The sequence below is a fragment of the Meriones unguiculatus genome, chromosome 14, assembly GCF_030254825.1.
Source record: "Meriones unguiculatus strain TT.TT164.6M chromosome 14, Bangor_MerUng_6.1, whole genome shotgun sequence".
Taxonomy (NCBI): domain Eukaryota; kingdom Metazoa; phylum Chordata; class Mammalia; order Rodentia; family Muridae; genus Meriones; species Meriones unguiculatus.
In genome coordinates this window covers 18,941,245-19,085,423 of record NC_083361.1, presented here as the reverse complement: position 1 = coordinate 19,085,423, position 144,179 = coordinate 18,941,245, and the positions used below count along the sequence as shown (strand labels likewise).

The 144,179-nt window shown below is 45.9% G+C and overlaps 1 protein-coding gene across 4 annotated transcripts; it reads left to right on the top strand.

Annotated features, from left to right (window-relative positions):
- Positions 1-30,623: 30,623 nt before the first annotated feature.
- On the top strand, positions 30,624-134,681 carry Hs3st2 (heparan sulfate-glucosamine 3-sulfotransferase 2). Of its 4 annotated transcripts, none has more exons than XM_060366906.1 (3): positions 30,624-32,315; positions 108,356-108,401; positions 133,332-134,681. In XM_060366906.1, exons 1-3 carry the CDS (start codon positions 31,817-31,819, stop codon positions 133,948-133,950), a joined length of 1,164 nt encoding a protein of 387 aa, XP_060222889.1. In that variant the 5' UTR covers positions 30,624-31,816; the 3' UTR covers positions 133,951-134,681. The 4 variants fall into 4 exon arrangements, with proteins under 4 accessions (XP_060222889.1, XP_021496317.1, XP_060222891.1 ...); XM_060366908.1 differs by lacking the exon at positions 108,356-108,401 and adding an exon at positions 127,607-127,737 and having other exon boundaries at positions 32,213-32,315; XM_060366907.1 differs by lacking the exon at positions 108,356-108,401 and adding an exon at positions 127,607-127,763 and having other exon boundaries at positions 32,213-32,315.
- Positions 134,682-144,179: the final 9,498 nt, after the last annotated feature.

The window sequence follows — 144,179 nt, the reverse complement described above, 5'->3', positions numbered from 1 at the left end:
CAGCGACGGTACACATAATAGAGGACTAAAGTTGGTCATGACATACACATTTAAGGGGACCTTCACAAGCTATTCATAAAATTTTTAATGCAGACCTTTAGCAGGAGGTTAGGAGAAAGAAAGGGTCTCTGTGAAGGGAATTAAGACATATCAAAGAGCAGGGTGTGGGCTTCTCTAAAAGAAAATTGCCTCCCAAGCTATTTTCAACAGACAACACAGCTTTAAAACGTATAAATCCAAAATGATAGAGCTGAAAGAAACATGACAGGTTTGCAGCCACACAGGGATATTTTAATAAACATTTCTCCGAAACAGATAGATCAAGAAAATGAAAAGTACATTCGGATATTGAAGTTCTGAATGCCACAATTAATAAGCTTACTCTAATCACATGTTAAGGATATAAGCGATTAAATTAGAATATATTCCTGTTATGAACACCTGGAAGAGTTATTAAAATTTCCCCAGGCTATGAAACAATCCCAACAAACGCAAAAGACCTAATGTAAAAGCATTTTGTTAGAAACTATTGAACATCCAGACATAAAGACAATGACACTTTCCAGAAACGCATATAGACCCCAACTCTGAAAATTCTATATGGATGGTGGAAAAGGTCGTTTCTATTGGAAGTAGGAAGTACCAGTTGAAACAGGGATGCATTTCTTTTGAAACTCTCAGTATGGCAAAAATGTGGAAGTTCCCCAATGACAGCCACAAGAGGGACGGCAGGTGACAGGGCCTCCAGCGATGCTTCCGGCTGGTAGATAGTGCTGAAGACTGGCTGGTCAGCATACCACCTCAGCATTCCACACGGGAGAGAAAACCTGTCTGTCTTTGTCCTTCTGAGTCTGGCTTGTTTAGTGAATAACATGATGAGTGTTGTTGCATTCACGTTCCTGCCGGTGACACAATTCCGTCCTTCTCTGTGGCTGGATAAAAGGCCATTGTGTAGCTCCGGAGCGAGGTTGCTTTTTGATCCATTGATGTCAGCTCTCCATGCAGCAGAATCCAGTAAGCCTTTCCATACACCTTAAAGTGATTATAAATATAAATGTAGACTCATGTATATACTACAGATACACACACACAATTCTGTGCGTGTGTTTGTGTATATAATAAAAATGCTGGAGCATTCCTGGGAGAAAGAACCACACAAATTGAGGGGTGCGTCTAGAGGGAGATGGTCTGGAGGTATCAGGCCGTCACTACGAGGTTTGCTTCTATCATGCCATCCACAAGCAAGAAAAAACACGTATGGGAAAGCGTGCACACTTACACGGTTTTGGTTCTGGGTACAGAGGTGGCTGTTTTCTCATCAGCTGTAGGTTGTAAGTCATTCACAAATGACGCTTTACATATTAAAATTCTAACCAGAAAAGTCCCTGCGGAGCACGCCCAGCCCAGCAGAGGCCCCTTCACGACACAGCTAGCTGAAGGTCAGGTGTACGCCTGGCTCTTCGGAAGGGACTCTTATTGGCATTTAAGTGCGAGGCCAGGAAGACGGAATGTAAATTTATATCCCACACCCCAGTGAAATCAATAGAGGTAATTTTGTGATTCAGACCCATAGATGTGCACAGAACCGTCCTGATCTACAGAGAATGAGACCCAATTGGGAGGGCGCTCTGGGGGGGGGGCGATTTAGGGCCTGAATTATTCAACGTGTGTCTCCTGTCCCCTTCACTCTGAGCTGCAGTTGGGGCGCGGTGGAGAAGCAGGAAGCCGGCTGCCGATTGGCCTCAGCTCAGCTGCTCTGACAATAACAGAACCGCAGTGAATGATAATTGAGCCCTTCTCTACATCAGTGTATGGAAATCTGTTTATAGATTTGGATTACACATTCTGGAAGCTTTATATGTTTAATGATTTTTTTCACCAGCCTTAAAGGGGTCCATACTGTTTCAACCGTGACTGAGCCTGAGCCCTGGGCCTTGTTGAATTAACTCTGTCTGATCTGGCCCCGGGGCACCAACTTTTAAGATTGAGAAAAAATTGGTTGTAATCTCAGCACTCAAGAGGCTGAGGAAGGATGCTCCGGAGTCCGAGGTCAGCCTAGGCTAGTGCAAGTTAGAAAAGCTTACAGCGGGACCTGGGAGATGGCATGAGGCCCTGGCTTTGGATTCCTGGGACCCACATAAAAGCTAGGCACGATGGTGCATGCCTGTAAGCCCAGCACTGGGAGAAGTGGCAGAGACAGATGGAACCCTGAAGTCCATTGTTCAGCCAGCTAGCCAGTGAGTTCCAGGCTCAAGGAGAGACTTTGTCTCTTTTTAGGTGGACAGCCATCAAAGAAGATAATCAAAATAAATCTATGGCCTTCCATATGAATGTGCACACGTGCTGCCTGTGCGAAAACATTCACACACCTACACAAACACATGCAGACCTGCGAGCACACATTCGCACAAACACATGCAGACATATATACACATCCATATACACACACACAAATGCAAACAAGCAAAAGAAAAGCTTGATGAGGGGTGTTCTACCCTCCAACCCCGTGCTCCTCATGGGGTTCTGAAGGCAGACGGGAAAGGAGACCGGCAAACATTCTGGGAAAGACTTCAACCAGTGACTGCTTGCACGCCCTGGGATTCCAGGAGCCCCAGTAATTCCAGTCTCCTCACACACATCCCTGGAGGTGGGAGGGTGGCCTGCTGGGTCTCACTTGTGTTTTTTACTAGGACCGAAGCAACTGGCCATGATGTTCAGACCTAACAGAATTACGGAACACAGCAGCCAGCGGATGGCTACAAAATCCAGAGGCACTGAGTGACACACACACACACACACACACACACACACACACACACACACACACCAGAAAGGGAAAATTGAATTAGCAGTGACATTTTTTTTTGGTTGCAGGCACTATTTTTTTCTTTTGGACTGTGGAAATGAAGACAAACTGTGGTCTATTCTACTAAAGACTTGGCATAACACGGAGGCTAGACTATTGCTTCTAATCTTTTTGTTCTTTCTAGACTGTGTCCCTTTGGGTCCCCTCTCCTTGAGGACAGGGCTGTGCGTGTCCTTGGATGAACATTTCATGCTTCTGTTAAAATTCCGAAGGTTCGTCCTGCCGGCCACTCAAGATAGGTCCAGTGTTGGCTGTGAGAGGCAGCTACAGTTATCTATCTGTTTGTACTTGTCACCGTCCTCTTTGATTCTCACGGTTTCCGTTTTGCTCCTCAGTGTGGAAAAGGCATCGGTAGTGGAAGTTAAATATAAAAAAGAAGAGGGAAATGGCAGTCAGTGGATATAAGGTTATGAAACGTTTATCAAACGTTTTGGCTAAGTTTTGCTAAGTTTTGGCTTGTGTGTGTGTGTGTGTGTGCGTGTGTTCGTGAATAAGTATGTGTGTGTAGACCTGTGTGAGTGTGTGTGTGCGTGCTGCTGGTAATCAAACCCAGGGCCTTACACATTTTAAATACACATCTGTCTACCAAGTAATAGCCACAGCACTGTCAGTTTGCTTTCCCCATTGCTGTGTGAAGTACCAGGACCAGAAGCGACCTGAAAAGGAAAGGGTTTATTTCATTTTACATTTCCAGGTAACATCCTTGAGGGAAACCAAGGCAGGAACCTGGAGTGGCAGCCATGGAGGGGTACTGCTTACTGGCTTGCTCAGCCTGGCTTGCTCACCTCACTTTCTTAGACACCCACCCTGCGTTGCTCAGGGGTGACACCTCCCACCGTGAGCTAGGCCCTCCCTCATCAATCATCAATCAAGAAAATGCCCCACGGGCTTGCCCCTAGGCCAACCTGATGGAAGCATTTTCTCAACTGAGATTTCCTTTTTTGTTGTTGTTTTTGTTGTTTGTTTGTTTTTAAATCTCCAGTTTGTGTCAAGTTGACAGAAACTAACCAACACATCAGCTCAAAGTTCCCATTCTTAAATGAAACTTTTCATCATTTTCTATTGTTCTCAAAAAAAAAAGGTAATAAGCATGTTTCTAGACATAACCTAAATGTCTCCTTTACATATGTGTGTGTGTGTGTGTGTGTGTGTATGGTGTGCATACATGTGTGTATGTGTTTATATGTGTGTGTGGGTGCACACGCATGTGTATGTGAAAGCCAGAGGTTGATGTCCAGTGTCTTCCTTGATCTCCGTCTCCCCTAGTCATTGAGGCAGGGTCTCTCTGTGGAGCCCAGAGCTCCACAGTTCAGCTGACTAGTTAGCCAGCTCTGAAAGACCCTGTCCCTGCCTCTGAGTGCTGGGATTACAAGCTGGCTGCCACATCCGCACAGTTTTTAAACATGGGTGCAGGGGAGTTGAACTCTGTTGTTCCAGTTTGTGGGGCAAATGCTTTTACCCACTGAGCCATCTCCCAACCCCTCTTTCACACGTTTGAGACAAAGAAATTAAGCAGCAAGCATAAAGCAAGGGTGCCTTATATATCTCAGGCTTGCCTTAAACTGCCTATATTCCCCTGGACTGGCCTCAAAGTCCTGCTTCTCCTGCCTCAGTTCTGGCACTGAAGGGTGTGTCACCATCTTGTAAGAATAGTTGTCTTCCAACATGAGGGAAATAAAACAAAATATGTACTTGATGCTTTATAAAGGATCTAGTAGGCCTGGGGCTTGTTGTGACGGAAGATTGTCAGTCAGCATGCAGCCCTCTCCGTATTCAGATATGGCAGAGATCCTGGCGGCGTGGGGTTGCATCAGTCTCTGCAAGTACAAGGACTTTGACATATGGAACTTTGAAGCCTGCAGCTGTGGTTCAGAAATCCCGGTTTTAAGGCGCTATGTGAGCTGGTGGATATCTAAGATCATCTTAACCACTGAGGCCGGGGTGATAGCTCAGTCAGTGCGATGCCTGCTGCGTAAGCGTGAGGACCCAAGTCCCACCTCCCAGAAAGCAATTAAAGAAGCTTGGTATGGAGTGTGACCTGTCATCTGGTACCGGGAAGGCAGAGACAGGAGGATTATTGGGCCTTCGGTGAGCGACAGGTTCGATGAGGGACCCTGTGTCAAATGATAAGGTAAAGAATGGTCAAGAAAGACACCTACAACCAACCAGCAGTCCACACACACTTGTACCTATGCATACAAGTACACACACACACACACACACACACACACACACACACACCCCAGAAACCATTAACACAGCTTTCTGGGTATGGGAATGAGGAGGATTTGCACATACCAGGTAAGAAGTGATGAGGACTCAGCCTGGTACATGATAATAAGAAAAATACAGGACCTGAAATTCCTTTCATAGAACGGTGCTGCTGATGTTGATAATTGTCTTGGGAGCTGGTAGGCAAGGGGAGAGCACAGAGACATCTTCCATTTTCTGGGAAGACGGTGATTCCATTTGCTGAAGTGAGAGAGATAGATGCTGAAGGTCAATGGGGTGGTTTTGAACCTGTGACATCTGGGTGTCTGAAATGTTCAAATCCCAAAGAGAAGGAATTAGTGGGGTATGCATGCCTTACTTAGAGTATCTATTGCTATGATGGAAGACCATGACCAAAAAGCAAGCTGGGGATAAAAGGGTCTATTTGACTTAGGCTTCCATATCATAATCCATGACTGAAGGAAGCTAGGACAGGAACTCAAAAATAGCAGGAACCTGGAGGCAGAAGCTGATACAGAGGCCATGGAGATGTGCTGCTTACCAGCTTGCTCCTCATGGCTTACTCAGCCTGCTCTCTTATAGAACCCAGAACCATCAGCCCAAGGATGGCACCACCCATAATGGGCTGGGCCCTACCCCATCAATCGCTAATTAAGAAAGTGCCCCACAGGCTTGCCCACAGCCAGATCTTAGAGAGGCATTTTCTCAATTGAGATTTCTTCCTTCTCAGATAACTCTAAGTTGTGTTAAGCTGACATAAAACCATCCAGCACCAAGTGAGACTATCACTGTGAACTCTGCTCCCAGCTCCACTCTTCTGAATCCCAAACTCACCTCACATCCCTCAGGATCTTTCCATGCCTCTTCTTCACCTTCTAGAAATGCCATGTCACAATAAATCAATGTCCAGTATTCTCTACTCCCAGATCTCTGGCTCTTCCCTAATTGTCTTCATTCCAGTTAATGACTTCCCCACACTGGACTCTAATTTCTGCTCCCACCCCCTACATCTTAGGTAGTGGCACATCCAATCCAAAGCCCCAAACTTTAACATGCTAGTTTATCTATTTTTTTCTAACACCATTCCCACCTGTCCAAGAAGTCCAGTGGGTATCTACATAGCTCAGCTCAAAGTAAAAAAATCTACAAAAGTTCTGTCTGATTGTGTCCTCTTGCTTTCTCTGACCCCGCCTTTTGCTGCTGTCTCCTTTGCTCACTTTTCTCTGTCCACATTAGCTTCGTATTGTTCTTCAAGGACTCCAGTCATATTCCAACCACGGAGCCTCTGCGCCAGGTCCTTCTTCAGTCTGAAACACTTCCCCCCTTTAACCTACGTGACTCCCTAGTTTCTTTCATGCCCTTCAGCTATCACCTGATGAGCAAGGTACCCTCTGACCCAATAGGAAGCCCTGTCCTTTCCATTCTCACGACCATCCGGAGTAAGTACTTTCTGTATCTTTGCTTATTTGTCTGTCCTTGCTGGCCGGCCAGTCCCCTGGAGACTGTTGTATTTATTTTGTTCACTGATGTATCCACAGTCTAGAACAATGATCAGCTGTGGCAGATGCCAGATTGATATTGTTGCTGGCGACTGGGAGCTGAATGATCTGGAATATAGTTTTAGTTAGAACTTCATACGACCTCACTGAGACCCATCTGTTTGAGCTGTGCAGAGGGGACAATAATACCCAAGGTGCCTATTTTGCAGGTACCTATCATGATTAACTGAGTTGCTGTCCCACCATGACTTAATAGACAGGCAGAAAGGCTTTGATATTACCGTAGACTGTAATGCAAAATGCAGAGCATGCCATACCAAAAATGCAGAGCAGAATATGTGAGACTCAATAAGGGTGCTTTGTGGTTTCCTACATAATACCCTACAGGAAAACGGGGTGGGGGCAGGACTCCCAAATAAAAGGATCTGATCTCAAAAATCTCATTATACAAAAGATGGGAAGAAGAGGCCTAGGGAGATGGCTAGAAAAGTGCCTGCTGAACAGGCATGAGGACTTATGTGAAAAAGTGGGATATGGAGCAGGCGTCTTTAATCTTAGTGCTGGAGATGGGGAAATGGGGAGATGGGGAAATGGAGAGGGGCAGTTCTTGGAGCTCACTGATTTAGGTTCAGAGAGACCCTGTCTCAAAGAATATGGCAGAGTTCATTGAGGAAGACCCTTGATATAAACCTCTATTCAAGAGCATGTACACACACACAAACACACACACACACACACAAAGGATTAAAAATGAAAGGTGCAGTCACAAAGTTATAAACATTGGCTAAGAATGGTTTCAGGGAGGCTGTGTTAAAAAAAAAAAGAGCTAAGGTTTGCAAAAATGTTAAGGACAAGAAAAATTGATTTTGGGGGCACATTTGAAGCAAGAAGATAAATGACAGGATTGTGCCAACAGATGACAGATTGGAAGCAGAGCTTGGATTTCAGTTGCTTCCAATAAAGAAAATGGCCTTCTGATCTAAAGTAAGAAATTTTACAACACAAAATCTAAGGGCAAGAGAACTCCAGGAACAATGGTGCATGCCTTGGTCATGCCAGCACTCAGGGCCAAGGGCATGGAATCACAGGTTCAAGGCCCACCTGAGCTACAACAAAAAGCCAAGGAGCAGAGATGCAGTTTCATAGACCAGCCCTCATTTCCATTCCTAGCACCCCAAAGCATAAGAGAGATGTGAGGGAGAATTCTGCTGCCTTAGATGGGGATTTCCCAAACCCAACACAATGGTCAACCCAATCCCTCAAGCCATTCCATGGAGTCACTGATTCTTCCCCAGGCTGCCATCCAGCTGTGGACACATTCTCATCTAGTTTAAAAACTTGTTTTGGTGATAGAGATGATTGAGGAACTGCTTTTTCCAATCTTGTGCCTGCCATATGCAAGCCTTGTGGTGCACTCCTATAATTCTAGCTGAAGCAAAAAGACCATGAGTTCAAGGCCAGCTTCAGGGACATAGCGAATCCTGCCTTCAGGACAAAAGTTAATGTTTGGTTTCTAACAAAAGAAAATTCAGAGCAACCAAAGAGAGAGTTAAGTGGCCAGTTCCAGGCTGCTTTGTGAATAATTGAGGAGGAATTATGTGGTCACCGAGTAAGTCACATGAAATTGACCTCATCTCCTGATCCTGAGGGATTAATCTCAGGAGTGTGATATAGGACTTGCATAATTCAATTGTTCTGCTGTATAATGAATCTACTTTTATTGAGGCAGAATAAATAAAACATTAAATTTACTGTCCTGGCCATTTTTAAGTATTCGTTTCAGCGGCAAGAAAGCAGGCATGCTCTTGTACAAACAGCATCACGGCCTATCTCTAGAACATTCTCTTTTGGTTAATTTAACTGAATGGCTTCAAGTTTCTCATGCCCCAAATTTTCCTGTAAGGCCGAAATTTTCATTTTGGTCTCATACTATCCTGTAGATGAGCTCTGGAAATGTGGGGAGCTAGAGGCTGAGGCATCACAGAATCCCTGTGACTTGATACCAGCTGTCTCAGAAGACCCTCAACACCTTCGTTCAGAGGGCTCTAGACAGCGTGTCTTTCCCGAAGTGAACACGCAGTTAGGGACTGCCAGTCCGATAACCTGAGAACAGTACAAAATGGGGCAAAACAGCTCTTCTGTTGATGATAGATACGGCTTCAAAACGTGCCGTGTTCTAAAAGGACACACCGAAGCAAGGATATGAGACTTAACCACATCGGTGTATTAGGCTAAAATTAGGCTGGATGGCACGGGCGCGTGCAGGCGCGCGCACACACTCACAGCGGCCGCAGCACAGGATGGAGTGAAAGTAAAAGCGGTGTGAGCCGCGGCTGTGGTTCTTAATTGACCACAGGCTCAGTCTAAGTCGACGTCGGGATGTGGTTGCCAAATAAATGACTGACGTGATCCTGGGGTGCATTAAGAGTTGCAGGGTGCAGGAAATAGCTCCTCGGTGCCCTGGATGGTTAGGCCGTGTCTGGAAGCCTGTGTTCAGTTCAGTGCCATGGGTTAGGAGGGATGGCACACTGGAGGCGGAAGGTGAATGGCGTGGAAAGTGTGCCACCCAAGGAGCAGGAGGTAAAGCTGAGGATGTAGCCCCATGACAGGGAACAAGGGAGGTGACTGAAATCGGTGCAGTGTCAGAAATCAGAATTATAACTCAAAGATGAAAGCTGCCGGAAGGAACGCTTCTGCTTACCAACAACAGAGCATCTTTATGCTGGGGCTGGCTGGCCAGTCTGACTCTAACTGGTAAGCTCCAGGTTCAGAGAGGCCCTGCCAAAAGTAAGATGGAAAGCTGGGCAATGGCATAGACAGGCAGGCACGTGCACACACGGGCGTACACAGGATTGTTTTAGAAAGGAGGTTAGGAGGGGATTTTTGTACACACACACACACACACACAAGGTCTTCAGACATTGTTGATAATCTCAGCTCAGGGATGAAAGCTATGATTGGCTCGTAAAGGAGGACGCCAGGATGTTGTTCTGTTCCCCACAAATACAAGGGACAACCCCAGACAAAGAATGAGCCCCTCGCAACATCCACAGCACGGAGCCTGAGAAAACACAGTTATGGATAGAGGAGCTTGGAGCGGGCTGAAGCTCTAAAGCAAGGACGCTTAAAATCCAGTCGGTAGAACTTCCCAATAGTCAACTTTGGAATATTTGAAATGAACAGAGCTTGAGCCGAAGCAGCCATCCATTGTCTGAGGGTGTGGGAGGAGTGTCGTTCCAAGTGTGCGAACCTAGACCCCTTGCTAGAAGACTGTACTCCAGTAAAGGCAGGTGGGGGCTGAGCAGGCACAAGTTAATTTTTCCTCCCACGCGATACCAGCTTGCGCTACTCAGGAAGAACCACCGAGTGAGCTAAATGACCTCTACAAGTCTGAAACCTCAACCTTGGCAATGACTCACTCCTGTCCTCAAAAACAAATCTATGTAAACCCTAAAATACGCACTGAAATAGAAACGGATGGCCTGGCTGCTGTGGGCTGGGAGCAGCTCCTCACAGGCAGAGATGGGGTTACACGGAAGCGGTAAGCGTCTCTGACTCAAGGGGCAGAGGGAAGGTTTTCCAGGTTCCAGCTCTTTTTCAGACACAGTCAACATGTGATGTTCGCTTAAATAACCTCCGAAAGCAGCTTATGTGCTTGAGGATTTCTTAGCGTCTAGCAACAGATACCAAAGCTGCCTGTGTAAGCTCGGAGGAAACCTATTAAAGGGATACTGGGACAATGTAAGCGGGTTTAAAATGTGCCTGCCTTCTGAAGCCCCGATGCACCGACTTATTAGACAGCCGTTGGGAACTACCAAACAGATTAAATTTGTATTAATGTACAAAACATAATATACGTTTATGTATAACATAATATATAATATAAACTCATATTCTATGTCTTAACATAAACATTATATATACTTTGGTATGATAATATATAATATGGTATAACGATAATATAAAGGTTTATGAGAAAATTAGGTTACCCAACAGGAGTGAGTTGTGATAGGATTTTCTAACATCGTACATTTTTATGTTTATTTCTGTAATCATGAAATAATACAAAAATCGCTACATACAAAACAGAATGAAGCATATCTTTAAATGTAAAATATTTAATATAAATATTCAATATAAAATGTATTTTTTTCACCTATAAAACTTTGAGAAAAGTGAGAAAAATACAAATGCTTATTCTCAGCACTATTGAAACATGGTCAAAAGAATGACCAATGGTGGACGATGCCTTGGGGAGTGTGAGAGAGGCTCCACGGTAAAGGGCCTTTTACCTCAGGTGCATTCTGTTCCCTGGAGTGTTCTTGGACATGATTTTGTGCCTCCTGTGACAAACATTTACATTCAATCTATAAGACATGTTTATTCTTGTTGGATGTCAGAATACAGCTATAGAACCCAGTCAGCTCAGTGTACCCTGAATCTGTATGGCCATCTGCCTTGCTTTCCTGCTTTCCCAGGTATAATCTATACGATATGCTTGGCAGTTGTGTTTAAACCAGTCTGTCCTGAGAAAGTTCTGGGAAAGGGATGTTCTGTTAATACTTAGTGTGTGCTTATTGGTGCTTATTTATGTGTTTTTCTGAACTCGAAACGTCTTTCTTGGATCACTGCTTCCTTGGCTACCTTCGTGTACAGAAGTACACTAAAACTGAAGTAAAACTACCACATTAGACCGTAGTCTGCCCCGTTCCTTCAGGTCATTATTAGATCTCAGGTGCAGCAGATAAGAACCGCACAGGTAGATAAAAGTCAACAAGCACCAAAAGCATTAGTCTATGAAAAGAAAGGTTGTTGAAGGTTTCAAAGACTCGCTCTTCAAAAGACTCTAGAGAGGAACTGAAGAGATGGTCCAGCAGTTAGGAGCACTGGCTGTCCTTGCAGAGGATGAGGGTTCAATTCCTAGCACATACAGATGGTGTCTAATAATCATCTCTAACTCCAGTTCCCCAGGGTCAGTTCACTCATGCTCTTCTGGCCTCCTCAACACAAGGCACACATGAGGCACACAGACACATGTGCAGGCAAAACTCCTATACACATATAAATATAAGTAAAATGTAAATAAAATGAAAAGGCCCCGGGAAAAGACAAGTTGCAGACATGAAGAGAAAATATGTGAGAACCACATGTTCAGCAAAAGGCCAGTAAAGACACTATATAAAGACTTACTAGAGCTTTTTTTTTTTTTTTTAAATCAGATTAGAGAATTCAGGAAAACTTTTAAGCGTTCCTAGTTGCAAGAAAAGCCAAGAAAGTGAAATTTGACACTTTCTTTTTACAGAATAGGGTGGATTTTTGACTGCTGCCAGCATTCACTGTGTAAGGAAGTCCATTCTTAAAGCTGGTCAGCACAAAATAAGAGGAAATGTCTGCCGCCGAGGTTAGTGCTTGAATGTTATCTGTGGTTCACTCAGAGATTCACGAACAACACTGAGGATAATGACACCGGGGGGTACACATTCACGTCTGCCAAACACTAGGCAATCTCTTGACATCCTTTCTTATTTAACTTTCATAACAATTCCAAGATGTAATCCTCATTGTTATTAGTACCCACCCGACAGAGATTAAAGCTGAGAACCTAAGAGATTCCATTAATATGGTCAGGGTCACCTGGGAAGTAATAACAGACAGGCTCTGAACTCAGGCTGGCCAGGCTCCTAGATCTATAGGCAGGAGGGTGCATTGGGAGATGACTTTGGTTCTGAGCATCAACATTTATGTCTGTCCCCGTGTAGGCATCCTGGCCTAGCATGGCACAAATGAGTTGGGCTACCTGCTAGGGAGTTTACTGCATGTGTCCCTTGGGGCTGATAATCAAGATGAATTCAAGGTTACTTTTTATTTTAATACTGTTGGCTTGGCTGCTTCCCTCTCACCATGTTTTTTTTTTGTGGGGGGAGGGGGCAACCAGGATTCACAAAGGTCGCAATTGTAAAACTAGGTCTAAGGACTCCCAGTAAAATGGAAACCAGCATGGTAAGAGAGCCCTGTGCTGCCTCTAGGGCAGAGAGAAGCCTGCTCTCACCTCTCTTCCTTCTCCCTTCTCCATGGCTCAGGTATAGGTTGAACATCAGACATATCTTGGGGTCATTAATATAGAAAACACTTTCAGTTTCCACCATTTAGGGCTCAAATGCTTTTGACTAATTTGGTCTCAGGTAGTTATTTCCTCATCGCTGTGGCCAAATCCCTGGAAGAATCCAAGGGAAGAGGGTTTAGTTTTCTCATGGTTGTACGGAGTTTAGTCCATGATCATTTGGCCTCCTGTACTTGAGCAGAACATCATGGCAGTGGGAGGGTCCAGCAGAAGACAGCTGTTCAATTGTGGTGGACAGAAAGCAGGAGAGGATGCAGAAATGGGCTTGGGGATACACCCCCAGTGACACACTTCCTGGAATAAGGCCACGCCTCTTCCTTTTGCCGCCACTCTACAATATCACCGTAGCAAAGCATCCTTGGATGAATCTGGCTGGAGCCCTCGGGATCCAATCTTTTCTGGAGGTACTTCACAGACATTAGCCTTCTCATTCCTCAGTTCACTAACAGGCCCTGGGGCTTTTGAGCTGAGGGACTTGGAGGGTTAATCCAGGTGTGTCTGGGGGTGATGACTTGTTGCTCACATCCTAAAAGAGCAGTTGCCTCGCTTGTCCTCACAGCAGGACACTCCTTAGAAGCTCAGCACGGGGCTGTGATCCAGGCCTGCAGAATTAGAACATTTCATGGAGATTTTTGTTTGTTTGTTTGTTTGTTTGTTTGTTTTTGGTGTTATGTGATTGACTTGGCTTAAAGGCAGAAGAATCCCAAATCATGTTCAAGCATACTTCTGGGTGCAACTAAAATAGGGAAATGGGCGGGTGAGGCCCTCACTAGAAAGAAAAACAAGCATTGTGCTGGCTTCTTCAACCGTGGGATGTGTTTAAACATCAAAGACAAAACAACAACAACAAATAACAAAAACAAACAAACAGAAATCAAAACAAACAAACAAAACAAGCTGCTTGTCTCACAGCCACTAACTGCAAACAAAGAATGTAGTTCTGTCATAAGTATCTTTTCAGTCCTTAATTGCTTCACATATTAACCTGGTGCTGAAATATCATTTCTTTTACCTTTTATGCATGTCCACCTTTTAAACAAAGAGAGATGGAGCCTGGAACCTAGCCCCCAGCTGGCAACAGTTCTTAGAGAATGACAACAACGCCATCTGGTCTACATCATATGTATTTTTAAACTTACCTTAAAGTTTGGGAAATGACATTGGTCTTTTGCTTTTAGTAATACACATGTGTACGCATTCTAGTCAGCTCTAAAAGTCAACTTAATAGTTCAGAGTCATCTGAGAAGGGAATCTCATTTGAGGGAAAGCCTACATCAGACTGGCCTGTGGGCGTGTCTGTAGATGACTGTCTTGATTGTTAATTGATACAGAAGGGCCCAGTCCACTGTGGGCAGCACCATCCCCTGGGCAGGTAGTCTTGGGATGTACAAGAAAGCCAGCCAATATGTCTCTGATCCAGCCAGCAAGCAACACCCTCTGTGGTTTCTTCAAGTTCTTGCCTTGTCAGTGATGAGCTGAAACTTACAAGCTGAAATAAACCTTTCCTCCCCTAATTGCTCTTGGTCAGTCTTGTATCATAGCAGCAGAAATGAAACCAGAACAGCATCTACGTATAAAAAATGAGACGACAGCTACGGTGGCACATGCCTGCAATCCTGCCCTCGGAAGCTCAAAAGAGGATTGCTCTGAGCCCAAGGCTATCTTAGGCTACAAGATAACAAAAATGCAAACGCAGAGGTGGAGAACTGTTATGAAAACAATCAAATGGCCGGCCTACGGGTAAGACAGATAGGAGGTGCCGTGTGAATGACTGAAATTCAGGGCTGCTGCCTCGGGACACTGGGAAGTTCCCCCATTCCGTTTCCTCTCTCTCTCTCTCTCTCTCTCTCTCTCTGGTCTTAGGTGAACGTGGCGCAGAGACGTAGACACCACAGTAAGCACTATCATGTATTCCCCCCTTCTTTTGCTTTATATGGAGAGAGCGGGCTCTAGATGATGGTGCAGCTTCCTTTAACATCTGACGTGAGCCATACAGAGCCTTCCAGCTCACGTCCGCAGACAACAAAAAGCGAGGTTGGAAGGCAGATAGGGATTATGGGATAGATAGTCACTGATGAAAACAGAGAAGCATTTCCAAGGTCTGCAGCTAAGCCTCAAGCCATCACTATGTGAGCAAGGAGGAGCAAAAAAAAAAAAGTTGTTTGTGTGAAATGGAGTGTAAACTGCCAACTTGTTATTGAGGTGGAGGGAAAGGCAGCAGAGACTGAAAGGAGGGCCAGAAGGAGGTACCCACTTAAGGAGCAGTAGCCCCCCACAAGTGGGAGACGCTGTAGGAGTTTGTCTGCCTTTATTTATACAATACCAGATAACGCCGCAGCTCACACTCTGTATTTGCTGCCGCCACCCCCACCAACAGATGGAGGTAATAAAGAGGCTAAAAATGGAAAGTCGAACTGGTGTGTAGCTTTGTTATGGCAGTTTGTTACAGAACAGTCAAGAATCCTGCTCTAATAAGTGTGCCTGTCAAGGTCGCCCATGGCCCTTCTGGTGCTAAATCAAATAGACACTTGGCTGGTGGGGTACTAGCGTGTCCAGGGAAGCCAATCTCTTGGGGGATAAGGCTCGCTTCTGATCAGCTGCCTTCCCTGGGGTTTCTTGAGGGCTGTTATTTGCAGTGTTGGTCAATAGCCTGTATAATTAATCAACTTAAAGGGAGTTCTGGTTAGCAATGGATCTTGACCCTGGCTGCACATAAGAATCATCCAGGGAGTTTTAAAATGAAGACTAACTCTCCCTCCCACCCCCCCTCCCCAGGCCCCAACAAGGACCAACTGAATCAAGAGTCAGTGGAGATGGGGAAACAAGTGGGTTTTTTTTTTTTTTTTTTTAATCTGCAGGTGATTTTAAAATTTATTTATTTTTGTTATTTTCTTTTTTCCTTTTTAGGTGTTGATGGGTACATGTGTGTACATGTGTGCACGTGTGCGAGCACATGGATGCAAGTGCCAAGAGCGGCAGTAGATCTCGTAGAGCTGCAGTTAAAGACGGTCCTGGGCATCTGATGCCTACATCAGGTACTGGGAACTGAGCAGTGCTTGCGGTTAAAGGTGGTGCCGGAGTTCCATGCCCTGCTGGCCCTAAAGGGGCAAGTTCAAATATGCTTGCCGAGTACCGCTCTTTTTTTTTGGTCTCTAATCTGTGATCTGCCTTTTCCTGGCCGACTCTAAACTGGGAGAGAAGAGAGCAAAAGATTACAAGGTGAAAATCAACGAATGCAGCGTTACAGTAAGCGTTAAAATGACTTCCGGTTACATATGTGTGCATACATATGTGATCTGAAAAAATATCACTCTTTATACACAAACCTTTGTACATGATTAGAATCTATTTTCTTAGAACTAACTTCTACCCTGGGGTAAAAAGTTGCAGATATTTTCTGAAGGTCACGATCCAGCCAAACTGTCTTCTGGGACTTCTGTTCCGATGTAAATGCTCAACTTTTTAAGCACTTTCCCCGTAAGCCCGTTGCTTAACGTTTAAACAATATTGGCCAGTGAGACAACTGAAAAGTTCTATCTAACATTTATTTTTGTAACTTCAGTGCTGTTTTTCTACTCATGCATTAATCATTTCTTCTTTTCCGAAAAAAAAAAAAGCTATTCCTGTGTTTTGGCTATTTTTTTTCCCCACTGTGGTTCATTGTATCTTACCGTTTTTTAAAGTGTTTATATATTGAGGGCATTAGAGCTCTGTTTGATATTTATGGTTGATAATTTTCCTTGGTATCATGGTTCAGATATAAAGTATTTCCACAAAAGGCTCAGGTATTGAAGGCTTGGGCTCCAGCTGGAATTTTAGAAGGTGGGGTGCAGCTGGAGGGCTATGAGAGGGTTCCTTTGAAAGTAAGACCCTGGACTCTGACTCATCCTGTCTCCCTCCCTCCCTGTCCCCACCTCACATCTCTCTCTCTCAACTTTTATCCATCATGCCTTTCACCACAGAACCGGCTTCAGCACTCCTAAGCCAGAAGTGATAGAAGGAGGTGACTCAAGAGTCCAAATGAATCTTTTCTTCTTTAATTTGTTTCTCTCAGGAGTTGGTCACAGTGACAGAAAACCCAATACATTTGCCTTAAATTTCATAGGAGGCCTTTTTTTTTTTTTTTTACTTTGTTTAGATACACAGATATAAAATATTCTCTTGACCAAATGCACCACTTTTATCCTTCGATGCATCTTCTTTCACTACTGTGCTCACAAAATGTTCTGGAAATTATTTCATGGTTTTATGGCTTACTTGTTTATATTAAGGCTTTAATTCACGTGGTATTTGTTAGGCACATACTACCCCATCTCCAGTCATCCCATGCCCATTCCATCTCACACCGAACAGGAAACCCTGTTTGCTTTGTACCTTTGATCTGTCTGTTTTGTGTAAAAGCATCTTTTATTTGCCTGATGTAATAATTGTCGTCTCTGAGGCTTACTGCCTCTGTGTGCTAACCTAAGTATAGTTCTGGAAGTTTCTAGCCTCTGTACAAGCTAATCTAGGCCTAGAATGTTTTCAACCTCTGAGACTTACTGTTGAATAAGCTCACCCTTTCTAGTTCTTTCTGAACCCTTGCTGGCTGGTTCAACTCAGCTCTTCTGGTTCAAACTCCTCTCCTAGCTGACTGACTCAACCTGGCTTCTCTCTTGGCCTCTAACTGAATTGCTCTTCTTGGCCTCAAATTAACTCTAGCAATCTGTTCTACTGGCTCCTTCCCATTCTCTGGCTTGTTCTGTCTTTACCTATGTCTAGCTTGTCCTCGCTTCAACCTCCCTCTGTGAAACTCTCCCAGTAAAAACTGTCGTTGAACTTCACCAACTGAACTGCCATGAACTCATCTCCACTGCACTGCCTCTCAACTCACTGACTCAACTGAACTGACTAAACAGCAATAAACTAGAACTGAGAGATCTGCAAGCCTCTGTCTCCTGGAATTAAAAACATGCGCCACTATCCCTGGACCTAAGCTTTTCTTTACTTGAAACTTGATCTGTACCAGGCTGGCCTTGAACTCAGAGATCTGCTTGCTTCTGTCTCCTGGGATTAAAGACATGTCTGTATTCCAGCCAGATCATGCAGACCCAGAAGGTCTCTGGATGTGGTCTCTGGCCAGAACAGTTTCTGAATTAAATTTTCTCTACAGTTTTGTCTAGGTCTAATCACATTGCTGTAATTATTGTAACTTTATCATTTAAAACCTGGCAAAAAAAAAAAAAAAAAACCCACATCATTCTTTTTAGAGGTTTTTATTTTATCTACTCTTACAGTTTTTATTTAGATATATATTTTTAATCTTGCAAATATTGTTGTCAAAACAAGTGAAAACATTATTATTATTATTTTTTTTGGTAAATATTGATGCACAGGGTTACGGAATCAAAGAGTCAGAGATGAAAGTTGTAACATTTTCTTCAGTAAGGAGAGAGGACATTCAGCCGCTGATCTTGGACAATTGCTTTTCCAATTGGAAACAGTTGAGAACATTGTCTCAGATTACATGAAAACATAAATTTCAGGAAAATTGGCAAAGCCAGTGAAGAGAAAAAATCCTAGAAAAAAAAATTACCAATGTTTAAAAACATAAAAATATTCTCACCTTCAGCAATAGAGGAGTAAAAAAAATAGTGATTACATATAAACTGTTTTCTATATGACTGGCATTTGAAGTTCTAGGGGTCAAACTCAGAACCTTGCACACACTTGGGAAGAGCACTACCATTGAGCTATGTCACGAGGCCTTGAGACGAGGAGAGCTCCCAGCCCCTAAGCCATCATTGCACTAGGGACACAGCTTTTGAGGACCTTAGCACCTGTCTTCCGCGGGTAGGTGGGCTACATCCGGAGCTACAGAGAGCTGGAAGCAGCTTGGGTGGCTGACACCTTCACCAAACTCCACACAGACCCAGGCTGCCTCCTATTGGACAATCTTGAAATGAGACAAAATTATATCTTACTCAAACGGCTGTTTTTGCTATGTGCATGTGTTTTGGGGGGGGGGGGGGATGTTTCTCAATCAGATGCCGCTAAATTTCATCCCAGTGGTAATCAAGTGGAAGCAGCGGGTCTGTGGTGGATGTCTTTCAGAAACCGAGTTCAGTTTATAGGAGTCTGCACACCGCATGAACAGAACAAGCTGCAGAGAACCAGAGTACGCGCACATGTCTCTCAAAACAGAGATGTAATATTTTGTGAAGAGCATAACTATATTACCTATACTGTTAGCCCAATGTCATGTGCCCTGCATTTTCATGATACCGCTGAGGCTGGAAAAAAAAAAGGTAATAAAGGCAAAAATCCATAAGAAAGAAAAATTGAGAGGTCTCAACATCAAAGATGAGAGTGCAGTGGAAAAGTGGAAACAGGACTGGGCACAAAAAAGCTGTCCCCACAATCTGGAACAGGAAATGTGTCCTCAGACAAGTATCTAAAAAGGTTCCATGCCTAGAGGTGTTCTGCAGTATGGAAAGCAGAAGAGGTACAGGTTGAGAGCTGGGATCTGCTTTAGTCATCTTCGCCCTATAGTGACCAAAAGAACCTAGGGAGGATTGCTTATTTTGCCTCATGGTCTCTGAGAGTCTAGTCCAGACCCTTGTCCTCAGGTGCTTGGGTGGAGAATCATGGCTGTGGGAGCCTGTGGCAGAGAGAACAGAGGTGGAGAGAGAAATCCTGGTGTTTATCTCGCTGTCTCTTTTTTCTCCTTCTATTTTGTCCAAGCTCCCAGCCCATGAGATGGTGCCATCCATCCACATTCATTCTGTGTCTTCCCCTTTGTCAGCCCTCTCTAGCAACAGTGGTACAGACTTTTCAGGTGAAGCCGCATTAAAACCCTACGTGATTCTAAACCCAGTAAAGCTGACAGTGAACGTTACCCACCACACTCCCTTCTGTCCCTTGGCAACACCCTTTGCTATGTGCATCATCTAACAACAGGGCGTCATCCTCTTTAGTTTCTTATTCTATAGGAAAATAATATGACTCCATTCTGGGTGACCCCAGACTGGTAGTAACGGTCAAGGGTCAACAAAAAGTGAGAGGAATTGGTTTACCATCATGCTTTGTATGATTAAAATTTTCCAAACATAGCAAGGATGTAGGACATTGTCAAGACAGCAAGCAAACCCCCTTATTAAAATACTAAATGGCTTTCTTTAAATTAAAATGACCAGACTTAACCTTTAAAATTGACAAAGAAGTAGTTAAAGAGAAAACCCATCAAAATTCAGTACATCATTTTTTGTTCTTGATATTTGTGGCTGCCTCTCAATTTGTACGTAGCTTTATTGATTTTAACTGAGCAGGTAATATTTAGTGTACATAATCTGAAATAAAAGTATCTTAAAGTGCCTTATGTGTGTGTTGTGTGTGCTTTCAGTGCTTTCATAACATACCTGTGTGTATGTTATGCAGGTGAGTGTGTATGCAGGTGTGTGTAAGTGTGTGTGTGTCTGTGTAGGTTAGAAGCCAAAGTCAACCTCAAGTGTTGCTTCTCAGAAGCCATGCACTTTTTTTTTATGAGACCTAATCTCTCCTTGGAATGTGTGTCCCTTTGTTCAGGCGAGGCTTCTCAGCCTACAAGCTAGAGGGGTCCTCCTGTCTCTACTTCTGTACTTTCAAGAATTATTACATACATTTAGTTGTTGTTGTTCATGTGTTAGTACACAAGCCATGGCACACATGTAGAAGTTAAAGGAAACGTTCTGGAGGTTGCTCTCTCCTTCTACCATGGAGGTCCTGGGGACCGAACTCCAATGGTCAGGTTTGACTGTAAGTGTGCCTTCACCTGCTGAGCCACCTTACTGGCCCCACACCGTGCTGGGGATGGAAGTCCCATCCTCACACTTACATGGTAAACACATCACCAGCAGAACCACCTCCCCAGTGCACACTCTAAGTGTTTTCTGTGTCTGTGTAATTCCATTAGCATCAGTAAACTTGATTTCTTAAAAATAAAAAGAGAATCAGTCTATTTACTCATGGGCCTTCCGTCAGATACGTCTGCTTATTTTATTTTTTGATGGAAATGCTTTTGTGTCTGCTAGTTGTCTAGGAAAGTGTGGGAAGGAGTAGAAATGACTTAGGAACCAAGCAGTTCTTTTGGTTTATTGTATCAGAAGACTTTCAACCTTACTGGCAAATCTTTAGCCCTAAGAATGGAGTTTCTGAGTGAGCTCAGAAGCCACAAACAGCTTTTGAATAGACAAATCCACCTTGCTTTTGAGACTGGACTTAAGAACTCCCAGGGGCTCTAACATTATCTGTCCAGAAGACAGAGCTACTCTGGGTATTTCAAACAAAAGAATTCTGTGTGGGGAACGAGATCCAAAATGATGGAAGGCCTGGAGGAGTGAAAAAGAAAGTTTGGGTAACTTTAAAAGCATTAAACACCACAGGAATTACTCCTGGGCTGTGGGAACAGAAAGGAAGGTGATATTAAAAGCCCACAGTTGCTGTAGGACGTGATTGCCAGAAGATACAATACCGTTACCATGGTCACATTGTCTGAGGGACTGTGCCACCGATGAAGCTAAGCCTGTGAGTTCTGTATGGCTGAGTCGACAGGTATGCCCACTACAAGCACCGTGCTATGCGACCATGAATTAGAGCCCATGGTTAGTCACCGCTGCTGTTACTGATGATGTCACATATAAACAAGCCATCTTTTCTCCTGTCTCCTTCCAAGACTTTCTTTTAAAAGTGAACCTGATTAGAAAGTACCTGACAGTGGATTCTGGGAAATGCAGTTTTCAGAGATGCAGCAACTTTAGAACCAAAGGGCAGCATGGGAGAGTGGGAAAGGGGGAGGGGGGGAAGAGCAGGGAAAGGAGGGGGAGGGAGGGAGGATCTTACAGTACTGCCTGTGGAATTCAGAGGGAAAAGGATGGTGACTTGGATGGGGTGACAGCAATGGAGGTGGTGAGGGTCAGCCATGTTTTGAGGAGAGAATAAAAGGGATTTGTCAACAGCTGAGATGTGGGGTATGAGAAACAAAAGATTCAAGGTTGACTGGAGTTGTCTTGGCTTAAGCAACGAAAAGACTAGAGTTTCTGACTACTTAGGTGACCACGACTGGGACAGAGCCAGGTTCTAGTCAAGACTAATAAGACTTCAGTTTGGGACATGCTTGATTTGAGATGTTCTTCAGAGACCCAAGTGGAAAGCTGTTGAGATAAAGGGGAAAGGGTGCACATCTTGGGTTTGTTAAGTGCCTAGGTGGCATATGAAGCCTGGCAACTTACAGTGTCACTAAGATAGAAAAGAAGTCCCAAAGCTAGTCTCTAGGATACTTTAAGTTAGAGGTCACGGAAACAAAAGAAAACCACTGATGGAGACTTGGAAGGAGAAGCAGGGAGGATGTCGCGGACTGCATCCCAGAGGACACAGCCAGGAAAAGAGAGTGCCAGCTGTGCCAGATACCGCTTGTGTGTAAGGTCAAGAAAGACTAATGTCTGAGAGGAGGCCTGGGGCAGCGTGAGTGAGGCCCTAGGTTTGATTCCTACCTAGCCCCCTACCAGTGAAAGAAAAACTGAAAAGAATTGAATGTATCATTATAAGACTCACAGGTGACCTTAAAGAGAGCAGTCTTTTAAGACAGGAGCAGGAGCAGTAAAAGCTGGACCAGAATGGGCTCCAGGGCCAACGAGAGGAGTCGGTGAGCAGAGATGATTCTTGAGCCGAGCTGTAAAGGGAGAAATATCAATGGAGCAGCCCTGGGAGGGAAAGGTGAGGTCAAGACAGGCTATTTTCTTTTTAAGATGCAATAAATAGCCCCACACTTGTATGCCGTTGGGAAAAATGATGATGCAGAAGAGAAATGGAAAGATGGCAGGGGTCATGTCCTTGAGAAGACAGGAATAGATTGGATGTGTGCACAAGCAGAAGAGTATTATCCAAAAGCACACAATAAAATCACATTAACAGGACAGAAGATAACATCTGTGGACATAGACACTGGCAGGTGGGAAGAGCAGAGTGGGAGAGTTCTCTTCCGGTTGCTCTGATTTCCCAGGGAAGTGGCATCAAAGTCAGCAGCTGCAGGGCACAGGAAGGAGGCATCAGGCGTGTGGGAAGAGGATGGGTGGTCCTAAGGATGTTCTTGGGAGGACTCGAGATTGAATAGGCGAGAAAATGTAGCATGATTGTGAGCAAGTGTTGAGCGGCCACTTGAGACTAGAAATGATGAATTTTAAGTGAGACTAGTCAGGCCACTTCTGTATTCAACTACGTTGGTGAAAGCACCGAGTGGGAAGAGATGATTTCAGGCAGGAAATCCAGTACAGGGAAAGAGGGCCAAAGGACCCTACCACACAGGCAACAAGATGGTTATCCTGTTTATCTCAGATTCGTTCATTATCTAGACTTAGTCAAGAGAGGAGAGGCTATGAGAGGAGTGACTGACAAACAGGCGGTTTAGTCTTTTAAAGCAAGTGAATCAGGTCCTTGTGGCTAATGCAGTTGTCCTCTTGACAATGGGCTGTTTGGGCATATTATTTGCCTCCTTATCCAGGAAGCTCTTATTGAACACTTGCCGTGAGCTGTGTCTAGAGAGGGCATCTGGTTACCTCCACTGGAATATTTAAATCCCTGGGGTTCTACAATAGATCCACGAAAGGAGAGCTATGAGGTGATTTTGAAAGTTGAACTCGATTCTATTTCATTATTGATACAGTTTTCAGGTTGGTTGAAAGGTGCCTATCTCCCTGAAACGTGTGTGTTTGTTTCAATCAAAATAACTCAAGCCAAAAAGAAAATGTATTGACCTGTGCTACCTGGGCAGCTCTCACAATAGTCCGTCAGGACCAGTATTCACGAAGGCTACCCGTTGGCATGAGTCCATCCCGAAAGCACTACACCGAGTGCTCTGTTTAAGCCAGAAGCAAAGCTAGCACTTGTGCCTCAGCCGTCTTCTCTCAGAGGCCACACTCCTAACCACTGTGCTTTACTGCCTCTTTAAAGGTCAGCTTCAGGCAGAGCTGGATCCAGGGATCTCCACTTTCTCACCAGGACCGATTCTTCACCCCGACTGTGCCGAACGCTATGTGCAGCTGAGGCCTCCTCCCCTCACAGAAGCTGCAGGCTTATGGCAACCTCAAACCTCGCATTCCCATAGAATGTTTTCTCTCTCCCTGAAAACCTTGTTACATAAATCTGTATTTAATGATATGAAAGGGATTCACAGCACTATGAAGTAAAAGAAGAACACATTACAAAGCAGTAGAAAATACTGGCTCCATAAGCAAACAGATTTGTGAATAAATGCACTAATGGGAGGGGTACAGGCAACATCCCAACAAAATTAACAATGTACAAAGTGTGAACACATTTCTGGAGGGTGTTTTTCCTTCCTGATTCTCAGCATTTTTATATGCTCCTACATCAAGAGGGCAGTGCCTGATAAAAATGATAAAAGAACACAGGAAGCTAAGGCAGGAGGACCAGCGTGACATTGAGGGAAGCCAGGGCTACATAGAAGGTTCAAGGCTAGTGTGGGTTCCATAGTGTGACCTTATCTCAAAGAAGAAGAAGAAGAAGAAGAAGAAGAAGAAGAAGAAAAGAAAAAGAAAAAGAAGAAGGAGAAAAAAGAAAAAGAAAGTTAAAAGAAAATGTTAAAAATTCGATACAAACTGACAAGAATAGAGAGATCTTTATACTTTCCCCTGGAGCTATCTTGCATTCATTCCTCCTGTACAACTAAGGTCTGTGTTTGGGGAAATTGATGGAGTGAGTCTATTTCCAGGAGTGGCCATTCTCATCTTCTTGCATGTAGGTAAGAACAATGGCCTTTCCTAGTGAGCTACACCATACTATTGATCAAACGAGCAGACGGGGGCTAGCATCCTCCCTGACACTACACTTCACATACATTTTGAAATGAAATATTTAATCCTTGGATTAAATTCTGGACAGGAGTCCTGTTTAGTGGCCACTCAAAAGGAGAAAAGACGTGAAGAAACCAAGAATACCTTAACATGCAGCCCAAATTCTGAGTACCAGGCAGAGCTAGAGGTGGCTGCGAAGTTGTAAGAGAGGGAGACAAGACGAAAGAGGTTAAATAACATGGGGCCTGAGAGCCAGGGTGCTGGACATGCTGAGAAAAGCTGCTGAAGTGAGTGAGGCTGCTGCTGAGTCCCCCCACTCACGCTTTTGTTGTAGACTCTCCTGGGCTGCAGCCTCTGGGAGAGCATGGAAAATTCAACCCTTGGAGATTGCTTCCTTACTTTCAAAATAAGGGTCTTAACAATGCCTATGGAATTGGTTTCCTGAAAGGATTCAATTAGGTAATGCATCTAAATGCTCAGCCTTGCTCCTGATGCAACAAATGGTGTCTATTATTAGGACTGTAATTGTTGCCAATAACAAAAGTCACAAATGTGGAGAATAAAGAAGAGTTTAGAATCTTAGTTCTTAAGACCATCAGCGTCCCTGGTCTTTCAGACTTCCTTCCTTTTTTCAGCACCTTGAGCTTTTGGGTTTATTCAGACAATGGAGCAAGACTGAAAGTTTCCCTTTCCTTAATCCCTGCCTCCTTCTAAATGTGGAATGTCTATGCCCACCCTCTAGGCTCAGATGTGACCTTTGTGTCTCTCCAGAGGGGAACTGACAGATCACATGATCCCACTTCCCTGCCCACTGCCTCCTCGGAATCACTCTCTTTGGGGATATTTTCTTAACGCTTTACAAGATTCAGCTCCCAGGAAAAGATTTCAAACTTACTCTCAAACAAAACTGAATAATAAGACTTGATTAGGTCCAAAAATGTAAGGGAAAGAGAACTTCCTTGTTTTATAATTTCCAATTCAAGGTCTTCAATGCAGGGCATTAGAGTGGGAGGGAAGGATCATTACAACAGTGACGCAAAAGAGAGAGAGGAAGAGAAAAGAATTCAGACTGAGGCTGTTGTCATTCACTAGCCCAGCACCCTACCCTTCTAATCCTTTCCGATTCTGATGTCTACTCTGAAGGGTTTGCCCTCTGTGACTTATTTATTACTTATAGTGTTCTGCCTGCATGTGTGCCTACACTCCAGAAGAGGGCACCAGATCTCACTATAGATGGTTGTGAGCCACCATGTGGTTGCTGGGAATTGAACTCAGAACCTTTAGGAAGAATGGCCAGTGCTCTTAACCTCTGAGCCATCTCTCCAGCTCCTCTGGTTACCCACTTTTATGCTTGTCTTAGCCAAGATAGGTTTCTATTCCTCACACGTCATTAACCCTTATTGAGCACACAGAGAAACAGAAGTTGAAAAAAAAACTTCTGGACCTATGATTGTCTTAGACTCACGACAGTTTCAGTTTTGGGGATGGGGTCCTTAAAAACAAGCCTCTCCCAATCTCTGTCAGTTTTCAACAAAGTAGTCCCTAAATCTTGAATCTATACGACATTTTCTTCATTAATAATTGATGTGGGAGGTTCCAGTTCACTGGGGCTGGTGTAACTCTTGGGCAGGGGCAGGAGTTCGGAGCCAGCCATGGGGAAGTAAGCCAGTAGCAGCCTTCCTTCATTATCTCTGCTTCTCTTCCTGCCTCCGGCTTTTACTTTGAGTTTCTGCCTCTGCAGGCCTTCACGATGGACTGTAATCTGTAAGATGAAATATTTTCTCTCCTCCCCATGTTGCTTTTGGTCATGCTGCTTATTGCAGCAATAGAAAGCCAGCTAAGACAGCCCCCTTGATAGCACATATGACTATTGGAATTGAAGCTCTTTTTGTCCATTTTGTCATAAAGAAGGAAGAGTTATTGCAAAAAAAAATCTGTGGCTAATTTTCACTGGAAAAACTTGAATTGCTTGGATTCATAGAAATATAATTATAAGATACTGGGTTTGGTCACACATCTGTTTGTTTTTAAAACTGGATCCATCCTACACAAGCCACACACACACACACACACACACACACACACACACACAAGATTTTTCAAAGTAATAGAGATGATTCTTTGTTTTTCACAGTTGTTTTAAGTTCCTTATTGGTAACAATACTTCCATGTTTGGAACCTGGAGGTGGTTCAGAGATGAAGGAACACCTGTTGTTCTTGTAGAAGACCCAAATTCAATTCCCAACACCCTCATGGTAGTTCATACCTGTTTGTAAGTACACTTTCAGGGGATCCAACAACCCTCTCCTGACCTCTGAGGATATCAGGCATGCAAATTCATATGCCCTCTTACACAGAACACTCACACACCTAAAGTAAACTAAGTTTAGACTTATTATTTTCAAGGTTTAGCTAGGCATAGTCATCCAAGGTCAAGACTGTGCTTTGGAAGGTATACTGATGCTAGAAAGCATGTGTCCTAGTTGCTGTTCTATTGCAGAGAGCAGACACCATGACCAAGGCAGCCCTTATAAGAGAAAGGATTTAATTGGAGGCTTGATTACGGTGTCAGAGGCCTAGTCTATTAGCATTATAGCAGAGAGCATGCTGCATGCAGGAAGGCACAGTGATGGAGAAGTAGCTGGGAGTTATATTCTGATCCACAGGCACAGAGCAAGACTAGGTCTGGCGTACTCAGTGACAAGCTCCCTCCAAACAAGGCCACACCTCCTAGTCCTTCTAATCCTACCAAACAGTTCCACTTCCCAGTGACTAAGCATGAAACTTCTACAGCACGTGACAACACTGATCAGTTATTAGAGAAAATAATGCGGGTGATCCCCGTACAAATGTCCTTAAAGGACATTTTCATTTACCCAACCTCTCCTTCGTGACTAACGATCAGACTATGAACAAGCTGACAGCAGGTGGTTAAGTTGTCACAGAATATGGGGTGGCTTTATAATGGAGGAAATAGGGTGAAGCACATGGTATCCTGGGTCCCTGCCACTGAGGAACCTCCATGCCAGCCCTGAGACCCCTTCATCTGGTCTGGTATATGATGGGAAAACAGACATATACCTTCTCTAAGTGAGAACTATCCGATGAGCCACGTGGCTCAGCATAATCTTGTTAGACACTTCTGAGGGAGAATCAGGCACGGCTACTCCCGTTCCCTCACAAATCCTGTCACATTCATGGTCATTATTCTGGTTAAGAATTGACAGAGAAAAAAAAACTCACCTGTTTCTGGTATATCTGAACTTTTAGAGTTTGTTTAAAAAAAAACAAAATAATTTAAAAATGGAAACAAGCACAAAACGAGGAGGAACAGCCACATCGAGAGGTCCTTTTTCTAAGGAAGAGGCATGCCAGGCTCGATGATGCTCCGTTCAACCTGTGATGTTAACAATGGAGTGCCGGCCGGTGATGTGAAGAACCGCTGAAAGCAAAAGCGCACGTCAGAACTCCTTTCAGCATATCTGTTTTGACATTTTTATTAACAATTTGGATGAAGAATTAATTAAATTGTAATCAGGTGTGGAGGTGATATGATGCCAAGAGGCCAGCTCCCGCTCTTTGGAAATGAAATCATATAACTACAGAATTGCAACAGCAGGACCAACAGGCTTTGGGGGTTGCTCATAACTCCCCATTTTACAGATGAAAGAAACTGAGGCTTAGCAATGGCAAAACACCTGCCCCAAAGACACAAAGAACCAAGAGTTAAAAAAACAACTCAGTAACCTCAAGAGTTAACCTCAAGAGTTTTAATCTCAAAAGTTAAAAAGCTCAATAGCAGAATGTTTCCCTAGCTGTACAAAGACCTGGGTTCAGTCTGTGAGACACTCAAAGGGGGGGGAAAAAGAGTACATTCAACCTTTCTATTTTTTTTTAAGAATATGAAAGCTAAATCAGGACTTGAGATTCAAGCAGACATTTGAAAAAATATAACTATAGCCACGAACTGATGAGATGCGATGAAATTTAATCAGGTCAAATGTGTAAGGAGCTACATGTTAGGTTTTTTTTAAAGTCCACTGTTCAAGCACAGTAGGGGTTAGCTATGCCTCAATCATCAGCTCTTGCTGAAAACACTTAGAGATGCTGCTTGGCTCCAAGCTGGAGATGTCAGCGATGTGATGTAGCTACAAGAAAAAGACAATGGGCTCTCAGGGGCATTACTAGACAGAGTTTATCAAAGGAGGTGGGCTGAGGGTCCCGCTGAACTCATTCTATACCTGGAATTCTCATCCAATCCCGGGTACCAGATTTTAGCAGCCATCTAGATAAATCTGTCCACATCCAGGAGAGGAGCCTAGGATGGAATCATGTGAATAATGCTCTAAGGATGTTTGAAAGCTTCAGAGCCCTGTAATTAAAACCTTGAATCTTGGAGCCAGGCTGTCTGGGTTTAATCCTAGCTCTGCCAATTACTGAGTATATGTTTATTTAACCTCTTTTCACTCTCCGTAAATGAGGACTTATAATAATGCCTATAATAATTTAAATACCTATCTCCAAAGATAAATGAGGGTAAAGCCTTTTAAGTAGTTTGCACATTATGGCACAAAACAAGTACTTGATACATGTTAGCTATTGCTAGAATTAAGGTTCTAAAGTGGAGAGTACACTTGGAGATATTAAGCATTTGTGTGGTTCTCAAGCTTTGTCGGAGAAGATTCTTTTTTTCCCCCTTTTTCTCTTTTTCAGTAGGCAGCAGTTAATGCAGAGACTCATAACTGGTCAGAGCATTGAGAATAAGTGACTACCAGTGCTCAGCCCTATAAAGGACATCTACCTCACATGCTCCCCAAGGCTTGGGGAACATTGTGGAAGGGTGGGAAAGGAAATGTAAGAGCTGGAGGATGAGGAAGAGAGCTGTGAAATGATGCCTTCTAAACATGTCAGGGTCAGTGCATTCATGAGCTCACAGTAGCTCACGGTGCTTATCTGCATAAGATCTACACAAGATGAAGCCACTCAGCATCCCAGCACAGAGGGAGAAGGAGCTCAGGAGGCCCTACCTCTGGCTGAGGAGCTATTGGCAGTTGATGGGGGAATCTTTCTTCTTTGGAGGTGTGGCCACTGTTAACTTGTTCACGCTCCGGCGGATGCCCCACAGCCAACCAGCTATGGAAATCACTAATTGAACTCAGTGGATTATTATATTATTTTGTTTATTTATTCATCACTATTTTTAAAGGAGGAGGAGGAAGGAGGAAGAGGAGGAAGATGGGGGGAGGAAGAAGAAGAAACCAAATTAGGAGGAAGCATGTTAGAAGGTCCTGAGAGGAGCTGGGATTGGGGGCAATATGAAATTCTCAGACTAAATAAAGATATTCAAAAATAATCCAAATAAATGGGGGAAATGGTAACAGCATAGTAGCCTTTAACAGTTATTTAAAGATTCGCCCTGCCTGTTAACGTATATTACTAGCTAGTGCCTACAGTAGAGAGATTGGCCAAAGTTTTGTGGGGGTGGGCTTAGCTTGGAAACAGAACCTATTTTCTAGTTTGAGAAAGAATGCGCAGACCTCGTCTTGAAGTCATCAGTAGCCCTAATGGAAGCTGAGGATGGTAGTGGGGTCATCCAGCCATCTTGGAGCTACAGGCATGGATTTGTGTGGCTCTCAGCCTTGGTCAGAGAAGATTCTGTTTTGCAGAGACTCAAAACTGGTCAAAGCGTTGAGAATAAGCGACTAAACAGCACATCTATATGACATCTATATCACACTGGTCCAGGTGATTAGGGGATGGTGTTACTACCTGGGATTCTAACCAGGTTCCAGGGTGATCTCTAAGGACAGCACCGGGGTTACTCGTGGCAAGCATGTTCTGGGGATGGTCACTGGGAGCTGTTCCGCGGACAGCCTCTTGGCAACCATAAGAAGTACAAGCTCTCTGTGCTTTATTTTCCCCTGCATCGTCACTGTGAAGAAGCCAGCTACCCCCTGGCCCTTACAGAGCGTCAGGTACCCTGGACAGCTCCTCGGGGAGCAGTCCACCGCTAGGGGGCAGCCGCCAGGAGACGAGTAAGTGACACTCCGGAGCGAGCTTTCCTTCCAGGCCCGGTGGGGAGAGGGATGAGGTGGTGTGCGAATCCGGTGGAGGTTTGTGCTCCACGGGTGCGAGACAGAACGCGCCGCCTGGGTGTGAGTCAGAGCGCGGGTGCTAGGGGGCTCGGTAACTAGTCACGGAATCTCACTCTCGCTTCATTCCTCCACCCATCCATTTTACACCGTGCGCCCGGGGAACCAGGCGTGCGCGCACGCTGCACGGTGTGTGCGCTGTGTGTGTTGGTTTGGCGAGATGGCTGGGGCTGGGGTGTGTCCTTGTTGTGTCCCTCTCCTCGGGTTAGGGGCAGTCTCCTCTCCACCTTCTGTGGGGTGTCGGGGTGTGTCTGGATGAGAGTGAGCTTGCTCCTGTGCTAGTGCGCGCATGGTGCTGGTGTGGGTGAGCATAGTGGAACCAAGTGTCAGGCTTGGGGGCTTCCGTCAGCACCCGAGTCTCTGTCTGGGGTGGCTGTTGGCGTAATCTCGACTCAGGTGTCCAGAGGCCAAAGTGATGGGGGTGCCCAGTCTCCCGCAGGAGTACACGCTGTACCTGGCCACCCTCCCCTCACCTCCTCAAGCTGGCCCAGGCTCCGCAGAGAGCATCCCGCACGAGGAGGACCTGGGGAGGTGTCTCACCTGAGAGGAATAAGAGAGTGGGGGTGCAAGGGGCGGGCCAGGTCCCCGGGCGCGGCGCGGGCTCGGGGGACCCGCGCGGCTGACGTCAGGCGACTCCTTAAATAGAGCCGGCAGCGCGCTCCGCTCGGCATTTCCCGAGGAGCCGGAACGCGGCCGGCGCCAGCGCCACCGTCCGGTCCGCTCGTCCTCCCGCCGGCACAGCCGCGCGGCCGCAGAGAGTCCCCCCGAAAAGGCGCTCCGAGCATCCGGGATGGGGCTTCTTCGGGCGCTGGGCGCGCTCCGAAGCCGACGCGCGTGAGAGCCGAGGAGTGCCGCCGGGAGTCGCCCGGAGCCCCCCGTCGCCTGGCGCTGGGGACACGCTGGCGATGCAGCCACCCGGTCCCAGAGACGCCACCGTCCCCGGGACCCCCGGGCACGGTGCCCGCCCAGGCCAGCAGCCCCCCGAGGAGACGGCGTCCCCTGCGCCCAGCCCGCACGGAGGGGACAGAGCCACGGGAGCCCTCTAGGCGATCGCAGGGCCACGCAGCAGCTCCGCCCGCAGGTGCCACCCCAGAAACCATGACCCCCGGCGGCGCGGGCCCATGGAGCCATGGCCTATAGGGTCCTGGGCCGCGCTGGGCCACCTCAGCCGCGGAGAGCGCGCAGGCTGCTCTTCGCCTTCACGCTGTCCTTGTCCTGCACTTACCTGTGTTACAGCTTCCTGTGCTGCTGCGACGGCCTGGGCCAGAGCCGCCTGCTCGGCCCGCCGCGCTGCCTCCGAGGCCCCGGCGCGAGCGGCCAGAAACTTCTGGCGAAGTCCCGCCCGTGTGATCCCCCGGGACCGACGCCCAGCGAGTCCAGCGCTCCCAGCGCGCCCGCCGCGGCCGCGCCGGCGCCACGCCTCTCGGGCTCCGGCTCCAACCACTCGGGCTCCCCGAAGCTGGGCACCAAACGGCTTCCCCAAGCCCTCATTGTGGGCGTCAAGAAAGGGGGGACCCGGGCTGTGCTGGAGTTTATCCGCGTGCACCCTGACGTGCGGGCCTTGGGCACCGAGCCCCACTTCTTCGACAGGAACTACGGCCGAGGGCTGGACTGGTACAGGTAAGGGGAGCCACGAAGGCTCCACTCCGCGCGGGGGGGTCTTCTCTCTCCCTGGAGCCATCCTTTGCCTTTCTCAAGCCGGCAAGTCGGGGGTGGGGTGATTCCCGGAGAAGGATCCACCCAGAACTTCCCGGAGATCAGCTCTTCCCGAGGTTCTCTGACGCGCAAAGGGAAAGGCATTTCCCTCTTACTCCTGGGGTACCTGGGCGGCAGGGGACATTTCCAGTCAGACCGAGGTGCTAGCTGCAGGGCTGGCTTCTGTGTACCAGTTTTGGGGGCGAACGGGGCTGGTTGCCCAAGGCAAAGGGTGGTCTGATCACAGCCCTACTCTGATCTGACCCTAACCTGTTCTTCCCTGGCCTGTGGCGCCATGGCACCTGCCGCTGAAAAACGGAAACCACTGCAATAGGCCCTTAGGGGTGGTTTGTGCCTGGATAGGTTCCCCAAGCCGAGGACAAAATGAGAGTGTGCCCCGAGTTCGTGCAATGAGACAGGGAACAAGACCTGCCCCTTGGAGAATGCCACTCTCAGCGGCAGATAACCTTGGAGATGGGAGCCATTCCGGGGTTCACTCCCTCAGCCGCTCTAGTCCTGGGCTAGTGAGCTTGGGGTGAAGGTAGGAACCCTGGAATTTAATCCTGGCTCTGCCACTTAGATTGAGCAAGTTCCTTCAACTCTGTCAGCCTCTCTTTCCCCATCTATCACAAGGGGCAGGAAAACAGTTCTTGCCCTGTTGGCTTGCCAAGGCTTGTTCAACGTGTTTGAAAGATGTGAAAAAAATGACAGTCAGCAATGGGGGAGCTTTTATTAAAAAAAAAAGCACCAGTAGCCAACAAGAGGGATTTGGAAGACAGGTGGCCACTTAGAGTGAAAGCTAGACAGGATCCTAGTAGTCAGACATGCCTAGAATGCCCACTCTTCCCTTGGACTTCTGCCAGCTAGAGTCCCCCCCCCCCCCCGTGGGTAGTGTCTGGATATACAGTGAGGCTTCTTTGAGGTGATAGCCTTCATTCTCTGGTGCCTCCAGCGTCCTTTGGCCTTCACAGCCTGTCTGGTGCAGGAGTGCAGGATAGGTTCACAGAGGGACTGAGTCAGGGCACGAGCATAATGTGTGAGCCTCGGGGATGTCGTGGAATTACCTGAAGACATTCTAGACAGGTCTGAACAATGATGGGGCTGTGGATGGGTGCCGTGGTACCGTCGAAGTTGCTGAGGCCACTTCTTTTATTTTTCGTATAAAAGAAGACCCTTTGGTCCGTAGAATCGTGAGCGTACTGGACAAACGGTAGTTTCATTAGAGAGACGAACCTAATGGACGATGGACAGAGAGTGTCGGATTTCCAAAGAAGGGGGGAAATCGGCAGGAATGACTTGTCACCCTTTGCAGCTAGCCCTGACCAGTAGTAGCTCTGGGATGGGACGTGTGCTGTCCCCAAGATGCAGACACATTGTCTGTAAGGGAGCCCATCAAGGGACAGTTGGCACCCAGAAAAGCATGGCTTCGTGCCAATGCTGACGGCCCGCCATTGCTTCCGTACTGTGACCCGAGGGTGTTCCATCTAGTTAAGTGCAAAGGCTGTCTGAAGCAGACCCCAAAGTGTGGGCTGCAGAGGCACTGAACCCCAGGGACCTGCTGGAGGTCAGCCACAGCCACACTCGTTGCGTGCCAGGGTTTCCTCGATGGAAGATATGAAGATGGTTTATGAAACCTTTTCCCAGTGTGAAGTGCTTTTTAAGTGCGAAACAGCAAAATTTTGAGCATCTAGCTTTTAGGTGATACACCCTGCCATAAACACCTCTGTGTTGAGCCTAGACTCTCCTTCCCTGTTTCTCCCTCCTCCACCAAATAGCATACCTCAGGCTTCCTTTCTGGAGCCTGTGTCATTCAGGGATGACTGCTTTTTATTTTTAACCTTGGCATGTGTGATTCTAAGCCAGCTTAGCTGTGAACCTTGGAGATGGGAGCCATGCCTTTTTTTTTTTTTTCTCCCTAGCACATTTGGATTCTGCAAAAATTCTCAGCTGAATCTTGGTAGGTTTTATTTAACATGAAGCACACTGACAGCTCCACTTCTTTTTCTCTCTCCCCTCCCCCTCTACCCTTTCCTTCTCGATATTCCTAAAGGAAAGATTAGCCTGGAGTTCTGGTCATAACTATGATACCCATCAGTTTCCCAGGAAGGCTGGGAAGTCCACAGCACTCAGGAAAGGACTGTGTGCGTTTTGTGCTTTTGGGGGGTAGGGCCTGCAAATCAGCACCCCCCAGAGTCAAGTATTTCACGTGGGGAGTGCTGTTTCCACAAAAGGTAATATGCTTCCCCACTCAGGAACTGTCTCTCTGTTTTAGCCTTTATTATCACTTGAGTAGCATGCAGCAATTGCAGAGACTATGAGGATGTCTGGGATTCTTTAGTCTGTGTTCAAGGAGCAGCCTTCCACCCACTGTTGTGGCCTGGGCTTCCTGGGGTGGAGCTGCACCAATGCGGTGGAGTCCATGGTACTCTGCCTGTTTCGAAGTTCTGGAACACTTCTTAGGTCAGATGATCTAAATGCAGATAGACAATGGGAAAATAAGAATCACCACCATCAAGCCACAGGTCAGACTTCTCCTCCATGAAGGCAGAATTGATATAGCCAGAGAGACACCATCAGCAAAAGGGATGAGCCTACAGAGTCCTCATCTTCTTTGTTCCTGGATCCTAAGCTCTTCTCGGGAGCCACTGAGCCAGACCACCCTCAGAAAGCCCAGCTCTCTCAGCAGAGAAATCCCTCTGAGACCTTCTGTGATCTCATCTCCGGTACTTAACTCACCTGTCTGTCTGGCCTAAGTTCCCCTCTTCAAACTTCCTCCAAGATACAGCATATGGACCTGTGGGGGTGCAGCGAGGAAACCACTAGCTGGTCGGAAGAAGAGGAAAAGCGATATTAGGTTAACGACAGTCCCAGGGCAGAACCCACTGTGTCAAAGACCAGAGATGGCCTCTTTAGATGCTCTGCTATTTGGAAAAAAGTGATGGCCTTGAGTCTCAGCTGCCTTCTCATGGAATGGAGTCCGTAATAATTACCCTGGGTTTGAAGAATGCATGAAGCTTTGCGTATCAAAGTGCCATGGGGGGGTGGGAGGAACAAACTTTGGTATATAAAGATAAGCCAATGATGTTACTGCTGCTGCCACAATTACTGCTGTTTTGCTACCAACACTCCTGTTATTGCCATTAATGCTGTTGCTAGCACAGCTGTTAGCGCCGAACCTGCTGCAGCTGCCAAATGAGGCCGAGGAATGCACCGCTAAAGAAATAGTTTCAAACTTCCCTTTGTGTGTGTGCGTGCGTGCGTGTGTGTGAGTGCCTGTGGGTGCATGGATACATGTGTGCACATGCCTGGAAGATAGAAGTTGAGTTGTTTTTAACCCTTGTTTTTTGAAACAGGGTCTCCCACTGAACTTGGAACCCACTGATTCCCCTAGGGGGGATGGCCAGCAGGCTCCAGGGAAATGCCTCCTCGGCAAAGAGATCATAGGCGCTTGCTACTGGGTTTTGGTTTTTATGGGCATCCTGGGGCCCTGAACTGAGGACCCTCACGCTTGTGTTCCCTGCAAGCGCTTTACAAATGGACCCCACTTCCTCAGCCCGAACACTCTCCTTTTTCTTACTTCCTTTCTGCATCCTTGTCCTCTCTCTCTCCCTTCCTTGCTTATTGCTCTCCCTCCTTCCCTACCGGTCACCTTCTCTTTCCTTACTTTGCAATGATACAATTTCACCCCATGTTTCTGCATCTCTGTTTACTCACCTTTAAAAATGAGAATGATGCCTGACCCGGTCTTTTAAATCACATGAAAACCGTGTATGACACCTTATTGTGGAAACACTCCCCAAACTAAAGGTTTCACATAAGATGCTGTAGTTTTACCACAGACACCCCTGATACAGACTGTTCGGTATGCCATTTGTAGAGAAATCTAAATGGTATTGTGTCCAGGGGCCTTTAGGGTTCAAGAGGAAGGTGAGTTTTGTTTCAAGTGTCTCAATTTTGCTATAGCTGTGGGTTGGCAGGGTGCGTGTGTGGGGAGGAAGTGAATCTTTTCTAAATGCATTAAAATGCCAGCAGAGAAGTTAATGCATGATAGTTGCCCTGGTGTCCAAATGTTGATAGATGAACTTGTTATATATTTTAGACTCCATCTCACATCTCTGCTTGCTTTCTTGCTCAGCATCGTTGTGTTCTTGGGACTGTATAAGACAAGCAGACACAGGATTTGCCTCAGAGGTAATGGTCTAAGTAAGACAGAGAAGGAAAAACACAGAATGAAATCTACCACATTATCCAGCTCATCTAAATCAGTGACTCATACGTAACGGCAAAGCCAAACTCTGGCACGGCAAGCCTTAGGAGGAAACCCACAGGCAGGAGACAGGGGCCTTCTGCACGAAGAAGAGAACACAGAAGGCTTTGCCATCATATAACTGGTCAACACAGGAAACAGACCGACCTGTGCTCACTGCGTGTACAGGTGATCTGTGACCCCTTCCCCCACAAGTGGTCTCCTGTACAGTGTCTTTGCAGACACATCCTTATAAAGACTTTTTCTGCATGGGTCCAGAATGTGACACATTCTGATTAAATGAAGCCACTGGGTCTGGAAATCCCCCATCTGTCAGCCTCGCAGCATGCTGGAGGTATATTAGTTAGTTCCAGCGTGTGCACCGTTCTTCTCGTTTACTGAGGAACATTCAAAATGGGCCAACAGAGCCGCTGTTGCTTGGAGGAGGGTTCTGTAGGGGGAAGTTAATCTCACTTCTCTTTGGAGCTTCAAAAGACTGAAGGAGCCGGGAACAGAGAACGGGATTTCCCCATTTGCTGGAGCTTGTGAGGCAAAGAAGATCCCAAAAGGCCCTGATACTTTCACCTAATACATAGTGTTAATACTGTTCATTAAAATAGAAAAAACAAAACACATTGCTTAATAGAGAAAGCAAGACCCAGGGTTTTGGTTTTGTTTTTTTTTTTAACTTTCCTGAGGTTAGACTGTCTTACAATGAATAATGGATGTCCTGGCTTCCGTGAAATACTCTCTTTCCACCTTGGTTGCAGAACTGCTCCCAGTGAGGAGCAGTCTTTTGCCTTGAGAGTGCGGCTTCACCGGTCACCCTGAAACCTACTGAGCTTCCAAAGAACCACTGACCACATGGGAAAATCCCCAACAAGGCATCTCCGTAACCGGCAACACGGGTTCTGTGTTGGGACCTGTACCCATTTTAAAATATCGACTGTTACTCATGCCATCTCCCTGAAAGCATCTATCTTACTACTAGGGAAGGTGTGGGGCTGATGCCCACCAAAGATGAGCTGCTGCGATGTTCTCCACGGGCAGCTGTCAAGGGACCTTCTTACACAGACCTGGAGGCACATCCCAAGAGCCCCTAACCATTCTGGTGCTTGTCAATACCAGTCGGTGCCATTTCCTGAGGGATTGTTAATGTTCTCTGCATCCAGTGTTCAACAGTGTTGAATGGCGCTCTCCCCTTGGTTAGCCCTCCATGAATCACTTCTGAATGATTGAGTGACAGAGTGGGTGTGGAGGGGCGGAAGCACACAGCTCCCTATTGATCCGGATCTGCTGGAGGACTTGGAGGGGAGGCCAGCTCTGTGTGTGATGGCTCACAGCCAGTGGGCAAGGAAGAGGGAGGTAGATAAGCAGACGCTCAGGCTGTGAGTCAGGCCAGAGGGGTCTAAAAGACCACGCAGCCAAACTAAGTCTGTGGCACCCACCATTCCCCCCAGAGCTAACGCTGAGGTGGGTTAATCCATTTATTTGTCAAACGCCCACCATTGGCCAGGCTCAGTGCCAGGCTGCTGTGGGCTGGCTCTGCTGCCACTCTTTTCTCCTAATGGGCTGCACTGATGGGCTGAAGTGCTTTGTAGTCCATGAGCAGCTTGACAAGGTGGGTAAAAGCCACCAGCGAGTGGAAATAACTTAGCATTTCAGAGGTAATTGCTGCCTGTCAGGCTACACAGCTGGGCTGTTGGTCCAATGCTTCATTCCCTAGGGCTTTCTCCGTGGGATAATGGGACAGGGCGAGGAGCGGAGGGCTCTGCATGAGCCCACTCACCCAGGAGATATGGCCAGGTGTGCTGGTTTGGTCCTAAGGGCTTCAGCATCCTGTGGGGCTCCTAGCTATTAGCTGTTGTGTTCTTCTCAAACTTCGAACCAGAGGATCAACAACGGCTCTCCCTCAGGTATCTCTGCTCTAGGCAGAGTCTAGAGGGACTTCCCAGTCCATGGCGGTGCTCGCATTGTGGAAGGATGAGTCCAGCGTCTTCTAGACTTCCGTCATTAGACTGCACAACCTCTACTGTCATTCCTTAATATCTGAGTTTCGGTAATCTCACTCAAAATCGTAAGGATGTTTAGCCGAGACCAAGTAGAGTGTGGGAGAGGGCGGCTTGATCAATGAGCACTAAGTTATAGACAGGAGGTTCCGGTGAGCTATAGCATCGCAGTATGAACAAGGATAGCAGCAACACACTCTGCATTTCACGAAGCTAGAATTCCGAATGCTCCACTATAAAGAAACGATAAACGAGTCAGGCGCGGTGGCACATGCTTTTACTTCCAGCACTCAAGGAGCAGAGGCAGGCAGATCTCTCTGAGTTCAAGGCTAGCCTGGTCTACAAAGCGAGTCCGGGGTACAGGCTACACAGAGAAACCCTATCTTAAAAAAAAATAAACAAACAAACAAAAAAAGAAGTAATAAATGTTTGAGGAGATAGATGTATTTAACCTGACTCACTGTATATGTGTGTTGAAATATTTGGTGGTAATTAATCCCTTATGCTGGGCTTTGATTCTGTAAAAAAATATTAGAGATAAGCAACTTTAAAAGGAAAATGTTAGCTGGGGTTGGTGGCGCATGCCTGTAATCCCAGAATTCAGGGAGGCAGGAGCAGAAGCAGGCAGATCACGTGAGTTCGTAGGCCAGCCTTGTCTACAAACTGCATCCAGAACAGCCAAGAAAACCTGTCTTGAAGAATAAGAAAGAGAGAGAGAGAGAATGTTTATTTTGGCTCATAGTTTTAGAGGTTTCGGCTCACCATTGCTCCATTCTTACAGCTTGTGCCAAGGCAGTATACCATGGTGATTAGGCGGGAAAAGCCCTAACCTCAGAGCTGGGAACACAGGAGACAGAGAGAAAGGGTCTAGATTCCTACTATTCTCCAAGGACACATGCTAGGGACCTAGCACCTTCCACATATCCCAACTTTAAAAAATTGTTTTTTCTTTCATATTTTTGAGATTATACTATAAATACATCATTTTTCCCTTTTCTCTCTCCAAACATTCATGTCCACCCCATGTGCTCTTTCAAATTCACAGCCTACTTTTTCATTATTTGCTGTTAGATACATACATGAATATACACATATATTCCTGCATACATAAACATAAACTACTCAGTCTGTATGATGTTACGTGTATGTATGTTTTCATGGCTCACCATTTGGTATTGGATAACAAATTGGCACTCTCTTCCCTGGGAAAGACTATTTCCCAGCATTCCTTAGTCTGCCTGTAGTTCTTTGTGTAGGATGAAGGCTTCCTCAGCTTTCCCTCATCCACGTTAGCATGTCTGTCGCTGCTGTCCTTGGTCGTGTCATGTTTAAGCAGTCATGTCGGTGAGATTTCGTGGGCCCAGCCTCCTGATGTTATTAGGAGACATAATCTCACAGCAAAGCAGACTGGGAGATTACAATCTTCCCATTGCCTCTTCTGCAGTGTTTCCTGAGCTTTAGGTGCAGGTGTGATTTGGAGATGTAGCCCTTGGGACGACCCACAATTCTTCATTTCAGTTGGTTGAGGCTTTCTGCAGTGGTCTCTGGAGGTCTGCTGCAAAGAGGAGTTTCCTTGAGGGGTGAGAACTATTTGTGGATATAAGGAGCAATACTCATAACACAGGTGGGGGGCGTGCTGTGGCATTTGTAGGTTCTCCTCCAAGATCCATGGCTTCACTAGCCCTGGGTGGTTGGCTAGGTTTCCAGTAGCAGGCGTGACCTCCCTCTTGTTGAGTGGGTCTTAAGTCCAATGAAAGAGTTATCGACTTAACGGTATGCATGCCACTACTGCAGCCGTGGCTTGCTGGTCTTTGATGTGATTCATGGCCATCATTGCTGGGTAGGACTGCTGGTTGCTTCCCTCCTTTGGAACCTTGCTTGGCGCTTTCTGGTACCATGAAAGCTAGTCCCCAGCAGGAAACTTACAGGTCAGTTCCAGCTCAGGGACCCCTGAACCTTGAAGGACCCCTCCTCTTAAAGTTTCCATCACTTCCAGAAGCACCAAGCCTTAAATACGTGCTCCTTGGACAGTGCTCTCCATGCTGCCATCTATATATACATTTTAAAAATATTGTGTGCATCAATTAAAATAAACTTAATTTTAAAAATGACATACTCTTACACGTTAGGGTGTTATGAAGGGAATTGGAAGAAGAAAATAGGGAGTGGATATAATCATATTTATTGTACACATGAATAAAATTCTCTAAAGAAAATTATAACCTTTCATAAAGAAAAGGGCTTAATTTTTTAGGTTCTATTTTGGAGTAAATAGTATACTCTGATATATGTATGCAATGCAGCTCAAAAGTGATGAAGGGAAGTCTTACCTGCCTCATCTTTTCGGTCACAGAGTTCCTCTTTTTTGTCATTTATCTTTTGTTTTATTTTTCCTTTTTAAAAATTTTATTTATTTTTATTAATTACAGTTTATTCACTTTGTATCCCAGCTGTAGCCCCCTCCCTCATCCCCAATCCCACATTCTCTCCCTCATATCTCCCATGCCCCTCCTCCAGTCCACTGATAGGGGAGGTTCTCCTACCCTTCCATCTGATCTTAGTCTATTAGGTCTCATCAGGACTGGCTGCTTTGTCTTTCTCTGTGGCCTGATAAGGCTTCTCCCCCGTGAGGGGGAGATGATCAAAGAGCCAGCCACTGAGTTCATGTCAGAGACAGCCCTGTTCCCCTTACTCCCCCTCTGAGATGAAATGCCAAGTCCCCATTTTGTGAATCCCTCCAATGGTGTTATCAGTTTGTAAATCTAACACACATTCTATGCAAACACATGTCAAAAAAATATATATATTTACAAAACAACTTCATTTAAATTCCCCAAATGAAAAAAAGAATCAATTTCTGAAAACAATCTCAGAACAGACAGATTGAGAACAAAGCAGTGGTATTGAGTTTTTACCCCAGGGCATGCTGGAAGGTTCCAAGCCTACAGCCCTCTCTGTCTTAGGCAGGGAATGTTAGGAGACACGAATAAGTTAAGGACATATTGGTATCAAGCTGAGGCTTTCCTCCTTCATGTGAGGAGCAGGGATGGAACCACAATCAAAACAATGGTAGATTTCTTTTCTGTGATGTGGCGGCATTTCGCAGATTCTCTGAGGGATACACAGGATTTGACCGAAATCATGAGAAACATGGATGGAGTTGGTAGAAAATTCAACTTAAGGGAATGCGCCGTGGCTATGGGTTTCCTGGGTTCCTTTAATGTGTTAGTGGTTGGGAGAGGAAAGCAAACAAATGCAAGCGTGAAGAGAGGTGTTTCACACACACACACACACACACACACACACACACACAGACACATACACTCAGAGAGAGAGAGAGAGAGAGAGACTGTCATTTCAACCTATTTTGTGCATAACTGCAGCTAAAATGCCAGCGTAAAAATCAGAGCTAGTTGTTTTTGTTAGGGAATCAGAAACCTACGGAAGGGGGCTTGGGAGGTATTTCTGTATCCATTTCGAAGTTTACATGAGGCAGAGTGTTTCTTTAAAATACACCTCTGGGGGCTGGGGAGATGGCTCAGTCAGTAAAGCGCTTGCTATGTAAGCATGAAGACTTGATCTTAAAGGCCCAGCTTCCAGGTACAAAGCCAGACATGGTGACGCTTTTGTAATCCCAGTGCTGAGGGACCAGGGACAGAGAGATCCCTGGGCCTCACTCACCAGGAAACCTAGCTTGGGTCGTGAGCCCTTGGTCCCATCGAGAGACCGTAACTCAAAACACGCGTGGCATATGCTCCTGAAGAATGACACCAAAGCTGATCTCTGATCTCCACGCATATGGGCGTGCTTACTTACGCACACCCACAAAAGCTCTCTCTGTGCAGATTTCCTCCTCTTCCGTTCTGCTGTGAATGACAGGAGGTCTTAGAGCTTGAGTTTCAAAAGGTCTGCATGAATCACGCTTTGAACACGCAGTCCTGGCTGGCACTGCCGTTTGGGGGCCACAGAATCTTTAGGAAGTGAGCTTGGCTGGTAGGTAGAAGTGGGTAAGGAGGGGCTGTTGGTGGCTGCCCAGTCCCAGTTTTGGTTCCATACCCGGCTCTCAGGTCCACAGCAGGAACAGCTGCTTCTCCAGGCTCCTGCTGCCACGCGCTCCATCATGCCACCTCTGCCATGACAGCCTGAACCCTCTGGAACTGTGAGCCTTCCTCTGTCACATTGTTTCTGTGGATCATTGTGATCACAGGGAAGAGGGAGTAAATCATGAAGATTGTATGTGGGGGTGGGGGAGAGGTCAGGGAGTCAGTTCTGCTTCCCCAGTCTGCTTAGCATCCCAGTGCCAAGAGTGAAAGAGAGTTTGCCCTCCCTGGAGAAATCCATCCCTGGACTTTGCCTGTATTGTTAACAGAGACATTTACAGGGTGTTTATGAAAAGACCCCCTGATCCTGCCTTTAATGGGGCAGTAGTCATCAACAGTGCTGGGGAGATGGCTTCTTGCTACTGAGTGTTTTCCCGCTCCCACTGCCCACTGCCAGGCTAAGAGCCTGAATCTACTGTGAGGCTGGGGCCAAATAAAAGGACAATAAAAAAAGTTATGCCTCTTGGTTGAGCTGGGAGCCTAAAAAGAGAGCTTGTGCTTGTGTGTGTGTGTGTGTGTCTGTGTGTGTGTAAGAGAGAAACAAAGAGAGAGAGTGGAGAGAGAGACTGAGAACCAGATTCAAGGGGTGGATGGGATGAACTTCAAAGCAAGAAGGGAACAAAAACTACAGTGTTTCTCCTTAATAACAGTTTTTTCCAACATACCTAGTAGATGCCTAAAGCCATGGGTGGTGTAAACATATACACTATGGTTTGTTCCATACATACATATATAATAAACTTTGATATATGAATTAGGCACAGTAAGAGATGAGTAGCAAGAACGGGGAAATAGAACATTTGCAACAATGTCCCCTGGAAGTTGTGTTCTCTTTCTTATTGCACCTCAGTCTTTTACTTAAGGAAGCACTTCACAGCTGCTCCTTGGCCTCTTCAAATCTCTGGCACTGCTACCTTTATACTCCGGGGCTATGATTAAGTAAGAGAGGGGTTATTTGAACACTGTGTGTATCAGTTACTTTTGTTACTGTTGTGATATAATGCCGAGAGATAAGCCTGAGGGATGAGGGATGTAGTTTGGCTCACAGTTTTAGAAGCATTTGTCCCATGTGTTTAGGGAGAACATCATGGCAGAAGAAAGCTGGGAGGGTGGGAGGGAGAGGAGGAAAGAGACGGAGAGATGAAAAGAGAGGAAGAAGAAAAGGAGGAGGAAGAGGAACAGGGGGAAGAGAGGAAACAGGAAGCATCCAATAACAAGATTTTCCCCAAGGAGCTGTCCTCAATGATCTACCTCTGGCAGATAGGCTTCACTTCCTGGAGCTTCCAGGCCCTGGCAAATTAGTGCCACCAGATGAAAACCACTGAACTCAAATAATAACTTTATGGTAGCCCACCTGATAACTGAGGCAGTTACTGAGTAACGGGTAGGTAGCATATATAGTGTGGATACACTGCATAAAGGGATGATTCACTTCCCAGGTGCAAATGCTAGAATGTTATTCATTGTGATGAATAGTTAAAACTAACAAGTTCTTTGGTTCTGGGATTTCTTACTTCATAAGTTTGAATTATACTGCACAGGAAACTGCAGAAAGCTGTAAATAGCAGTGAAAAGCTCAGATCCTGAAATCGGGAGGACTCTGTTGGTATCTCTGCTCCACTACTGGCCAGGCAGGTGTCCTCCAACTATTTGCGTCTCTTTGGCACAGTGGTCTGTGTGTACCCTGGGCTCAGTCATACTGACTGTCAAGTAGGGAAGCAGTGAGGATTCAATGGGCAATAAAAGTGCTCCAAGCATTTCTTTTTAATTTTTACTTTTTTATATTGGTTACAGTTTATTTACTTTGTATCTCCAAGCATTTCTTGTACAAAAACTGTCCAACAAGTATTAACTGCGATTATTGACCATTGAGTCCTTCATCGAGCTTTTATTGATTTCAACGCTAACGACACAAAGATGAACAGAACACGACTCCTGCCTCTGGGCTTCTCACATGTTGGTGGGATTTTGAGATGCTCATGACAATTTCGTACACAAGTCAGATAGCGCCACAATAGGGGTAGTAGGAGAATGAGCGTAGAATGGAACTGAGATGGAATCTAGCCAGAAGAAGGCTTCCTGGAAGAGATAGTGTGTGATCTGAATCCCAAAGAGCAGATAGCCAGAGATGCTGTCCTGTTTGCTGATGGAGGTGTCCCTGTGGGCATGCTGTGTCTGAACATACCCACTGCACAAGTTCTCTCCTGGAGACAGTGAACTCACAATTTAGATGCCACCCGCTGGGTGACTGATAATTTGTTATGTGTCAAACACACACGAAGCCTCAGAAAGAGGGTCTTGTTTTAAGGAGCTGACAGGGAAGACAAGTCAGGAGGACCTGAGCAACAGAAACCCCCAGAACCAGTGTGGTCAAAGGGAAGAGGGCCCCATACAGGGAAGGCCTGTGAGAACCTTTCCACCTGAGGCCTAAGCTTGAGGGAGTTTGCGGTTGGTAGCACCTGTACTAGGATTCTTCCTTCTACAGTAGCGACCAGATCAGGTTCTTCTGTTACACAGGTCTCAGCTGATACACATGCAAACAAAACACAGCCTTCCTTTTGCCACCTGCTGGAAGCCAGCTTGACCTTCTTCACCCTTCTGCAACTTTCTCTACTGACTTATTTTACCTACTACATGCTTCTTGCTACAATTCAAATGTATTTTGATCATTCTCTTTTGACTTTGAAGGCTCCCTGGGTACAGAGACCTTGCCTGTTTCATTTATGCTACCATCCCGGGCACACAGTAGGTCCTCAAGAAATATTAGTTGAATGAATATTCTCAGGCATAAGGTGTGTCTGAGATCATGAGTTTGTTATGAGGCTGCTTGTAATTCACATCTCTTTATTTGAATTACCTTATGGGCTCTGACAGTGAGAAAATACAGAATCTGTATGCTTGGGAATTTATTGTCATGTCATCAGATGGCTATTGAATACCTACTATGTACCAGACTCTGTAAGAGTCAGTGGAGAGAAAGAGAGAGACAGAGAGTGAGAGACAGAAAGATACACACACACACACACAGAGAGAGAGAGAGAGAGAGAGAGAGAGAGAGAGAGAGAAACATCCATTCAAATGCCCCTGTCTTCTACTCTCAACAAATAAGATATGTCTGTGTCAGATGATGGTAAGTGTGACAGAGAGAGAACGGGGAAGAAGGCTAGAAATTGGTTGGGGGCAAGGTATTGAAGCTGTCAATGGTTAATGGTTAGAACAGACCTCTCTGAGATGGTGATACTTGAGCTAAAACCTGAAGGAGGCACCAGGACAAAGAACACTTTAATTTAAAAATGGAAAGAACCTCCAGCAAAGAGAAAAGCAAATGCAGAGCTTCCGGTGGCATGGGGACCCGTGGGGGAATAACCCTCAGGAGCAGCATGACCAGAGTGGGTCCAGGAAGGAGACGCGTTCAGGGGCACTCTGGGGAGAAATCGAGCAGGGTCTTAGAGACTCCTGCAAGAGCCCTGACTTCTGCTCTGAGTCAAGGAGAAGGCGCACAGATGGCTGGAGCTCCGGAATCCTGTTACCTGACTCCTGTTTGTTTTTGCTCACATGGGTTCTTCACGTATCTCAGTCTAGCTTTAATCTTGCCAAAGATGACCTTGAACTTTGGCTCTTCCTGCCTCCGTCTTCTGGGCGCTGGGGTACAGGATGGAACCACCGTGTCCGGTCCTCATGCACTGCCGAGGGCGGAAGGAAGGCTTTGTGCAAGCACTCCACCAACTGAATCACACCCCTAGCTCCTGCCTTGTTTAAACAGGACCTGCTGAGCTGCTCCGTAGGGAGCGCAAGGCTGGAGCAGGAAAGGAGGCTGCTGCGATGGTGGCAGATGCCCAACATGGTCTGAAAATGTGATTGCAGGATTGGTTGGTGAGGGCAAGGTGTATGGAGTCAAGCAAGATGGTGGCTGTGACAGTTAATGTGATGAAGGTCATTCTGCTTTAGGACACAGTGGCTGAGCTAGAGTGCATTTGTGGCCTCTGTCTATTGAACCTTTAAAGTCCATTGCAAGCGACAGGCTGGGGTTTGAACTTCGCCCTTCCAAACCTAACCCCTGGCCTGTCTTTTCAAGTGTCCACCCACAGGTGTGGAAGGACGAACTAATCAAAGAATGCTATGTTTAACTGTAACCTGTATTCTTCATTCCCAAATAGGTGGAACATGACAGAGCACCCATTCCTAGGGGTCTTTGGGGACCATTTTAAAACATAGAGTGTTTGGATAACCTCTTGATGTCCTTTAAAGGATCTTGTCCAACCCTAAAAAGGCACAAGTCACTTGTATGTGTCACCCGACTTCTCCACTGCCCTAGCCCTTCCCACAGGTGTGGTAAGATAGCTGTCTTGGTGACATTATGAGACTGGAGACCGCCATCGTGCCTATGATTTCTTTCCAGCAGAACGGAACACCAGCATGGCTCTAAGATAGTCAGGCTTCAGCTCTCCAGGACTTTCCCCAGGCTGCTGAAGCAGAGGGAATGCTCTCTGTATTGGCAGCCTCTTTGCAGTGTGTTTCTGCTTTGATGGATTTAATGAAGATATGAAATCATCTAACAGCTTTCATTTTGCTCAGGCGAGATGGCTTAAAGTGAAGGCAGCATTTCCTAGGATCAATCCCCATCTTCAGAAGTGGTTGGTTAAACTCTCCGCAGTGAGAGCCACTTCTCATTGGAATGGTGTGGGATCTGAATTATTAATTCTGTGAAAAATGAGTTAAGTTACCACAGAGTTTTGAAGTGGCACCAGCTCTGTGTCTAGGTGCCTTTCTCACATTTCTCTAGTGCAAACATCTTAGTTAAATCCTAGGTGACATGGCTAGATCTCTCTGTGTTAGTCATTTTACTGAGGGAAAGAGATAGGTCGAGTTTCTAGGAGACAGGCGCTTCTGTCAAAGGCATTTACAGGTTCTTGAACTCGGGACTCATTCTGACGACAACTATGCAAATCAGGAATGTGTAGATACTTCTGCCTCTCACAGATAGTTGCTGCCAGGAGAAACACGTAGAAGGGTTGGGGCACTCTGAGCTATCAGAATACAACATTGGGAGCTACAAGCAGGAACTGAGCCTCACAGAGTTGCTAATCCAAGATGGAGTATTCTCATGGGCTCTGTCAGTCATGAATGAATGAATGATGTCGGCCAACAAAAAAATCAGGGACTCATCCCAAAGACCCAAATGTTCCATTTCAACACCCTTGTATCACTTCATTTCTTCTTCCTTGCCCTCCTCCCTCTCTCCCTTCTTCTTTTTCCTCCTTCCTTTCTTCCTGGTATTTTTCCTTCATTTAAAAAAACAATATAGTGGTATACATCCATGAAATCAGCACTGGGAAGACTGAAGTAGGAGGATCATAAGTTAGAGGACAGAGTAGACTATGCAGCAAGGCTAGGCTGGGCTATCCAGTAGGACCCGGCCTCAAAAAAATAGACAGCGGGTTCATCGTTTGCAATAGTGTTTTACTGATTCAAAACTTCTTACAAAAATAGTGTGTGGTCAGGATGGTAGTGGTCACCTGTCTTTTTGACACTGGGAGGGTGAGCTTCAGAAGCCAACACCACTGGCCCTCTGCTACTGATACACTCTGATGGGTGCTGCTCCATTTGCCTAAACCTTGGTTTCTCTTAGCTGAGCCCGAAGGTCTCAACGGCTCTTACCCCGTGGCTGTCTGAAGTAAACCAAATGAGCACAACAGTGTTAGATTTCACTGTCACTCCCGTTGGTCCTCTCTGTAGAGTTGTGGTTGAAGCGGGTGTGATCATCAGTTACTTATGGCAATGCCAAGAAGAGAAGAGCCTTTCACTGTCACCATATGGACCTTTGTCAGCATGTGGAAAACTATGGTCTTTTCAGTTGGGCCAATGAGAAGGAGAGTAATCCAGAGCCAGGATGCTGCAGGATTGGAGAACCCCTTTAGTTCTATTCCTGGACCCGGGGGACAGAGCCAGCAGTCTCTGCTGCTCCTTGTCAGTCTTGTGCTTGCTCGCAGCATCCCTGGTCACTCTTCAGGCTCATGCTGCCATGTTTACAATGGCTCAGAGTTTCTCCATGCTACCACACACTTCTCTTGGCACCAGCATCTGGATGGTTTATACTTGAGAGATGATCTTGATTGTGGTGAATATCAGTGTCCCTCTAATTCTGGAGGGTTAGTAGATGGAATCCATCCTGGAAAGGGAGAACTTCTTGAAGAGAAGGAGTTGAGGGATGTGCAGGGATGGGCCATATAGGTCAGCCTGCTGATCAGTACTCAGCATGCATGGGGATATGGAGGACCATTGGGGTTTTGTGCAGGGTGGGGGTTGGATAAATGATGGAGAAAGAAGAGTCATGACAAGAAAAGGTAGCTACAGCTCAAGAACAAATAGCCTGCCAAGGTTAACATGGACCACTTTAAAACCAAGTGAAGCATTGATGTTAAGGATAGTCCGTTGGGGTTGTGTGCTCAGCCCTATGAGCCATTGATAGACAAGCCAGAAAGTCATCTGGCTATATCCTGTCTCTAAGGCAGTGTCCACAGACCTCTCTATTCATGGGGTTTTCAGCAATCTTTCTAAAAGAACACCTTGTCTCCCAACCTTCCACCATTTCTGTGCCGTCTTCGTGACTTAATTTTGCATGCACCTACCAATATCATTTAATTTATATTATATTAAGGACCTCTCATCATTTTTACTCACCTACATTTACTTGAAAATGAAATGTTAGGAAGCTAGGGAGATGACTCAGTCAGAAAAAGTATGGGCTTCACAAGTATGAAGACCTCAGGTCCATCCCCAGAGACATGTGAAAAAGACAGGTAAAGTGGCATGTGTCAGTAATCCCAGCACTGGAGCAACAGATGCAAGAGGATCCTGGGGACTTTCTGCCCAGTTAAGCTAACCAATTTGATGAGTTCCAGATTCAGCGAAAAACTGTGCCACGAAAAACACGGTAGGGGCTGGAGGCCACTCAGTGGTTAAGAGCACTGTCTGCTCTTCCAGGGGCCCCAGGTTTGATTCCCAGCACTCACACGGCAGCTCTGAACCATCTATAACTCTAATTCCAGAGGATCTGATGACCTCTTCTGGCTTCTGCGAGCACCAGGCATGAACATGATGAATAGACATGCGTGCAGGCAACACCCGAACACGTAAAGAATAATAAATACATCCTTAAAAACTAATAGGGTGAAGAGCAATTGGGAAAAGTACATGGCAGTAACATCTGGCTCCTACATGCCTGTGAAGGTAAGTGCAAATGCTACTCCTGGACTCGTGTACACCCCCCCCCGAAATTATATCACCATCCTTAATGACATTCCTCACTTTTTGCCAGAAATGGAAAGTCATCGAGAGAACAAACACAGTCATCACCAAATAGTGAGCTCAGTGCCATTCCGACACTGTCGGCTGCCGCCATACTCTGCCTGAGGCATCCCGTCTTTGTTGAAGAGGAAAAAAAAAAAAAAGATTGGAGGTCTGGGAATATAGCTCAGTGGTAGAGTGCTTACCTGGCGCGTGTAAGGCCTTAACTAAGTTTGGTTCCCAGAACGCAGGCACCTGTGTGTGTATACACACACACACACACACACACACACACACACACACACACACACACTTAGAGCTATCAGCAACGTTCTCAGATTTTCTCCATGATGCAAGCAGACTCGAATGTAGCCAAATGGGAAAGCTAATTATCTGCTAATGACATGACTGAGTGGTAGTCAAGGCACGGTGCGTACCATTCTCATTTCCTAAGCACTGGTGCTGTGTCTCCCACACTTTGCAAAGTTCTGACCCACCCCCACCCGCTGGCTTTGGTGTCACCGTATCACCGCATCATATTTAGTTGTCATGGTCCATCAACAGCTTGGGAGGGACTGGCTGACATTACCAAGTCTGAGTGGTTTAAAAAGCTGTGATTCTGATTTAAATTGCAAATGGATGGGGCATCATGGGAAAGCGAACACAGACGTGAAAAAATGGGAGGAAAGGATCCAGCTCGGCAGTATTTTTAGATCTCCCCCAGGATCGGTTTTGCATAATTTGTATCTGGACAGTTCCGATCTTTACTCGCCAGTACTTTCACCAAAGGCTAACCCAAGGTTTCCTTCCAATCTGCCCTGAAATCACCTGCGTAAAAACCTTTGCGAGAGGCTCCTCAAAAACACAGCGACTTGGATGGGGCTCAAAGGCATCACGCCATGCTGAGCGAGAAGGTTGCGTGCTGCGTGTTTCCAATTATACATGACACTTTCAAACAGGCAAACCAAAGTACTAGAGAAAAACTTAGCGCTTGCCAGGGCTTAGGGCAGTAGAAAGGGGAGCCTAAAAACAGTCAAGCCGGGAGACATTCCCTAGGTTGCCCCCAGATGGTGGTTCACAGCCTTCTTAATGCTGCGACCCTTTCATACAGTTCCTCATGTTGTGGTGACTCCCCCAACCGTAAAATTATCTTCGTTGCTACTTCATAACTGTAATGCTGCTGCTGTTATGAACTGTAATGTAAATATCTGATATGCAGGATATCTGATATGTCTCCTCCATGGAAGGGTCATTTGACCCCCCCAGAGGGTCACGACCCACAGATTGAGAAACACTTCCCATAAGCGATCTATACACGTATAGATGGAGGCAGTGGTAAGAGGTCGAAGCAGGTTAAGAGAAAGAGAACTGAAGTTGAGAGGGACAAGTCCAGGTTTGGGAAGATGTGGATGGGAGGGAACGGGGGTGGATTTGCATACATGTGTGAAATTCTCAAACAATAAATTAAAAATTATGTTAAAAAGACAGCAAGGCTTGGGTTGTAGCTCAGAGGTAGAAACTTTAGCTGGTATGCGTGAAGCCTTGGGTTTGAACTTAGCACTGTAAAAGGAACAAACAAAACTTGTAGCCTAGAGCACCCACAAAAGTTCATTTTATAGTATCATATTTTCAAAAATAGAGTGATAAAAGAAAACACTGGATACAGCTCTAACTATAGGACTTGGTGATTGATGGTCACTCCATATTCAGAAGAATGGGAGTCTCAGTCATTAGTGGGTAGCTTTCTCTCTCTCTCTCTCTCTCTCTCTCTCTCTCTCTCTCTCTCTCTCTCTCTCCTTCCAGTTTCCAAGCTTTCTTAACTTTCATCCTTGTTATCTATTAGCATGAAGGCTGTAGGATAAATTTTTTCTCTTTATCCCACACACACCTTCCAAAATAGCACAGTCTACCGGAAGTTTTGGGTTCTTTGTAAAGTCAGTTATGGTACGTAAACACGTTTTTGTTTTAATCCCAAGTGTGGGATTTTAGTTGGGTTATACTTCACCCACACCTGTCAGTTGTCTCATGCAGGGCGTGGCTTTTGCCAGCTGGTAATGTATGTGGCAGGGAGGGGGGGGTGGTCTAGGATTCTGAGGGTATAAATATGAGAGAGAGAGAAGGTGCGGCGTTCGGTATTGGCGTGTGGCGTGTGTGTGGCAGTTTGGAGAGGCCAGTGGATGATGTGGCAGTCGGGAGCAGACGGACGGAAAGACTTCGGGCTGGAGCAGCGTGGAGGAGACTACTGGCAGCACTTGCTGCTGACAGAGATTGGTACTGAGCCCTAGAAGACCCACTGACCCTCAACGGCCAGGAGAGGTAAAGGGGCCTTCTCTTCCCACTAACCTTCTCTCTCCTATGTAGGGTTGGGAGGTTGGGGCCTAGACACCCCAAATAAAGTAGAGCTTTAAAAAGAAGTGCTACAAGCACAGAGCTGTGAAGCCAAGGCCTAGTGAATCCATAATGGCTGAGCTAGAAGCATCCTCTTGCTCACTTTACCTTCCGTCCTGAGTCCACAGAAAAGAGGCCAAAACCTCTGTAATTCTACCTCCTGGCAAGAGTTCCACAGGGCCAGGAAGAGCACTGATTCTGGAGTGTAGATGCCCACAGCTCTGCATACACAGTATTGAGTCTAACTTTCCTAGAACCCTGAGTGCTGCATCACTTCTCAGACACTGTTAATCAGAGGCCACGGATGATGGTCTTTCTTTCAGGATGTGTGAAACTAGACACAAGGACAACATGCAGCAGAACCTGCCTTTAAAATCCTCCACAGCGTACTCCTGCACCTCTCCAGGATCCTGTCTGTCACTTGGCTTCGTTGAAATAGTTTGCTTTGCCTCAGAGGACTCAGAGGACTAAGTCACCAGTCATATTCTTGTCACTCCCCTCAGTGATGTGGCTGTGCCCAAACTATCTAGACCAGAGGCGCAAAAAAAAAAAAAAAAAAAGTGAGTTTTGTAATTATTCAAGAGAGTTGTACAGAGAAGAAGGGCAGGGTAGGGTGTGTCATGAAGTAAAAATAAGGAAGGGATGTGGGGGCATAAAGATAATGTCACTTCCTAGGATATGGTGGAGCAGACTGTAGGTGGCCAGGCATGGTGGGTTAACCACCTCTTCAGCATCTCTGATCCCATGTGAGTGTCTGTGGAAAGGCACCATAGATTTCCATGTTAACCATTCCCTGTGCTGACTCACCTACTTTGTACTCTGGGCTCTTGTGGGGTCAGCTTGGGGTTCGCACGTTTCAAAAACGATGCTCCTACCAGGTGTCAAGACATGCGAGCCCTGCAACTGCCATCACAGTCCCCAAGACAGAGCTATTTTTATTCACATGGATTAAAGAGAAATTGATCTCATAGGTAAACAAATAAGCAACGAAAGGGGCATCCAGACAGAATTCAGCACAGCAGATAAAGACGGTTTGCAAACATTCTCAAGGAATATCGCTCAGTCACGAGACGAGCACGGGTTGTGGGTGGGACTCAGGAGTAGGGTGCTTGCCTTGCATGCACAAGATCCCCAACAACAGACACACATGCACTCCGAAGCAGCAGAGTGGAAAACGTGTTACCTCTTGTATAAAAGAAGAAAAAGGGATACTGTGATCAAGTAATCTTATTTATTCATAAATTACACACGGCTCTAGGAAGAAATTCAACAGGCTGACAGCAGCTTCCTAGGGGTAAAATTGGGTGGTACGGGGGCGCATGGATAGGAGAGAGACTTTTGATCAACCTTTTATATGTTTTATGTGTATGATTTCAGCCCTTAGATTACTAAGGTGGAAATTGTGCGCTGTGGGGAAAAAAAAATAGGAAACTGATAAAGGGACAAAAAGTCACCCATACAGTCGTCAGGGTTGTGATCACCATTAGAATGTTGCTTTTGACTATTCTGGATAGATCGCTGTGTGTGCTACATGCCATTTTACACAAGCGTGCACACACAAAACTCCATGTATGTAGCGCACTTATTGTGCTTCACAGGCCGTTTCATAAATTGCAGTTTCATTTAACAGTGTGATATGGTTTTCTTCCTGCCGGGAAGCACAGAGCCATACAGTCACATTAGATGTCTGTGCGGCATTCGGCTGTCTGCGTAGAGCGTTGCCGACTTAAACAAACCGTCGAGCAGCACTTCAGCAGCCTCCCACCTTTCGTTCCTGAAACATGTAATACAAGGGCAGCAGCTGCCTCTTTCGCCAGCTCCCCTTCAGGATAAAAATCTCTTTTTTTGGGGGGAGGGAGGATTTTTATCTTTGAAAATAAGTATGCTGAAAACATGAAACATGAACTTTAGTGTAGATTTGGTTTTTACCCCCTCCCTGGGAGGGCCACACCTCAGGAGAGGTCTGTTTCTTTCCTGGGGAGCTGAAAGAGGTCAAAGAGTGAGTTTCGATCTTGTCAATACTCTGATATCGCCAAATGGTTGATCTTTGCAAATCTAGTGTGTGAAACTATATCCTTTTAATTTGGAGGTTTTGGTAAGTATTAACTTTTTTTTTTAGCCCATGTGCATTTTTTTCTTAAAAATTTGATTTTTTTTTTTTTTTTTTTTTTGTCCATTAGTTATTTCTTTGTCTGGCTTGAGAGAGGATACTTAACATTCATTGCTAGGCTGGTCTCTGAGCTGACTTTAGCTTTCAATGTGTTCCTGACAGTTGAATCTGAATGTATTTTGTCTTTCTATTAAGCCTGATGATATTTTCTTTTTCCTTAATTAAATAAAAAGTTGTATGGTATCTCGATTGAACTCAGGGCCAGGGTCTGCTGGATAGGCGCTCTCTCACTGAACTGCATCTTCAGCAATTTTCACTCTTCAGTTTGAGAGTCTCATTAAATTGCCCAGGCTGGCCTTGGACTTGCTATATAGTATTGGCAATCCTTATCCCTGTGATCCCCTCGCCTCAGGTTCCTGAGGGCAGCTGGAATTAGAGTCCCCTGCCTGCAGGCCTGCCTCCATCTTGATAATTTTCAGCTTCAAAGACAAAAGCTTTAAGTGTTATGCACTCTGGTGATTAAAATATTTGGACTTCAAGAAAGTCATTTGTTGTGTTCTTTATCCTTTTGGTTTTTTTTGTTTTGTTTTGTTTTGAGACAGGATCTTGTATATAGCCCAGGCTAGGCTTGGCCTCACAGAAATCTTCCATCCCTAGTCTCCCGAGTGCTGGGATGACACAGATGCTTCTATTTCAGATTTTATACCCACCCCCCATTCTCCTGCCTCTCCAGGTTAGTGAGGTTTTCTTTCCTCTTCTGGAATGAAAGTTGTGTTATATGTATCTGGATTTTTAATAAGTACCTTTATAGCTGATCAAACACTTACTAAAAAGTAATACAGAACAGTGAATGCAGCCCCCACATTGTCCATAGCCAGGTGCTTGACTCTACTTTGTTTTTGCGATATTAACATTTCTCAGAGACACCGTCTCTACGCAGTTTGAACTGTTAAATGATGTCCTGATGCTCAGCGGGCAGTAGCAGCCTGAGTTCTGCTGCGGATTCTGAACTCTGGTACTGGAAGCAGCCATTTAGGACTCTTCCGGCTTGCTGTATCTACGTTCTGCCTATTACTAAATAACATGTTTATGTGGCTGTGTCTTATAAACCATGTAAAAGGCTAACGCTGGGAATTAGAATCACACCTGCTAGTCACTCAGTTAAAAAAAATCAGTGTCAGAACTGCACAGTATGTAGCAAACAATGACAATAAATACAATACCTGTGGAAACCAGCCAGATGCAGCCAAAGCACCATTCAGCAGCAACTGGGCTTCATTATTAACTACAGAAAATGCGCTTAATAAGAATCCAACCCAGGTGCTAGAGGAAGGAAGAGACAGCTTAAGAAAACAAGAAAATCATTCAGAGAGGCGAAGAAATTAATGAAGGGAGAAAAACAGTAGCATTGATTAATAAATAAATAAATTTAAAGAAAGAATTAACTGTTTAAAGAAATTTCAAAATAGACAAAAACAGTTGGGGAAGGAAGCGTATAGCTTCAAAAATTCTTTTTTTTAAATTTTAATTTAATTTTATATTTAATTACACTTCATTTACTTTGTATCCCCCCTCTAGTTCCCTCCCTTTCTCCCTTCCCAATCCCTCCATTCCTCCCTCTTCTCCACGCATGCCCCTCCCCAAGTCCACTTGTTAGGGGAGGGTTTCTTTTTTTTCCTAACAAAGACCTCAAAAATTCTTTTTAAAAATCTGTGAAGGGCTCAAACTTTATGATACTGAAAAAGAACTGGGTAAAAATCAAACATTTAATCCTTTTGAAGCATCGCAAGGATGCTAAAACTATTTTGTAAGTATAGTCTCAAAAATAATTCTCAGTGCAGAGAGACATGGGTGGGATCTGAACCGATGCAAGTGACACTTACACACAAACTGTACAAACCGCAGACGCCGTGCAGTTTCTACTACAGCTCTGTAGCACAGCCTGGAATCAGAAGTTCCTTTGTAGAAGATTGTTTTAGCTATTCGGGTTTTGGTTTTGTTTTTCTATATGAAATTTAGAATTGTTTTGTCAAGATCTGTAAAGAACTGTGTTGGAATTTTAATGAAAATTGCATTGAATGTGTAGATGGCTTTTGGTAAGATGGCTGTTTTTACTATGTTAATCCTACCGATCCATAAGCATGGGAGATCTTTCCATCTTCTGGTTTCTTCTTCAGTTTCTTTCTTCAGAGACTTGAAGTTCATGTCATACAGGGCTTTCACTTGCTTGGTTAGAATTACACCAAGATACTTTATATTATTTGTGGCTGTGGTGAAGGGTGTTATTTCCCTAATTTCTTTCTCAGTCTGTTTGTTGTTTGTATAGAGGAGGGCTACTGATTTTTTTGAGTATCCAGCCACTTTGTATAAGGTGTTTATTAGCTGTAGAAGTTCTCTGGTAGAATTTTTGGGGTCACTTATGTATACTATTATATCATATGCAAATAATGATACTTTGACTTCTTCCTTTCCAATTTGTACCCCTTGATCTCCTTTAGTTGTATTATTGGTCTGGCTAGGACTTCAAGTACTATATTGAAGAAATACAGAGAGAGTGGGCAGCCTTGTATTGTCTCTGATTTCAGTGGGATTGCTTTAAGATTCTCTTTATTTCATTTGATGTTGGCTATTGACTTGCTGTATATTTTTTGCCTTTATTGTGTTTAAGTACGTGCCTTGTATCCCTGATCTTTCGAAGAATTTTAACATGAAATGGTGTTGGATTTTGTTAAATGCTTTTTCTGCATCTAATGAGATGACCATGTGGTTTTTTCTTTGTTTGTTTATATGGCAGATTACTTTGATGAATTTTTATGTATTAAGCCACTCCTGCATACCTGAGATGAATCCTACTTGATCATAGTGGATGATATTTTTGATGTGTTCTTAGATTCAGTTTGTGAGTACTTTTGTTGAGTATTTTTGCATTAATGTTCATAAGAAAAATTGGCCTGAAATTCTCTTTCTTTGTTTCAGCTTTGTGTGGTTTAGGTATCAAAGTGACTAGAAAAAAATCATCCTGAGTGAGATAACCCAGACCCAGAAAGACTCACATGGTATGTACTCACTTCAACTCACAGACCCAAAGAAGATAAGTAACAAGGAGGACCCAAGGGAGGATGCTTAAATCCACCCAGAAGGGGAAATAGAATAGAGAGGGGAAGCTGTTGAAGAGAGGGATCAGGGTAGGAGAGGGAACAAGGAGAAAAATTAAGCTGGAGATCAGAGCTGGGGAGAGTGAGGACAGGAGGACAGAGGGCTTGCAGAGAGAAGAGAAACCAGGGGCGGGGGCATCTCTGTGAAAAGCTGGAGACCTGTGACAGAGTAGGCTCCTGGGAGGATATAGGGGTGATGTTAGCTGAGACTCTTAGTAGCAGAGGTCACAGAGCTGAAGAGGCCACCCTCTAACTAGACAGGACGCCTGTGGAGGAAGAGAAGCGCCAACCCACCCACAAAAACTTGGACCCCAAATTCACCCTGACTACAAGATGTGCAGGGATCAAAATAGAGCCGAGATTGAGGGAATGGCCAAACAATGCCCAGCCCAACCTAAAACCCACCCCAGGGGAGGGGGTCCAAGTGGCACCATTAATGATGCTCTGCTATGCCTGTAGGTGGGAGCTTAGTATAGCTGTCCTCTGGGAGGCTCCACCCAGCAGCTGATTTGAACAGATGCTGAGATTCACAGCCAGGCATTGGGTGGAGAGCAGGGAGTCTTGTGGAAGAGCAGGGGGAAGGATAGAAGGACCCAGAGGGGACAGGAGCTCCACAAGAAGACCAACTAAGCCAACTAACCAAGGCCCAGGGTGCTTGTGGAGACTGAAGCACCAACCAAAGACCATGCACAGACTGGACTTAGGTCCTCCTCATGTATGTAGCCGATGGGCAACTCAGTCTTCATGAGGTTCCGTAGTAAGGGAAGCAGGAGCCCGTCTGTGACATGGACTCTGCTGCCTGCTTTTCGACCACTTCCCTCTAGCGGGGCTGCCTCTCCAGGCCACGGGGGGAGGAGATGTGCTCGGTCCTGATGTGACTAGATGTGCTGGGGTGGGTTGGTAGGGGGTGGGGCTCTTTTTTTCCTGAGGAGTAGGGGGGGAGGAATGGGGGAGGGAGGTAGGGTGGGGTCAGGAGAAGGGAGGGGGCTACCATCCAGATGTAAAGTGGATAGATAGATAGATAGATAGATAGATAGATAGATAGATAGATAGATAGATAGATAGATCAAACAGAGAGGTGCTGGAGGACCAATGCAGTATAACAAATAAACAAGAAGTCTTGGCCCAGAACTGAAGAAAGGAGAGTCCACAGAGCACAGGAGGGCAAAATGCAGTAGCTATATCTGAGAGTCCCATGTCTATGTATCCTGACATCTTTGAACACTTGTTTTCTGTTTTAATTTGAAGTGGTACCTAAGCCCTACCACCATGGTTTTTTATTTTATTGGCTTTTGTTTGTTTTCTGAGACAAGGCCTTACATAGATAGCTCAGGCTGTAGCTGGTATGTAGCCAAAAATGACCTTGAACTTCTGCACCTCCAGCCTCTGCCTCCTGAGTGCTGGGATTGCAAGGGTGGGTGACCACACCGGGTTTACGAGGTGCTGAGGGTTGAACCACGGCATTCCTCACTCTACCAACCGCGCCATCGATGGAAACTCTAGGACCGTTATTAGCCACTCCAGTCTTCATTGGCTGTGGTTCTTCTTCTAATCCACAATTTTTTTTAAAAAAGGCTTTTATTTCTTATCCATTTTTAAAATGGTTTATTTTAGTGTGTGCATGTGCGTGTGTATGTGCTTGTGTGTGTGTGTATGTGCTTGTGTGTGTGTTTATGTGTGCCTTTGTAAGTTTATATGCACCGTGAGAATGCAGGTGCCCTCAGAGGCCAGAAAAGGGCATTTGATACACCAGAAATGGAGGTGGAGGTGCTCGTGAGCCACACAGTGGGTGCTGGGAATAAAGCCCAGGTCCTCTGTGTGATCAGCCCCCTTCTCTGCTGAGCTCTCTCTCCAGCGCCCATTAGTTAAAACCAGCGTTTTAACCTGAGCCTCTTGCAGACTGAAAAAAAAAAATGTTTTTTCTGTTTCTTTTGCATATGATAGTTTGGCTTAGAATTCTCAGGGAAAAAAAAATCTTTTTAAAAAGCTCTGAAAATGCGATCTGATTGTCGAAGGCTTCTCTGTGTGTGTGCAGCAGAGGAGAACCCGATGTCAGCTGGATCTCTTTTCTCCTGGTAGGCACACTTCTTTCTCTTTGCCGGAGATGCTTACGTAATTTTTCTTTTACTTCAATTAAAAATACAGGCTCCGAGCCAGGCTGCCCTCGGTTCGAGTCCAGGCCGCTCTACCCACTATTTGTGCCCTTTGTGAAGCTTGCTGCCCAGCTTTGTACTGCATTCTATCCTGGGTGACATAGGCGTGATGTATGTACTAGCTCCATAGGAACAAGACGAGGCCTAGCTGGGATTAATGTGTGCACAGTGCTTAGAAGAAGAACCAAGCCCACAGCAAGGACTACATAGGGGTTTTCACTTTAATATTAGTTCATCATTGTAATTACTATGACTAAACATTTAGATCTTAATTGTATTATCCCCTGTAAGTAAGTAGTCAAGGTTTCCAGCACCTATCAGGGAATTTTCCATAGTTCCCTGTAAGCATATCACCTCCCAAACCGGCTTTCTCTTTTTGCTTTTGAGACACATGCCGGGTGGCTGCCTCTGTACAGGTAGCGCCTACGGCCACCCCAATGTACCTCAGATAACAGTTTTTGGGGAATCTTTGTTCTCTGAGGCTTCTGTTATCTAGAGAAAACCCCTGGACATCGTAAGAGTGAGATTTGCATAACCCCAATCTGTGCTCAGAGAGCCCTTCCTCCGCCCCCTTTTTTTTAAATCCAGGATCCCTTGAAAGTCTTTCCACACGCCTCAGGCACACTGTTACAGCCACGCTGTGATTTGCAGGCTGGTGGGGGTCTTTTCTCTGTGTGGCCACAATTTATTTTATCTTGTTAAAAAAACAACAACAACAACAACAAAAAACTCATTCTGCTTATGGTATGCCAGCTCAGTGTGTCTCTAGTCCCCAGCACAGACACAGACCTCTACTTGTCACTACTAAGAGGGAGCCAGAAGGCTGGGTGGAAGAAGCTGTCGGCTCAGGGAGCCCTTTTAAACTGGAGCCAGCTCCTTTGTTTGAGACAGGGTCTCAGGTGGTCTGGGCTGGCTTTGAACTCCACCTGTAGCTGAGGAAGGTCTTGAGGATGGCCTCCTGCCTCTACTTCTCCAGTGCTGGGATTGCAGATATGCACCAGCGTGTCCAGTTTACACGGTCCTAGGACTCAAGCCCAAGGCTTGGTGCTTGCCATTCAAGCACTCTATGAGCCTAGCTGCATCCCCGTTCTCGACAAAAAGTTTATTGTCATGGTTCGCTGCCTGGAACTGTATGGTTGCTTTGGAGTAGAATCCACGTTTTAAACTGAGGTTTCTTACTCGGCTATGGTTAGTTCCTCTTTGTTCTTTTACATTGCTGGCCACTAGCTGTTTTCTTCTCGGGATAGAACATCCCTTGTTGAAAAGGACAGGAACTTGTCCCTTCTAGTCAGTCTCTGATACTGTGAACCCCTCCAATATAGCATGCCTCTGGGTTATCTCTAAATTGCATGAGATACTGACATATTTAATTTTCCTACATTGTGAAGCTAAAGAGATGCAGAGGGCCTGCAGGCTGTTTATTTAGGAGGTGGTTCCTGAAAGCGAGAGAGAAAAATGGGTTAGAGGCAGCTACTTGTCACTATGGTGAGTTAGATTCGGTCCTGCCAGGGAGTCCAGGCGATCATGTAGGAGGTGCCTCAGAATCGTACTGTCTAAGGACCTGTTGGACCTGCAGGATATTTCTAAAGGGTGCTTTGTCCCCACACTTCAAGTCTACCTACATTAGATAAAGCCCTGGACAACCAAGAAAAAACACCATGGAGTTTTGAGGGGTGCCCGTGGGGAACCACAGGGATTGCCCACAGCTGAATTTCAAAGTGGACAAAGCTGGGAGTAAGTAAAAACATTCAGTGTGTTTGTTCTTTGATGTATACCAGCTTTCTTGTTTGGGAGCTTAAAAGAAGTCTCACTGTCTGGCCAGCCGTTTCCTCTGCTGGAGTCATGTCACTGGGAGAAGATAGGCAGCAGGAACTAAGCCTTCCACCCACGACCTGACCCACTGCCCGGTACGGGTAACTCAGCCATGACCCTCCATTCTTTCCGTTGGATCTGGTCTGGATCCAGCATCTTAACACCAGCCCTCGGTTCTGTTCTTGATTTTCTTGGGTGGAATGTGCCTAACAGGCCTTAGTTTGCTCTGAATCCTTCGGATCAGGCCACCTTCTCCAGGATATACACTCCAGAGGCTCCTGCTACAGCAGCCTGCCATTTCTAGGGCGCGGGCACGCAGTAGTGCTGCTGAGAGCTGTAACAGATGTCTGAGAGACAGCAGAGCCTCAGTAGACTGAGGACCTCAGCCTGCTTCTCCCACAGGAACTGACCAGCGCTCAGGGATCCAGTATCAGGAGGGAAGGACAGGTGTCAAGAGCTCTGGTCCTGAGTCAGGAAACCATCAACTTGCCTTGGGCCTTTGGCCAGTAGCTTGCATATTTTGGGGATCTTTGTCCCCCTTCATTTGTAGAATTAGAAAGCTCTCCTCTTCTCCAGAAACAGCAGTAGCAGTCTAGTTACTGTTAACCTTTGCAGTCTCTCTCTGCAATTTGCTATATTTACCGACTGTTGAAGGCAAGAGGTGCTGAGTTTTCAGTTACACCCCTAGCAGAGTTTGAGAAAAAAACTCAACTTTTAAAAACCCAAGTTTTAAGGGGGAAAAAAAAAACCCAACTTATGTAACTAAACAGTGATTTAAGAAAAACCTAAAGGGAAAAATTGTGCAAGAATGTGGAATTTGGAGAGTTGTGTGTGAATGCTCAACTAGGGGAGGAGGAAAGGAGCTCAAAGATTCTTTGTCTAGCTCTAGAATTGCTTCCGGGGCGAAGTCATCTGCACAGTCAGGATGGAGGCTGCCCTGTTGAATGGCTCAGGATTTTGAAAGATCCCTTTTGGAACAGGCTCACAGCTGGTCCTGGGAGTACCGTTCTTCCTATGCACCCTCTCTGGGACATCGCATCATCAAGGAAGCTTTTCTGACAGTTGGTGGAGGCCCCTCTCCTGCAGCAGCCACAGAACACTTCCTTTAAAAAAAAAGTCATAAATGACAAATTGCTACTGTGGCTGCCTTGACATCCTTGTTTAGTGCAGCCCAGGTGTGCTGTAGCTGAATAGTTGGTCCGGAGTCCGGTCTGGGGAGAAAATCATTATGAAGAACTATCGATTAGGTGTCCACAGCTGCTGAAGCTCGGCGGCTGCGGAAGCTTCTGGAGCTGCATTTATGAAAGGGCATGGGGTCACGGAGAAGGGCAAGGCTGTGAGGAAGTGAGGAGGCAATTTGTTTAAAGGACAATGGTGTGTGAAGGCAGGCAGACCTTCATAGCTCTTCCTGCTCTGCTGGGGCAGGCCGTCGCATGTCCACTGGGTGTGTCTTCCTTCCTCCTGCAGCCAGAAGGAACCTCTGCAGATGCTGTGTCTCATTATTTTCCATTTGCTTATTGTGTGTGTACAGGTCTGTTGTGTGCTCACATGGATACAGGTACATACATGTGCGCGTGTATGCAGAGGCCAGAGGCCAACCTCAGCTGTTGTGCCTCATGTACCACCTACCTTGTTTTGCTTGTTTTTTTTTTTTTTTTGTTTTGTTTTGTTTTTGTGGAGTTTATTTTTTTAATATATTCTTATCTCATGCAATACATAGTTACCCCTCTTCTCTCCTCCTAGCTCCCCCAACCTCCTCTCTCCCCCAGATTCACACACCCTCTGTTCCTCTTTCAGAAAAGAGCAAGCCCGCAAAAGACAACAGCCAAACAGGACAGAACAAAATACGATAAGACAGGGTGAAAGCCCTCGTATCGAGGCTTGGCAAAGCAATACAATAGGAGGAAAAGAGCCCCAAGAGCAAGAAAGAGAGACAGAAATACCACTCCCACAAAACACCAAGCTAACCACCATAACCTATGCACAGAGGACTTGGTGCAGACCCATGCGGGACCCAGGCTTGCCTCTGCAGCCTTTGCGAGCCCCGCTTAATTGATCGGACGGGCCATGTTCTCCTGGTTCCTCCACCCCCTCTGACTCCTCTCATCTTTCCTCCCCCTCTTCTGTGGATCTCTGATCTCTGAGAGGAGGGACTTGATGGAGGCCTCCAATTTAGACTCTCTCTCTCCGCAAAAATGTCTGGCTGTGGGTCTCTGCACACATTCCAAGGCACCTGTCTATGAGTGTAGCAGACTATCATTAGGAATCGTTGGGAGATAAAAATCTTTCATTGACCTGGAACTAAATCACCAGTTTAGGCAGTCTGGCTGGCTAACCCTAGGACCTACCTGTTTCCACCTCCTTCACAATGGAGTTACGAGTGTGAGCAACCACATCTGGATCTTCGTTCTTGAGAGGCAAGCACTTTATCAACTAATCTCTCCTCAGGATCTTTTTGGTCATGCGGGTTGCACGTATGTATGTGTATTCTCATGTGTGTAAGTGTGCATGGATGCACAGGTGATGTGAGGATGTGGATGCCAGAGGTTGGTGTTGAGGTTCTTCCTTGCTCACTCCTCACCTTATATGTTGAGGCAGGGTCTCTCACTTGAACCCAGAACTTGCCAATTTGGCTAGTCTAGCTAGCCAACTTGCTCCAGGGATCACCTATCTCCGCTGCCCCCCAACCCAACCCCACTTCTGGGTTACAGGAAGGCTGTCATGCCCAGGAGCATTTATGTGGGTGCGAGGAATATCCCAGATCCCTTACGTTCATCATGCAATCTCATCCCTGCCCCCATGCTGCCCTTTACTACCCAGCCACAAATATTCAGTCTAACAGAGCGCAAAGCCAATGCTGCTCCTCACTGACGAACTGCACCATGATTAACAAGGTGCAGCTCTGATTGCCTTTAGCAAACCTGTGTAACACATGTCTCACAGTACCAAGCACCCTCACACATCCGTGTGTGGCCGTGAAATGAAGTGCATCCTTGTCTGTGTGTTCTTGTCTCCCGCAAGCCTCAGAGAGTATCTGGGCGCATAATAACATTAATAATATTTGTTGAATGAGTGCATGAGGGTTTGTACCACACACAGGATCAGGGCTCAGAAAAGTTCTTGGGTACCATTGAAAGCCCTTCAGACTGTTGGCTCCTGGCTGCAAATTCTCTTAAAGAGTGGAGCCGAGCCGTGCTCAGGAAACCGGGAAGGAGCTCTCGGCGAGAACAAAAGTATAAAGAGTAAAGGAGGGATATAACAATGTTCCTTCGTGCCTGGAGCTTTGAAATAGTTGTAATTTCGAACGATCTGTCAATCATACTTGATAAATTAAATCATACCTTTAAGCAGCACTTCTCAATGTGTTTTCTTCTTGGCACAAAAGCTGAAATATAGGCAACTTCTGTGACTTATGGGAATTTTCTTTCCTCGGTAGCTGTAATCTCCTGCCTTTTCCTCAATTCAAGGCAGCATATTGTATTTTCTCTTAAGAAGACTCATCATCTTGCCCCATTTTCAGCTATGATCCCGATATCCCTCCTCCATCATCATACTCACTATTCTTGCTAGCTAGAACTAATGCCCTAGGTACCTCTTGCTCTCATTTTTTTTTCTTTTGTTCAAAAGCTTTGCTGAGGCTGTGATGAAAACTATCCCCACGCCCTCTAGTTTAGAGATCCATGCACACCACAATTTTCACAGAGTTCATCTGATTGTAGTGGGTATTTTTCAAGTCCAGGTAATATGGATGCAATCTTTAATAAAGAAGAAGCAGGTCTTCTCACTTCAACTTCCAAATATGAAAACAAATAATCATTTTCTGGGGGATGATATAAACTTGAAATTGTGCAAAGTAAGACAAAAACTAGCTTTTAACTTGAGAAGAAAATTTAATAATGTCACAGTCGTGTCTCACAGCTTCATGCCATCTCTGACAGCAGTGGGCGTTTTGTTTGGATGGATACCTAGTCACAAAGGTAAGTTGAAGCAGACAAGTTTGTAGGCTGTGATGGGCATATTTACCCAATAAGGTTGGCCTGAAGTCAAAGAGAACAAGATTTCTCCACTGCTCCTTCAGTGAAGCTCCTATCCAGTCACGCACTTGGACTTTCTCACCACGGGGAGGGGTCAAGGTCACCTGCATATTCTATGCCTGGCTGAGAACCTTCCTTCAGAGGCATTGTTTGTAGCTCACCACAAGAAGCTTACAAAACTTCATGGCCAGAGTGTACGTAAGAGGAGAAAATGGCCCCGATGGAAGATGGCAGCAGCTTCTCTAGCAGCATGCTAGCTTGAATGGCATAGAGGTCATTTTCCCACGATCCCTCACCAACAGGAGAAAGGAAGGTGCTACTATCCAAGTAGACTTTACAGCATCCCCCAGGGACCCTGATGACTGGGATCCTCTGCTAGGAGTCACAAAGCAGCCCGCCAGCCTGGTGCACTTTGGAAGTGTGTACCTGACAACGGCGTTGATTTTATCTACAAATCATCAGTGTTTTATTTTTTTCCTGAATAACATTCTAACGTCACACAAAAGTACTCATCACCAACCCCCCCACACACATACACCATGCAGTTGTCTAGTATTTGAGCTACACTGTGGGTGTTAAAACACAAATCACATGATTACCATTTATTTCGTTCTAAAAACAGCAAGCATGCCACCAAGAGTACCAGAGGCCAGACACAGAGTTGCAGGATTGGGCATTTTTCCTCACAGTGTTTTAGTATTGCTTTGGTCCCATCATTCCTTGCTGTGCCCTGCCCCTCCCGTCTGTAATGGGGATGTTGACTCTGTGACATTGGGTACTGAAACCATATAAGTTGTTGCTCTTGCTATTTTCTTTGTTTTGTAGGTGCTCACGGTTATGAGATTGCCTTGAGTCTCAAAGGAGAATCCAGGCTTTTTAAGGGTGTTAACACTGCTCAGACAATGAGGCCTTTTGCAGTTATGAGCTGGCCATGAGGCTAAGGGGGTCGGGGTGAGATGTAATGGTAAAATAGTGTGTTTGGGGTGATGGTTAATTTCAGTTGCCAAAGTGACTGGATCAAGAAACACTTAATGCGTTCAAGGTGGATTCTCCTGGGTGTGTCTGTGATGGTGTCTCCAGAGAGACTTGACTGAGGTGGGAACACTCAGCTCTGAGTGTCACCATAGGCTGCGATGCTAGACTGAATAAAAGAGGAGAAAGGAGACTCTAAGAGCTGGCCTTCCCCTTTCTCTGCTCCCTGGTCGGTGCCATGAACCAAGAGGCTCCCACTACCGTGCCTTCTCCATGAGGATGGACCCTGATCCTCTGAACTGTAAGTCAGAATAAACCATCCATCTCCTAAAGCGAGTTAAAACAGCAAACGTGTAAGTTTAGCCAGCAGTTTTCTCAATGTCATCGGTTACCAATGCTTCTTTCAACGACATCCTTCTAAGTTTCATTTGTCTATTGTTAAATTTTTCCAGTTTGCTTTCCATCAAAATGTCTCTGTCTTGGACTGAGGATGTAGCTCAGTGGGACAGTGCAAGTCCCTGAGTTCAAAACTCATCACCAAACAAAGAAGCCTTCTATTTGGTGTTCACTTTCAGTGAAGATTACTGTAGGATAGAATTCTATTCTGGTACCTTCTGGAACTTTCTGTTAGGGTAACTTGCTTTGAATTTTTGAACTGTCTGTTTTCTCTCTGATTGCTGTTTTACTTATGTTTGATGTTCTGTAACTTCAAGATAAAATATCTAAGGGGATGTGCTTTGTTTTTCACTTTTTGGGAATTCCACTTGTGGCTACTACCGTGGAACACCCATTCCATTGTATTCCAGGTGCCTATGACTTATTCTTCCTGCTTAACTGAAGGTTTATACTCGTGCTTGATACCTTGCCTGTCACCTAGCCCCATCCCTTAGCTAACCACCATTCTTCTCATCTATTTTTTCATCAGGACTCACGCGGCTTCCAAATTCTGGAGATTAATCCCTTTTGTCACTTCTGAAACATTCTCAGCCACCATTTCTGATGGTTTCTTTTCCATTCTCTCTACGTACTCCTTATAGGGCCTCCTGTTAGACACAGGGCGTACCATCTGATATATTTCTCCCATCTCTGATCATTTACTCCCACTTTTCTTCTTTTAACTTTCCTTTGCTGACCAATAAAAATTTTCTTCTTTGTTTCTTTATGTGCTCAGGATACCTTTGACAAGAAAAAGGCCCAATCCAAAAGGACTGAGACTTGCCAGAGCTTGCATTTACCCGAATTCCCCAAATGCTTTTCTAAGTGGTTTAATTTCTTTTAGCCTCTTCAGTTATGTAAAGCATATTTCTGTCTGAATCGCTCTTATTGTCTTTATCTTTTAAATGGCTTCCTGGCTTAGACCTTGGGAAGCTTGTGCTCTCTCCCTCGTTTGCTCTTTCTGTTGACCATCGTTGGTGTGCTTTAAAACTTTTTGTTTGGGTTGTTGTTGTTGTTGTTGTTGGGTTGTTTGTTTTGCTTTACATTTTTAGTTTGTTTTCGCTGGGGTTGCTTTTGCCACAGGATGCCAGGCTGTGTCAGGTTTGGAAGCCAGACTGGCTTTGCATTTGCCCCGGCTGTACTGAGACATACTTTGGCTCTTCCTTCCCCTCCCTGTTCCTTCCTTTCTCTTCCCTTTTTCCCTCTTTTGAGATAGGGTCTTGTTATGTAACCCAATCTGGGCTTCAACGTTTTGTGTAATCAAGACCAGCTTCAAGCTTGAGATCCTTGTGCCCTAGGCCCCTGAGCACTAGCACAATAGGCATGTCTATAATGTGGCCCCATGCCTAGCTAGCTGTCCATTTCTTGCTTTACAACTCATGCACCATACATGTAAATCCTGGGCTTTAATTTGTCAAGACTAAAGCTTTTCCTTCTGAGCTCAGAGTTTCTTATAGTTTCCCAGGTTGGTGTTCTCTCATTTTCCTCCTCTAGAGCAAAAACCAGTACAAGTTTCTTAGCTCCACACCTAACTGGGTCTCAGTTCTGTACAAGGGTTCACGTGAACACAGGGTCACACCGTCAGTCCTTCAGAGGCATGATAGCTCCGCCCACTAAGGCCTGTGCTACCTTCCGTCCCAGCTGGAGTTCCTGTGAAAACTCACTTGCTGGTGTGATGGTCTTGGGAGGAAGCAACTTTTAGAGGTGGTTTGGCACCTGAAAGGGATTAAACCTTCTGTGCAGGCTTGGGTTAGTCACCACTGAGTGGACTGTTGCAAGGCAAAGCCAGTCTCTTGTGTTTTTCTCCTGCCTGCCCACATTATGATACAAGGGGACGCCCTGGCTGGAGGGGGCTGATCAGTCTTGGAGCTTAGACTACTCAACCCTCAGACCTGTGACTAAGTCTCTATAGATTAACTAGCCTTGCGTATTCTGGAATGCAACAGAAAGAAGTAACATGGTCTATATAAAGTCTATCTCTGTAGGCTACAGTGGCAGAATTCCAACTACCGATGTTCTCATCATTTTGAGCATTCGACAATTTCTTTTCCTTTCTATGTGAATTAATGTAATTTTCTTGAGACATTTTATTTGTCATTTCTATAATCCTTGAATTATAATGACCCCCTCTTGTGGTAACTAATCTACTCACTTAGAAAGGCGTTAATCCTTTTCAGGGATCCAATCCCTCCACCTCCATCACTTGGAAATCAAAAGATTCAGCCGGAGTTCTGGAGGAGAAAACAACATAGCAGCCATAGCATGATTCTCAGTAGGTGGAGTTACAATGTTACCAGAGGGAATGAGGGTGTGACACCGGCTTATGTGAGGTTGTTACCTGAGATTGAGATCCAGCATAGAACTCGGTATTTTATAAAAGCTGCTATAAATGTCAGCCCCTTTCCTACCAACCCATAAAAATAGCTAGGGTTATGTTTCTGGGGATGCTATAATTCTCTTTAACCATGGCAATGTGTGCTTCATGACACAATAGGCAATTTAGCAAGATGTTAAGGGTAAGTTGCAGCTTTTAGTGAAGTTCCAGTCTTTGCAATTTGAGCTTTGGTCTCAGTAACAAAAGATTCTTATAGTCTAATGTCATTCCAGGGTGTACAGACGGGAGTTGGCATTTTAGATGGTTGCTGTGTTGGACCAGCTAACACTTAGGCATTTTCCTGATTGTTGGGTAATGACGTTGCCAGCAGGGCTCACTGCTAGCCCTCTGTGTGGTCTTACCTTTCACAACCCCTGTGTTATAATTTGGTTACTTAGTTTCTTCCTGTAACCTTACTGAGGACCTGGACCAAGTCAGATGACTTGCCTTGCAATCACCCAAGACCTCAGATACCCAAGTAAGCATCCTAAAATCCTATATACCAGAGATATTAAATTCAACACAGTCTGAAATGTTGCTCCGTACCTGCTGGGGAGGCAGAGACTCTAAATCAGTGCTTGGTGATGACAGGGTCAAAGAACTGACATGTAGTGCTGACGAGAGGTGGGCTGGATGTACTGTCTAACCAGGTGAATCAAACCCGAGAGTTCCCCTCTTGAGTGGGCAGCCCAAGACATCTGTGATGCCATTTATATTTTGCCTACTTGCCCTTATTCTTTCTGGTAAGTTTATCTAGCCTGCTGCTGAGGCATTCCCTTGCTGGTGTTAGAACCTACTTCTTCTGGACTACAACATAGATAAAAAACCAGCTGAGGCATTCAGCCTTACGGACTGGACAACTACAGGATTCTTATCCTTTCCATTGTTGGACTAGCAGGACCACAGTGTAGCTGGGCCTTTGGGCTACTTTATTTGAGTTCCTGTATCTACTACCCTTCTACACCCTAATACATCTTAGCCCTCCACCATTAGGTAGGCAAGAAATAAGGCCAGAATTGAAAGGGGGCATATACTTCTTTAGACTATTTACTGCTGTTTAGGAATGTCGGTTTCCTTGGGGCAAGTCCAGTCTTTGACGTCAGAATACCAGCAATCAAGCAACCAGTAACCAGCAATCCAGCAATCCCAAAATCCAGCAATTCAGCAACAGCAAATGTCGCAGTTGGAACCAGCAGCAGCGAGGGCAGCAGCAGGGGGAGCAGCAGTCACCATCAGCTCTCTCTGGGTTTCTCGAATATTTACCCTCTCAAGAGTCCCCAGAATTCTAAATGTAAACTATCTGCAGCTGAAAAAAATCACCCCCTTCCCAGAGCATGAGACAAATCATAGCGGCTGTGGAGCAGCCCCATATCCCACACCTGGGATTAAAACAAAAACGTATTCACATAACCTAATTGGGTTTTTAAAGAAACCAAAATCCTCATCATACCACAGCCTGTAAATTTTTGTAATAAGTGCTTCTTTAAACACACACACACACACACACACACACACACACACACACACACACCATGCTCTTTAAGTTCTGTTCCCTTAGAGAACCCTGCCTAATAGAACATCCTCACAAAACTTCCCAAGAGTGCATGGGCAACCATTGCAGGGGAATCATGATGAGGGGAGAGGATATTGGGGAGCATCTCAATGCTCATCTCAGATAATGGGTGGGCAAAACACAGCCCAAGTTCTCTACAGCCCCTAGAATTGATGGGTTAGAGCACACAGAATGAGGAAAGACGGTAAAAGCACAGCACCGGGTTTAAAAATGCAGAAAGGAAGAGCTTTAGTACAATAACACGTAAATTTTTAAAAACCCACACGCAGAACAATATACATATTGCTGGAGACTCCAGCCAAAAGATCAACATTAAATATGTGAGAATGGGTTCTCTATGGGAGAGGGGAAGGACATAGACAGATGCATTAATTCAAAACCACCTAAGATAGATGCCATGAAAAGCCCAGCATTGATGACAAGCCACAGAATCAGGAGGATGGTTAACTTTGGACACATGGTGCCGAAAAGATAAGGAGAAAGAGGCCAGGTGTGGGGGTGCACACCCCCGTGATTCCAGCACCTGGAAGGCTGAGGCAGGAGGACTATGAGATGGAGCTCAGTCAGGGCTACACCACCAAAAGAAAACAAACAAAAGCACAGATAACAGAAAAGGAGGAAGAGATCCTGTCCAGTTGACATACATACAGCCTTCAGCATTTTCTTATTAATTAGATTCATATTCATGGTTCCTTGGCTGCAGCAAGATATAACAGAATGTGACTCGGGGACCACATCCAGATGAGAATCTTCAACACATTGCCTATTTGACCTTGGGTGACAGATCACTTCATCTTCTGGGCCTCAGTTTCCTTGTTTATAAAGGACCAAGACACCTGAGGGTTGTTACAGGAGGGAAACGAGGAATTACAAATGATGTACAGGACTGTGGTGAGTGTAATAGTCCACAAACAGGATTGTCCTCTTCTTGATTATATTGCCCGTGGTCTCAGATTGTGACACATAGTGTTCAGTCAAGATTCCTTGAGTGGAAATTCATTTTATTTTTTTCTTTCACCATAAACCGGAGGAAAAGGTGCTAGTGTTGGCTCTAGTTTTAAATTTGAAAAGGACCTTCCACATGGCATTTTTAAAAGCACCAAGGTTGTTTCTGAGTGCCGTGAAACACTCTCCCTTGAATACCTTTAAGAAGGACTTGTCGCCTTTGGCGCACGCCTCCATCATCCCCTCCCTGTTTTTCTGCCTTCCTTCTGGAGGACTCGGCGACTTCTCAGTCACCTCCCCCTCTCAGGGAGAAGTCCCTAGGTGCTCAAAGTTGATTTCTCTCTTGCTTTTGTTCTCCGCTGTCTGTCAGAGAGACCATAGCTTACAGCAGGCTATGTGATTATCCCCACGCCTGCTGCCCGTGAAGAAACCCTGACATCGTCCCGTGGACTGTGGTGATTTTCGGAGGCCTTCAGATTGATTGCATTCATCTTAGCAGCAGGTTATACACACTATAAAATTATCCAGCTGTTTCCTAAAATCTCCCATTCAACCTAAGAGTCTTTAAAAGCTTTCACGTTTTGAACATTTTCAACCCAGCAGATTTGAACAGTGCAAATGCCTCACCACATTTAGGGACTTGTTTTTCTCATCTAGGAAACGGGAATGATCTTTAGCATGGTGTATTTAAACTCCCAGAGGACAGTGGAGCAGGTAATGGTCCTAATTAACTCGGTTTACTCGTGTAGCCACATATGGGCAGAATTGAGTTTCCCACCTTTTTAGGGAAGACTTCCTTTTTGTTATTTCTGTTAGTACCTCTGTTAGAATCCTGTCATTATTCTCTTTTAAATCAGCCATCCCAATGAGAATCTGAGTGCATAAATTACAGAAGGCATACTGTTAGGGTTTGACTTGATGCCCAGTAGGTGCTGCTGTTTTGGGGAGGGTGTGGGAACTTCCAGACATTTGGTGGTGCAGAATCCCATGTAAACCCAGGGTTTCTAGTGCCTACGATTTTATTTTGAAGTGATGGTTACAGGTCAGGGACTACAGTGCCTCATTGGCTTCGGACAAGTCGCCCCCACTCCTGGAAGTTGAGTCTGGAAATAGAGCTGCTCCTGCACAATAAAGTGTATTAAGTTTGGATTTCAGCAGGTCATATACATACATACATATACATTTGTGATATTACATGTAATCTATAGAAAGTATTGTTCAGCCATAAGGAATTAGATGCCAGAACTAAAACAAAAACATAAGGAATGAAAATAAAAGAGAAAAAAAGAAGAAAGAAAGATTGAGTTAGCAGTGGGAGAGAGATTACTAGGGACTAGGAGAGGTCCCGAAATGGAATGTGGGCAGATGTGTGGTTAGCTGCAGAGTGCGTTGAAGGGTGAATTTCGATGGAGAGAGATAGACACAGCCATTGCGCCGTGTATATCCATGTGGAAACCTCACCAGGAATCCCATTCGTCAGTGCAGTTAATACTGCGTCTGTAGGGTGGTTGGTTCATTGTGATTTTCGATTTGACAAGATCTGGGATCACCTAGGAGACCAACGTCTGGGAGTGTCTTTGAAGGATTTCCTTGAAAAAAAAGTTAATTAAGGTAGGAAGACCCACCAAGAACGTGGGTGGCACCATCACCAAGTCTGGGATCCCCGAATGAATTAAGAGAGAAAAAGCTGAGCCCAGCACTCTCCTCTCCCTGCCTCCTGAGTAGAGATGCAATGAAGCAGTTTCTGGCACTCCTGCCCCAGTGATTCCCACCACGACGGACTCAAGCTGTGACCACCCCTCTTTCCTTAATTGCTCTTATCAGATACTATGTCCCAGTAGTGGAAAAAAAAATCTAATAAAATGACAATAACAAGAATTTTTAAAGAGAAAATAACTTTGGATTTTATACAAGAAATACAGGTTGAACATTTCTTTAAGTGTTTCTCTGCCATTTGATATTCCTCTATTGAGAATTCTCTGTTTAGCTCTGCACTCCATTTTTTAACTGGATTACTTGATTTGTCGCTGTTTAACTTCTTTAGTTCTTTATATATACTGGATATTAGTCCTCTGTCAGATATAGGGTTGGTGAAGATCCTTTCCCAGTCTGTAGGCAGTCTTTTTTGTTCTGATGACAGAATTCTTTACTTTACAGAAGCTTTTCAGTTTCATGAAGTCTCATTTATTGATTGTTGCTCTTAGAGCCTGTGCTGTTGGTGTTCTGTTCAGGAAGTTGTCTCCTCTGCCAATGAGTTCAAGGCTCTTCCCCACTTTTTCTTCTAAGCAGTTTAGTGTGTCTGGTTTTATGTTGAGGTCTTTGATCCACTTGGACTTTAGTTTTGTGCAGGGTGATAAGTATGGATCTATTTGTATTTTTCTACATGTAGACATCCAGTTAGACCAGCACCATTTGTTGAAGATGCTGTCTCTTTTCCATTGAATGGTTTTGGCATCTTTGTCAAAAATCAGGTGTCCATAAGTGTGTGGATTTATGTCAGGGTCTTCTATTCAATTCCATTGATCCACCAGTCTATTTCTATGCCAGTACCATGCAATTTTTAGTATTGTTGCTCTATTTTACAGCTTGAGATCAGGGATGGAGATACCTCCTGAAGATCTTTTACTGTAGAGAATTGTTTTAGCAATTCTGGGTTTCTTGTTGTTCCATATGAAGGTGTGAATTTTTCTTTCAAGGTCTGTAAAGAACTGTGTTGGTAATTTGATGGGAATTGCATTGAATCTGTAGATTGCTTTTGGTAAGATGGCCATTTTTACTATATTAATCCTGCCAAGCCATGAGCATGGGAGATCTTTTCATCTTCTGATATCTTCTTCTAATTCTTTCTTCAGAGACTGAAAATTTTTTTCATACAAGTCTTTGACTTGCTTGGTTAGGTTCACGCCAAGGTACTTTATGTCCTTTTTGGCTATTTTGAAGGGTGTTGTTTCCCTAATTTCTTTCTTGGCCCTTTTGTCTTTTGTATACCGGAGGGTTACTGATTTTTTTTTTTTAGTTAATTTTGTATCCAGCCACTTTGCTGAAGGTGTTAATCAGCTGTAGAAGTTCCTTGGTAGCGTTTTTGGGGTCACTCAGGTATACTATGTAGCCCATGGCAGTTCAGTATCCAAGTGGGTTCCATTGTAATAGGGACAGGGACTATCTCTGGCATGAACTGATTGGCCTGCTCTTTAATTACCTACCCCTGAAGGGGAAGCAGCATTACCAGGCCATAGAAGAAGACAATGCAGCCACTCCTGATGAGACCTAATTGACTAGGATCAGAAGGAAGGAAAAGAAGACCTCCCCTATCAGTGGACTTGGGGAGGGGCATGCATGCAGAGGGTGGAGGAAGGGAGGGATTGGGATGGGAGGAGGGAGAGAACCACAGGGGGGATACAAAGTGAATAAAGTGTAATTAATAAAGAATTAAAAAAAAAGAAATACAGTGTATTTCTTAGTTAAGTTCAATTTTTTTTCATGCGTTATGCTTGCACTAAAAATCTATTGCTTATCTGAAATTTAAATTTAACTGGGTGTCCTATAATTTTATTTGGAAAAAAAAAAAAGAAGAAGGCAATTCTTGACTGGAATCTATGTCCAAACCATATGCAGGGAAAGGCTGGTTTCTCCAAGCTGGGATGCTGTTTTGTTTTGTCTTTTTGTCAACTTGACACAAGCTAGAGAGTCAGATGGGAAGAGGAACGTCAATGGAGAAAACTCCTCCATCAGATTGCCCACTTTTCTTGATTAAGGACTGATATGGGATGGTCCAGCTCACTGTGGGCAATGCCACCCCTGGGGCAAATGGTCCTGAGTTGTACGAGACAGCTGAGAACATCACCAGGAGCAAGCTATAAGCAGCCTTTGTCCACGGACCACTTCAGCTCCAGCCTCCAGATTTCGGCCTTTAGTCTCTGCCTTGGCTTCCCTCAGCGATGGGCATGCAAGGCAAACAAACACGCCCTTTCCTCTGCAAGCTGCTTCTGGTCATGACACTTGACACAGCAGTAGAACATAAACTCTGACAGACACTGTATTCAGAGATGAAGGAGCCATGTCTGAAGGGCCACAGTCGTTCACGCTGAGGATGAAGAGACATGATATTCCTCCCAGGTGTGACCAAGTCCTACAAACGATAGTTGGCAGTGACATGGCAGTGTTCTGGTTATCAAACACCAAGCCATCTCAAAACTCAGCTAAGTGAACCGGTAATTCATCATCTCTCGTGCCTCTGTGGAGTGCAGGGGTTCATCTAGGCGGGTAGTACTTGCTCGGTCTCTCTCCCACCACAGCAGCCAGATGTTAGCCGAGGCTCTCAGTACCAGAGCTCTCCAATATGGCCCCTGTTTTCCTGGTTACACATCACTTACTCTTTGTGTGTGTGTGTGTGTGTGTGTGTGTGTGTGCGCGCACGAGGATCCTAGTTCAATTTCCAGAATCTGCATTTAGAAAACTTCTGGGTATGGCGGTGCATGTTTATAATTCAAGCTGGGGGTGGGGTGTAAACCGGCAGATCCCTGGAGCTTATCGGCCAGACAGCCTCACCTGCTTGGTGAGTTCCAGGCTGGTTAGGGACTCTGCGTCAAAGAAAAGCAAAGAACAGCACCCAGCATTGTCCTCTGACCCCCACATGCCTGAACATTCACACGTACGCCTGCGCACGAGTGGGCATGCACACACATGTGCTAACAAAGATAAAATGTCAGTGGTGCTGAGGGTGAAACACCCCTGTCCTCACAGGTAAAACCCCAGTCTTCCTGTAGACACATGAACACAGCTAAGCGACTGCTATTTGCAGCCCGAGTTTTGCGGGAGGCTTTAAATGCAGCATTATTATGGTAATAAATGGTAGCAGTAATGGCAACCGTGAGGACCATGCTTTACGAGGCAAGCTCAGTAAAACGTTCCTTCCAGCTTACCTTTGCAATCTCCTTGCTGGCTCTGGTGCCTGGCCGGTCTCTCTGGGAAGGAGAAAGCCTGCAGATTCTCTGTAGTTCAAAGTCTCCTGGGAGAGGGGACCTCTGAGATACCAAAGTCCCTTAGTTTTCTCCTTCATGTGTCCTGTCTTCTCTCTGGCGGTCCAAAGCCCTTTCTTAGCTACTTTTCCCATTGACGTGATAAAAATGCCCTGAAAACAAACAAACAAACAGCCCAACTTAATGGAGAAAAGGTTTCTTCTGGCTCACAGCTCAAGGAAAGTCCATCATGGTGAAGAAGCCAAAGCAGCAGGAGCTTGAAGCAGCTGGTCATAACCCACCCCAAACTATGAAGCAAGTGATGAGTACACACTGCTGCTCAGCTCCTCTTCTCCAGTCACACAGTCCAGGATCCCAGTGGGGGAATGATGCCACCCGTGGTGGGCGAGCCTTCCCACCCTAGTGAAGACAATCAAGATAACCTCCTGTGGGAATTCCCAGAGGCTCATCTCCCAGGTGGTTCTAGACTCTGTCACGGTGACAGTTAACTGTAACCACCACGAGCCCTTAATGAGTCTCTTGCCTACAAGAAATGCTCCTCCTCCTCTCTATCACATTCTATTTAAGAATTCCCTCCAGATGGTTATAACGATGGTTTTTCTCGTGGAGAAAACATCGCATGCTCTCTCCTCCCTGCAGCCCAGGCTCTCCAGCACGGAGGACCACCTGCTGCAGTGGTCACGGTGTACCCAAAGGAACCCAATCCGTTCTGTATTTTTCCAGACCGGATGACAAATGTTCCTACTGCTCCTTCATAAAAACCCCACAAGCTTTCCATCCTTTTTAGCATCTTTGTTCCAAAACCGACAAAAGCATTAGGTTTTTGACTAACTCTCTCTCTCTCTCACACACACACACACACACACACACACATACACACACACACACATTATAGAATTTTAAAATTTTTACTGAACACACTATTATATTTTATAGCAGATATGTCTTCATACATTATGAAAGATTTTTTTAATTGACATGTAACGATTCAAAGTATAGAAAATAAGTGCCTGTGGAGTGCTCTGCCACTAATGGGACATCAGGGAGACCATCCTTGATGAGGAGATGGAATATTATAACAGCCAGAAGTCAGCAGGACTGAAGTGAAACAGTTTTTCTGGACATGACAAGGCTGTTGCACACATGAACCCACAGCTTGTGCACAAGACCTGAACAAGACCTGCACAAGATCCAGCCGGTCAAGGTCCAGCATGGAGTGGCCAGGAGCTCATGGGGCTTCACTCCTGGTGGAGGAGCTGTTGGCAGCTGATGGCTGCTGTGGGAAGGAGAGTCAGTTTCCTTTGAGGGTGTGGACCCTGATGGGTCCACTTGCGCCAGTGAATGGCCTGATACTCGGGACTAAACTTTTTAAGGAGAGAGATACAGAGCGAGGACATGAAGCTGGGAGTGGGTGGTGAGTGGTGGTGAACTTGGAAGGAATGGGTGTTGGAGAGAGAGGTAAATATGACCAAAAGACATGGGATGTAAGTGTGAAATTCTCAAAAAAGCAATCAATATGTGTGTGTGTATATATATATATACACACATTTAAATTGATGTGTAATTTTTCTGCATTTTTTTTGTAAAAATGCAGAAATCCGAAGCATGAAACCTTGATAAGTTCTTATATCTGTGTAATGGCTTCTCAGGGGATCCATTATCCATTACTAGAATGATCTACAACCTCCATAAACCCCTTGTAGCCATATCCACACCATCATTGTCCGAACAAGGTAATCTCTATTGTACCTTCTATCGCTATTAACTTTCTGTTGCTATGAGAAAATACCCAAGTTGAACAAATTAAAAAGAGGAGAATTATGTTGTCTTGTGATTTCATAGCTTTTAGGTTATGGAAGTATGTGGTGGAACAAGGATATTCAACTCCTGACAGCCAGGAATGGAGAATGACAAGGGAGGATGAGAGAGACAGAGAATGGATGGATGATGGATGGATGGATGGATGGATGGATGGATGGATGGATGGATGGAAGAATGGATGGATGAAAATATACTCTTCAAGGATAAAACCTCAATATCTCACTTTCTCCAACGGGCCCCACCTTCACAAAGTTTCCAGGGCCTCGCAACATCCCATCCAGTTATAATCAGTAGATTAATGGTCTCCTGCTGCACTGGGGGCTGAGCCTTCCATACATGACCCTTCTGGGAATATTTATATCCAGCCATAATAATCAACAGTGATTAATTTTGCCTGCTACTGAACATCATATAGGGCGGGTCTGACCAGTAAATCACCCAGGGTGTCCTCGTTTGCTTCCTGCCCCCCCCCCCCACTCTGGAACATGTTTTTAAATCTGTGTTGATAGGAATGTACCTTGGAGGATGTACCTTGGAGGATTCTAAATGGCCTCTTCCACAGAGAAGGTAGAATTTCTACCATTGCTGGCTCACAAGCCCATGAATAAATGAAAAGGGGGAATTGAGGACTTCTGAGAACAATAACCATTTATCACAGGCCTCTCTATGTTCCCTCTACCTCCTATCAATAATAATGAGCACAGCATAGCAGGAGTAACCATGGGCATAGGCGGTTTAGATGTAGTTTTGGCTTTCCTAATCCAAAAGTCCCAAATCCCAAATGCCCCAAGACCCAGAAGTGTTTGAAGGCTGACCCACCCCACAAACAGAAAATTACCAGACGTGACCTTGTATTATGGCTGACAGCCAAAGCACTGACACACTTAAGATACTCTAGAAAAATTACCTTCCTGTTTTGCAGTAACGGTGTATGTAAAGTTTATTATATCATGTTGAAACTTGGGTCCTGTCTATAAAATATCTGATTATATGTATGCAAATGTCCAATAACAAAAAAATAAGAATCTGAAATATTACTGGACCCCAGTACTTTAGATAAGGAAAATGGAACTTGCGCTAAGAATGGCGGTACCTGTATGACAGATATTTCAAGCTACCTAGCTGCAATGGTACATGGCTGCAATCCCAGCTACCGTCTGAGGATGCTGAGGCAGGAGGACTAAGAAAGGCTAAGCCCTGTACTCAACCCAGGAAAGTCTAAAACTGCCACAGTCACACACACACACACACCGCCATTGCCGCCAACAACACGCTCCCCAACCCCCGCAGCCTGAGATGACCATAGGGGCCGGCAGAGGAGCTAAAGCATGAGGTAGCATGATGATTGGGCTTCCCCAACCCAGGAAGGCTGCCACACATACAATTATGAAAAGCTCCCCCCTACCCCTCCCCTCTGCCCGCCACCGTTCCCAGGGCCAGGAGCCAAACTAAATAAGCCCCTCTGAGATGGGGCTCCCTCCAAGGCTGGTTGTCTGAGCACGCAGGAAGCTTGGCACGGTTGCTGGCCTAAGTAGGTTAGTTCTTCATCAGTCAGTTTTGATGAGTTATTTTTTTTTTCCTCTAGAAAAGCGCCCAGGTTTTCCTTTTTAAACTGTGGGCATGCGATCTCACGGCTGTGCTTTGGCCCAGCCGAGGGTCGGCAGCCATCTGACTTCAGTCCTGTAGAGGGTGGGATCCGTGGGCTCTGGAGAATGCCCTCCTGTTGCTGGAGTGGAGTGGACCAGCAGCGGGGCTGTGTGAAGAGCCCGGGATGCAGGCTGCAGAACCCTCAAATCTCGGTGCTGTCTTTGATGTCTCCTGCCACGGATGTGGGATGCTGGGCTCCGCGGCCCCCTCTCCTTTACAAGCTTTTCCCCCTGGGTATTTATAGAAATCTTTTCCTTGAAGTTAGAACTTCGCCAGGATGCACGTCTCCTTTCATGAATTTTTTTTTCCCCCGATTTGATTTGTATTCTGAGACACAGACCCAGGTTTTTGTTTAACTCGGGAACAATTTTCCCTCGTATTGAATCTTATTATTTCGTTTACATTTGTTTCATCTCATTCATGCACAAAACATACATCTCCTCTCTCTCCCTCCTTCCTCCCTGTGTCCCTTCTTCCCCATTTCTTCCTTTCCCCTGGGGATCAAACCCAGGGGGCTGCCCATGCCTGGCAAGTACTGATTTATTCCCCCAAGTCCTGGGGTAATTTTTTTCTTCTTATTTTTTTGTGATTTATTTTTAATAATTCTTTGAGAATTTCATACAATATATTTTGATCATAGTCACTCCTCCCCCCAAATCTTCCATAACCCTCTTCTCTTCCTCACCCACCCAACTTTGTGATCTCCTCCCAAAACGCCTATGTAGTCCCATTTGCAAAGCCCGAGTGCTTTCAGGTACAGCTTGATCAACTCACCAGGGACCACACCCTTCAGAGAGCTGACTCCCCCTCTCCCAGAATCTGTCGGTGTCCATTGGCTCCTCGGGTAGGAGTGGGACTGCCACCTCCCTCCTCCAGGCTGGGGTTTTGTCCAGTTTGAGCCTGTACAGGTCTTGTGCGCAGCTGTCACAACTGCTGTGAGTTTGTGCGTGCAGCTGCCCTGCTGTGTCTGGAAGGCAGCTTTGTTGGAGTCACCTGTCACTTACGGCTCTGACAGTTTTTCCACCCCCTCTTCAGAAATGATCCTTGAGCCTTGGGAGGGCCGGTATATACAGATGTCCAGTTTAAGTCTGAGGACTCTGCAGTCTCTAGTCTCCGTACCTTGGTCAGTTGTGGGTCTCTGTGTTAATTCCCACCTACTGCAGAAAGAAGCTTCTCCGCTGAGTAGTGACGGATGTATTGACCTGTGAGTATTGAGTTATCAGTTGTTTTATTGTCTTGTCTCCTTAGCAGAGCAACAGTGGTAGGTTCTCCTTGACTACCTATGACCTGTCTAGACACAGGTTCTTGGCCCTGATAGTAGTACAAGGTCTGAGTGCCTTCTGGTGGAGTAGGTCTTAAATTCAATCGGAAAGTGGTTGGTTATTACCATAACATCCGTGTCACTATTACACCACTGGGCATGTCTTGGCAGGCCAGTTGATACTACAGCTCATTGGGTTCACAGCCAGCTAAGACTGGCGATTCTTTTTCTCCTCTCATAGTATACGCCAGGCCTTCAAGCACCATGAAAGCTAACCAGTGGAGATGAATCTTCCAGGAGAATGTCAGCTTGATCTCTCCAGGCTCTATGGCTCAAATATTATCTTCAGCATTCAGGTCTTGTAGTATAACCAAGAGGAACAGAAATTGCCTATGTTGTTGGGGCCTCACTGGCTAGCATCTCCAATAGAGGTAACCCACTCTTGGCACTGGGATTGTTATTTGCTAGCCTGTGGTGTCTAGAGGCAGCATCATCTACCTTATAGAGTACTCCATTTAAACTTTTTATATGCATACATATATAACATATATGTAACTTTTCGATGGCTTCTACAGTACTGAGTTTCCATACGACTTTGAGATCACATTCCTTTTTGCTTCAGCTTCCCCAGTGCTGCGATTATAGGCAGATTACAATCCTGTACCACCAAAGCCAACTACAAATATCCACTCGTCCCGCTGTATCACACCATCGGTCATCAACACGTCCTCTCAACCCTGTCCCTCTGAGACCCGTGGCACTTGCTTCAGTCGGCTGACATCCTCTGAGTCAGTTTTCTGCCTCGCTAATTTAGCAGTTACTGTATCGAATGCATTTTAAAGAGTTCAGTTTTTCTCCGCCTTAAAATCATAATTATTTTTTTCTTTGCCTTCTCCTCACATCCATATTTTAGTTTCATAGAGTCTGCATTTCTTAAGGCAATTTTTTGATGGTACAACGAAATGCTGTTGGAATTTGTTTCTGCTTCCTGAAGTGGGTAGTTCTGAGAAGACCATTTTTCCTCTTCCATTTTATGACAGTCATTTTTCACAGACTTCCCTTCTTTCTGTTTCTATTGTTTTTAATTGATGAAACTTCCATTTGGGTCTAGTAAATTTTTTCTTTTAAAAAATATTTATTTTATTTTATGTGCATGTGTGCCTGATTGCATGTATATATACTATTTGCATGCAGGGAGTGCAGAGGTCAGAATGGGGTATCGGGTCTCCTAGAACTGGAATTACAGACAGTTGCTGGCCTCTATGTGGGTGCTGGGAACCGAGCCTAAGTCCTTTGCAAGAGCAGCCAGTGCTCCTAACCATGAAACCATCTCTCCGGTCCATTTTTTTTTCTCTCTAGTGGATTTTTCTATCAGTTATCCACACATGGACTTTGATGTAAGAGATTTTCCAATTTGTACACTGTGGTGGTTTGAATGAAGGTGTCCCTCAAGGACTCATGTGTCTGATCACTTGGTTCCAGTAGGTGGTGCTGATTGAGGAGGTTATGGGACCTTCAGGAGGTGGAGATTTGCTGGAGGAAGCATGTGACTGGAGAAAGGCTTTGAGAGTTTATGTCTTACCCATTCCCCATTCTCTCTCTCTCTCTCTCTCTCTCTCTCTCTCTCTCTCTCTGACACACACACACACACACACACACACACACACACACACACACACTGCTGAGAAGGGTGGTACATGCCTATAAACCAAGCACTCAGGAGTCTGAGGCAGAAGGATTGCCATAAGATGTGGCCAGCTGGGTTACATGAGACCCTGCCCTCTTATCCTCCCCTCAAATAAATGAACAAACAAACGAACCAATGAACGAATGAATGACTAAGTAAATAGGTCAGGGTTTCACTCTCCTGGCAAGACAGGTGAGTGGTAGGCAGAGATATGAAGATAACACTGTGAAATTCCACATTTTTAACGTCTTACACGATGCCCTTCTTCTGTAGGCTTGTGGAGCTCGGCCCTCCTCTTTCAAGGGAGAATCCATCAGATGGTTGCTTTTAAGAAACTGCCCCCGTCCTTAGCCCTCTGATGGGTATTCAAGGTGGTTTTAAACCATAAACAGTGGAAAATTCGTTAATATAATTTCTTTTCCAGTCCCATTGCAAAATGAAAGGGAAATGTGTTTAGGGGAAAAAAAAAATTCACTTACAAGTTTGGCCAGATGCCCAAGCGCAGAAAGGAGCCTGACAAGCCGGACAAAGTTGAACACTCTCTAAATAAAATCCCCCGTATTCCTCCCAGTTCTGTGTCGGGGGGGTGGAGTGGGGGGAGCACTTCCAGAGACCCCTTTGCTAATGATAGCTCCGGCATCAATAATGGAATGTGAAAGACAATCTTCTAATCAATTCCTTTTTTTTTTTCCTGCTGGTTTAGATTAAAGCTCAGAAAATGCCCCAACGCTCCATCTGCTTCCTCTAAGATTTCTGGTAGGCTGGAGCCCAATTATGTCTGCCTTATCCATTTTTAATAATCTACTTATGATCATGCAAACACAGGGTGTGATTATGCCCACATCAGCTTCTGTTTCAGAGCTTCCAGCTTCATCCATAATTAATAAGCCCCTCAGTGTATTGGAGGGGAGCTGAAGGAGAGACGGGGCGGGGGGGGGCGAGGCATTCCTCGGGAGCACGGCTCTTTCGGCGGCTTGTTCGTTCATTCATTTTTACAAACCTCTACTGGCGTCTACAGAACGCAGGAGCCTCACTAGACCCGAAGGTAACGGGCTAATGCGCGCTCTCCCAGAGCACCCTCAGCCGTGAAGGCGGGAGCACAAGCACACGCACAAACCGTTCGTGGTTTGCTCCTGTGCTAGCAGCAAACCCGGGCTGCTTCAACAGCCCAAATGTTTTCTGCCCTCGAATGGTGAAGAACGGGATGATCAGATCACCGTGTTACCACGAGTGCAGTCTTCGGAAGGCCTGTGTAGGGCTGCTTTCTTCTGTTGGAGAGGGAGCCAGCTATGCTGGGGACTCAGTCGATTCAATCAGGAGGTTTGAGGCGGAAGCGCTGAACTCGGGCAACAGACAGCCGGCGTGCAGGCCCCTGCTCTGCGCTGTGTGACCACATACAAATCGATTCGCGTCTCTGGGCCTGTTTCTCTCCGTGTTGGGAAATGACTCTTTTCCACTGGGCTTCTCTGGGATCACAGGCATGAACTCGGCGTGTGGATGAGCAAGCATTCTTAGCGGCGGCGGAGAAAATTCAAACCATTAGTCATCTGAAATACCGTGAGACCGGGCTGCCCTTGTCTCCCTGATCCCGCCTCCCTGTCAGATCTCCCAGCTGTCGCCCGCATTAGACAGCTCAGCGCCTTCGCATGGGCAGCCGGGGCGGAGTGTTTCAAAGTGCCCACAGTGTAAACTCTTCTTGCTTGCAAACAATGCAAACCGCCTCTAGTCATCCTCAACACAGAGGGGACGCTTTGGGGATGGTGCCAGGGGACCTCCCCTCCCCTAGTTTGCAGAAGGCGAGATAACTGAGAGTGGTAAGTGTGTATTCTGTCAGTATTCACAGAAAATGTAATAATTTGCTGCCTGTTCATCCTGGCATGCCAGCCTCAACAGCCCCCCACCCCATCTCTCTCCAACTTAAACAACAAATTTATTGAATACCTGGAAAAACTCCTCCTCCAAAACTGATTTTTCCATAAAATGGGACTCACATTGAGACTGTACCCAGAGCAGCTACAATCTCAAAGTCTTCCTCGCTGGGCCAGCCTGGATCCCCTGAACCAACACACTGCCTGTCCTGTCCTGGAGGAGTTCCTGCCTTCAGAACCTCTGCCCTTAGCCTTGATGGAAAACCCAGGAATTGCAATCCGTGGTTTCTACCCAGTGAAACCCGCAAACACTAATCTCCAGCAGGATGGAGGGACAAGTAAGCACGCCGGCCGTAAGCCCACCACTGAGGGTGGAGGCTGTGAATTTCAGCTGGTCCGGTCTGATAGTGTTTCTCCGGGAAGGTGACAGTTGAACTGAGGCCCAGTGGACCTCAGGGGGATTGGGGATGGATAAAGGAGGAATCAGGGGAGCACAGGACGGCAGAGCTCTGATTGTGAGCTCTCAGCTCCGTCAGAGCCCCCCCCCCCCCCCGGCTACAGGCCATGGCACACTTCCCTGGCACACTGCCTTGAAGCTTCTTCACCTACTTGCCTATGCCCTGCTTACTCCTCTGGTTTTTACAAAACCCCTGCTTCACTGTCTACCTCACCATTCTACCTAAAATTGCAGCTCTCTTCCCTCCTTCATACACAGCAGAACCCCTCCTCACTTTGGTATTTTGATTTCCGTGGCCCCTTATTGGTCCAGCAACTTCCTTCACCTGTAGCGTTTGCTTTTTTGTGGGGCTTCAGCACTCCCCACCCCATCCCAGACACAATTCTATTTCATTCGCTAGTGCAACCCTTGGTGCCCAGGGCCATCTCAGGCTACCATAGGCTCTGAAGAGACGATGGTGGAAGGAGAAAAATTATAAATGCCCACGTCCTGTGCTCTGCTTGCTTTTATACACCACGCCATTCAAGACTGTATGACATCTTTAACCGTGATGTATAGCACACACGTTTGTCGTTGTGGCACAGACATCTGGGGAGAAGAACCCTCGGACGAGGAGCTGCCTCCAGCATATGGCTCATGCCCACATCTGTGGGAGATGGTCTTGACTGGTTTGCCTCCCATGATTGATGTGGAAGAGCCTAGCCCACTTTGGGCAGTGCCATCCCTAGGCAGGTTGGCCTGGTTGTATCCACTGAGTGTAAGTGTGAAAGTAAGCCAATAAACGGTCTTCGCCTGTGGCTTCGTGTCCCTGCCTTCGGCTCCTACCCTGGCTTCCCTTGATGGTGGACTGTAAGCTTTAAGCTGGCGTAAACCCTTTCCTTCCCAACTTGCCTTTGGTCATGGTGTTTATTGAAGCAATAGAAGTCTAATCAGAACGCCTGCATCTAGGGTGTGTATGCCAGGTGGTAGGACTGTGAAAAGCCAGCCCCAGGACCAGCTGTAACCTTGCCCTCTCCTCTCCTCAGTCATCACCTAAACAGTAAATAATGCACAAAGACCTTGGCAACGAGAAACTTTTGGAACAAGACTGAGTATATCTTCTAACCCAAAGATGGAGTTAGGGGTAATTTCTAGACTCCTGGGTGAATAGAACTCTATAAATTGGAGCTTCAGAGTTGAATCAGAGGTTAGGCACTTGCTGTACAAGCATTGGTACCTAAGTTCAGATCCCCAGATACCGACATAAGTGCCCTTTGAGCATGGAGGCTCCCTTGTAATTCGAGCCTCAGATGCAGAGACAAAGGAGCTCGTGTCTATGAGCTCTGAATTTGATTGAGAGAGTCAGCATTGATGAATAAAGTGGAAGACTGATCAAGGATGATTCCTGATTCCAACTGAGGAATCAGGAATTCTATCCATGCACACACACACACATGCAGAAAAAGAATCTGTCATACACACACACACACACACACACACACACTCCGCTATAGAATAATAATAAAAAAAAACAAACAAACAAACAGTGGCCTCTAAGATTGTTTGTAATGGCCACTTTAGACTTGGCTATGGGCCTCTCTGCCTCTTGAACCTACCTCACGGCTTTTGCATTTGTTTCTTAGAATTCTCTGTTGCCTAGGCTTGTCTTTCTCTCCATTCAAACCTTCGTGTATTCAGGGCAAGATCTTTCTTGTCTGAAATAGCCACTTCTTGCATCCTTCCTCCATAGTAAGATGTCAAGTTGTCTTGCTCCATCGCCAGTTTGGGAAAGTGTGTGATTTGTGTGAACATGGCTACCCTTTCCCTGGTTCATTTACCACTGTAACCTCAATATGGAGGTGTGTTGCCTAGGTGCTCACCGTACATTGATTGAATGAATAAATCAATAAAGGCACCAATAAGCATTGCTGTATTAGGATCCAAAGGCAACTGTGTCTCATTCACATGGCAGGCTTTGAAGAGAATCAGAGCAAAGACTGCAAACTGGGAGTCTCTGGGCTCCAAAAGCCAGTGGGTTTGCGGATGTCGCTTGATTGGCGCCCTGTAGTGGCTCAAAGGCATGCTAACCAGGCACCTGTTAAACTTGCAGCCTCAGCTATTCAGCACCAACTGCCTCTACCATCCCCTTTTCACACACCTCTGTGGCCTGTCTACTCCTGTAGCATTTCCTCTCACCTACCCTGGACCTCTACATCATCAGAACTCAGAACAAACCTTGTGTGGTTTTTCTTTTGCTGTCCTTCTCAGTCCGTTCCTGGGGATCTGGCTGAAGCCTTCTCCCTCATACAGGCTGCCAGCGTTGGGCATGTGTGCAAACATTGCCAGGCTTGGAGGATGGGCGGGGTATGTAAGATATGGCTAGTGGTTCTAGAAAGGGAAACCAAGACCAAAAGCCAAGAGGGAAGAAGACTAGGGTAGATAATGAAGCTCCTCCCAGGAGGAGTCAAAAGCATCCCATGAAAGGAGAGCCACGTCTGTCTTGTTCACTGCTTGCCCCCTCAGCATCCAGCAAAGATTACAACCAAGTGGCCACTGACGACATCTTAACTCCAACCCATCTGCAAAGACTTTTTCTCAAAGAAGACACAGCTCTCAGGGTTAAAACCCAGGAGGCCAGCACCATGGCAACTACCTGTAGTCTTCTACCTCATGCTGGGAGTGAGAGCTGCACTAGAAATGTGAAGGGCCTTCCATGTAGAAGAACCTTCTGGGTCCTCTGGTAGCCTCGCTGCGGCCTGCAGAAGCATGGAATTCGTAATGGGTGTTTGAGAACGTCGTGCCTCCAGAATCTTGGCCTCTGAGCTATCGCAGGGGTCATTGCCAAGTTGTCCCCTCAGAGCTGTAGGATAGTTCTTGTGCTTGTGGATGCATCCATAAAAATAGTGATTCCACTTGCTGTAGCCATTCTACACACGTCTCCAGATTCTATATTGCTCTTCCTCAAAAAACAAACAAACAAAAAGCCCTTAAGATTTCTGACCTACTGGTCGGAGCGATGTCTCCATGCTTAAAGAGCACTTGTTGCTTTCCCAAAGGACCTGAGTTCGATTTTCGGCATTTATATAGGGTGCCTCCCAACTGCCTGTAACTCTAGATACAAGATATCTGATGCTCTCCTCTGGCCTTCATGAGCACTGCATGGATATGAACATATACACAGACATAGATACACACACACACACACTGAAATAAATTTGCACAGACAAACACAGAGAGAGAGAAAGAGGGAGAGAGAGAGAGAATGAATTAGGAAAATAGTTACAACTTCTCATCTTAGGACTTTTATTTAGGTTTGCCTTACAAGTCACCCCAGCTCCTGCCACAGCACCTCTGATTCAGCAAATTACCTCAGCTCGTAGGATTCGCACACATGGGGTATCAGTGAGGATGTGGCTAGCTGTTACCCTTTCCATTCTTCTTCAGCTACCAGCACCAAGTGTTCCACTGTTTCTTCCTATGTTGTGTTTGGCAGGGGTCCTTTTCCTGTCTGAAAGCCCTGATCTGGAGCTCACATGACCAGGGTCACGTCTGAGATACAAGACAAACACATTTATGGCAGTTATGTGGGGATTTAAGTTCCAAAGTAGCAGAGAGACTGACATTCATACAATTCTTGCAGTTTCGTCGGTTGAAGCTGTGACAACATGGCACATCCTGCGAGTGATATAATGTCTACCCAGCCCCTCAATAGCTGTCTCATTTAAGTATCATCTAACTGTGAATAGCAGGGACATATTCAAAGCACATAAAGAAGAATAACTGGATTTGCTACAAAGTTATGAGGACATTTCACAAAGGACAGGAAATCTGGGCCCTCATAAAGAATTGTAGACATGAACCAAGCTGGTAATGATTCATCTGAGAAAATAGACATAGTTAATTATCATCTCTGATTCTAAACCTACCAGGAGAGATGGTTTGGCTGGTTATGGTGTGAGGCAAGTGTCCATGGCTGAGCTAGTCTGTGTCGGCACTTTTAGGTTGTGTGGTACAAGTGTGTCTGTAGGGGGCTATTCCTGTGGGCAACGAGGCTTCACATAGCAAGTGGAGCTGACAGCACAGAATAAACCCATCTGAATGACACATATTTACTACGCTTCTAGGTCCATGACTCTAAAGACAAACAGACAGACAGACAGATTTACCTCAAGAACTGCAGTTTTCAGAAAATAAAATAAACAGATCTCTGCCTAGGTAAATAAAAAAAGAAGAGGGGGACTGTCGAGGAGAAGGAGGAAGAGATAGAGGGTAAATCCAAACATACATTATAAAGACAAAATGGCGAAATATTTTAAAAATTATGTTTACCAAGCAATAAAATTTTTTTCAAGAAGTCATTTTTAGAGACATTTACAAGAAAAGGCAGAAAAGCTAACATCTCAACAATGGTGGAAATATTTTTTAAAACCTGACAGGCCAAAACGAATCTGTGACAGAGCTCAATCATATCTTAAAGGATCTAGGCTGTGTATGCCATTCCAGACATTAAAAAAAAAATCCCTCTCTGTTTATTTGGCTATGAGGTGAATGTATTGTACTGATTATACAGATAAGGAACCTGAATACCATAGAAGCTGAATATTCAGCAAAATTAGCAAAGGGAATTTAAACGTCTAGAGAAGTTAGGGAAAATGTGCTTGGCCGAGCCAAGTAAAAACTTCTTCCAAGAATGTTTTGCTTTTAGAAAGCCTGATAATACAATTAAATCACTGCAGTGGCCAGAAGAAGGGAAAGTGCGCCATCAGCTAGACAGAGTCTAAATTAGGTGCTGATGGAAGTCAGGGCTCACATATATAAACAAAATGCTAAGCTGGGATTACAGGGTAAGCATTCATATCAGAGAAACACGTAACCACTGCTTGTAGTTTCCTTTGCACGGAATGTAGAGCCTGGAAACGCCAACTCTTTAGTGCTGCTGTGGAAGGGATAGCCAATGCGATAGGACGAGAGAGAGAGACAGAGAGAGAGACTTGATATGAATTCCAGAAAGAGTGATGCTTGTTCATACCTAACAGAGTGTAGTACTGTCTACTCAAAACCCCAAGGAAATGAACTAGAAGGGAAGGACAGACAGACAGATGGACAGGGACACACGCATACACACTAACCAACGGGACCATATGTGGGGAAGGACACAAAACACAACAGGTACAAAAATCATAAATATTTTCCGGAAAGAGTTTGTATGAGGAAAACCCCTAAACTGGTATAACAGAACACCTGAGTGGCGGAGGTACGATGCACCCAGATACGAATCATCTTCAAGGTCATCTATTTCTTTTGTCCAGTTAGAAAGAAACTTTTAAAGTTTATCTGAGGATCAGTTAGAATGATGGTGAGCACTAATTTGGACACAGGGATTAAGAACATTGCACTCAATTCACCAGGTGGTGGTGGCGCACACCTTTGATCCCAGCCTTCGGGAGGCAGAGGCAGACAGATCTCTGTGAGTTCGAGGCCAGTCTGGTCTACAGAGCAAGTTTCAGGACAGCCAAGGCTACACAGAGAAACCCTGTCTCAAAAATAAAACACTAAAAAAAAATTGCATTAAATGCAATGAAATATATAATAATTAAAAAGTAGTAAAATTAGAAGAAAAAGCAACGACTAAGAGAAAAAAATCAATGAACATGTTTGGAATTCATCTGCAATAAAGTGTCATTTAAGTTAGTAGGAGAAACTTATTTAGTGGGTGATGTTGGGACAACTGTCTAGCCATTAGGAAAAGGATTCCTCTCTCTTGTATACCAAAAAATTGGTCTTAAAGCGATTTCAGATTTACACATTAAAAATAAAACAATTTTCCATCAACAGAACGGTAAGGAAATTGTAAGTACAGTGCCATTGACAGGATGATAAAGGAAAAAAAAAACTAAAAAAATTGGTCCAGATAAAGTAGAACTATGTCTGTTTAAACATCTGTTTAAACATGGGAGACCTCACTTCTTCTTCTTCTTTTTTTTAATCAGAAAAGCAAAGTAGACAGTAAGATGAGCAGCAGGATCCTTAACACGTGAAGTCAGGGCTTAGCAGCTTAAGAAGTAAAGAGTTATTACAAAGAGACAAGAAAATCTCATACTGGGCACAGGGTATTCAAGCAGAAAACCAACACATCAAAAAAGAAACTGCCAACTCATTCTCCGGGAAGAATGCAATGGGAGCAACTTCTTACCTCGAAACCGGAGAGACGGCAAAAGCCTCTGGGAATGCCGTGTGCCGGCTGATGCAATAGAAAGGAAGATTTGGTGAGTTGACTAAGTCATGCCAGAAGCTTCTTTCAGAAAATGATTTCAAGGACTCAGAGCACATGCCTGCTCAACCCCGGTACTGTCTGACACAGCTTTTCTCGAGATCGGCATGGAATACTATACAGCTGTTTAAAAAGCAAGTGCAAAGCGAGATAGAATATTACTCACAGCACACAATCACATGAAAAATAACAATGGGATGAAGCTGCCATTTGGCTTGATTCTGTTTCTATTTTAAAAATTACTGCATGGGCATCAAACCACACTCACAAACGGAGCCATAAATGTCCAGAAGGATATAACACCATTAATAGTGTGTTAATATCTCTGCGTGCGAGGATTATATAAGGTTCTCCCCCACCCTCGTTTCTTTCCTGGGGCATTGTTTCTGTGCATATTAACCAGAGAGTACAGAGTCAGGAAATATTTAAAGTCAGCAGCGGTTAACTCTCAGATCTGTTTCCAAGCCTGGCCCTTCCCAGGATGCTGTTAATCTCCCATGAGTTCATACACGCCCATCCTCCATCTTCCACTTTCAGCCATCGATCTGTTTCTTCTTGGACTTAATTCTGCTTCTGCAGCTCGCTCAGGTCCCTGGAGCTGGGCACATGCTTAACCTCCCCCCCCTCCCCCAGCTCTTTTTGCCCCTCTCCAGATTTATTTGGTGATTTCTCAAGTGTTTTTCCTAATTGAATATAACTCATAATTTCATTTTTAAAATACATGGGCCCATTAGTGTCAGTAATTAGACATTAACAAGTATGAAGATGGCCCATTAATGAAACAGCGGCTTTAGGAACCTCTGAGGCTAGCCTCTGTGGGGGAGGAATTGCTTATAGATGCCGTCCCTTGAGGATTTATGATGGACCTGTTTGTGAACATCTGCAAAGCAGTGGGACCAACAATGAGATTAGCCTCTTCCTAGCAGGTAGGTGCTAACGCAAGGGCTGCACTGGGGATTTATGTTGCTGCACGAACAGCCCAGAAGCCCAGCCAAGCTGGAAAAGGAGGCCTCTGTGAAACTAGTCCTGAGAGACAGAGCCAATGCTGACAGATTGCCCCTCAGCTGGTCTGCTGGAACCGTCTCTGAGCCTGTCTTCCAGCACGTCTAGGAGGCAACTCAATTGCCATCGGCACCAGGCCACTGTGAATGCAAGCCCCCTTTCTCTAAGTCCCAGGTTCGCGACCTGGGGCAGGACTTTGTTGTTGTCTTAGAAACAGAAAATGCATTTATTGATTGCCGATCTGGGATACAACAAAGAAAACCTCAGACTGACTGAAATAGGAGTTGGACAAGTTTTTGCGAATTACTTTGCCGCCTAAGATTTAAGATCTTCAGCCATGTGTTTCCTTAGAGCAAGCATTCAGAAGAAGCCCTTGACTAGCCCCGTGGCTCAAACCAGATTGAAATCAAGGACTCGGAGCCATGTACTGGAGACATGCTCCTTGAGTAGACAGTAGAAAAGCAACCATGTGCACTGCTCACCTTCTCGGGAAGTACTGTGCAGCTGTAATCCCATAAACCATCACTGGCTTACAAAGTTGTATGACTGCAGACCTTTCTCGACTTGCAGGTGGGGAAACTGAGGAGTGCTGTGAGCTCTGAAAACTTGCCTGTGCCTATGGAGTGAACTTGAACCATTTGACTGCACCTTGTGATGATTGACATCAGGGGTGTTCTGCCCTGAGCTGACCTACTCACGTATGAGACATAGATACCACAGCACTCTGCAGGCAATCTCGGGCCGTCCAGGAAGCCTGTAGTGGCTGCTGTTGACTATCGATAGGTTCTATGACCACCTAGGAGAGAGGCCTGTAGCAGGTTACGTAGACAGATTGAGTCAACGTGATGGGAGGACCCGCATTAACTGGACTGAGGCCATGGACTAAATGAAAAGAAGGAAGTGAGCTGAACACAGGCACCCACCCCTCTCTGCTCGCCAGCTGAGGGTGCAGTGGGTCCGGCTGCCTTATGCTCCCGTATGCCTGCCCTGTGGTGATGGACTTGATTCTTGGACTGTAAGAGAAAACAAACCCTCCCCTTGTTAAGTTGCTTTTGCCTGGTATTTTGTTGAAGGACTAGACAAGCAGCTAATACAAAGCCTCACGGGAAGGCCCCAACAATAACGTTATGCCAATAATAGTCAAGAGTTTAGGGGTGATGGTCAGAGTCTACTAAATGATTCTTCCATCTGTCCTCACCTCCTTTCGATCTCCCCCCCAGCACCCCACTGTATCTGTAAAATGGATCATATGGTATCACGACTAGATACCAGCCCCCCCCCCCGCTTCTCCGCTTCTTGTCACATTTGACATACATGCCTAGTATTTTGGATTTTGTTGTTGTTGTTTAATCTCTCCTACAACCCTCTCTTCCTTGTCCTTCCCTGTCCTTCCCAGTGACAGTGGATTCCTGGTTACTGGTGAAACACACTGGAACACATCTGGGGCCTTGCACACCTGTCCAGGCCACCACCATCTCCCCCACCCCCTGTGCACTTTTACTCTAACATCTCCTGAGTAACGTCTCCTCTGCCACCTTTTGCAAAACCCTTCATCCCTCTCTTCTCTCGTTTAGCTTCCTGTGAGCCTGCGAAGTGGCTCACCTGCCTCATACATCCCACGCCCATCTCCCTGCACCACAGAGACTGGCTTTTTCAGGTCAGTCTGTCTGGGCTTTGGACCAGCATCAAGCACATAGGAGATGATCAATAAATAGTTGATGGATGTATGACTTAGCCCCATACCCTTTTCTTCACAAGGGTCTTGGGGGCCAAGGTCTTAGGGAGAGCTGTGTAAGACTATAACAGTAGCAGCTTCTAGAGACTTGGCTTATGGGCTACCAATGTATGTGGGTTCAGCACTGATGTTAGTAGGGACAGGGATCCATTTTTCAGGGACGAGATAGGCCCAGCTTGAAGGTGGAAATGGGCTGAAACTGCCCCGTGGGGAAGTGACCAGGGATATAAACATTTACTCAGGTACCACCTATAACAGCTGCAGATGGCCTCTATTCTCCAGACTGCTTATTGCTGATGAAAATAAGGTCTGTGTACTTTAGTTGCCCAAACAAGCCAGCAGCAGAGCAGACACTCCGAGATGAACGTTTCAGAAGCTGGCAGATAAATCTCTCTGCACAGAAAGGGGCCAGCCCTGTGATCTGTCAGTAGAGCATCCGGATGGCAAGTAGCAGCCTGGAGATAAACCCAGGAAGGAATGACTTAATAATCTACCCTTCACTTCTCATATCGACCCAAAAGATGATGACTTCCGACTTATTTTCCAGTAGATAAGTTCCTCCTTAAACGTATCCTGATTTTTATTGTCATTTGCCCTGTGCTTCATCTCCTGTGTCAAATACAGTCGATACTGCTCCTGGGCTGCTGTTTGCCCCACATATTCTGTTTGGTTCACATGGTATTTGGGGGAAAACTGTTATCGGATGCTTACTTAAAAAATGAAAACATACCAAAAAAATAACATTTATGATTTATCCTGAAAAAAAAAAGATGGGAGATTTTTGTAACGTTAGATCCTTATTTCCATTTGCTGACAGTCATCTGGAAAGCAGCAGGATTCCTTTGAAATGGAGTGTGTACTTTGGGGTCCTCACCTACCCTGCTCAACCCACTCACCATTGTCTGCATGATCACACAAATATTTGAACTAACAAACATGGCTTCTACCCTTAAGTGGTGGTGCTTCTGTTGAGAAGGAGGGAGCAGCCCTGTGTCCCACAAAATGGGAGTTTTCCAACTGTCTGCCTGAAGCCCTGAACATGAACCTAATGGACAGTCTGCTCCCTTGACTAGCCCTGTAATTCAAATCATAAGGCTCAAACTTTATGAAATGCAAAACGGGAAAGAAGTCTTTCATTTTTAATTTAATGTTTTGAGAATAATTGCTCACTGTGTAGCTCAGGATGGCATAGGACTCACTAGCTAGCCCAGGCTAGCCTCAAACTTTTGACCATCTTACCTCTGCCTTCTCGGTGTTGGGATTAGGGATATTTACCACTAGGCTCAACTGGAAAGGAGGTATTTATACAAAGACTTCAAAAGATGGGTGTGCTCGTGACCTCGGCACTTGGAAAGCTGAGGCAGGAGGATTGTGAGTCACTAGCTAGCCTGGGATGCACAGCTAAACCTTGTCTCAAGAAAAGAAAGAGAGGAAAGAGAGGAAGGATGGAGGAAGGCATAAAATAAAGGTGATGGAGGGAGAGGGAAGCTTTTGAGCTAGCAGAATGGAGTTCAAGGCCTGAACTCTTTTGTTTCTTTAGAAAACGCTGCTTCTGTGGCTCAACTCCCTCAAGTCCAGAAACAGAATCTATTCCACAGACTACGGAATGGAAAAGGTGGAGGCAAAAAAAAACCAACAACCTCTAAAACAGAAAATGCAAAGCTTGGAGCACAGCAGATGCTTAAATATTCATTAAGTCTTGTCTCACTTTGGTGGTGAGTTTCTGCCCACTAATATCTGTCGGCCTTTACTAAATAGCCATCTGAAAATGTTAGGGGACAAACAGCCAGGCTGGCAGAGAGCAGCAGGAGATGGATGCTTTTGTCTTGGCACAGCTAATTTTGAACATATAGCCACTCTCTCTGAGGCAAACAACTTATTAATAAGCGTATTTAGGAACGGTATGGGAGGTTGCAGACAGTTACACAAGTCTTGTTGGGTTAAGAGGCCATGCACTCTAGTTGCAGCACTTATCTTAAGGCAGTCAGCAGGCATTGAGTCTAACCACCCTCCAGGTTGCTGATTTGGTTCTAGATCGCCTGGATGGTTTTTCCAGTCTGGGTCAGGCTTAGCTGAACTCAGTTGGATTCATCTATGGCCATCTAGGGTCAACTGGGGCTGGATGGCCTGTGGAAGCTTGGTATAGAGAGCATGGGAGCCATGTCTTCACATGGTCAACCATTTCTCCAGGAAGATATTGGTACTACTCAATGACAGCCAGAGGATTCAGGGACCACAGAAAGGCAAACCTCGGTGGCCAAAAGAGTCTCAAGTGTTTGCATGTGTTGCGTGTGTTATGATTTGTTGGTCAAAGCAAGTCACATGGCCGAGTTTTGAGTCCGTGTGAGAAGGCACTACTAAATGGGTCAGCTGCAGAAGGCGAGTTTCTCTGAACATTTTTGCAAGTGATAGATCCTATCACAACCATAAGCTAAGTTAAGAAACTTCCAAAACCCAGCAGCATGTTGTCCCCTTACACACACTACTTGCAAATTTCGTGGCTAGTAAGGAGTTTGCTCCAGAAAGACCTGAGCTTGGTTCTTCTCCAGCCCACATACAGAGATCCCCACCTGAGCCCTCCAACCCTTGCTTTCCGGTATGGCCTGACTTGACCACGGCAGCTTCGGCAGAAGGCCCATATGGCTGTGAGTCTGTGTCTCTAGGACACCAGACTCTGCCAGTACCATATGCTGTCTGGGAAAAGCCATTGCTCACTGAGGCAGAGACATCTGCTGAGGCTGGAACCTGTCTGGTCCAGACAAGTACCAGGACCCAGCGTACCTCCAGGCCCCAGGAAGCTGAAACAGGGGAACTAATGACAGCTCTCCTGGCTCTCCTGGGAGCTCTCCTCTGGATCCTGGTTCCAAAAGCAGCCACTGTTGTGTGTCTCCCGGTTTCTCAGACCTTAAGCCCTAATACTTTGCTAGAGTCTGAGTAAATCACAACCTGTCTGATCCTTCTCCACTACAGGAATACACTGGGGGCTACATAACCCTGTCTGGCTTCCTCAGAGTTTGGTTGCCCTAGCGGGTGTGGATTCTTAACTGCAATGGAGCATGGACTTTTAGGATCGTACCAAATTGAATGTAAGAGGCTGGGGGAGGGGTCAAGCCTGCAGAGGCATGCCTGCCTGAAGAGCACTGATCAGCCTGAGAGAACATGTATTATATACTCTAGTGCTAAGCACTGAACCTTGTGATGGCTGTGTTATTATTGATAGTACTATTATTATTATTATTATTATTATTATTATTATTATTATTAAACCCATGGAAGTTTCTTGTGCTAGTTCACATAAGGGCGGAAAGAGAGATAATGCTGAAGCTCTATCCATGTGTCTCACTCCAGGGATCACATCCTTGATTGTGACACCAAGTCCCTAAAGCTAGGGATGATGGTATAGCCGTTAGAAGTATGAGTGCTTGGGTTCTGACCACAAATTTAATGCCAGTGCTATCATTCTGCCCAGATAACCCCAACCTAGGCTCTGCTTTCTGAGCAGCTGAACAGTTGGAATGATTGCCCTCTAGGATTCCCATGAACCTTACCGTGTGTTTTGGTGCCTTGCAGAGCATCTCTAGAGAGTTCATGTAGCTAGTGTCCTATGGGAAAGACACTGTTATGGAGTGCCATCGGAAAGCAATTGAGCCCCTTGTTGACTGTGTCCTTTCCAAGTGTCCTACGTCCTTGAAAGGGCAAAGACAGATGGTGGACAAGGCAGGGAGTTCCATGCCCTCTGCTGGGTTGGCAGCCCTGTTGGAAAGCCACCCTGGGGACCTGATACCACAAACACATGGCCCAAGTTCTCCGACCCCATTTTACATGAGATTAACTGTGTCCAAGGTGTGCCGAGGGAAGGAGGGTGACTTAGGGCTAATGAGCTGAGTCCATCGCAGCATTAATGTGGGCTGCACACCCAGCAGGCATTGCCATCCATCAGTCTGTCGGCCCCTCTGGGGGCTGCTGTGGTGTAAATTAATCTGAAAGTAGCAACTCCACCTCAGAATTCTTCTTCTGTATCTGTATCTGAAATCTTCCTCTGAACTCCTGAAGAGGATAAGGCAGTCCACTGTCCTCCTACCATCAAAGCATGGGATTTTCCATGGCCATAAACCCCAGATAAGGCTCAGGGGGCATTGACTTGGGAAGAAACCCCTCCTTGTCAACTAGGGACCGAGTTAATCACGGTGAGAAAGAATAGGCCTCCAGAGGCCCACAAAGCTCTGTGAGGCATGGAGTCCAGCCACGGGAATGTTAAAGGACCCTCTTCTAAGGCAGGTATAAGAGAGCAATCAAAGGCATCACTCATGTTTGCTACATATTCTATCTTATTTTGTCTTTTCTTCGATAGTGCTATGGGAAAATAATTAATCTGGGGCTGCAAAGTATAAACAGTGTCTGTTGATTTTGCCTGACCAGCATCCATTACCATTTGAGCTGGTACCAGCCCTTGTTTTGGTTTTGTTTTTACCCCCCACTGTGGAACAGTTTCTGTGACTGGTGGTCCTGGCTGAGGAATGCATCAGATCGGACTGCTTTTCCATGGAGGTGAACCTGTAGCCTGGGCTGGCCAATCAGTGACCTTCCTGTCGGCTAGCCATTGTGATTTGTTCAGAGATGGCATGTGATTCCATCCTAAATTCCCTCACGTCTGGAGTGAGAATACTGGTAGAAATAAATTGCTTTTCCCCTGACATCTCAAGCTGCAAATATTATTTAATAAAAGCGTGGAGGGACAGCTCTGCCCAGCACACCAAGAAAGTGGTCTTGGAAGTAAAGCCAAAACACAGAGCACAGCAGAACCAGCACATGCCTATGATGCCAGCACTTGGGAGGCTAGGGCACTAGGTGGTCCTCTCTCTCTTCCTCCTCCTGGGTGGTGCTAATATAGACCCCAGCAACTTATCCTTGCTAAGCAGGTGAAAGGCTTGCTCAGTGACAGGCTGGTCATGGCTACTTGCTGACTGGTTTGGACACTGCTACTGTAGGAAGAAGACACAGAGGAATCTGTGTTAAAACAGTGAGCAAACACAAGCCCAGAAAGCAGTCTAGGCTACACGGTGAGTCCAAGGCCAGTCAGAGCAACTTAGTGAGAATTATCTCAAAATAAGATGGGGCTGGCTGGGGATGTAGCTCAGCATTTGATGAACATTGCAAGGCCCTGGGGTACATACCTGCCACTATACAGAACAATGGAGGAGGAGGAGGAGGGGAGAGGACCACTAAGGATAAAGACTGAGGACACCAAGGACATTATTTGATCCCTGGCTCCAAAGGAGCCCGAGACTAAATGAATCCCTGAACTTGCAGAGCATGGGTGACAATCAATTCCCTTGTTGTCCAGCTTCTGTCACTTGTGACCACACAGCTAAACTCAATTCTGGCCCTATCTCTATCATCTTTTAGTTCTACGGTCTCGGAAAAAATACCTACAGTCGCTTTCCTCATCTGTGAATCTGCCGTAATAATAGCACATGTCTTGTGTGGCTGCTGAGAAGACTAACAAGAGTGCCTGCATCTGTGCCTGACCATTTCTTGACTTGAACATGTGCTCAGTGTCGGCCTCATTCTCTTCCTTCCCTCTGTCCCTCTGTAGCTGGTGCAGACACCAGCGCTGTTGGGAGAAGATAGAGTAGAGCCCATGTGAACACAGCAAGCTCCAAAGGCTACGCTCAGATCTTGCTTTTTGCAGTTTCTCTCACTTTCTGATTTCCCCTCCCTTCATTCACCAGCCACTCCACCCTCTAAAGAAGTCATCAGTACTCACACGTGGACATTGTGGCTGCTGTGTTGGCATTGTGAGATTTAAAGATAGGAAACCAAGAGAAACCAGAGCGGGCAGGGTGTTGGTGGGATTAGGAACAAATGGATTGAATGGATTGTAGGTTGTGGAATTGAGTGGTGGGATATGTCTATAACAGAATCCTAACTTTCTTGGCAAAACTGGACACAAAGGTTTCTAGTGGCCTAGGAAAGCTGGAGAAGATAGTTCACAGCATTAAAAAAAAATGTTCTTGCCTGTGTGGGCTGTCTCCCATGAAAGCATGAAGACTTGAGTTCAGATCCCCCAGAATCTCATAAAAGGCCAGGCATGGCAGCTCATGCCTGTAATCCAGTGCTGAGAGGAGGAGTGTTAGGGCTTGCTGGCCAGCCAGTATACCAAATTGGCAAGCTCCAGGTTAAGTGGGAGATCCTGTGTGTTAGTCCGCGTTCTCTAAAGAAATAGGACTGGTAGAATCATACGTGATTTATTAGAGCGGCTTACAAGCTGTGGTCCAAGTACTCCAGCAATGGTTGTCTCCCTATGGAGGCCAAGGCCAAGTGTTTAGGGTTCCTCAGCTCATGAGACTGGCTATCTTAGTGAGCCTGATCTGGTACAAGAATCCCAGGGATGACCTAAGGAGCTGCCAGTCTTCCATCTATGTTAGAATCCCAAAGAAGGGGGCTCTACTGCCAGCAAAGAAATAGCTCAGTGGCAGGACAGGCAAACTTGCCAGTGATAGAGAAGGCAAGCAGGCAAAAGGCAGCCGCTTTCTTCTTCCTGTCTTTTTGTGTGTTCTGCCATTAGAAAGCATGGCACAGGTTTAGGCTGTGTCTTCTCATGTCAACTGACCCAAACAGTAAAATCTTTCACAGGCTTGTCCAGTTGCTTGGGTTTCATTTGATTTGAGATGCAATCCAGTTGAAAACCAAGATTAGCCTTCATACTTGGTCTCAATAGATGCCAAGGAAGGGTAAGTAAGTAGAGAGCCAAAGCACACATGTGACAGGAAAGAGAAAACAAGGCTGGGGTCAGGCCACCGGTGCAAAGGGAGTGGGAGAGATGGAAGAGGAGAAAGATTAGTAAAACACAGTCTAAGATTTCATAATGATATTTAATACTTTATATGCTAATTCAAAAATAAAGCTAAACATTTAATAAATAAGATGGAGAAATGATTGAAGAAGATAGTTGACAGTTACCTCAGACCTCCACATATACACACTAAGAGGGAGAAGAGAGAGAGAAAGACAGAGAGAGAAAGAGAGAGAGGGGAAGAGAGAGAAGGAGGGAGAGAGAGAGGGAGGGAGAAAGAAAGGGAGAAATAGAGGGAGAGAGAAAATGAGAGGGAGAGAAGGAGGAGAAGGGAAAGGAAGGAAGGCAGGGGAAGAGAAGGGGAGGGGGGAAATGTTCAGCAGTTCTCAGCCTGATTTGTTGACAAGCTCTTTAAGAGCAAGCATTGTTAGCCTCCTGCTTGCTCTTCTTCCAGCATCTCCTCAGATCTCTGACACTTTAATAGTCATTAATAAAAGAAAAACATCAACAAAGCATCAACAAAAGAAAAATAAATAAATACAGTGTCATAGACACGCAGGCTGCCTACTGGCAGCCATTTTGATGCAGCAACAGAGACACATTTCACTTGGGCCTTGTCATGTGTTTTGTAGCTCTTTGTGTTTAAAAAGAAAGAAGATTTTAAAACTAAGAATTTATACATGGGAAAAATATTTTTTCCTAATTTCATATTTTAAAAAAAACAAAACATATATGAGGATTTCCAAGTAGATCCCTTGAGATCAGTGAGGGAGGTGAACTTGGCTGGGCTGGGATCCTCAGACCACAGGAAGATGCCAGATATCCATATGCTCCATTTGGGGAATCCAGAACTCCTTATGGTAATATTATCAACTTAATAGACTCCAGCTCCAGAGCACACTGGCCAGTCCCAGCTCTGACAGCCACAGGGCCGAAGGTGACAGCTGAGAAACTCAAAGTCTCCCTAGCCAAGCTGTACCTCCCACGGGTGCCTGACAAAGCAACCTGAAAACACAGCGCCCCCTTAAAAGGTCAGAGAAGCCGGAGAGGCCAAGAAAAGTAAAGAAATAGCCTGAAGGGCAGAAGTCGAAGGAATAGGAGCTGTCCTGCTTGAACAGGCACTAGCTAAGGTAGGTCTGTGCTGTGTTGGAAGGCTGGAGGAAAACAGATGGCATTATCTAAATAAATGAAGTATGCTGGAAAAGGCACTACAGTTTGAGGGTTGGGGGGGGCAGCAAGATGGCTCAGCAGGTAAAGGTACATACCGCCAACCTTGACAACCTGAGTTTGGTCCCATGTGATGGAAGGAAAGAACCGACTCCTGCAGGTTGCCCTCTGATCTCCAAATGCATGCCTTGGCCTGCAGGAATCCACCCAAAGCACCTCTCCCATGCACGATAAATAAATCAGTGCAACAGGAAAAAAAATAGAGATAACAATAATAACAACCTAGACGAGTTTGGAGTTTTGTTTGGGTTTTTGTTGTTCTGCTCGTTTGGTTTAACTGTATTCTTATGTCCCTTCTACTGAGGTTAGCAATTAATTACAGCCCTCCTCGCTCCATGGTTCTAAACTTTAAATTAAGGAAAACATATAGATGCAGGGAGAAATTGAAATGTAACTTCTGTTTGCTTTTGAGGTCATACTAGACCAAACTGTGATCTAGAACATAAGCCCACGGTGACTCCAGTGGGTTCTGTGGAAAGTTGGGGGACCAACCTAGCCAGTCACAGAGGATCATCAGACTGTCTTTTACATCTAATAAAAAGAGTGTCAGAGAGTGACTTCCAGACCTGCTCTAGAAACCAGGACAGGTCAAGCCGAAGGCTCCACAACTCCGCAAGTCACAGAGACAGAGGGAAAAGGGGAGAAAGTAAGCGGTCAATAAAGAAGCAGAGAACTCTTGGTCCAAAGTCCACCTCGTTAGCTCTGACATCGTGCTTATTTTGTACTAGGCTTTGTAAAAAGCTTTGTATCACAGAGTCCTTTCATCAGCTCTGTAAAGTGGTACTATCAGCGTCTACATTTTATAGGCAAGAGACCCAAGGAACAGTGGCTTCAGCAGGTGGCCTAAGAGCGCCCTGGGAAGAGGATGAACAGACCCTCAAATCCAGGTCCACTGGCCTCACCATGGAGTAGAAAGAACAGCGATGCTTCAACCCCAATAGTGTTCAGAGAATGTACAAATGCTGACCCAGATCTGTACGCCCTGATGTCCCAGGACTGTGTGGTAGAAGGATCCTCACACCATGAATCTCCCTGAGTCCTGGGGATCATTCTGGAGTGTTAAATTCCCACGCAGGCATTACAGAAACAGGCTGCTGGGTTTGAGCCTCTGCTTGGTCATGTTTAAGTTGGGTAACCTCGGGTACCTTCTTTTTAACATCAGTTTTTCCGTCTGCAGAAGGGAGTCTTCCCTCCATTTTTTTTTTTTTTTTTTACTGTCACTTTTGTCCCCTATGAAGCCAGGCAGTCTTGGTGCCATCTAGACACCTACCTCAACCCTCGCTCCTTGTTGCCAGATATGTCTTCTGCCCCAACCGGTTGCATTTTTCACCTTCAGATCACACACCTCTCACACACACACAAATCCCTGTACAGAGTGAAAACTCCCTCAGGGATGGGCTGGAAGAAGAAGGCTTCCCCGCCTACACTCCCTCCAACCTCCACTACAGGAGGGCTGTACAGCCACTAGTTAAACCTGTGGAGATGAGCAGACCCTTGAAAGGAGTCAAGAAGACCCCCCCCCCGAAGAACAGAACATTTGAACTTGGGGCTACTGCTCTCAAATTTCACTTCCTACTAGTGTGGCCTCAGCATGTGTCTTTGTGAATTCTTTCCTGTCCTAGTTTTCTTTTTCTTTCTTTCTTTTATTTAAATACCAGAAATACCTCTCTACCAGGGAGAAAGTGGGCTCCCTTCCCCCCCAGATAAACACTGTAATGAAGATCTTGCACACGGCACTGAGCACATTTTGACCTGGTTAACTATCATCCCTGGCTGCCGGAAGTCCGGGATCCACTGACTTCAATAGACCTGCCTAGCTCTGCCCTCAGATTCTCTGAGAGGAACACACCAGGAATCAATATTTGGGACTGGACAGATGTTCAGTTGGTGAAGTGCTTACTGCCTAATGATGACGTCCTGATCTTGTGTCCCCAGCACTGACATAAAAGACAAGAGCGATATCCCAGCACTGGGGTTATGGAGACAGAAAGATCCCTGGGGCTCGGTGGCCAGCCATTCAAGCCAATCAGCGAGTTCCAAGTTTAGTCTTACAAAAGTAAGGCGGAACAGCAGTTGTGAAAGTCATCCAGTGTCATTCTCTGGCCTCTACAAATGTGCACACGAGTTCACACACGCACACTCATAAAAAAAATCAATCTTTCATGTCTGGTGTGGTGGCGCATGCCTGTAATCCTAGCACTTACTTGCTTGGGAGGAAGAAGCAGAGAGATTGTAAGTTCAGGACAACTTTGGCTACATAACCAGACCTTGTCTCAAGAGAAACGTGTGCAAGAGAGAGGCAGAGCGAGATGGAGGGGATGAGGAGCGGGGAGGGAGAGAAGGAGGGGGAGAGAGCCTGAACTCAGCCTTCCTTTACCAGAAGCTTGCAGGGGGCAGACGCGCTCACATCCCAAGACTGACGGCTGAATGCGTGTTGCTTTCAGGGGGACAGTTAACACTTGGATTTTCCTCTAAGCAAAGTAGTCCTGTGGGCTCGTTTGCTTCTCCCTCAAACTCCTCTCCAGACAGCCACGAATTCTGCTTTACAGCTCCAGTTAGCTGTACAATTAAACCCAAAGTAACATGTTTATGAATATGAGATGCCAAGTTTCCTTGCAAAACATAGCGAAGTAACAGATGCTTCCCACAGTAAACAAATTGATATACGGCTTTGTGTTTCTCTTCTTAGTACTCGCAGCAGAGAACCTTCCTAGGAAGTACAATTTAGGGACAATGTGCTGTAAGGTGACTCTCTAGATGACTCCACTACACACAAGGCCTCGATGACGCACTTTAGAAGCTCTATCCCAAACTGCAGCGAAGGAGCCCTCACATGGAGCCCAGGGTCACTGCCAGAACAGACAAATGTGTCGGTTTTGGGCAAGCCCAGCCACAGGGAGACTCCCTGGCAAACTCCATGGATGTTTGGTTTGGTTTCCGTTTTTTGTTTTTGTTTTTTTTTTCCCTTGGCTGCATGTGGGTAAAAGACAGTCCACACAGCTTTAACTAGAGGGCCTGAGGCAACGTTTTCTCTTTTGCCTTTTGCAGTTCAGGGGGCCAAACTCAAGGCCAGGGACATGCTAGGCAAGCACACACGAGCACTGAGCCACCTCACACCACACAAAAACCAGCCTCTGCTTCATAGAGGTGAAAATGAATTGCCCAGGCTGAAGGACCTTCAGAGGAAGCCATTTGACTCACTCTCCTTCGCTGGTTCCTTCTCAGCAATTGCACTGCAGCATCCGTCTCACTTTTGAAACAAAGAGCCCTGATTCACCCAAGTCTCTGGTGTTCATGAGAAGTGTGTGTGTGTGTGTGTGTGTGTGTGTGTGTGTGTGCCTGGTCACCTCTCATTTCTATTCTTCCATGGGCATCTTAAAAAACCATTTACCTCACCTTAAATATTTGAGGCCATCCTTGGAAGCCCTTTAACAGGCAACCTTGCTCTATAAATCCATCACTAGCCAATGTCATAATCTATTCAAATTGTTACAACAAAATACCATAAAGTGGGTAAGTTACGGGCAGCCATGCTTTGCTCATAGGACTCAAGTCTGCTACCAGCTTCTAGCCCATAGATCTGTCTTCTCACTGGGTCCTCACATGTGACAGAGATAAGGGGGCTCTGGGAAGCCCCTGCGAAGACACTAATCTAAGTCACTAGGGCTCTGACCTTGGACTCAATTACTTCCCTGTTCCCACCTCCACTTGCCATCAGCATGGAGACTCATTTTAGCATCAGTGCTCGGGAGCAACACAAGCTTTCAACTCACACACATCCCAGCCTAGGCACCATATCCATCAACCCACAAGCAGGACCCCCATGCTCTGATCAGAGCCACCTCAGTCTTCTCACTCCTGCATGCTGGTGGATGTCACTTGACAGTAACAAAGGTCTGGGTAGTTCAGATTTCCAGAAACTGCCTTCAGCGGAGAGCAGGCAAGGCATGTGGAGAGCCACTCCGGACGTTTTTGGTTGGGCCAGCTCTCATGCTCTGCGCCGTCCCTTGACTCTCACTTCTCCCAGTGGTAACTGGCTTGGTTACACAGCTATGGTTGGCTTCCTTTCTGTCCACACCTCTGCTGTTTTCCAAGATCACCTTCCAGATAGGCGATTGCATGGAAATCCTGTCTCAGGGTCTGCTTCTTGGAGGGTGCAAATCTAGACTCCACGCTGGTTCCTGGTCGTCTGTCTCTCAGTCAGTGCTGATGTTCAGATCTGAGCCCTGACACTCGTTTCTCTATTGAGGGCTGTCCGTGATCTCATCGACACAGGGCTAACTGTCAAGAGCCTTTAGCTTGTCCACAGCATCGGATGGCACTAGCATTTTGGTGCGTGCTGGCAAATACATTCTCCTTTCTACTTCACAGTGTTGAGATACATACTTATCCAAGTAATATTAGCTTCATGGACACAGCCTTGCGCTCCCTGGAGTCAAGTCAGATGACCCCTGTCCTCAGACCTTGAATGCATCTCCATTTTTTAGCGTTTCTCCTTCCTCTGTAGCCATTTGTCTTCTCGACTGTAGGCTCTTTAATTAAGGCTTAAAGAAATTGGTTTCAGCACCAAGGGCAGTGCACAGCATATGCTGTCCAGTGAACCAGCAGACAGCCTTATACAGCACCTACTGCATCATGAAAATCAATGCCAACCCAACTCAGCTATGGCTAGCTGAGAAGACAAGGGCAAATGTGTGTATATACAGACCCAAACCTTTGTGTAAATTCTTGGAATGAAACAAAGGCGTAAGCTCCGAGAACAGCAGAACCTTCTGAGTCAAGAATTTTGGTGATAAATGTACAATCAAAACCCAACTTGGTTGCCATGACAATAAGTAGAGATGGAGGCAGTGCAGGGTGTCATTCTGTCACCCGTGTGCAGGGCACTGTGGTGACGCCGCCTGTGCATTTTATTTAAACCCTGCAAACGCCTGCAGAGCGTATTTCCCACTCTTTGTCTCCTAAACATGGGTGCTGAGACTCAGAGAGACGGGGACTTGCTGAGTACCCTGATCTTCAAGTAACAGAGCCTGCATCACAGCTCAGGTCAGCCTTCCATACACCTGAACAGTGCAGCGGGGGTTATGATAAACATGCCCTGTTTTTAAAAACCACAATTAGGATGTGAGATGAAACGAGATTTGGGAAGGTACCTGTTAGTTTCTGGGAACTAATGGGTTTTTGAGAAAAAAAAAAACACAACAGGCACCCTTAAGGCTGACTGAGAATTCAGCAGTTAGATAGTAAATGCCTTCACCCATCTCAAGAGTTTTGTTCTAGTGAGAAAAACCCCAGGGTTCTTGGAGGTCCGTCTTGCACAGCCAGAGGAGAAGCTGCTATCTCTCCCCTGACATCCTAGTTGATCAGGAACAACTTTCCATACAAGGAGTTAGGGTTAGAGAAGATCTGCTTACGTTTAAAAACAGCCTTAGGGAAACTGGGCCTCTGAGACTCCAACTAGAGCAACTACACCAGATGTGTGTGTTTTTTGGGGGGGATGAGGTGTCCAAAGAAAATCTCTACCTAAAAGAGAATTCATCATTTACTTTTTTTTGTGTGTGTGAAACCCATTGAAATGTGTTTTGTTTTTAACCTTAACAGAACCATACTTTTTAACAGTTCTTTTTACATTTCTGTTTCAGAGTATCTAACAAACCATTTATTCATATGCCTACCACAAAGGACAAAGTAAGCATCCTTTGGCTTATTTTTTCTAGTTGTTAACGTTTTTTGTTTGTTTGTTTGTTTGTTTGTTTGTTTGTTTTAAGAAAGCTCAGTGCATGGCAAGGGAGATGGCTCAGTGCGTAAAGTGCCCACTGGACAAGTCTGAGGACTTGGATCCAGACTCCCATGTAGAAGCCGGGAGTGGTCGCCTGGGTTAGGGCAGGGCCGGACCCCAGCAAATCCCGGTCCTCACGGACCAGCCAACCTTAATGAAATAGAGTGCTCCAGACACATGGGGGACCTGGTGAAGAAGTAACTGAGGAAGACACCCTGATGTCGACCTGTGGCCTCCTGTAAACACTACACGCGCATGCACCCGGAACACACGTGCACGCTCTCACACACATGTATACATACATACACCACACACACACACACACACACACACACACACACACACACACACGACAACCCCATCCATAACAGACAGGTCTCAGCTGCATGCATTTTTCCACAACCCACTTCTACATCCTTCTCTCATCATCTTCATGAGCACATTTTTCAAATACTCTTCAGGTCTTCTAATACAAGCACATGAGTATCTTTGTTTTTGTCTTTGTTTTACCTTAGCAGTGGCAGGAGTGAATAGTTTCTTTTATTTCTCACTGCCTCTAGGCCTCAGTCTCTGTCTGTCTCTCCCCTTTCTCTCTCTGTCTCTCTCCTCTGTGTGTGTGTGTCTCACACAGAGAGACATACAAGCAAGTGCACTATGACTGAGCTATAGCTCTTTTTATTTTTGAGTTTGTGGCTGTCACACTAAATTGCCAAGCATATCTTGTATTCACTCTGTAACCCAGCCTGGCCTTGAGCTTGGAGCCCTCCTGCCTCTCCATAGCCTTCCAACTGACCGGGATGGCAGGCGAACACCGCCTGGCTCTGCTCGCTACCATTGTCTTTTAGGACCCGGCAGTCCCACGTACCACACAAATCACCTTTCCTCTGTCACTCTCAACCTCCTTACTTCAGTTATTACACACATCGGTCCTTGCAACCATCCCGTTTAATAAAATGGGGAACCCGAGGCTTGCGGAGGTTAAATAACTTAACGTCTGATTACTCAGTCCGGATGTGAACAAACAGGACTGGAAGCCGTGTCAGACAGATCTCTGAATCTGTATAAAGTACGTGCAATGTACCGTGCCTTCCTGATTTAAAGAGCCACCAAACTCACCTACTGTATCAGAAATGCCTGCTGAGAGGGCTAAGTAAAAGTTACCTTTAACTGTTCAATTCCCTGGCACTTGGTATCTTGCCGGAGGCAATGTTTTGTAGTAGAAATCACCTGTGTTTAACAGGAAGGGGCCTGTTGTTTAGTTAATCCACATAGACTCGGCTGATGAGGAGACTGGTTAATTGGTTGTGGAATCTTTTAAAAACAAGCAGCTGTGCCATGTGGAATGCATTTTACATCCCCAGCCCAAGGGAAGCCGGGCAACGCTCCTTGCTCTGTGTATGCTGGGGTCTTGGTTGAGCATTCAGCTGTGTGTTTTGCAACCACCAGTATCCTGGCTGGGTTCCAGCGTGGATAATTGCATTCTGCTTGGGTTCTCCTTCTAGTCCCAGGCAGGTACAAGGTTACTGGTAGCAACTACAGCTAACAGGAGCCCGTCAAACACAGAAACATACGGGAAGTTTCCACGTGTTGCTCCCAATCCTTTCCACAGCTCCGTAGAATTGGTTTCATTTAATCCTCTTTCCTAGAGAAACTGAGGCTTGGAGGTAAAGCAGCTTGCCAGTGACTACACAAGTAATTAAGTAGCAAGACAGAGACTCAGACTTTCACTTTCCACATTCATTTGGGTGAAATGGGGTACCTGAGGAAAAAAAAAAAAAGTTAAAGGTGCAAAAAAAGATGTAATTTGTATTACAAAGATAAAATTACAAAGTGTCAATTTTAAGTGAAATTGAATTTTAATCCAACAAGTTTAAATTCAACTATAAAATTAAAATTACAAGGTATTTAACTTATGGTTTTTTTTTCTAGTAAATTTGAATACTGATCCGATTTTAGATCTTTCAGGAATTATGTTTCATGATGAGAAATGAGTTTCCTTGCAGCCCTGAACCTCCAACTTCCTTTCCCAGAGGCTCACCCTAATCTCTCCTTGCACCTCATCCAATATATGTTATATATCTACATCTTTTCCCTTTGAAGTTGCTGTTATGACTTGTTTGGCAGAAATGGACTATAGCTCTGCTTTTATTTAGAATTTATAAGTGTGTTGGGAGTGAAGAAGTGGAGAATTTTATGTGAATATCAGACAAGGAGCAGCATGTTCTATACTGAAGGCGGAGGACGTGAGACCAGAGACTAGCATGGAGTAAATTAGGTCCTTCCTTTGGATATCCAAATACACATGTGGGGGGTATGCATAAAATATTTTCTAAATCATTTTCTAAATCTACTAAACATCAGCCTTTTCCCATCTGAGACATCTGTTCAAGGGCAGTCTGTAGCTCTAACATAGCACTTCATTACAACATTCATACCAGGATACTGTCTCAGTATTTTGACAGGGTACATTTCATTGGGTGCCCTCTATAACATTCAAATGTACTCGTGACCCTGATAATTATATAGAGCGTCACATTTCTGAGTACAGTAAATAATTTTTAACACTCTGATAGGTCAAAAACTTTTGTTTGGATTTATTCTATATCATTTTGATAGGTACCGAAATAGAATGTTTTGCCAATTTTATATCGTCTTTGAGTCATTAAGTATTTTCTTCAGTTTCCTGTTGAAGCAGTTTTTTCTTAATATTTTATTTACACACATACAGTGTTAAGTCTATGCATCATGTGTGTGCAGTGCCCAAGGAGGCCAGAAGAGGGCGCGGGAGGCCCTGGGACTGGAGTTGTAGTGGGTTGTGTGGGAGCTGGGACCCAAACCCAGGTCTTCTGCAGAAGCAGCCGGTGCTCTTGCCCGCCGAGCCATCTTTCCAATTCTTGAGCTGTTCCTCTTAGCTGTTTTTAAAGATGTTGTGTGTTAGCATTAGCTGAGCTGTGTACCTGAGCGGGGCTTGTCTTCTGCACCCTCTTCCTCTTCAGGGTTTTGTCGCTGCTGTTACTGTTCTTTTCAACGGTAAATCTTGGACATCTTGTGGTCAGAACCGAAGTCCCCTTTTTGATTTTTTTCTCATGTAGTCTCGTTATGAGTCTTCCCCAGTTTGCTGGGATAGGCCCATTGGATGGCTGATTGTTTGTGCCTGTGTGCGTGCGTGTGTGTGTGTGCGTGCGTGTGTGTGATGTGCTGAGGAGGTTATGCTTGCCATATGTGGAGGTCAGAGGGTAACTTGTAGGAGTCAGTTGTCAGTTTTCTCCTTCCACCACGTCGATTTTGGGAATTAAATTCTAGTCATCAGGCTGGGCAGCAAGCACCTTTACCCACTGATCCATCTCACTGGACCCATTGTTTTCTTCTTAACATTGAATTATTTTGCTCGTTTGGACTTACTAATAAGCTGTGAATAAAGAAATCTAAGCCCACCACTCCATAAATGATTAATTAATTGTTTACCAAAATACCCAATCACTCAGAATTTCTCAATTAATTGGAAACACTGCCCCGGGGGCTAGGAATGTAGCTCAGTACTAGCCCGGTACGTACGAGGCCTTGGTTTTGATTTCCAACACTGCAAAAAGAAAAAAAAAAAGGAAAGAAAAAGAATGCGAAGGAGGAAGAGGAGAGAAAGAGAGAAGGGAGATAGAAAGAAGAGGAAAGGAGAGGTTACAGTAAGAATGGAGTTGCGGAAAAGAACAAAGGAAAGAAAGGATTATTGATACAAAGTTGTGGGCTGTTTTTCCACAGCCATGTATTTCTGACCTGATTTTTATTTTCATTCTATTTATACCCTCCCAAGCCACAGCCACACTGTTTTAATTATGACAGCTTTCATACATGCATTCATGTGGGATGTGGCAATTTTCTGCCTCTATCACTCTTACTTCTAATAAAATGAACTGGCTCCTTTCATTAATTTATTAATCCAATAGAAACTTTATAATTATTTTGTCAAATTCAATTTTTAGGTCCTTTTGGGATTTGGGTTGGAATTACTTGACTTATAGATTCATTTGAGAAGAATTGATGTCTTACTAACATTACGAGTTCCCGTCTCTCCATTTATTAAAGTTTTAATTGAGTTGTCCATAAATTATGGAGCAATGTTAAATATTAATCGTGTTAGTGGGCATCTTTGTCTTGCCTGGTTTTAATGAGGCTGCTAGCCTGGGGGTGCTGAGATGAGGCAGCTGAAGGGAAATGCTGGGGTTTCTGCTCGTGCTTCCGCTTTTCACTACCTTAGGGAGGTTCTTTCTGTGCACCTAATTTCCTAAGTGAAAAATAAGGTCATGAAGTTAACAGTGACACATACCTGGTGCTGTTGAGAGATTTAAATGAAATAGCACGCATGAAGTGAGCGTGGAGTTAGGCCTGCCACGAGCCTCTAGTAACTGTTGATCTGATCTCAGCCTCCTTCCTGCTCTGGTGTCTAGGCGTTACGATGGATGCTCTGGCTTGTTGTTATTGTTGTGGTGAGATGCAGCGTTCTGCCTTCTTAAGCTTATTTTTTCCCCTCAATTAGTAATGGATGTTGAATTTACTAAGTACTAATCTTTGGAGATGTTCATTTTCTTTTGACCTATTTCTGCACTGGGTTGTAACTCGGTGTTCAATGGGACGATACCAAACTCATTGCAGCCTGGCAGCTTTTAAAATGTGCTTTGAGAGATAGGATTTGTTTTAAGGGGGTCCTCCCCTGCCACCCCAAGTAGATCTACCTGCCAGCATCAAGTGCCCCAGCCCAACTCTTCTCTGTGCCCAGTATCACCAAGTCTGGCAGAAAGAGAAAGGTAAGGAAGGAGAAAAAAAAAAGATCAATTTTCTCCTCATTATTGCCACCCCTCCTAAAGCCACTCAAGTCCCAACCGCCCACTTACATCCATTTCTTTGAGAAGAATTCTCTCTTTGTTACCCCGACTAGATATACCTGCCTGCCAGTATGCTGGCTTCTCGTCTCAACCCGTTCTTCTCTATGCCCAGTGTCTGGAGTTCCTCCTGTTTACTATCTGCAAAGAATAAGCTCCCCTCCCCTCATATTTAAGCCTCCATGGTACCTTGAAAAACTCATGGTGGACTGCCATCATCCTTGGTCATCCTCACTCCAAAGCATCCACCCTCCTGTCCAGTCACGTCCCTGTACCAAGAGCAGCCTTTCCCTGCTTCTGGTACTCTCTGCCTCAATAAGATCTGCTACTTTCTAGCTTCACGTGTAGATGAGAGCACATGGCATTTGTTAGAAGCATCATTTTGACAGTGGAAGCTAAAAGTGTCACTTATTGGCCTCTGTACAATTTAACCCTAATTACTGTCCTTTTATGCACAACTTCTGCAGTCCCGAGCTCCATCACCCTGTCCCCTTGGACCAGCTGTTTTTCCTCGCAGTGTACGCCTTGGAGGGGGAGGGGGATGTAACGTGTTGTTTCTTGAGCTGTTGAGCATCTAGATGCTTTCCTTTGGCTCTCATGAGCAAGACGACAAAATAATAAACAGTAGGAGTCATTTTCTCTACAAACCTCTGCAGATGGTAATCTGCATGTTGTTTTGTTGTTTTTCCTAGAATTTCAGGCGGCCAATATGTCCTTATCTGGCTTCACTTTGTAGAAACTTTTCTTTTATGTATGCCGGATGCCTGTAACGCTTGCAAAAGTAGCTGCCTTCTACCTGTCACTTGAGATGTTTGAACCAATGCATTTCTACAGGATAGATGATCAGTGGCCAGGTGTGAGCACATAAATTCGTGGCTTATTTCCTTAGGAGTAAGTAGCCTTTCTGTCTGCTCATGTAGCCATCTTATCTCCCTGGAAATGTCTGCTGAATGAATCTTCCCCAGCCCTTCTTGTCCTACTTGTTTGAGGCCTCTCTCTCGGTTCTACCTGCAAATTACAAGTTGCTGCAGCTACTCTGTCTCCTTCAGCAACATCTCTCAGGTCAGTTCTTTTGTGGGCTGTGACGCTAGAATGAAAATGCCAGGTTCGTGTTTGTTCGGATTTTACTTTCCGTGTCACTAACGCTGCCCTTGACGACTGTTGATTTGGGGGCTGTTGTGCACTTTTAGATTCTCTACAGTTATGTCTCACCTCATCCCTCCTGCCCGTGTGGGTGTGAGTGTGCATGTGTGAGGTGGGGTGGGGGTTGAGGGGTGTGTGTGTGTGTGTGTGTGTGTGTGTGTGTGTGTTCAGGAGCACATCATGCCCGTGACATGACACATGTAAAAGTCAGGACAACCTCAGATGTCGGTTCTCACCTTCCAACATTGTTCACTCTACGTATGCCAAGTCGGCTGGCCCAGGGCATTCTGGGTCTGGTTGGTCTTGTCTCTACCTCCATCTCACCGTAGGAGAGCTGGGATTACAGACACACCACCATGTCTGGCTTTCACTGGCCCATCTCCCCAGTCCACCCTGTACTTTCTTAGCCTCTCTTCTTTCACATGCGGGTGTCTGCTTCTAAGCATGTGCGCGCGAACTGCCTGGCTTTCTGTCCCTTCAGGCTTTCTCTGAGCACTTTACTCACTCGTGACATGTTCCCTTCTCTTCCCTTTTCACAAGTTGTGATGGAATATTGTCACTTGCCCTTTAGCATCTCCACCAAACCTGTAGATTCAGAAGGGCAAATCCTGTGTCTGTTTTATTTATAGCTATGACCTCAGAGCTGCCTGGCAGACAGTAGGTGCTCAGCAAATGACTGTTGCATGACTATTATGATATATCCTCATTACAATGTCCTGGCGAGTTTCTAGAATATGCTAAAATAAACACTTAACTGCAAAAAAGGAAATAGCCCACCTCATGCCTGAATCAGTTGTATGCTGATACATAAGCACACTTTGGGAAATCCCTCGTGAAGCTCTCCGGAAGAGCTCTTTCTTCCAGGAGCCCATGCCATCTTGATTTAGGCCTTGATTCCTTCCCATCCTATTCGTTTGACAGGCAAGATATTTGGTAACTATGATTCATGCTCCTTTGCTTGTCTATGGTAAGATTGGCACTGGGACAAGGATTAAAGATACAAAGAGACGAAGCAGACACCACCTCCTGCTGATGGGGTTTAGTGAAGGGGAGGACTCACAGGGCAGAAAGGCAATATTTAAACCGATATGCAAAGTCATTGCATGCCTGTGTTTGCAGCTATGAGAAAGAAATCGTGGGGCTAGAAAGTCACATTGTGGTGACGTTTGATCTGAGGATGAGAAAGGGTAAGACAGAAATAATACTAAAGTCCTGGTATTAGACTGAAGAGGACTGGAGGATTTGAGAGAAGAGGCTAATTGAGCTTGCTGGGTTTCCTGAAAGCCTTCTACAACAACAACATCAGAGTAAGTCGGAGTTGTTCTTCACCAAAGCTAGCTGAGAATCCACACTTGTACAATTCAGGCAAGTCTTGAACTCGACGAAAAGCACTGAGGACCCAACAGTCACATAGGCAGCTTCAAGCACATGAGAGCCTGGACTGTAGGAGGGAGCTCTCTGCTCAGTGGGCTCATCAGCAATACTTCTCCGTGTTCCCTGCATGATCATAAAGCCAAGCTCTGATAACCTTTGTAGCCGTGAAGCTTAATGTGGGAGCTGATGTGCCAACAACTTTGAGAGACAAGACAGAAAGGCCCTTCCTTTACCACCACTCAACTTCACCCAAGGCAGCAAAGGGGTACCTGGGACTTTTCTGTGTCTACTCCATCAGCTGTAGCAGTATCACTCCCCACTAGGGGGCACTATTGTGCTGCAGAAAGTTGGGCCAGCTTGCAGACCTCATCCCTGCAAATCCATCCCTATTTCTGGGGACCCTGATGTGTGAGGTTGTAAAGTTTGGTGTTTAAAACAAACAAACAAACGAACAAACAAACAAACAAACCCTAAACTTATTGATTCATCTAGTCATTTGGTTGGAGAGCTTACAAGTGTGCAAATGCCTGGGAAACATTCAGAGTTCTTGGGGACTGACTGGTCCTTATTCAGTGGACCTGAGCACACACACAGCAGGAGGTGAGGGAACTGAATGGAGATCTCCGGTGGGAGACACAGCATGCTGAAGGTAAGGATGATCAAGCTAAGGAGAGTGTCAGCCAAAGCTGTTGGACGGGTCTGCTGCATTTTCTCCTGACCCAGGTGGTTTCCATTCCCTCTGGAGTATGAGCTAAGCTCACCTGCAAAGGGCAGGCTTTGGTGATTTGAAAAGCATGGGAAAGGGCTACAGTCACATTCCTGCAGAGGGGGAGAGGCAGTTGGCCAGAGGAGCATGGCAGATTAGCCATGTGTGCTAATGTCCTTTGTGTTGGCAGCCAAGAGTCTGTGGTGGAAGCCACCTCCTGACTGAGGTGCTCTCTGACAGAACCCCTTTTTAGATGGGGAGAGAAAGAGGGCAGCCAGCTTCAGGCTTTGCTGCTTGCAAAGCCCCATGGTGCTTGTCTCCTTCCTTTGGGTCTTTACAGTTGCTCTGCCATGCTGTAGGAAGAGAAGGGGAGGAGGGGCCAAGCTGCAGAAGGAGAGGAGAAAGCTCCTCTTGGAGTTGGTCTATACACTGCCCCAGACTGACTCATGGCAATCACAAAGGGTATAATGACCCCATCAGTGCCACTATGATGTCTCACTGCTTCAGAATGAGTTTGAGTAGATCGCCCCAGATAGAGAAAGGTCATGAAGCTCTGTAAGGAGAGCTGAGACAGTTCTGAGCTGGCTGTGAAGAAGGTCAGGGATGGGAGGTTTACCATTTGGCTCTGCTTATAGTTTAGACCTTGGTATTGCTTGGCAACAGGTGGATGATGAAGACATTTGGAGATTCAGTGCAAAGTCCTGGAAAAATAAATGTGAAATAGGCATGGAGAGCAAGATCATGCATTTCCAAAACCAAGAAGAAAAATATTTAGAAAGTAAGGAGTGAGTAGACACTCCAGAAAAGGTGAAATAAAACAGGACTAAAGTTGGAATTGGAGGCCGAGATTGCGGCTCAGCTTGTAGAATGCCTTCCAGGTTTGATGCCCAGCATTGCATACATCGAGTGTGGTGGCACATGCTTGCAATCCCAGCGTTCAGGTGGTGGAGTCATGAGGATCAGAAAATCAAAGCCCTGACTACATAATAAGTCTGAAGCCCATGAGGATACCTGGAGTCCTGTCTAGAGACAAAAGAAGACAAAACCTACAAACACACACTCAGGTGCGCACATACATACACAAGCTTGAGGAGGTGGGATGGAAATCAGGCGCACTGGGATGAGAAAGAATGTGATTCACAAGAGGAAGTGGAAGCATTAAGCTCGAGCTCAAGATCCTCCACTGGAAGGAACAGCAGACAGAGGACAGCAGCAGGAGAGTGAGCAGGCACCAGTCTCCCCAAAGGGCCTTGACTCCAAGCAGGAAAATCCAATAGCAAACAGCAAGCCCATTCAAGGAGGGGTGCTTTATGGCCAACACAGGCTCTCACTTGCTCACCTCGTTCAGACATCAGCACAGCTGAGGAGGTCTGAGCCACCACGCCTGTCTAAGGGAGGAAGCCGATGAGAAAGTCACGGAACCAGGAAACGGAACTGCTCTGACCTCAGTCCTGGTTCTTGTTTTTAATCACACACAACTCCTTATCTGACATCAATTACTCAACTGCTGGCTACAATAAGCCTTCCTCAAATACATACCAGGGCTGCCTTGACACTGGCTACCCCAGTAGCAAGCACTGGCAAGCCAGCTTCCCGGTGGATCCCGACAGATATGTGGACTCTACATCCCCACATGACACCTACTGATGTTGACCACTGTTTAGTCCTCATGGGGATTATACTGGCTTAACCCAGGAAGAAGGACAGAGGGAGAGTGAGAAGGTAAACCCAGAGGAGACGGGCAGACATGCAGCTGGTGTCCCCAAGCTCAGCCACAAATGGAGCCTGAGAAATTGAGGTCCAGTTGCCAGGAAACTTCTCGGGGCTGCTCGAGCAGTCACAAAAACACTCAACACCCACGGTCCCTCAGCCCCCTATCCGGGCCGGCATCTAGAGAAAGGATGCCTGCCACATCCTCGTCACCCACCCACACTTCAGCCACTCCGAACAACCCTCCTTCCCTCAGTCTGCAGAGCAGGCGTCCGTCTTCCTGTAACCATATCAGTGGAGACTTTTACAAACAGCTTTTAATGAGCTACACTTTCTTAATGACCAAGAACCTGTGCTCAAGGCCAAGAAGAGAAGCAGATCCATCCGCACATAAAGCTAAAGGCGAAAAGAAGTTCCCGTGGCCACACCTCCTTGTACACCGACGTCCACAGTGGATCTCCCAAGGTCACTCCCCAGTGTAAGCACCACCGCTAACACCATCCTGCGCATCCTTTCAGAACAGAGGCGCGCGCACAGACACTCCATCATATGTACGTGGATTCTGAATGCAAATAGGGTCACATTAACCCGACTGCAACTCGCCTTTCCCAGTGAATGACACACCCCAGACTCTCTTCCCTGTCTGTCTTTAAATAGATCTGTCTTGCTCTTAACAGGCGCTTTATAATCCATGGCACAGCCTTGTTAGAGTGTATTTAAACCACATCCTACTAATGGCCACGTGGCTTGTTCCTAGTCTTCGTCTTTTACAGAAGATGTGTGGTAGTTAGGTTCGTGATTGCTGCTATAATAATAACTAAACAACAAACAAACAAATGCTTGTTCCTGGCTCACAGGTGCTCAGGGAGGGCATTCCCCAGTTATAGGAGGTCACCATCCTTCCTTGTACCTGTTGGACTTGCGCTTTTCTAGAGCCACAGAATCTTCTGCACCAGGAAAGACAGGGAGCAGGATGGGCCCATTGTATCATCACCTTGGCCTTGAAGCAATGTCTCCACTCACTCTTCCAGTCAAGCCCCAGCCACAGTTCCTAGTTGGATGTGGTAAGGAGATAGGGAAGATAGAGGATCTCTGTGGGATGCCTCTCCATCTCTACCACAATTACTGCAGGGAGCATTCCCATCCCCTACACAAGTCTTCACACATTTGGGCAGATAAATTTCCAGAGGCGCAACGGCCACCATGTCCAGAGGATGTGCGTGTCAGACACTGTAGGTGATGTCTAACTGCCTTCCTAAAGGTGCGTTGATTTGTGCCCTGCCATGTCAAGAGGGATTTCATTCTTCACATCCTTGTTAAAATTTGTCACCGTTTATATATCCTAAGGCTGGGGAGGTGGCTCGGCAGGTGCTGAGCACGTACGAGGAGGACCTGAGTTTAGTTCCTTAGAACCCACACAAAGCCTTACACAAACACGGTAGCATGCGTCTGTAACTCCAGTGCTTCTACTGGGAATGATGGAAGGTGGAGACTGCCCATAAACATGACAGCTGGCCCACCATGACAGCAGTGAACAAGAGACCTCATCTCAAACAATGGAAGTGAGGACTGATATCCTTTTTTAAAAATATTTTTTTTTCAATTTACTTACTTTACATCCCAAGGGTACCCTCTCCATCCTCTCCTCCTAGTCCCCCATTTTCTTCCTTCCCTCTTCCCCTCTCCCTTTCCTCCTAGAAAAGGGGAGATCCCTCCCCTCCCCCCTTATTAACCCTCCCCAGCACATCAAGTCCCATCAGGACTGAGCATATCTTCACCCCCTGAGGCCAGACAAGGCAGCCCTGCCATGGGGAAATGATTCAAAAACAGGCAATAGGGTCCATGTTAGAAACAGCTCCCACCTCCACTCGCCAAGTGACCCACTTAAAGACGAAGCCGCCTATCAGCCATAAATGTGCAGGGGACCTAAGTCCAGACCATGTATGTTGATGTCTCGTCTCTGAAAGCCCCCATGTGATGGGTTAGTTGTCTCTGTTGGTCTTCTTGTGAGGTTCCTGTCCCCTCCAGGTCCTTCCATCTTTTCCTCAACACTTCCACAGGACCTCTGGATCTCTGCCCCATGCTTGGCTGCAAGTCCCAGCATCTGCCTCCATCTACTGCTGGCTGGAGCCTCCCAGAGGACAGTCAAGTTAGGCTCCTGTCTGCAAGCACAGCAGAGCATCATTAATAGTGTCAGGAGCTGGCTTTCTACCATGGGGTGGGTCTCAGGTTGGACCAGTTATTGGTTGGACACTGCCTCTATCTTTGTTCCCTCTTCGACCCTGAACTTTTTGTAGGAGGGGGATTGGGGGGGGCTTGCTGGGGGGGTATTGTTCCCCTCCCTGCAGTAGTTGACAAGAAAGTGGTCACTTCAGTCTTTGAGTCCCCCCCACCCATTAGGAGTCTCAACTAGACTCACACCCATATCCTCCCAGGAGCCTGCCCTGTTGCAGGCCTCCAGCTTGACAAAGAGATGTCCCCCATCAGTTTCCCTTCGTTCCCAGCCCTCTCACCTCCCGCCCCCATTTACCCCACCTCTGATCCCCACCATTGTTTCCCTCCCTAGTCCATTTCCTGCCCAGTCCCTCTCTTCATCCACTTCTGCTGTCTATTCTATCTCCCCTTCTGAGTGACATTCCAGCACCCTCCCATGGGCCCTCCTTGTTACTTAGCTTCTTTGGGTCTGTGGATTGTAGCATGGTTAACTGTACTATAGGTCCACCATCTGTTTGTAAATTGAGTACATACCACGTGTGCCTTTCTGGGTCTGGATTACCTCACTTAGGTTGATCTTTTCTAGTTCCATCCATTTGCCTGCAAATTCCACAATTTTCTTGTTTCTAATAGCTGAGTACTATCCCCTTGTGTAAATGTAGCACGATTTCTGCATCCATTCTTTGGTTGAGGGACATCTGGGTTGTCCCCTGACTGCCACAAATACATTGTGGCATGCATGTATACATATGCTTGCTCTCTCTCTTCCTCACTCCCATTCTCCCTCTCTCAGTCCCTCTACACACACACACACACACACACACACACACACACACACACACCCTACATTATAAGTGAATAAATGATCCATGTTATAGGTGAATAAAGATCTCGTCATGAGTTTAATTTGCATACCTTTAAATGAGTGTGTTGAGAGCCTGAGGTTATTTTCATATACTTATGAAATATGTAAGTGAAAAAAGGTGAGGCCTGCCCTCCATGTTCCCAGCTGACATGCTACAAGTATTTGCTGATTTTGTCACTTTCCTTTCACATATGATACTTTCTCATTGCAGAGACATATTTTTTTCCAGTGTGCTTTAACTTTCCCGTGGTTTTTGTCTCATGCCTAGAAAGGCTGTCCTAGTGCCAAGATGAATTTTTCACATTCTCACGTTTTCCTCCAGTGCTGAAGCCGTGCTTGAATCCAGACAGTGTTGCGTTGGTGATTTCCCTCAGTTCTCTGTGTCCTACTTTCCACAGGCCCCAAACAGGAACTGTGAGAGCCTGCTAGGTAGGGTTATTGTGACACTGGAGCAAGATGATTTTGTCCTTGAGCTTAGAACAGATATTGGCTGAGACACAGCACGCCAAATGTCAGTTATCGGCTTGTTCCTGTCTGGGTTTGTGGGATACAGCCCTGTGCATAGCTGGTATCTGCTGCATAATTCCTTATAATGAGCAAGTTACAGAACTAAAATAAAAGCTTTGTAAAATAAAATAAAATAAGAAGTCTCTTGAATTCCAAAGTACATGCATGTCTAGTTATTAAAAGAGCCCATCATTCTCTGTATGGGTGTGTCACGTGGTGTCTATATAACGGAATTGGAGGCAGAGAGAATAAGCAATGCTGTCTTATCCCAATAACTAGGAGGGGCCTGCCAAGGGCTGACCCTCCCTGGGATTTCAGCCCCAGGAAAAAAAAAATCCCTCACTTCCACACCTCCACCAACTTTCTTTAAAAAAAAAAAAAGTATTGGTTCTTTTAAGAATTCCATTCAGTGCGTTTATCACAGTCACCCTTCCTCCAACCCTTCCTAGAGCCACCCAACTTTGTGTCCCTTTTCCCCCTCTCAAGGCTCATTTGTTCTGCCCAAACATTTCTGTGTGATTTCCCACTTGAGAGAGGTTGACTTTCCAGGACCTGCACTCTTGGAGAAGCTCCCCTCCTCCCTCTCTCTCCCAGCAGCTAATTGCTAATAGCTCCATGCTTAGCATGAGGCTTCATGCCCAGTGCCCCTCTCCATGCTGGGATTTAGACTGGCTTGGCCATGCTTGGGTCCCATCCATGCTGTCACAACTGTGATGAGTTCAAATGTGCAGCTGTCCTGCTGCGTGGAGAAAACACTGTTTCCTGTCATTCACTGTCTCTGGCTCTCACACTTTTTCTGCCCCTCTTCTGAAAGGATCCCTGAGCCTTGGTAAGAAGGAGCGGGGCACACACGTTCCTCTTAGGGCTGAGCATCCCACAGCCTCTTGTTCTCTGCATCTTGGCCACATGTGAGTCTCTGTGCTGATGACCATGTGCTGCCAATAGAATCGGCTTCCTGTTGTTAGGGCAATGAAGATAGCAGCCTTGTCAGTTTGGAGGTAATCAGATGACTGGCTGATGGGCTTTGACTGGTAGCTAGGAACTTGGGGGACCTACAGGAAGCTGGTTTCAGACATAGACCCTTCTGCCAGAGAATAAAAGTGGCCAGGTTTTGTGGGAAGCTAAGTTCTGATGGAGCCCTCTTCCAATCCCAGTTTGCCTACAAAGCTGTTAACTCCTCGAGGAAAAAAAAAAAAAAAAAGTATGCTTGACATGTCTTTGTATCCCTGGAGTAGAGCAGGTGCTAAACAAATGCTTGTTTAATTAATGAATACCGGAATGCATACCAGCTACGGGACTAGGCCTTATTGATGCAGAGATGTGCCTGGCAAGGGTCCTGCCTTTAAAGAACTGACTCAGGAAATGTGTCAAGAATGGGGCATGTTTGTATCAGGTACCATGGGATCATAAATAATAAAAAATAAAAACAAATACCTTACTCCTCTAGGCAAAGGAAATGACAGATAAGTCAGGAAAGGCTTCGTGGCAGAGGCAATCATCTGCTTAGACAAGTTAAGAAATGCTTCATGCAAAGGGCACACGTCAAAGTCCCCTCAGCATGAAATAGCCTAGGGAAGCACAGACGGGACTTTGAATAGTCTACTTTGGCTGTAGCCCAGCAGTGGCCATGGCCAGGATCAAAGAGCCATAGGTGTGCTGTCTAGTTCAAGCTCATGTGGGCAATAGAGAGTGACTGGTGGGGTTTAAACTGGAATTTAGCATTTTGTTCCTGGGTCACACACTAGTAAGGATTTGCTGCCGTAGATGGGGAAGGATGTGGCCTCTTGACACAAGCTGGACCTTCCTCAGCCAAAGGGTAAATGGCCACAGGTGTCCGGAGCTTGGCTCTGGAGGTTTAGCGGGTTTGCCTTCAGAATCAGCTTTTTGCAAAGAGGCCTCTTCCCTCTGCCGCGGCTGCTAATTATCCCTCCGGAGACCGCCGTGCTTTTCAAGGAGCCTCGCTGCCCACTTAGGAGCTAATAAATCACAAAGTCCCCCAGGCAGCTGGGCCTTCCAGAACACAACTGCAGAACTCACAAAGGGAAGGCTTGCAGAGACTCTGTCTATAATAATCAGAGGCGTGCCCACTCTGTGTGCCCAATAATGCCCAGCTCCGGCAGGCTCCCGAGTGTGCAGGATGGGATGTACCTTGTGTGGACACTGGAGGCTGTGGGAGCCATCCGTGTTCCACTGGGTAGCTGATGTGAGTCAGAGAGGTAATTTCCAGAGAGCCCCAGGACGGTGAAAACCTATCATGGATTGGATAGGAAGTATCCCCAAAAGGCCAACACACTGAGGGCATGGTCAGCAGGTGGTGATGCTAGAGAGTGGACAAAGAGTACAACTGGCACTTACGTCATCAGCGAGTTTGTTGACTCACTACTGAGTCATATATATATATATATCATATATATATATATGATATATATATCTTATCAGGGGCTTAATTTTGAATGCCATATCTTGTCCCTGCCACCCCCTCTCTATTCGTATATTCACTGGGGGAAGCATTCATTTAACACCTGCTTTATATGCCAGAGATATAGAGGTACATGAGATGGTTTCATTCCTTGAGGTATTGACAACTTTGTGAGCCAGCTAGGACTGGAGGGGTAAAGCCTCCCGTTTCCCATGTTGGAATCAGCTTCCCACGAACGCTGGTGGCTTCCTCCTCCGGCAGAAGAGTCTACACCTGAGGCTAGTACCCATAGATCTTCAAGGTCCCAGCAGCTCAGCTCTGGAGCATCTCTGCCCTGCATGTACTCCCCACCATGACGATTCTGCTTCGACACAGAAGAGTGGAGTCAGCTAACAACACACTCCAGAACTGTGAGCTGAAATAGCTCCTTCCTCCCTCCCTTACGGTGGTCTTCCTAACTATCTTTTCACATCTGGAAAAAAAAAAGATTTAAATTGTTCTCTCTAGTAAGCTCTGTGGGAAATCTGAGTTTTTCCTTTAGATGACACAGCGCAGAACTCTGAGGTGCAGGACAGCATAGTAATGGGTGATCCTCCTGCCTCATTCTTCCCAAAGGAAAGCTCTCATGGTCTCTTGCTCTCCTCGATGGATATTTTCAGAAACACACGAAGAGTGATCTCCTTCCCAGCTCTGAGAATACAGCCATGGACCAAGACAGCAATGCAAACTCTGAGTGTTTCCAACACTCTCGTGAGAAGTGATCTGGGGAGTAGAGATATGACTCGGTTGATAGAATGCTTGCCTAGCATGCACAGCCTGGGTTTGATCCCCAGAACCACATAACCTCGGATGATAGCACAAACCTGTGACCCCCAAACTTGTCAGGGAGAGGCAAGAATATCGGAAGTTCAAGGTCATCCTTGACTAAAAGCAAATTTGAGGCCAGTCTGAAATACATGAGATTTATCAAAGAAAGAAAGAAAGAAAGAGAGAGAGAGAGAGAGAGAGAGAGAGAGGGAGGGAGGGAGGGAGGGAGGGAGGGAGGGAGGGAGGGAGGAAAGAAGGAAGGAAGGAAAAGAAAAAAGAAGGAAAGAATGAGAACAGGAAAAAGAAAAGAAAAGATCCGTCTATAGACCCTTACCAAAATTCCACTGAGTAGGGAAGCATGAGGGAGCAACATGGGCGCATTGTAGACTACTCATGAACAGCTCCGGTGAAGGCTGTGAGGCACAGGAATGCATAGTCTATACCAGGGCCGAGACCCTTTTGGGGGTCAAAGAACCCTTTCACAGGGGTCACCTAAGAGCATCAGAAAACACAAATAGTTACATTACAGTTGATAACAGGAGCAAAATTACAGTTTGGAAGTAGCAACAAAACAATTCTATGGGTGGGGTCACCACAGCATGAGGAACCGAATTAAAGCCACAGCATTGGGGAGGTTGAGAACCACTGCTCTCTACCACCCTTTCTTGCCCACTAGAAACGTCAGCTCTCACCCTGAGGCTCCTGGGCCCCGTGCTCCGAGTCTGTAGCTAAATAAGTCTGTCTTGGGATGCAGGTGAAGTACCTCTCCAGGAACTCCCAGGGCAGTCATCGGGCACAGTGCTGAGCCTTGAGGCAGCGAGCAAGGGCAGAGAGCAGCACAGAAGTGCTGAGGGAGGTGCTCCTCTAAGCCCCGTTTTTCCCTCTTGCTTCTGCAGTATGTGATGGAAACAGAGCTTGGGTTTCCCATTCCGTCTGTGGCATCCATGGCCACAATGACATCTTTAGAACAACAAAAAATACTGCTTCTATGACTCTCTGCCAAGGCCTTCCTCTGCCAGATTGCTAAGGGAGTACTAAGCTTATAAACCAGTGCTGACATGTGAGGACTCAGAAGCCACACTGTGGCCGATATGTTAGCAGCTTAGCCCCCAGCCAGTGGTTTTATTGGGAGGTGGTGGAACTTTAAGGGGCGGGGCCTAGTGGGAGGCCCTTTGGTCACTGGAGTGGGCTCTTGGAGAGGTATCAGAGACAGCTTAGCTCCTTTTGTGCTTCCTGCCTGTAAAGTAGAAACCTTTCTCAACCCCATGTTCTCCTATATGGGCTCAAGAAATGGAGGCAATAACTACAGACTGGGTTACCCAACACTGTGAGCCAAAATAAACGTTTCCTTATAAGCTGATTACATAGGGCATTGTATTGTTGATACAGCAACAGGCTACCTCCCAACAGACCTATTTCTGAGATTGAATCTTTTTTTAATTAATTAATTTATTTATTTTAATTTTTATTATTAGTTGCATTTTATTAACTCAGTATCCCAGCTGTATCCCGCTCCCTCATTCCTTCCCAATCCCACCCTCCCTCCCTCATCTCCTCCCTGCAGTGGACTTGGAAAGAGATTGAATCTTGGATCTACTCACTGAGCAGTGATGGTGGGCTGGGTTATAGGTGAAGAAAAGAAAATAAACAGTAGACATGTCCAGACAGCTTATAATCCTTGGTAATAAAAAGAGACATAAGAGATAATCACCAAAAGGTCAGATGATGCTGATAAATACAAAATACTGGGAGACAATATGAGGAAGCGTTCATTAGAGCAAGCAAGACAAAAGCCAGTAATAAGTCTCGAAGCATTTAGAGTACAGGATTGAAAGACTGCTGGGCCAGCAAAGTGCTTGCCACACATGAGAGAAACTTCAGCGTCAGGCTCCACACAGAAAGCTGAACAGGGTGGCACATGCTTGCAATCTCCACACGGGAGGCTGAGAATGGCAGATCCCTAGGACTCAATGGCCAAGCTCCAGGCCAGTGAGAGACCCAGTCCCAAAAAACAAAACAGAACAAAAACCCAAGGTGGACATATACATGAGGAACGACACCTAAGGTTGACCTCTGACCTCCACATGTAAGTGTGCACATGTACCGCTCCCCCCAAAAAATTAATTCAGCAAAGGAAAACCACATACAAAAAAAAAAAAAAAACAAACACTTGTGTTTGGAGAGTGGGTCTTATGTTCAGTATGGCATGGCAATCAGTTTACCAGGCAGTGATGGGGATTAATTCTAGAAAGGTAGGCAGGGACCTCAAATTTCATGAAACACTGACTTTATTCTAAGGAATCATTGAGGCTTGAGTTGATTGGATTTACTTTAGAGGGTTTCCCCTGGTGGCAGAATGGATTGAAGCCAATAGAAGCACGCACGAACATCGAAGGATAAGTTACGGGAAGGCAAATGTTCCAAGAAAAAACAATAGACATGTTTGGGTTCTTTTGTTTGTTTATTTGTTTGTTTGTTTGTTTGTGTCTTTACAGGAATATGATTTGAGGAGGAAAATGGTGAGCTTGGTTGTTGAGGTGGATGTTCAGCCCACAGACAGTGGAGTTTAGAACACAGGAAAGCTGAAATTACAGCTCCCATTACCAACTTGTGAATCACCTCCCAGGTGCTGGCCGTAGACTGGGAAAGGAAGTAGGTCATTCGGGGTGATACAAGGAGAGAAATGGGGAATAATCTATTGGGAAGATCCAGACTAGACTGGAGAAAGTCAGGAAGTTGAGAGAGGCTGAGGAACTCAGCAGGAATTCTGAGTTGTTGACCCCATTTAAATCTCAAAAATATAGAGGGCTGGAGGGATGGCTCAGCAGTTAAGAGCACTGTTCTTCCAGAGGGCCCAGGTTCAACCAGCATTCGTGTGGAGATTCATAACCATCCATAACTCCAGCTCCAGGGGATCCGACGTCCTATTCTGGATTCCATGGGCACCTCAAACAATGGTGCACGGGCATACGTGCAAGAAGACCACACATACACATACGTAAATAAACAAACAAACAGATCCTTAAAAATATGCTGGTAGAGAGGTGCCATGTGCCACGCTTTGTAGGCAGATTCTGGTGGAGTATCCACACATGCGCTGTACCCTGCTTCACTTAAAGGAAGGAGAAGAGGGCAAGATTGCAAGTCAGGGCTGCAAGCAACAGGAGCCACCCGTCACTTAAGAGGCAGTGGTTTATTGGCAGGGTGTGCGTAACTTACAGACTCCAAAGGAAAGCAAGAATCGCACCTCAGAAATGGTAAAATCCCGGAGAACCATGGCAAGCTACCGACACGTACTTCGGAAGCCTCCTCAGGACCCTGTGTCTGGCTGGCAAAGCTCCATCTTCAGTCCTTATGACACGTTTTCAGTCTTAGGACACCAAGCCGGACTTCATTTGCCTGACTTCCATCACCTGCTGGCTCCTCAAGCTACCAAGACTTTGTCCAAAGCAGTAGTATTGCAGTTCTATGGGAAAAAAAAGATCCAGGCTGTAATTGGCTGTGGGGAAAAAAAATCGTTGCTGAGCAAGTTAAAACAACAGGTAGAGGGAAAGTCCAAACAGCAAGTGTAGAAATAGGCTCCTGTTTGGTTTTGATTTTTTAATGTTAGGTAGAAAAGAAGGGAGACCGAGACTTCAGAGGGATAAGCCGTGGAGAAGCATTCGGGTGTTTGCTGGCAACTGTAAACAAGCAATTTTCTGTCTGTGACATAAGGAGAAAAGGCAGGCCTCCAGGCAGTCTCACGTCCCCACCTGTGTGTGGAGAGCTCGGACAGCCAGCCTCCCTAACAAGGGCTGTCGCAGGAGCTAGTGCTCTGTTCCAATGACCTAGACAGAAACGAGTACTGAAGACTGCTCTTTGAAGAGATAGAGGCAAGTTGTCATGCATAGAAGCCCTTCAACTTTTGGCACGACCACTGTGGATTTATTTATAATCTGGTTCGTGTGTGTATGCATGTGTGTGATCATGTATGCAAGTATGGATGCCTATGTGTGTGTGTGCTAAAGCTAGGGGAGGACCTGCTCTATCACTGCCCCTACCCCTTATTCCCTTGAGACGGGGTCTCTCGATGCACCAGGAGCTAGGGTGGAGGCCAGCAAGCGGCAACAATCCTCCTGTCTCAGCACCAGTGTTACATGAATGCTCAGCACACCTGGCAATTTTTGTGGTTACCAGAATCCAAACTGTGGATCTTCATGTTTTCACAGCAAGCGTTCGCAGCCACTGAGCCGCCTTTCCAGCCTGTAACCTGGTCCCTTTAGTTCAGCCCTGGTCATGTTGTTTTTGCAATTTTTGAGCATATTAGGAATTAGAATGGTAGAGGCCTCTGTCAGTGTCCAACTTGGGGATACTGTGCCACTCTGGAGGTCACCAGACTTGATCGGAATTTTCCAAACTGGGAAAAGGGAGGATGTTAATGAATGCTCTGGGCAAAAGTTCACAGCTGGCCTACTAAGGCTTGGAAAGTGCTGCTTCCACTGTTTCCTTCTCGATAGTCCTTATTGTACTGAAGGATGTTGCAAAGAAATCTATTTAATGGCCGGTTGAGCAATGGCCGGGGAAGACCTTCCCATCAATAGCATCCACAGAGTTTGGAAAACCCTTGGCAGAGGTTGAAGTGTCCTGTCCCATAGTGCAGCAGTGTCTACTCTCATCCTAAACTCCTAATTGTTTACGTGTAAGAACCTCCAGCCAAAGGGGTCCATTGAGATGCCTTCTGGGTTGTTTTAATTCTTTCTCTCTGTGTGTCTCTTTCCCTATTCTTTTGAGAAAGGCTGGGGCTCCCACTGTGTAGCCCAGGGCACCCTTTAATTCATGATTCTCTTGTCTCTGCCTTCCAAGTTCTGGGATTACAGACATGCTACCATAGCTGGCTTGATATCTCACATTTTAGGAAACTGCCCACTCCATACAAACAACCACTATGAAAATTTCCAACTCAAGCAATTTGATACAGACCTTGAGTTTTGCACAAAAATACCAGTTGCATCAGCCTTCCTGCACAGTGACTGTGGAGCCCCAGGATGGGTAGTCAGAGACTCCCGAGGAAGGAAGCTGAGCACAGGTGGACCGTGAGCCCAGCACACCTTGTTCTCACAAAGGTAGACTATAAGCCCAGCATACCTTGTTCTCACAGGTGGACCCCATGAGCCCAACACACAATGTTCTCTGAAACCAACAAGAGGGCCTGGGAATGAGTTCAGACAAAGGTCAGTTTCAAGACTGGATAGAAGAAAACTGAAGGATTTGGGAGATGAGAGTTTATACCTTCTTTATGTGGGGGAAGCTAGTCTCATGTTAAGAGTGGGTAGGAGAAGCAGGGTTGAGAGTTTACAGTGCGAATTGGAAACACTGAAGAATGATAGACGATGCCGTGAAGACCAATGTGACCCATAGCTGAAGACTCACCTAAAGCTAGAACTGATAACTGTCTGAAGGTTCAACAGTTCTGACTACTGGTTAGAACCTTGTGTGTGAAACTGGAAAGGATAAATAGTTACTGGTTAGAACCTTGTGTGTGAAACTGGAAAGGATAAATAGTTGGAATGCTGCATTGTTAGAGACAGAGAGACCAAGCAATGCTGATGGCGATGTTGAAACTATTGTCCACTGTGCCCAGAAGATTAAAGTGAACTCAAGAGGCTCGTAGATAAATTTGAGGACAGGTGTAGTGAGTTTGTAACTGTGGTAAAGGTGAGAGGAGACAGGGTTGTAACCTGTCATTTCCTGTGGCTGCCGTAGCAGATGTCTAGAAAACAGGCACCAGTAAAACACCAGAAGGCGATTCTTTCCTCAGTTTTGGAGGTGAGTTTGCAAGCAGGGTTGGTCTCCTGTATGTTCTGTGAAGGAGCCCAGCTCTGTGCCCATCCCGTAGCCTCTGGTGAAAACCATGCTGTTCTTGGCCTTCAGGCTTACTACTTTACCGTCTCAGCTGACCTCCTTCGCTGTGCGTCTGAGGTTACTGCCATGGATTTGAGTCCCACACACTTCAGGATGTGGGGCTTCACCTTTAGATCTTCGTGGACTCTTCCCCTCAAAATTAAGCCACACTCACGGGTTCTATTTGGATGCGACTTCGGGAGATTCCAAATTAAACTCGTTTCATGGCCCTAGAATACGTTTCAGGTGAAACGTTTCGAAGTTGTGACAGTTTCAAGGACGAGGCCCAAGGACTGGCTGTGAATGAGATTATCTAGAGGAAAGAAGAGAAAAACTGGTGACGGGGTAGAGGTTGGAACGCTGTGAGGCCGGCTGGAGGTGACAGGAGGCAGGGAGAATGCTGGGCATGGCGAGTCTGTGCCCCACTGAAGTGCGGGTATGGATGTTTTGGGGGATGGTGAAGTGAACTGTCAGAGGGAATGTAGAACTGGGGAGATGGTTTGTCTTAACTCTGCTTTCTTGTTGGGCCTCACCTAATTCAGTGAAAACCTTTAAAACAACAGACCTAAGCCCATAATATTTGTAATTAATTGGTTTAGGGTAGAACCCTAGATATCTTTATTTAAGCAAGGGCGTAGGGGAGAAGGAAATAAGCTAAGAAGGAGAGAAGCAGAAAGGAAGAAAGAAAAAGTTGCATTCTTATGTAATGTTCACTGTGCAGCTGGTTTAAAGACAAACTGTGACCTTCAGAGAAAAGCAGCAACTGGGAACGAGGGGTGTTCTCCATCAAGGATAGCAAGAGAAATATCCGGAAGGGAGACTGCAGAGCTGCTACCTTCATCCCTTGAAGTCCCAAGCAGAGCCAGAAAATTAAAAAAACAAGGGAAAGACGGCTCTGGCTGAGGTTGCTACCAGCCTGGAGAGGTCTGTGCTTCGTGCAGCCTACACAAAGGATGTAATTCAGATGTTTTTCCACAGAAGATGCCAGAACTCATTTCTGTAACAGTTGCTATTCTTGCAAAAACAAGCCTTTTGCTCCTCAAAAAATAAATAAATAAATAAAAATAAAATAAAATAAAGAAAAAAGAGAAGAAAAGAATTTAATATATTTTTATGAAATATTTTTTTTTGCCAGGATAATAGTCAACGACTTACTTTGTATTTTTGAATACATAATAAACACATTAAAAATCTCAAGCAGCGTAAAAGATTGTACAGTCAAATGTAGTTCTCATTTCTCCCCGATTGCCTAGCTCTCCCCACCCACGGACAGCTCTCCCCCCAGCACTAACTACAATTACCAGAGCCCTGTGTCTCCCTCCTGCGGTAGGATGCCATATGGCCTTTCTTCATTATAGAGGACGGGGTCATCCTTGGTGTGAGGCCCCACAGTACCAAACTCTGTGGATGTTGGAGTCTTTTCTATGAGATGATGTAGTATCTCACCCTCATGCAGTCTTTGAATCGTCTCTAGGTGACTGGTTTATCATGCAATACAGTAATAGTGCATACAGAGAAACATCTGTATATATTTAGTACACGTGCCCTTTCCTGAAATATTTTTAATTTGTGTGTGTGTGTGTGTGTGTGTGTAGCATGTTATGGGTGTACAGATCAGAGGACAGCCTAGGGTGTCATTCCTTATCTCTCACCTTGTTTGAGGCAGCTTCCCTTTGCTTCCCTGTGTCACCATAGTTGGCGGTAGTGGGTAGTTCCCACAGAGGCCTACAGGACCTGGCCAGCTGGGGCTCCAGAACACCATCGGCTAGGTTTCTGCCTCTGTCCTCCTACTTCCCAATGAAATGGAGAGGTCGGCTCTGGGTATAGACCAAGCCAGCTGGCCTAGAGCCTCCACAGATTCCCTATCCCTGCCCGTCTTGCACAGGAGTGCTAGCCTTTACACACATGCAGATCCCCATCTTTACAAGGATTCCAGGGATACAAACTCAGACCATCTCACTTGCCTGGCTTCCCCGAATGTTTTCAATCCACAACTGACGGACTCTCTGCCTGTAGGACGCACAGATACAGAGGCTTACTGTGTGGGGGCAATCATTGTATATCAGCACATGCAGATCTACTGGGCTCCACCGGTTGGTTAATTTGTTTAATATGCTGACAGATATTTAGTTTGTTTCTGTCGTCTTAATGAAACCCTTGTTAAACGTATTTTTAAAAGATTCGACATTAGTTGGAGTGAGTTTCTCACCATGTAAGAACCTAAAATGGGGTAGGAGTGAGGGGCCTGCGTGGGTCGGCAAGTGGAGGGGGCTAACAGCAGCACCCCCAAAACAACCACACTCTCTGATGATGTGTTGCTTCTGCTTGCCCCCCCCCCAGGAGCCTGATGCCGAGGACCTTGGAGACCCAGATCACACTGGAGAAGACGCCCAGCTATTTCGTGACCCAAGAAGCCCCTCGACGGATCTTCAACATGTCACGAGACACCAAGCTGATCGTGGTGGTGCGGAACCCAGTGACCCGAGCCATCTCTGACTACACGCAGACGCTTTCCAAGAAGCCGGACATCCCCACCTTTGAGGGCCTGTCCTTCCGAAACCGCAGCTTGGGCCTGGTGGACGTGTCCTGGAATGCCATCCGCATCGGCATGTATGCGCTGCACCTGGAGAGCTGGCTACGGTACTTCCCGCTGGCCCAGATCCACTTCGTCAGCGGCGAGCGGCTCATCACCGACCCGGCCGGCGAAATGGGGCGCATTCAGGACTTCCTGGGCATAAAGAGATTCATCACAGACAAGCACTTCTACTTCAACAAGACCAAAGGATTCCCTTGCTTGAAAAAACCGGAGTCGACTGTCCTGCCTCGATGCCTGGGCAAATCAAAAGGGAGAACTCATGTACAGATCGATCCTGAAGTCATAGACCAGCTCCGGGAATTTTATAGACCTTATAATATTAAATTTTATGAAACCGTTGGCCAGGATTTCCGGTGGGAGTGAGTCTCTGAGGTACAGGGGCTCTACTCTTGCGTCTTCCACAAGGTTTGCTCCCAGAGACCCTGATCCTCACCTCCAGTCCCTCTTCCCATCTTGAATCCCATGATAGATCATCTTGGAACCAGGAAGCTAAATAAAGACCAAGAGACTGGTGGTTCCCCGCTCTGTCCAGGAAAATTCTACCTGCTTCTGGCATACCCATCCGGTTCTAGAATCTGCTCCCATCTGCCCAGGAGAGGTCTTGGGGAATTGCTGTGGAAGGGTGGATCTCCCAGTCCAAGCGGAGATGTTTCTGTTGCTGTGAGAACAGCAATCTGTCAGATCTCGGAGCACCACTCAGTGGTGGGCTTCTTAATTCCAAGTGGCATGTCTCTTCTCCCTGAGCTTAATTTCCCTCAGCAGCCCCACGTGGTGGGATGTCAGAAGGCCCTCCACCCTCCTCAGGACGCAGCAGCTCATCAACAGTGCGCAGAGCCAAAAGCAGCTCCCTGGCCGCTCCAGGAGACGGACTCTGCGATGACGAAATGAGCCTGCGACTTCAAAGCTGGTGGTCTCCACTGTGCTTGGAGGATGCTGTCTTCAAAAGAGCCCTCTGTGACTCTTCCCTGCTCCCTGTGGACAAAAGCACATAATTCTGCTGTTACGGGTACTTTCTTCACACGAGCTTTCATGTTCAGCATGCACGGAACCATGCTTGTCCATGTGAAATAAATATGGCTCTCTCGTGTCCTTAACACTGAGTGTTTCTCTCTGAGCCGGGCCTTCAATTCATCAGTAAATGCCAGTATAAGAAGCAGTCAGTGATGCAGAGGATGTGAGGGGATCGTCAAAGGTGGGTGGGGGTGTGAAGGCTGAGTGCTGGAAAAGCTGGGGTGGAGAAGGGGTGGGGTTCTAGCTGTAAGGAGCTGGTGCAGAAAGATGGCAGAGAGAGCTGCCAGGAATGTGTTTGCTCTGCTTATTTGCCTTCAGTGCTAGGCATTGAACCCAGACTTTTGTACATACCAGGCAGGTGTTCTAAAACTGAATCACAGCCCAGTCCCTTTTGCATTTATTTTCTTTTTATGCAAGCATGTTGTGTACATGCTTGGGCGGGAAGAGCATGCCTATGTTTGTCTGGGCACACACATGGGCATATCCATATGAAGTCCAGAGGTCAGTCTTAGGTGTGAGTCATCAGACAGGCCATGCACACTGCTTTCTGAGACAGACTCTCTCACTAGCTTAAGGCTTACCAGTTCAGAGACTGTTTCTCAGGCAGGCTGTCCACCCTGTTTTCTGTTGTTCTTGTTTTTGTTTGTTGGCTTGTTTGTTTCTTGAAGCAGAGTGTCTTACTGGCCTGGAGCTTGTCAGTTAGGCTTAGCCGCCTGAGGGAAAAGCCCCAGGGATGATTGGATAATATCTGTGTTTAGGTACTTTTAACTGAAAATATCAAAACGAAGGGTCAAGGACTGAAGAGACATCAGATGTCTTTGCTTGGTAAAACCTGAAGCTCTGGAATAGTTGTCACTTGTTACAAAATGGACATTTTTTGGTATCAAAGTATGGGGTTTCAGCTTCTTTAAAAAAAATCTGGGAACTTGGCTCCATGAAACCTGTACTCTACCTTGAGAATTGGCGACCTCTTTGGATGGGGCCTCACTCTTGAGCTTCCCGACTGTTACATGGCCTCCTTCCTTGATGTACACAATCTACTTGGCTCATGTAGGTAGCTCCCAGTCTTGTCCTGAATGTCCCAGACTCTCAGGATGATGTCCTGTCCCTCTAACATGGCACCCATGAAGATTCCCAACTCCCATCATCCGGCTCATCTCCTGCTTCTTTCTCATCCTCTCCTCCAGCACTCCAGAATTACAAGCCTTCTTGTGCCCTTTTCAAGTCTCCACATTCTGGTCATTTGCTCTCCTTTGCTGTGGAGCGCTTGCTCTCCTTCCTCCCCAAAAATCTCCATCTCACTTGAAAGCCAGGATCCCAGTGGGACTTCATTCAGGTGACACTTGCTTGGCATTTGTAAGCCTTCTCCCTCCGCTGACATCAGCTGCCCCCTCTCCTGTCCTTACTTGGTAAACTGTCAGTTATTACACAACCGTTAGGCATTTAAATGTGTTCCCACATAGACCATGAACTCTTTGAAGATCAAGACTATTTTATGCCAACCTACAGTAGTCTCACAACAAATGTATAATGGATGGATGTGTAGGTGGGTGGGTAGGTGCTGAAGATGAGGGACTTGGATAGTGTTGTGCCAAAGAAGTAAATTGCTGCATGCAGCATGTTTCCTGGATGGCTTCATGGTCTAGGATCCAGGAAGCACTACAGAACCTCCAAGGGCTTCCACATTCATGTGCTCTGCTAAGCATTATAGAGGTGTTAGCCAAGTTTTAGGGCAAAAGCCCCAACAGGCTCAGCTCAGCCTCCTGTCCCAACAAACCACTTAAGAAGGTGAATAATGATAAGCAGAGAGAGGGGTTTTGGTCCATATTACATTGGGAAGAGGAACAGAAAAAGGGACCACATGACCCCAAGTCCATCTTCAGGGCACCAACTAAAACTTTAGGTTTAAACAGAGGAATAGTTGCACAAAGATGTCATTCTGCATCCGGTGGGAACCTGGGCCTTGTCGGATACTCTCCCAGGAAGCTTGGGACCGGAGAGCACCAAACCGGAAGTTCAAGCTCCTCTGACAGAAGGTCAGGGCTACCTCAGTTTCTGAGCAGAAAAGGGTGAAGCAGGGGGTCAAAGGAGCTCAGGGCTCCAAAACCTGAGCCAGGTAACATGACTTGAGTGAGTCAGTGGCTGTTTTGGGAACAGCTAGTAATGGAGGTTCAGACGTCAGGAACCTAGAGGTAGTGGCAGGAGCCTGATTTGGTGCAGGCAGACAGAATAGCTGGGGGGTGAGAAGGGAGTTCAGGAGAACTCAGGTATGGAAAATGGTCATTGGTTGAAATCCAAGGTACCAAGACAGCTCATTAGCATGGAGGAGGGGTATTTCCAGGAATCCTCAAGTGTACACTGAACGGGTTTCTTATAGGGAAATGGTTGGGGACTGTAATCTCTCTGAGAGCTATGTGACACTCCTTAGAGGATCTGGGGTTTCCCCAGATCAGGCAGAGATGAGGGAACCCAGCTGAGGAAGGGAGTCTCTCATTTTAGCACAGAGCTCAAGGGCTAACCAGTAATACCAGATTTCAACCTTAACAGCAGGGTCCAACACCAGGAGCCAAGAGCTACTCCATAATTAAGCTGCCCTCTACAAGTTGCAGTCTGGATGCTCTTGCCCAGTTCTCGTTCTGCAAGATGGTCCAAAGACAGTAAGATAGGCTTGACATCTCGTGTTTCTAGGCAGACAGGCAGGCATTGTGAAGCAAACATCTTGCAGACAGCGGATGACTGTGCCCGTGGCACTGAGAAGCGACTACGTGAGTTTACCTCAGTGGACCTGAAAATGTAATGCAGATGACTGAGCAGCCATTGCTTCCTGGAACCCTGACTCTGAGCCGCTGGTGAACAGAAGGACAAACTGTATGAAGGCAGCAATAAATCTCTCTATAGCATCTCCCACTGAAATGTGTTCAGTGCCCTGATAGCCTGAGCCACACTCTGGCCGAAGCCTTAGCCAGGACATAAAAGAAGCCCCTGATAAAGGGTCAGTTAAATGTGATAGTTTACCTCAACCTGGGGGAGTTCTCTAAGAATCTGTGTGCAGATTCTCTCCTCCGCATGGCCAGCATTCACAGGCGGCCCAGGCTCGGCAGCCACCCCTTCTTAATGAATAGGTATGTCTGCTGTGATTAGCATATCAATCAGTGAATGCAAATGGAAGATGCTAAGGTACCTTTAAAATCCTAGTTTAAGTGACTGAAATCCAGAGTCCATGAGTCTGCTCAGCAAACTCTGATTTTTAATCCAGTGTAAATGTTCCCTCTCACTCAGGCTGCCCCAGGGCAGAGTTGCACAAGTCCCAAATTAGTAGTTTAAATAGAGGAAGTTTAACTACTGCATCAGAGACACCAGAGAAAGAGACAGAGAGAGACTGTTGAAACCAGAAACCCAAAGAAGTACCTTAAAAGACAGAAGTGTGACTGTCCGTTGCTAGTATCTCAAAGCAGGTGGCTGGCTGGTCTTCAATACCAGAGATACAGAGACCTCACACCTGTAAGAATTCAAGATGACTCGACATATGTCTGCTTTTCACTCCACAGAAAGAGGACAAGAAATAAAGGCCACCCTAAAGAAGAAGCAGCAGCGGCCCTGCTGACTCAGAGCTCCGCTCACTACAGCATGGGCTCTTGCATAAGGCAGAAGCTCAAAGTCAGGGGGAAAGCTTCCCCATGAGCGAAGGGAACACAGGATGCAGGTGTACCCTGAGCAGAGGCTGCTGGCACTGGAAAGCTCTCCAAAGTGCAATTTGAGGGTTGGGTTTGTCTTTCTGTGGTCGGTGCTGCGTTGAAAGGGAGGAGGGATAAAGAGGAGCTATCACGCACTGACCAAGTCCAGACTGTTGCAAGCGAGTTCCTGCAGAGACGGTGGGTCAGAGTTCAACCGTCACAATGGCTGGCTTTTGCCGCCTCCAACACCATTTTCTCAGGACCCAAAGAGGGTTCAGGAGAAATCTGTCTCTTCTATTTGAGCGGATAGCGTCCTTTCTACTTCTCTTTTAGGTTACAGCACTCTTTCTATTCGCGGCCTCCTGGTGGTACGAATGGTTCACCTGAGGATTGTACAGAGTGGTAGTGTCACTTTCATCCTCTCCTGCTTTGGTAGAACTCAATCCCGTTGCCACACTGCAAGGTGCAGGGAGGTGGGATTCTGTTACAGACACAGAGAACAGCAAGAATGAAGGGCCAGCTTCCGGTCCCAGACACTGGCTCTCACTCACAGAGCAAAGCTCTGTAGGTGTGTTCCTCTCTATGGTTCTTAGACTTAGTTTGTGAGAATGCTTCTCCTCTCCAGTGGAATGTGGCTCAGTCCTTGCTTCCCTTGCCCTGCCTCTCCCCAAAAGCTGAATGAAACAGGCTGGAGAAAGCAGCCCTTCAATGGGATCCACTTCAAATTCTTCTTTCTCGGCTATATGACTTGGGGCAAATTAATTCTTCTCTGGAACAATTTAATCATCAGTTAATCAAGACACACATTGTACTCAGGGTAAGAGGTTTGTTGTGGAGATTAGGTGGGAAAACTCTCATTTGGCACGTGGTAGGTCCTCAGTTTGTTCTCATTCATTTGCTCCCTGGCAGCAGAGCCTGCCACAGCTGCTAGATTCCTGCCAACTAAGATGCCCTGCGGCTCTAACCAAACTGAGCTCATAGCAATTTTCCTCATCCTGTCTCTTCCTATGTACCTTGAATGAAGTTGCTCTTACAAGCCAGGATCAAGTGGCTCAGTTGAAACTGGTTCAGAGTAAACCCAGCCTAATCATGTTGCTTTTATCTCTGGGGGCTGGGAGAACAAGTGCCTTGGCATGCGCTCCTAAAACTCTTACTGCATTTTGCCGCTGTGCCGTGAGCATGTAAATGTACTCCATAGGACCAGTCTTCTTAACTGGTTGCTCTGCTGACAACTCTAGTTTAAACAAAGAATCAGTCTCTCTTAAAGGGGGGTATTGATTGCCCAGTAACATTTATCTTGCTCGAGTTATTGTTTGAGACGCAAAGAACCTGGACATTGCATTGTGGGACATCCCAAGAACCCTAAGGAAACAAATATTTTTATTTGGGTCAAAGATACACATATCTTTTGGCTACCTATGGCTTCAGAAAAAGCCAGTGAATGAATGCCAACCTGGGGTATTGATGCCTGGGAAGAAGGGGGAATTGGTGTCAGGGAGGCAGTTAGCAGCCTCTGTGATAAACCCAACTGTTTGAAAAGTTGCCCATCTACACAATGGACCTAGGAAGAGGCCCATGCTCCCCCATACTTTCAGTTTGTCTCTCCCAGCTGAGTACAGTGGAGCATGCCTGTAATCCCAGCCCTTGGAGAGGTAGAGGCCGGCAGATCTCTGTGAATATGAGGCCAGCCTGATCTACAAAGTGAGTCCAGGACAGCCAAGGCTACACAGAGAAACCCTGTCTCAAAACAGACAAACAAACAAAACAGCAAAACCGTTTTTCTCTCCCTCTTTTCCACTTGAGTTCTGAAGGCAGGCGATCCCAGTACCGACTTTTCTCTACCCCCTTCTCCAAGCTAGTAAATCAGCTCTCTGGGGGAGCGGCAGGACAAAAGGAGACATCGGCTACAGTAACTACCAAGCCTCCTGGTGTGGACGCTCCCATTGTGGCCAGCTTGTAGCTGCCACAGCAGCGTGGCTGAATGTTCGGAGTAGGAGTTGCACACAACCAACTCTTTGGAGACAGAGCAGCTAGCTCGGGTACAGCACTGCCTAATTGCTTCTCTCCCAGCTTCCCTAGCTGGAGGACCCCTAAGAGGAGACAGCCAGCTATGTTAGGTATTCAGGTCCTTGGTGCCTAGAATTAACCCGAGCCTGGGGGGTCTGGAGCAAATGCATTTTCAGCTTTGAGTCAGAGGTGACTCAGCTGGTGACGAAAGGAGTCACCTCTTCCTAAGACTCCAATCCGACTAAGTTCAATTCCATTCTGTCAGCTAAAGAAAAGGAGAAACGATTTAAATGGCACGGCAATTTTATCGTCCGTTTTGCAGATAAAATGCACGAACGCTGCCGAATAACAATGCGAAGGAGGCCCGGGCCTTTTGTCCTCCCCCTCCGTGTGTGTGATTCTCACGGAAAGCGTGTTGCCTCTCTAATTGGTGCTAATGATGAGTATTACTTAGCTTTTATTCCAGGGTGCCTAAACAAAAGCCAGTTACTGTATCTGAGGCTCAAACGAGTGAACGAAAATCTGGTGAATGAGGGGTCATTGCAATCGTGGTTTGACTATCTGTCCTCTCCAAAACTCCTTTTGAAGCTTAATCCTCCATGCAAAGCAGCCACAGGTAGAGCCTTTGGGAGACACACAGACAGCTAGGGCCCCACTCACACTTCCGTCATAGAGCTTAATGAAGTGAGTTCCGTCACCTTTGTCCTTCTGTCTGTTATGTCATTTAAGGACACAGCACTTACAAGCCATCACTTTGGAAGCAGAGACCAGTTGTGCTTGTCATTGCTTTGGCCTTGGCCTTTCTGTCCAGAAAGAACTATGAGATGAAATTCTATTGCTTACCAAGAACTCAGCGGGGGCTTTTTTGTTTTGGCATCATGAACAGATTAAAGCGGAGGGTGAAAGCATAGCTGTTGGACTGAGCAGATGTCTCAGACTTTGCTTGTGCCCCTTTGTCGTCTGACCTGTTTGCTTCGGAACCCAGTCTCAGAGGAAAATGCAATTCTGCTTTATTTGACTCCTATCATTGGAAATCTGTTACATATATTACAGTCGCTAGGCCACAGAAGATGGGAGAGAAAAGCAGAGGTGAACGGGAGAGCTTTTAGAAACTTCTTAATCCTTTTTTTTTTTTTTGGTTGATTTTATTATCATCATCATCATTTAATACAATTTATTCAATTTGTATCCCGGCTGTGGCCCCCTCCCTTGTCTCCTCCCAAACCCACCCTCTCTCCCTCTTCTTCCCCTATGCCCCTCCCCTAGTCCACTGATAGGGGAGGACCTCTTCCCCTTCTATCTGACCCTAACCTATCAGGTCTCATCAGGACTGTCTGCATTGTCTTCCTCTGTGACCTGACAAGGCTGCACACCCTTCCCCCCCCCCCAGGGGGAGGTGATCAGAGAGCCTGACACTGAGTTCATGCCAGAGAAAGTCCCTGCTCCCCTTACTAGGGACCCCATTTGGAGACTGAGTCTATGGGCTACATCTGAGGAGAGGGTCTAGGTTCTTTCCATGCATGGTACTTGGTTGGGATATCATTCTCTTCAGGGCCCCCAGGGATCAGTTGTTATAGCTCTGTTGGTTTCCTTTTGGAGCTCCTGTCTCTTCCAGGTCTTTCTATCTCCCCCTTCTTTTCTAAGATTCCCTGCACTCTGCCCAAAGTTTGGCAATGAGTCAGCCTCTACTTCAATACCTCAATCAGTAGAGTCTTTCAGAAGCTGTCTGTAATAGGCTCCTGCCCTGTTCCCTGTCTTCTCCTGCTTCCGATTTGCAGGCAAATGGTGGGAACTAGAAAAGATCAGAATGAGTGAGGTAACCCAGAAGCAGAAAGACACACATGGTATATACTCACTCATAAGTGGATATTAGCCACATAATATAGGATAAACATACTGAAATCTATACTCCAAAAGAAGCTAAACAACAAGGAGGACCCTAGGGAAGATGTTCGATCCTCATTCAGAAGGACCAATGGGATAGACAACTTCTTAATTCTTGAATCAGCCCTCTTCCTGCTTGACATGGGCACACTGTTTATGCCCTCCTCCTCACTCGATACCTTTAACAAAGATGCATGCACGTATGTGTCTGACATTTGTTTTGTTCCCATGTGTCTCAAAGGCCTTGAGACAGATCTGCAAGAGTGATGTGTGTCTGGCTGATGCCCATCTGACTATAAATGATTGATGACACCTGGCTAATTAGATCATGACTGACAGACACGATCTGTCCCAGAACATCTCTGCGTGGAGCTTGGCTGAGAGTACCATCTTATCACTACTGACAGGCTTGCTGTCCTGCCCTCATGCTTCTAGGGAGGGGCTCTGTTTCTTTCTAGACTTAGAGAGAAGGATGTAGTTCATCCCTTGACCTAGTTCTTCAACATATAGCTGGCTATTTGGTTGTACTAGAGACTAGCTAGTCTTCTGCAATTTACTAAACACAAACAATGTCTTAACAGAGCTCAGTTCTAGGCTCCTGACAGCAGCTGGACAGGTCCCTTCTACCCCTTTCTGAGTCCTGAGAACCCCTGGCAGAGGCTCTCTATTTGCAGAGTCTTTAAACCAGCTAGGGGTTGCTGGATAATATGACAACGGAAAGACAGAATGGCACAGGTGAAGAATTCAAGGCACAGGGTATTTTGGATGAGTTCAACCATGTCTTTGAATAATAAGATGTGAGTTTTACACTGGTATAAAGGAATGAGGTTCTTTCACATAACTTCATTTTCACTTTGTAATAACTAAAATATTTATTCCTGTTTCACAGAGGGAAGAAACTGAAGCCCAAAGATTTACCTTATATGACCAGAGTTCCATAATGAGGACTCAAATCTACAACTTCTGATTCTAAATTCCTTGTCTTTAGAAGGAAGAGAGGTGAACTACGATGCAAGCATTTAAAATCTCTTCTAAGAAGTTGCCATCACAAAGTTTGTTAGACATGAGGCTAGAAAGAATATAGTATTATATTGGTCATAGCACTCATCAAATCTTCTCTGACATATCTGAAAAGTGGTGACAGGTATAAGACCTAAGACACAGAGCCTGGTACTTCATGTGTGATGGCAAGGACAAACACAGGGTATGGGGTAGCTAAGCCTCCTTCCCAATCCAAACTGACATTTGAGAAATACAGTTGCTAATCCAGGAGTCAACACAAAATTCCAGATTAAAAGTTCTATAATTAAAAAGGTAAGATCCGGGCATCAGAGTGCACACCTGTTTAAATCCCAGCACTTAGTAGGCCAAGGCAGGAGGGTCATAGGAGGTTCTGGGCCAATTTGGGCAGCATGGTAAGAGCTGAAGAAGAGGACAAGGAGGAGGAGGTGGCACAACAGTGACAGGGGATGAAGGAGGAGGAGGAAGAGAAGGAGGAGCAACACCATAATTATGTGAAGAAACATTACAGTGAAAAAGTCCTATAACTGAGCTCAAACAGGGCTTTGAGATTCTGAATATCCTATTTTTTTATTGTCTTTGTTTCTGTTTGTTTTTTGAGACACGGTCTCTCTATTCAGCCTTGGTTGTTCACTCTGTAGGCCAGGCTGACCTCAAAGTCATAGCAATCCACCTGCCTCTGCCTCCCAAGTGCTAGAATTTAAGGTGTGGGCCACCGTACCAGGAGTTTATGAATACTTAAGGCAAAGAAGAAAGCTGACGGCAACTGCATCTCAGTTGCTCTCATGATGTGAGTGAGTTCAGAGGAGAGAGGACCAATTTCCTGAGAGAGAGATCGTCATGTGCGAGACACTCATCAAAATAATGTTCCTTTTTATAGGAACTGGGGTAACCCCATGTTAGCCTTCCCCTTCCACAATAACGAGAATCCAAATCAGCCAGAGGCCCAGATGGTGTAGTAAAACAACTATTAATTAGCAGCAGTCTGGACTGGTA

Coding starts and splice junctions, on each gene's coding strand:
- Hs3st2 (XM_060366906.1), top strand. CDS start 31,817: ATGGAGCCATGGCCTATAGGGTCCTGGGCCGCGCTGGGCCACCTCAGC. Junction 32,316..108,355: donor CGAGGGCTGGACTGGTACAG/GTAAGGGGAGCC, acceptor TTTCTGTTTCAG/AGTATCTAACAAACCATTTA. Junction 108,402..133,331: donor TGCCTACCACAAAGGACAAA/GTAAGCATCCTT, acceptor CCCCCCCCCCAG/GAGCCTGATGCCGAGGACCT.